The following is a 144179-nucleotide window of genomic DNA, read 5'->3' on the forward strand; positions in this document are numbered from 1 at the left end:
ATGTATCTCTCATCTGAGGCTTAATTTGCTGCTTCAATTTTTTACAAGGTGGAAATGTGATTCATTTGATTGTGACTTCAAGTAAACGGTCCTGTTCCCAGAAGAAAAAACAAAAATAGTGGACAGTGTGTATCTGTGTTGATCTGAGCAGTAAAATAGCAGAAAAAGTTTTACTGGAAAATAATTTCTGCACTGGAGAATATAATCTGATTTATATAGCACTGTTTAGCTTCTCTGCCTTTGAATACTAGTGAAAGGGTATTTTGGTCTGGTTCACAGGTCTGGTAGATGCAGTTATTTTGGGGAACATCAAAAGATTTTCAGAAAAGGAACTATCATTTTACTTGCTCAGCATGAAACTTCTGTAACTGGGATGAAAATAAACCTAACTGAACAGAAGGGAGAGTGGAGGAGTTAGAGCAGAGGGTGAGCATATCTGAGAGGAGAAGCAAGCTGGAGCCTGTGGTCGCGCTTCAGTAAACTGCTTTGGGGAAAGAATTGGGAATAGGCTGATCTACAGCAGCACATTAAGATGCACAGCAAGTGCCATCCTTTTCATGGGGACACATCACCACACAGGGAGCAGTGCCCAACGTTACAGTGACTGCACCTCCCTGCGTGCTGCAGTGCTGCTCCAGCTGTGTGCAGGACATCAGATTTATTGCTCTCTTCAATTCAGATTACTCTGCAGTACTTTGATGGGGAATCCATGTTAGCAAATACCATTATTGAGTTTAGAGGTACATGTCTGATTTATTATGAAAATTGTTATATATTCTAATAGGTAAAAACATGTAATTACAGCTACCAGAGTTCTGTCCAATACTTTCTGAAAAGAAGCACACACTTGTAGATGTCGGCGAACCCAATGGGAAGAATGATGATGTCTAACTCTATTTCAGAAGGCTGAATGATTTCTTTATTATAATTATGTTATAATACATTAATATGCTATATAAAAGAGGATACTAAATACTATATGCTACTTTCTCTAACTATCATCTCTAACTAACTCACAACTCGTGACCCTGTTCTCCAGAGCCCAGACACAGGTGGATCCGATTGGCTGTCAGGCCCAAACAATCCACCATGGTCCAACCAAGCGCTCACTCCAGGTAAACAATTCTCCAAACACATTCCACAAGAGAAAAACATGGAGCAGAAATAGAAATTGTTTTCTCTTTCATTTCTCTCTGTGCACCTCAATAAAAAATCCTGAGAGAGAGAGAAATGTGCTTGCCACACACACATCTATTATGCACTGGATTTACTCTGCATGTTCTTGTGCATGTTGGATTTGATCTGAGCATGTTGTTTCTCCTGTATTTCTTGGTGTTTTATAATTCTCTTGTAACTCCAGGCCCAAGCAGGTGACAGATACCCCCAAATCCAGGACAAATTGCCACTATGAGCATGTAGCACTCTGGTCCCTATGTACTTGCTAGAGACAGAATTTATGCATATCCAGGGACCATGTTTGGAGTTCTGGCAGTTTGGTCAGGGTTTTTTTAATGGGATATACCTAATGGTCAAATTCCCAAACTGAACATTTCCTGATAGTGAAAAAAGTCTTGTTCAATAAATGTATGAATTGCTACTGTAAATTTTCTTTACTTTCAGACTGGCTTATCTTGGTATTCCTAATTAATTAAAAGCAGCAACACTTATAGTGACAATAAGTAGTACTTCAGGTGTCCTTTTCTATACATCCATTAAGTATCTAGATCCTGCAGATCTATTTATTTTTCAATAATTCTGTCTGTGCTCTCACTTACTGCAATTTTTATGCACTGCTTCTTGCTTTCTCTTTTGTGTGGTGCTGGTGCACTAAAATATACATACAGCCACGGATTTTTATGCTTTTTAGTACTGAACAAAAATACTAAATGGAAAGCATCAGGTGCCTGTCAGCCTGGGTAACTTCAGCTGAGGAAAAACCACCACCATATCCTGCCTTTCCCTTGACCTGCATTTCAAAGGAGCTTATCTGGAGATCCCTGTGATGGTCAGAGACTTGATGGAATTGAAGTCTGTGATTTTAGGAATCAGAAAGAAACTATCCTTTCTAAGAAAAGGGGGAAGGTAGAAAATATCTGTCATTTCAATCCACATTACTAAGAGATGCTTCTGGAAAGCAAAGAAATGACTAACAGGAATAGATGTGATAGTTTGTGTTGCTGGCAGAATTTAACTTTAGTCTGGAGGCTTGCATGTGAGGATTGAAGTTGTTGGTAAGGCTGCAATGCTCTGGTTTCTATTTTGTGTGAGTCACTTTTATGAGTCCCACATGCTAATGTTTCTCAGAGTTTTCAAAACACTATTCTTAATCTTGTTTGGTGCTGGAACAGTGTCAAGGAAGAAGGTCAGGTTAGCTCCAAGGCATGAGCACCATTAGTCTCAGGAGGATGACCAAATCACTCCATGCTGAGGAGTAAGAGTTCTGTGGGCAATGAATTTGGGTTTAATATCCTTCACTTCTGCAACATTTTAAGGAGTAGTGCTGTTGGGACAAATGGTTTCTGTGAGCTCAGTCCAGGAGGTCACTCACACTCTTGAGTTTCACTTCTACTTTGCCAGTCTTGCACTTCAGTCCTAGTGGACCAACACACAGCTCTGTTGTGGTGCAGGCTGCTGCTGCTGTGTGTTTGTGGCAGTCTGGCGGGTTTGTGCAGATGCTGCTGCCCATGGAAATCCTCAGGCTGCTTGAGAGGCCGTGGCACAGACTTGCACAGATGCAGCTGTGTCTGAATGGCTGTGGGCGAAGATTTTTGTCTTTGCAGGTTTTTGTTAAAGGGGTTAAAGCAGGGCTAATACTTCCTTTTCTCCCTGGAGCACCGAGGCCGTAGTAATTAGGTAGTGAGTCCTTGTGGTGAATTAGAAATCTGTGAATTGCATTAAGGCAGTAAAGCCTAAGCAATCTCAGTGCATGTTCCTGAGCTCTGCTTTGAGGGGCAGGAGCTGGGGATCTGTGTGACCAAAGGACAGTAAAATTACAAACCATTGCCACCCTCTTTTATCTGGGAATCCTTTATTATCATGAGTACAGGCCAATTTTCCATACCTTGTTTCTCTGGCTGTAATGTTTAGCATAATAGAAATTCTATCCTGTAGGAGGTTAACTCTAAGAGTTTATTTATGTGAAAAAAGAAAGGGGAAAAAAAAGGAGAGAACTTTTCTATAGGTTCCCTAGTTGTGTTGAGGCTGGGCAATGTCATGTCCTTTCGTGTAACTTTCAAATTCCTTATTTTTTCCTCAGGACCTTGGTAAGAAACTTTCTGAAAGAAAATTAATAACTTTTTTAGAGACTAAACAACAGTTAAGGGAGTATCAATGATGATCTGGAGGGTAAATGAGCAAATCCCTTGTTTAGGAGAACTGTTCTGCCACTATGCATTTGGAAAATATTTTAGATATTGTGTGTAGCAGGCAGATTTTAAATTAGCTATAGATTTTTCATTCTTCCTGTCTGGTTCAGTAAAAAGATAATTTGCTTCATAACGTGTCACAATAGAGGCTGGCTGCACAACAGAAGCTTGGTTTCAGAAAAGTTTTTTGATGTTTTGACATTTCATTTTCTTCTACATTGCAAGATTTCAGCTTCCTTTTTATGCTTCTAGAACCAGAGCTGTCCTGGGGTTTCATATCTGGAATTGAAGCCTTGGTATTTCAATTAGAGGGCTGCAGAGATACCCAGCTAGGCTCATAAAGCTGGTTTCGAATGGGCTACAATGCACACGTCTCTGTTCTGTCTGCTGTCTGCTGAGTGTGGGTTTAGATGGGAATTCAGTCAGGAACATCCAGGATTTTAGTATTAGGGCCAGAGCAATAAGAATGTCTCACTGGCATAGATAGACCTAGCCCCAACCAGCCTTTCTTAATGAAATTTTTATTGATATGTCACCAAAATACCTTGGCTTTCACTGAACTTTTTTGAGCCAAAACCCTTCTGATAAATGCTAATTATTTCCATCCATGTGTGACAACATGTAGAGCACAAAAGGAAAACTAGATCCTGCTTTCTGCAATTAGTGCATTTATTGCTCAGGGGAAAGGCTTAGAAGCAGATATTAGATTCAGTTATTTGTGCTTTATCTCTGTCAGACTCAGAGAACTCATGTATTTGGCTGCAAAATTCAAACAGCACTGCAAGAACTAATATTAGTGAAATATTCACTATCTTCTATGCCACTTTTTAATTACCTATTGTTGTATAAATCCTGCTGTTCTTTTTCAGTTTATAATGGAGATCAGAGGAACTTCACTGCTGAGATTAATTTTTCGTGTCAATTCTTTCTAAGGCCCTCTGAGTATTTGAAGGTTTGCTTCCAATAGTTTTCATTAATAGCTAGAGGTTTTTTTAGGCTGGTTCTCCTTTAGTTGCACACGCTGAGGCTCAAGAGACACATTCAAAGCCCAGTGAACGAATTCTGACTTGAGCTGCTCTATTTCCAGCTCTCTGTCTCCTGAGGCAGTGAAAATTGTAATATCAAGAGAAAGAAGCAGGTAGGTCCTACAGCTCAGCTGTATAAAAAATGACCAGACTTAAAAAATCCCTCACTTAGGGATATTGGATTATCATTCCAGCTGACCTTTGGAGATACTCTAGAAGATACAGAAAAACCCAACCATGTTTGTTCCTTGGGAAAGATTCCTGAAATGAAATACACTTCTCCATCATCTGAGTGGAGAATTCCCTGTTCTGAAGAGCAGTAAAGCAATCCAGCACCTTCTTTGTTCAGAGAAAAGGGCTTGTGCATTTTGCTCATGGTATTATAAAATTGCTTGGAAGGTAAAAAAAATTGCTTCCTTTTTTTTTTTTTTTTTTTTTTTTTTTTTTTTTTTTAAGAGAACCAGAAATGATTGAATCTACCTGAACTTCTAACTTTGTAGGGCATAAAAGAGCCTGCAAAATCCACAAAAAAGACTTGTTGATACACATGAACTTAGAAAGAGAAATGACAAGGGAAGGATATGTGCAAGTATTTATGATGTTCAGAAGTGAGTGTGTTCTTCTGAAATTGTTGTGGATTTTCTTAATCTCTTTCCGCTTTGGTGATGACAATATATAATTAGACATAAAAAGTTATGAAATTAGGATTGTTCTTTCGAGTGGAATTGCAGATATGATTTTTTTACAATCCTTGTGTGATAAAGGAGTGTGTACATACAGAAACATATCCTTATATATGATTTTGTTTATTGAATATTTAGAAAGAAAATCACAAAATATCTTTGCTCACTAGGAGATCACGTATGGTACCTATGGTACATTAATGGTACAAACTATTTTGTTGATACATAGGAGCTGCAAGATACAGTGATATACTGGTAGCAGAGAAGGATGTTTGTGTTCAACCTGCTCCTGAATTAAAAAAAAGGGAATTTGTTCACAATGGAAAATGGATCATAGTAAGTCTGGAAGCTAATGAATTTCTGTGAGGCAAACATCATGGAAATCTAGACTTGGTTGCAATTTCATGATTTCTACCTGTCCAGTATAGTTTCTGATTGAAGATCTAGATTACAATGAAATATTAGTGACTAAAATATGTGCTCTTGCTTTATTGAAACAGTGTAGTCTGCTTATTTTATTTTTAGTTTGTAACAGTTTTCCTTTCTCTTTTTTCAAATTCAGCTCTCACCTTAAATTGAGCTGTGACCTTAAACTGACTTCCTGTATCAACCATCTTCATCCTCCTGCAGCTTGGTTTTTTTTGTCTATGCATTTAGTCCCTGTTCTACATACTGAATATCTGCAGTATCCCTCCTAAAGAATGCAAATATTGACCATCTTGCTCTACAATGGATTTTATTTCCAGAAAATAAGTTTTTAATGCAGCATTTTTGTAATGGAACAACAATAACTAAAGGAATACAGTCTCTGTGTATTTCTGTAGGATTGTAAGAAGAGAGGCTAATCAGAGAGGGAGAAAATGCAGTAAAATGCAATCACCAGAACCAGTTTTGTGTTTAGCTGAGCTAAACTCTTTGCATAGCTTTGGAGTCTGTGGGAAGGGTCTGGAGTGGAGTTGGGGCAGTTCAAACTCTTGTTCAGCCTAGAGAAGCCTCAAGGTTGTTATAGAGCTCAACCTACTTTTCCTTGGTCCAAAGGGACCTGCATGTGTGCAACTTTTCTCCAACCAATCTCCCTGTTCCTAGAGGCTCTTTGTAGCTTTTCGGCCCTTCAGCTGAATGTTTTCTTGGTTTTGTGAGCTTTCCTGTGGCTTTCAAAAGGTTATTTCTGGCATAACAATTTGGCCTGTATTATCCTACTCCCACACATATCACATAATAGTCCCTGGTAGTTACTGTGCTTTTTCAGGGAAAATGCAATGTCTGATCCCATTTCTTCAGTGACCTACAAAGCTCTTTAGTATTGCACAGTCTAGGTAATCCCATTGATTTTACTAAAGTTGACTATACAGCATAAAGTTAAATGCTGGCTTCAGTCTATATTTTCTTTAACAGCTGGGCCAACAAAGAAGGGTCTCTGCTGGTGACAAATCTGCAGGCAATTCCAATAAAATTTAGAAAGACATATAAAACTTTCTTCTTTTTTTTTCTTTTTCATAATAATTATGCTTATAAGGATTGTTACTTTAAATGAATAAATTAAAGACTAAACATAAAATTTTCAGTACAAGTCCAGCATCACTCCAGTGCATTCTGGCATTTGTACTTTTTAAGTTCTGACTTCTTTGATCTGCTTCATGACAGCTCCATTTAGGAGCAGTCTGTCTTACTCTTGTGTGAGTTTATAGATTCATAGTAAATAAGCCAGCAGGGACTATTGGATCATTTTGATCATCACAAGCCATTATACCTTCACCCAGTTATCCTATTTGTTCTTGAGGCTGAATGTAACAGATCCATGACCTTTCTGAATTTCACAGGAGAAAATGGGGTGGCTTCATGTGGTTCACTGGAGCACTCTAGGGCTCAGAATTTATGGTTAATTTAGTTTACAAATAACTGTTTGTGGTGCCAGTAGTGAAAAATTAAACAGTTTTCATTAACTTGTTTCATGTCAATGTATGACGCATCTCACTGAGAGACTGATGATTATCAGTATAATTTAATTGAAGGAACTGCTTGTATCTATAAGATGTAATCTACTGGATGAGTAAGTTGAAACTCCTGAGAGTATTAATGTAAAAACTCCCACCTCTACTAAATAAATCACATTCTACCACTCAAATCAGAGGGATCAGGTCTTCCTCCTCCATTGTTTGCACTTGGAGCCGGTGCAGTTTATGGTGACTGTGAGATCAATTCCCTGAGCCTCACCTTTACTTTCAGAAGTTGACCCTCTTGCTTGCTCTCATGAGGAATAAATGTTGTTTTTTACCTGCAGGGGTATCAGGGAGGTAGCAGCACCCTCCAGGGCACCATCAGCCCAGCTTCTCTGGAAGGTTTGTGACTAGCACCGAGAGCTGGGCCTCATGGCGTGGTGTGCCGGCCTGGCCTGGCCTTTGGGCGTGTGAGGAGAAGGCTGAGGATGAAGAGCAGTGAGCTGCTCTGGAGCTTGGAGCAGAGCAGTACTCAAGGCTTCTGCAGGGTCTGGTGGTGTGAGAGGAGCAGAGCTCGGAGCTCTTGGGTTGTGCAGTCGGGCCAAGGGCTCTGTGGAAGAGAGGACAGCGCCTCTCCGGAAGGCGGCTGCTGGTGCGGAGTGTGGTGAGTAAAGCTTGGTATGAGATATCAGAACCCTGAAAACAGGACAGGAGCTGAATCAGTGCTGTGCTAACAAACTTCACAGTTAGTCCAGCTGTGATGGAAATGGACCTATGGGCAGCTGCAGCCACTTGTGAGTGGCTTTCAGCTGGAAACTCTAACCATTACAGGCCTGCGACTGGAGCACACTTTGGTGGCTGAATCTGAAGCCTACTCCAGATTTCTGAGGGCAGCTGACAGCAGGTTCTGTCTTCCAGTGCTTTGCAAGGAATGGAAGAGATCCCCACTGCTGATGATCCATATGGGTAGCAGTGAGAGAGTAGAAAAATACAAAACAGTGGTAGTGGTGCATCATCTGCCCCCTGGGCAGCTCACTCATTGTGCTGCAGTAAAATAAGGAGGTACTTACAGAATTCTAAGATGAACACATGAACATGATGTTTGTTTGGCTATTAGAAATAATACTAATTTTTTTTAAACTGAGGACATAGAGCTGGCTTAAAATGACTTATTAAAAGGATAGAAAGACCTGGAGCAGTAGCTGTACCCTGCTTGAATCCATTGTTACTCAGGAGTGGCTAGAGTATTTACCCAATTCATGTAATGTCTCTTTGCATGAGCTAGCTTGTATGGTACAGTGTCAGTTACAGCAAAGCAAGAGTTTCTGTAGGAAGAAGTTCCTCAATCAACTCTGAGTATTTAGTAGTTTTTGTGGTCATACTGTATAATATATTTTTGTGGTCATACTGTATCATATATTTAATATAATGCAGTTTACTTCCTCTGCATGTTTGGGTTATGGGGATTGTAGAGGGGCTCATCTTCCTGTTGGGAAAGGGGAAAGTTGGGATGCCATGAAAACGCTGCAGTCCTCTGTTGCAATGAGAGGAGCAGGGGTGAAATTGCTTGAGCTGGTCATCCTTCCCAGGCAGGAGCTTCTGACAGTGGGCAGAGGCTTAGTGCAGGAAGCAACAGTAGAAATATAAAAAGAAGAAACTTAGGAGAAAATAAAACCTGGAGAAATGCAGTGCATGGTACTGTTGGAAAAGATTGAGGAGGTGACTCTCATGACTGAGGATATGACAAGGGCAGAGAGAATGAAGTAGAGCTGCTATTACTTCCTAAGTCTGACATAAAGGATTGATAGGAACACATCCCTATTGTGAAACTTGGATCTGTCATAATTTTGCAAATAGCTTTGAAAATGGTATTTTCTGTCAGGTGAATGGAGCACAGACATGAATGTCAAAGCTGTGCAGGCTTGTATTGTGAAAATGAGCCAGTAGGCTTAATCCAGGTTTTGTGGTTTGAAACTGTGAAGATGATTAGAGTTAAAAAAAAAAAAATCAAGTAAGTTTCAGGAATGTCCTGAGCTCCTCTTTGTTCCATGTTATCTGACAGCAATGGTGAAGGTCTTAATAAGACATCAAGTAAAAGGGAAAGATTTTCAAAATCCTTTAGGTACTGCTTTTCAAACTTTTGAACAGCACCTCAGTGTCAAGACATGGAAAGTGCTGAATGTGATCTGCAGCAGCAAGTTAGGCACTTTTTTGCAGCAGAGGTTTTGCCACCTTAGGAGGTGGGCAGCAAGTGAAGCTGAAATTAAAAGAACAATATAATAGAACAATATAAAGTGTTTGTGGATTTTTCCATCTGACCCTTGAAGACAAATAAACGCTGGCTTCTTACAGTGAGTGAAATATTACAATTAAAGAAAAGAACAACAGAAAAAAAAACCAGACCCACAAAAACTCCCATCAGAAACAAAACTACTTTTGTCTAGCTGGACTTTTATTAGGTCTTGCAAACAGGAGTCTGATAGTCAAAAGAAAGTTTATAGTCAACATTCAGTTTATGGTCTGCCTTTTGTAAATCCGTAGGATTGTACTGCCAACAAAGATGACAAGAATAAGAAGTGGCTTAAAACGCTATGGCCTGAAAGTAAGTCACTTGCATGGTGCCACTAGAGCAAGACATTTTGTATATAAAGCTGATGAATCACTTAAATGATTAAAATTTTTCTATTTCAATTACACAAGTAATCAATTCAGCTGCCATTATGCAGTGTCTGATATGATGTGAAGTTGATATGCTATGACTGCTGCATTATGTATAATGCAGCTGAATAGTACCAGGGAGTATATGAAAGAAAATTAGCTCTTACATGATATGTTCTGATGCACTTATGGTGAGATGGAAAAAAGTGAACTTACTGAGCATATTCATAAGTTAATATATATCTGAGAGAAGAAACTCACATAATGTAGAGCATGGTATCTCTTGGGTAGCTTATTGTAATGAACTTCACTGAAAACATACCAAATGCTGGAATAATTTCATGTAGCAATTAGGTCATGGGATTCAAAGGTCTCTTTGGGCTTTGTGGATACACAAAACAAGTAATTCATATGAAGGAGAATACTGAATTCCTGCTTGAAGTGTGCTGTTGCTATGCAGACAGCTGGGTCTGGAAAGGTGTGTGCTGAGGGGCAGGGAAAGAAGAGCAGACCACAGCAATATTCTTTACACAGCTCTCTGCATTTAGAGTTTCCTCCTTGGTTAACAGATCTTTATAAAGATCAGATAGAGGTAAATCAATAAGAAGAAAAGGTGTATAGACCCTTAAGAAAAGCCTATCACTCCAGAGTTGAAAGGCAACCATTTCTGCTTTGAAGGGTCATGGATGGCCTCCTTCAGTCTCCATTGGAGACTTCTGCTGAGAAACAGATGGACTGATGTATTTAGTACTTACCCAGCACAAAGCTGGCCTGCAGTGTGCAGTGTAAGCACAGGCTGTGTTCTGTACAGTGAAATATAACGTCCTGATGTGAGCAAGAAAGTGTAAATAGGAGAGCAGGAGGCAGTGCATTCTGCATATCTTTTTGAACAAAGAAAATCCTTGGAGGCTGTTACCAGTGTGCCTTTTAATCTGATAAGGTTAGATCCCTACAGACACTTAGTGAGCTGTAATTGCTTCCCAAGTAGAGCCTGCTGCCTGTCAACCAAGCACACCCCATTTGTAGCTGAGAGCCCAACCCAAAGAGCTTGATTACTGTTTTGTCAATGAGATATACACCAATTAAGTTAGCACAATCCCAGGGAGAGGTTGGTGAAGAGCTCTGTTCTCGTTAACTGCAGTGTATGGGAGTGTTCTGTCATCATCTTCTGCCCTTCCTCTGCAAAGTCTCTTTCTTCAGTGGCTGGCTTAGGGAGCACTGGTTGTAGCCTTTTTACCATGTTTCCTCTGATGAACTCTGTCAAGGAACCTTGACTTTTTTTTTCTGTTTGGTTTACTTTACTCGCTTTCACTCTGAATTATTTTAGTAGTGGCTGCTTTATTCTCCATTTGAAAAATTATGATGGAACTTGCCAGCTCTTTGCTATGTCTTGCTATTGTTAGTGTATTAGTAGCAATAAACATCAAGTATATATTTTTCTACATCTCAGACCTTTGTAATGCAGGTCAGAATTTGGAATATCTATTATCAACTTGAAGAAAAATCGAAGGGCTATCCTTTCCACTCAGGTCCCCAAATCTCTAATAAATTGTGCTGAACCTTGAAGGCATCACAGGCTCCAGTGTAATTGTGTGTGTGACAGCTGTGGCACAGAACACAAAAGGATAGCCCTAAAGTAATCTTGCTGGGTAGGATTGCCACAGTGCCAGGCAAAAATAATCACTGATGGGACTTCTTCTGAAGGGCAGGTAGTATTGCAGAGTACAAAACTAACCTTGAGAGACTGGACTAATGACAGATGGCTCTACCCTCTGCAGCCCTGGATTGCAAATACTGCTTTCCCTGGGTTAGTGCCCATCCCTTTGCTTTCCCTACGGTCAGTGCTCTCTGTAATTGTGATTGTCTGATTTCTGTGTGGGACTGAGGAATAACAGATTTGAATTAAAATAAAACCAAGCAAAACCCATCTATCTGATGAGACTCCTGCCACTGTAAATCTTCATTGCATCATTAAAATCCCCAGTTAACATTGTTTCACTTGCAGCTGTAAGACTGACAGCATAAGATGTATTTTCTCATGGATTGGTTTGTAGCTCTCTCTCTGTATTTCATTTCATTAAGATGAGGTTTTAATCTATCTATTTAATTTTTATTTTGCTATACATATCTCAATTTTTAAAAATTTTCGTTTTCTTTGTAGTTAACACAGTGCCTTGCAGAAATAGCAATCTTGAATGAGTACAGAGAAGATGATGAGCATGCAAAGCCTGCCCATGTTCCAAAACATGCTGCAGTCTGATTTACTGATGCTAGAGCTCTATTGAAAAGGAAGGCCTGGAAAAACATGCTCTCATTTTTGCTTTATGTGGTGCTTTGTAATGGAATAGCTGCTTCAGGGAAACAATCATTCTGACCCAGCTGCAGACTGTGCTGCTGAGAAACTCATTTCAGCCCTTAGAGGGAGCCACAGACTTGACTATGGAAATGGAGTAAAACCAGGCAGGTTTTGTTGTGCCCATCTGTGATGGAGGAGGTGGGGAAGGGATGGTTCTCAATTGGTTTTGGTTTTTTCTAGCTTTTAATTAATAGCAACTTCAAATCAGACATAAGGCTAGTTCATGGGGAATGCCAAAGCACATTTACATTTGTAGTGACAGATTTGTAGGATTTTGGAGACCTCAACCAAATGTTAATTTTACCTTTCCCCTTTACATGGTCAGCTCCCTCTGGCACCATTTGGTTCCAGGTTCTACTGTTCTTCTTTTGATGCTGACACAGCAGGACTTGAAAAATTAAGATACTGCATGCTCCTTCCTCTTAAAAAAATGAAAAAAATATAAAGACAAAAGCCACAAGAAATTAAGACGATGGAGTTCAGAGTCTGAAAAACATGATTGCCACTTTTCTTCTTTACTGGGTTTTTTTCTTAATCATATTAAGAAAATATTTTTTTAATTAATATTTTCTTAATCATATTAATCTTTCTTTAAGGAGAGAGATGCATTACAACCCTCTCTTCCCCTGTAATGTGTATGTTATAGCACAGTATTTTTATGTAAATTACATGGCTAGAGTAGATTATATGGCCGTGTCATAAAAGGCAAAGCTGTTCTCCTGGCTCAGCAATAATCAGCATTGCCAGTGAGCTGTTCAGTTCAGAGAGTGGAAGATGCAAATAGAGGAAAATGGATGAAGAGATTTGCAGCCCTTAGCCAATAAAGGATTTCCCCTTTTGTTAAAAAATTAAATGAAAATGGTTTTCTGTATCTTTTCCTCTCCCTCCCTCCTCTTCCCCCAGCAGATGGATTCTAGTGGCAGTGTTGAGGAGTGCTTAGCCAGAAAAATGCTACACCAGAGGTGGGGCAGAGTGTGTCTAGTCCCAGAAGATGCCATTTAAGATTAAAGGAAACTCCAAGCTTAAATTTTAAATAGCTCTGGGCTCCTTGAAGGGACTGCTACTAATTAGAGCATCAAGTTGTGTGGCAATTATTGTAAGGCAGTGACTGCCAACAAAGAACTCCATTAATAGTCACTTTTATTTTGTGCATAGGCTGCTGAGTTGTACTGTTTCTGTAATGATTTTAGCTTAGCTTGGACTGTTGAAGTAGGGGTAACCAAAGTGGTAAAGCAATGGAGAGTTCATTGTCCTCCTAAACTATTCAAAATACTTCTCAGGAAGGCTGGAAAGAAAATGGATGGCCATAATCAGGAAGCAGGCATCCTTACTACAAATTTCCCTGCTCTTCTCAGTCATTAATTTATCCATATAATAATTGGGCCTGGGAAAGGAAGGGAAGAGAGAGAATAATTATTTTGCAGTAAAAGTTTTATTTTTTGTTTTGTCTGAGTTATTTCCTATCCCTGAATTTTCTGACTCCATGTTGGTTGGAGTTGCAAATCTCATCACTTTATAAAATATGAGCTAATCCTAGAAATAGCAAGAGTTGTTATAGTAGGTTTGGTGTTTCTTCAAGGTTATTTTGGATCTCATAAATTTGCCTAATTTTCTGAGCAATCAGGAGAGAGCGTGATAATTTTTTGATGATAATTCCATCTATGTTTTTGGAATATTTGTGGAAACATGAACTGCAATGAGAATCAGTGTCTAATAGGTTAAAAATTAATGGCAAAATTTATGGAGTTTGTCTCTACTTCTGTTGGATGTTGGCTTCCATCAGGTGGGATGCTTCGTTATCTTTCTTACCTCTCCTTTGTATTTCCAGTTTTTTATTTCGGGATTGCTGCAACTCAGAGAGAATCTACGACAAGGACGTTGATCAGATTTGCTCCTGTGATTAGATGATAACACTTCCACATGTGACTTTTTATTTTGTTAAAGAAAAAAGAATTCCCACACAGATTAATTCCACTTGATCATTTGGTTACCATCCTCAGATATTTTTGGTGAATAATCTTCAGGCAATGGGTTGTTTGTGAAGTGTCATTTGATCTCTTTGCTCTTGCTGTTTTTCTTGTGTGGTTGCTCATTGAACATTACGAGTAGTTGCCTGAATATTTGTTTGCATTCTGTTTTGTGTCTTGTATCTCCATCCTGAGCTACTTCTGCAGCTGAATGCTGTTCAGAGATGGTGCTACTTGTCATGCTTAAATACACATCATCCATGATGAAGAGTTTGTTCTCTGCACTGTGATAGCTTCTGATCAGGATTTAATTTCTGGTCTGTGAAGTCAAGCAAAATAAAATAAGAATGATGATCAATGAGTAAAACAGTGAAACTGCTTGCCCCGAAGCCTTTGCAAAGGCGAGTCTTTTTCAATTAGTGCCAAAATGTGGAGGCACAGCTCTAATATAATTGAATAGAAGCAGAGAAACAAAAGCCAACCCCCTCAGGGTCTCCCCATTTTATACCTGACTAAGTAAAATAGAGAAGCATAACAAAATCTTTCTTACTCTAGGTTTTTTCTTGCCAAGCTGTATTTCTTAAAAAAATAATAGTAATAATAAAAGCATTTTGTTTTAGGAGACAAAATCTGTACATAAGACCAATCCTGAATTGCAGAGTAACATGTGGACTACACTCATTACAGCCCATCCATGATGGATTCTGAAATCCTGTTTCAGCTGAAGGCATCATTCCAGCATCTTTGGCATTTTGTTTCCAGGTGATAAAAATGTCTTCACTGGAGTTTTGGTTTATATCAGTTTGATTTTCCACCTAAATTAGGGCAATAGTATTTTACATTCCTCAAAAGAAGGATGTGTAGGTGCATTAGCAGGATGTTTTTGAATATGAGGTCATGGAAGTCATATAGGGCTTTGATAGCTCCTTATCTATAAAGCAGGTTTCTCGTGAGGAGACATAGGCCTGCTCTTTCTCTTCCTTCTTGTGTAATAATCAAGCAGTGGGATGTGGCTCAGCTTGCTGATGTGATCTGTGTTTAGTTGTGCTTCTGGGTGGCCACACTTTGGTTTGTCTCACAAAGCAGCCCCCTCCCACAGTGTGCCCTCCCTCCCCAGAAGAGCTGAGCCCCTGCCCAGGGAAAATAGGCTCCCTAATCCAGAGGGTTTGCGTTTTAGTGTGTTAGGCTTTGGTTTGGTTTGGGTTTTTTACATAACTAAGTGGCTGTTGGCCCTAGTGCTGAAATATTATTTTTGCTGATTTTGATAAAACTGTTACATAGTAAAGAGCTATAATCTCCTGGAAGAGCAGCATTGTAACTTTCTCCAGCCACCACATGGAAAATGAATTAACATCAGGGCTTGCATAGCCTGTGTGAATTGCTGAGAACTTAATCTTGTTTAATTCATATTGATTTATTTATAAAGTGATAACAAGATTCTTGTGGCTTTTGTAACATCTGCTTTTAATTTTAGAAGCATATTAGTCAATTTACTGCATGACAGTATTTGTCAACACCAGGCAACTATGACCTCTAACATGCCTTACTCTGTTGAGACTGGTTAACAGGCTAGACTGAGAAATAATATGCAAACTCCTCTCTTATCAGGAGAGATCAGTTCCCAAAGTGACATGGATATTGTTGGTGTAGGTGATACCTTTAACCATGACATCACTTTAAACCCCGGGCAACGCTCACACCCTTGGGAGTGTATTGCTGCTGAAGGGAACTGCTTGACTTGAAACTCTGAGACTCTCTATGTTGGATTTTCTTCTGCTCAAGGGAGCAAAGCTGCTGGGTTCAATCAAGAATCCCTTATTTTTACTGGCTTGCAGTCAGGAGCACTCAAGTGACTTTTACTTTTTTCTCCCAGCCTTTTCATTATATGTTTTTTCCCTAGCCTTTTCTGTTCATTTTTCTTACATTCACTTGACACCTGTCCCTACATTTGGAGGATGAGATAAGAAAAGAACTCTGTCCCTGTCAAGACAAGGAGCAGAATATGCCTGCACCAAAAGGGCCAGAGCAGGAATCAAACCTCTCCTGGGCGGGCAGGTGTGGGAGCACTCCTTTGCTGCAGTTTGCTTTCTGGAGTGCCATCAGTGGGCTTTTGTCACTGCAGTGGGTATAATTGGAAGCAAGTTTCTCTCTCTATTTTGTTTTTCCTTATAATTTTTTTTTTTTTGAGTCATCATGCTGCAGCAAATTTTGCGTGATATGTATATTGACCCTGAGCTCCTGGCAGAGCTGAACGAAGAGCAAAAGCAGATCTTATTCTACAAGATGAGAGAAGAGCAGCTGAGGCGCTGGAGGGAAAGGGAAGAAAAAGCCCGAATGGAGGAGGCTGTGCTGAGAAAGACAGCAAGGCGCAACCAGAGTAAGATTTCTGACCTCCTTCTATACTTCAGAGCTGGGGATGGTGGGCTTGCCACCAGCTGTGGTGCAGCAGGCATCTGGAAGAGATTGCAAGGCTGAGTGCCAGCTGTCCTCATGGGCAAAATGACAGTCTGGGTCTGCAAAAGCAACATGTTCCTGCTCCTTGTATCTCCAGTCTGGTCCTTTGTTTTGGGAGTATTGTAGTGATGGAGTAAGGGGAATTGTTTTGAAGTGCTTATTTCAGTCAGGAGTCACTGCTGATGTTCTGTCAGTGGTAACTGATGTATTATGACCAAGTTTCTCCTCTACTCTTAACACTTTTTTTTTTTAATCACTTGACATCCTCACCCCTCACTCTAGGTCAGGCAAAAGCCTGTGCTGTTGCAGTTTCTTGACTTGGCATTAAATATTTCCATCTGGCTGTAGTAGGAAATAATTTTATGGATTTGAGCTTGTTATAAAGGGCTCTTTGTGAATAAATGTAATACTTAAAGAGCCATACTATATGAGACTAAATTTCCAACTGTATTAGTAAATAGTCTCCAAGAGATTGTTTAGAGAATAGGATAATAGTGTGGCAAGCCAACAACCAAAACCAAAGAGAAGAAACCAGAATTGTGTTTGCATACAATATGTAGTTAAAATATGGAGCTCCTCCCTGAGGCTGCTATGAATGCTGCATGTGTATGTTGACTTGAAAAGTGAATAGGACAGTGATGGAAGAAACATCAGAAAATAACTTCTCCAAATGTCTTTTCCATCTGACTGGCCTTGGGTCCAAGTGGTTTCAAATAAACAGAAATACTTAATTCCTTGCTTTTTTCTCTGAGTAAGTGCCTTTCCAGCTCTTTCTCCCATTCATAGGATGAAGACGTTAGGCTGGTGTAAGATAAGATAGAAAAGCTTTTCATCTTGGAAACGTAACTACAGTGATTCCTCACTCAACAAGGAGATGTCACAGAGATACGTAAACCACTCATTTCCCTGCCAAAGATCTTATCATATCTTAAAATCTATTAAAGCTTGAATATTCAACGTTTCTAATAACTTCTGGTAGCTGATTTTGAGAAAGCTCTGTAATGGTTATGGGACTGCAGTCAGCATTTCAAATGTTGCTTATTTGAACACACCCATGGTAGAAACACCCCAATACAGAGACATTGTTGGATTCAGTTGTCAGACTTGAAATATCTAGAGCTTCTGAACCTTACAAAGTGCCCCTCAGATAGTTATCAATTCAAAGACTATTATTAGAAAAGTGCTTCAAAGCAAAACTATTTTCCAAGACTCACTTGAAGCACAGACCTGCATGGAATGACTGGACTAAGCTACAACAGTAGCCTTAAACCGAGGGGGGAATGTCCAGAACACCCTAATCAGCCATAGTAGGAATTGAAAATGACCTCTCACAGATGGCAAGGTGGATGTTTAATTTCTAGTTTTTTCATGTTAGTGCTCTCAACTGTGAATGGCCCTCTTGAGAGGGATGGCATCAGAACAGCTTCTCTCATACAGCACAAAAGTCTTGTTCATTTTGATTGATTCGTAGCTGAGAAAAAATTAAAAATGCAGTTCAGCTTCACATACCAAAACAACATCATATCATTGAGATAATCTGTGTCATGCTCATTCTTTGAGGGAGACAGATACAGAAAACTCTAACTGCAAAAATATTTATCTGATGAATTGTCACAGTGTTGACACCTACATTTCCATATATAAATTATACATTAAACCTGTTCAGCTTCCTACTACAGGAGACCATTTTCTGGGTAAGTAATTTTCTGATTAATAAGTAATTGGAGAAAGGAGAGCAGCTGAGTACCCTATAAATTATATTTGCTCTGACAAAGGTAGTCATTGAGTTAAATTTCACAAAAACCCATTTCCATTTTTCCTTCTTAAATTGCCAATTAAAGGTATTGCTTAGGTTTGACTTTTGCCCACTGTTTGGAAATTTCTACTTTCTTTAGAACTGTAGTGAAGAACTGTTGGAATCAGATTTGCAAGTCAGGCATCTGGTTCTGCTGGAAATATTTCTTTACTTTCATGAACTGATGTTCACCAGAGTTAGAAAATATAACTTCTTTCAGGTGTGCTGATCATTAACTGTACAGGTACTTGTAATTGATTTCTATTGCATAGTTCCACAATGTGATGTTAAATGGTCTCTCAGTGAAGACGGTTTCTTGTTTAAAACCGAAAAGATAAAAAAGCCAACTGCAAATTATGGCTATAAAATAGTAATTACTGTGCAATAGTCTTGCCTGTAGACTCAAGGGGTCAGAGTAGATGCCAATAATATTTTTTTTATCTTAAAATATTTTTTTCCTAGAAGACAATTTTTTGGGCCTTGAAACTGCTTGATTTTAAGTTGCCTTTAATATATAAGTGAATTTCCAGACCTCCTTCCCCTGCTACACAGTGTAGAATGTAGAGTGGTTTTATTCCTGTTTTAAATTAGTGGCTACCAAGAAATGCAAAGCTACCCCAGTTATGTGTTCTTTATACCCTTGAAACTGAGGGATCTGAGATTTTTCATCTGTGGGTGTTTTTTTTTTTGACTCTGCTGCATGACATATTTTATGTTTCTGCTACTTTTTTTAGGCCAAGAGTTATTCTGAGTTTATAGATATCATTGTAGCCTGAAAGGGTGGCATAGATGTGAGGTTTCAATATCTCTAATGTTGTGCTGAGTTTCTGAAAACGTGTGTGTTGTTTGTGAATACAACATAGCATTTGTATAAAATAATTTTACACTAATTTAACTGTAATTATCTTTATAGCACTGCCTTTCAAATCCTTCTGCTTTCCTCAAAGTTTGAATAGCCACATATGAAAACTTTTCTTCCCATCTCTTTGGGATGGGACATGGTGAGATTGAGCAGAAGCTGTTAACGACAATGGAGACTTCTCTAACTAAAAGTGCTCTGAAAAGTGCCTTCTGCTTGATCTAGAGTTCTATATCCCAGCTGCTGCAATTCCCCATGGATTCAGGAGCTTAGCTACAGTGGGATGTGTGCACCCAGCAGCACAGCAAAAGGCTTGGATTTTTCAAAACAAAGCAGTGATTGTGAGTTCAATTTTGATTTCCTACAGTGACTTAAGGATGAAGTGTTCTCGTGCTTTAAGTGTGCTGACTATGGAAACCACAAGTGCAGAGCTGGGGGCAAAAAGATTGGCATATGCACGTCAGAAAGGCCTTGTGCTAGAGTTAAAATCATCAACAGACTTAGGGAATGCTCATTAACATGATCATTTTTTAATTGTTTGGAAACTGACTAGCAAAGGTGCCAAATCTGCGTTGTTTTTTAAAGCAGTGCCACTGAGTGCAGGTTGTCCATAAATGTCCTATTCAGTCCTATGAAATTTTCTGTTTAGAAAACAAACAAGTCCAAACCATGAAATAAGATGTAAGCTGTTGAGAGTGTTTAGCAAGCTAAATAGTGTACTCATCTGTGTAGTCTTATTCTTAATTTCTAATGAAAATAATATTAGTCACCTGCAATAAATGCTAAACAGTGCCTGCTTCTGTATTTAAATTGTTTGGTTCCATGTGTCTTGAGGAAAGGTTAAAATTGAAATTAGTATCAGAATGAGTCAATGTTGAAGGAATTATTTCACTTTGGAGGTGAATGAAATGTGTTCAGATTATTCAATGCCAGTTAAAAAACACAGATTGATGTCTAAAGGGAAGCAATGTATAAACATGACTTCAGAATTAAGCATTTCCTTTAGAAGATATTGAATAAATTGTACCTTGCCTAAAATTATTAGCAGAATTTGCGCATCATGTAGGTCCTCCTAAAATGACAGCATTTATTGAGTTTATTCAATGTAAAAGAGATCTTTTGTAGCTTTAATTGAATAATCACTGCTGGCTGGTGCTGGAATAGCGTCACAGGTGAGCTGAATTCTTGGAGGTCCATCTTCAATTCACTTACAAATTGCTCCTGGGCAGATGTTTCAGGAACGTATCTTCATTGTAATAAAATAGTTTTCTTGTTCCTACTGTGCTAAAATCGCTGAGAGAATTTCAAGATCCCTTGGGATTTTCTGGGATTTGACTAACAGGCAGCTTTGTAATTTGCACAGAAACATATTTATGTGATTAGGCAGGAGCCCTTTAGCCACTACAGCTGAGCTGGGAGGAAGCAGAGGACCCTGCCAATTTCAGTTTTGACACTGATGCAGTATCCAGCACTGCCAGCATTCCCAAAATGAGATCTCAAAAACTATTGAGCATTAGGTAGCTGAAGGACAGTCATGTGGGAGGAGAAACAATGCTGATCTGCTGCTGTTATTTCTGCCATTTATTCATTGTGAACTGCAGCTTGTGGTGGTTGGATGGGAGCTATTTGTAAACGCTCTTATTTACCTGTCCTTAACAAGAGAAGCTGGGAGAAAATAGGGTAGACTTATCACAGCATGGATAGAAAATAATTTATCTATCTAAATGGCATTTGTGTTAGAAAGATCATTAGAGAATAGATGATGCTATTTGGAAGGAAGTGTCTCAAATATACCAAGTGGATGGCTGGAGAAAACATCAGTGTCAGAGGAAGGCCAGTGAGTGAGCATGTGTTTCAGTGGGTGGACACGCAGTGGCACTTTTTCTGACTTTGAACTTGGAAATGTATTCCTTATTTATGCTCAGGCCTCTACAGACCCTGATAATACTTAGCTAAGATTTTATCTCCTGTGGAGACAAGTTCCTGTCAGTGTTCAGCGTTTCTTTCTCTGTATCACTGGATATGGATCTAACCAGGGACATCAGACCTCAGTTTTTCTGAAATTTCTGGCATTACGTGATTGTGAATTCTGTACAGTCCTGTCCTTTGTTTCCAATTCAGATACGGATGGAAAAGTAACAAGAGAACAGGAGCAAGAACATTAAAATAATTTTTGTTAGGGTACTGAGCCACCTAATTTGAAGTCATTGGATAAGTTTTAATGTAACACTTACAATGTGGAGCAGCTTGAGATATCCTGCAGCTTTGTTCTGCTTTGTACCTTGGGCCAGAACTGAGCTGCTCAGGGCCTGTGCCTGGTGTGGCTGAGTGCTGAGGTAGGGTTAGACAGCAGCTTCTGAACCCACTTCTCTGAACCTGGGGCCATCAAGAGACCTCCAGCTGTTGGATGACCTAGGTGCCCCAGACAGAACAAATCCAGAGGGACTTCTCTCACCTCCTATGATCAGCAATAAGCCTGTGCTTTTTTGTTTTGTATCTTGTCCTGCAGCTGATTTCTCTGTTTTGCAGGAGTATTGCTGCCTACCTGGGGCCTTCTCCTGCAGACATGCAATCCTCAGTGCTCCTGTTCCTGAGACATCTGGCATCAGCCACTCTCTGAGAGAGGCTGCTGGGTTAGAGGAGCCTCTGGCACAGAGGGCATTGCTGTGTTTCTCTGCAGTGTCGTGTTCCTTTGCCTGTCTGCACACAGCAGTGTTGGACTGTCTCCCACATACTGTGCCTCAGTAACGATATGAAGTTGTGCCTGTCTGCAAACTCATGAATACTTGATATGGAAAGAGGGCAGAACTGTGGCCAAGGGGAGAATGGGATTTGCCCAAGCTAATTCAATATTTACTTGCTGATTTTGCCATTTTTTTACATAAATGACTAAAACATTCAAGGACAAAGGTACCAGATTTTGAGAACAGGATTTGGAAGGTACAGGAAAACTCAATGTGTTCAAGTCAGCAGTGGATTTAGTCAGACACTGATGGCAGTTCAATAACCTTTGAGTCCACTTGTTTGCTGTGGTGCTAAAAAGCCTCACTGTAGGGTATAGTTCTCCCTGCTTCCGTGGTCCTGTGTGCCTGACAAAAAGAGTCAGTGTAAACCAGGCATGCTGCATTAATCAGGAGAGCCTGGTGCAGAAAATGATCCATAGCTCCCTGTTCATTCTGTGACACAGAACCCTTATCCTCCTGTTTTGAGTTTCCAGCAGACCCTGAAGCAGCCACGCAGACTTGGTTTTATTTTATTCTCAAAGGGAAAACCTGGAAGCTTTGTGATAGGTCGGTGAGAGAAACCAAGCCCTCTATATAGCTTTTACACTTTACAAGATTCAGTTTGGATGAAGAATCAGAAAATATGGTGCTGTGTTCTTGAAATTTTTTAATGAAGAAAAAAAATCTCAGATGAGCAATACTAATGAGAATTATTTTTAAACCTTCAATTTTCCTCTGATGCTTACCTATATTTTTATGCTGTTTACAGTAAGAGGGTCAGCCATTAAAGTGGACAGACAAGAGGCTGCCTCTAGATTGTACAAGGAGTTAGAAGAATGTCTTTAAGAAAGAGTTTTGAATGTTATGTCCTGATTGAAATTGGGCCAATTACAAAATTGTTATATGTAACAGTGTGCCTTGGCCAGGGAGCCACAAAATTGTTTGCAACATACTGGGTAGATGCAGCTTAAATGGTATTTTATTTCTGTGTTTCTTTTCTCTTCTCTTCTTTTTGGTTTCTAACATGCAAACCCCTGTGTGTATGTTGCATATATACATACCATGTCCTAATGTAAACCCACTTACCTTTGAGTGTTGTGTACAGTTATCCCTGCTACATTTGTCAATTACCAGAGTCCTACGTGACTAACTGTTTCCTCCCTTAATATTTGCTCTCTTCAGTCACTCTTCCTTTATTTGATCCTGCAGGGGTTTATTGCAGCATAATTATTTCCATGGTAACAGGCTGTAATTCCATAAACAGAAGATTGAGTTTGTTATATGATCAGGAAGCAGCTGGAGAGCCATAAAAGGCTGATTTTTCAGCAGTGCTGAAATCCTGCAACCCTTATTGATATATTAATGTAATCCGCTGAATTTCCTTCTGCCTTTGCAAATCCTCCCCTCAATAGAAAGGCACATAACACAGCATTGAAATTCAAAGGTGTGTAAATTGAAATGTTAGGGGCAGATGTTTCCCCCATTCTTCTAAGAATTGAAATGGGGGGGTTTTTTGAAGGTATTTTGGGAAGAGAGGGATTCTATGCTCCCATGACTATTAGCAGGGGCAGAGCAAAAATTAATTGTAGCTCTTCAGTTTATTGTGGGATGATGTTATTTTCATTACTTTCCTCAGTACCATCTAGTTCTTCTCTGTATATTTTAATGGATTTACAGCAGTTATTGTTTTGATAAGTGCATTCTGTCCTTTGAATAGTCTCTTGAAAACATTCACAGTAATTTCCTAGGTTTTCTCCTTAGAAAGAAGTGAAATTCTGTTTGTAAAAAAAAAAAAAAGATAATTCAATACTTATGTTGGCGAAGCTCAAGGAATTGAGAACAGCCTAAAGCTCACATCCTAATTTTCATCCTAATCAATGAGCTTCTAACACATGTCCTCTAGCTAAATGAAACTGAATGGAACCTCATCTACCCTGCAGACTAACAAAATTCAAACCTCTACTTTAAAGAAGCCATAAAAATAATTTGCTTGGAAAGCCAAGAAATCTCAAATAAAGAACATTGTGCTTAGACCAGAGTATACCAGATATTTGAATTGCAAAAGAACAAAAAATCCACAACCCTACAAACACAGCAAACTCCACGAGCTATGGTTTAGCTCTCCATGGCAAAAGTAGATCAGGCAGATCAGCTTTTAATGCACATGCAGCCTATTTCAAATGCATAATAAATTTCAGGAGTTTATTTCTAGCCCAGAGAGAGAAAAGAATAGAGATGTTTTCTGTAGAGAGTCAAAGGATACTTGTGTGACTGCAAAGCTTCCCAGCGGGTGAGGAAGGACAGTCAATTGCTACTGCAGAGTTTTGTAGCTTCCAAGCAGGAGAATTATGGTGGGAAGCCCAGAGAAACAAGGCTGTTCATGGAAATAGCAGATTCTTTACTACAACATTTAGCAGAATTTGAATGCTGTCCTGTGGTTCTGAGATTATAAATCAGTGATCACATAATTTTCTGAATTTACACCCTGTGGTATTCCCTACCACAGAAAGGCAGGAGGGTGCTTGGTGCTCTCTGTCCTTTTGCTGGACTAAGCAGGCAGGCTGGGTGATGGCACAGCTGGGAATCCCGACACCAAATCAGGCCTCTAGCTCCTTGGAATAGCTCCCATGTAAATGCTGGGGATGGATCACAAAAGGGGCTGCTGGGCATTCTCTAACTGTTAAAGCAATGGTGACCAAGCTTGGAGAAAGGAAGCCGACTTCATCAGTGTTCTATTTGCTCTAATTACCATTAATTCCAAAGCACTTTTATTTGGAGATAAAAAAAGAGGCCAAGAACCCATAGAACTCCTAAACGCAGTGAGTGGCTCATCTCCTCTGTTCCAGCTGGCAGAGGCAGTGTGGGGCTCTGGTCTCCTCGGCGTGTCTCTGTTTGTTCCCAGCCTCAGACACAACGTGGAGGTCTGAGCTGATAGGATTGGAACCCAGTGTGGCCTGAGCTGGGATTCCCCGTGCTGGCGCTTCTCTCTGTCTCCAGGCATCCAGGCAGTGTTGGTGTTCCTTGGCAGCATTTGGCCATGGCAGTGACAAGGTGACAATGCTTCGCTGGCCCTGGGGCAGCTCAGAGGCCAGAGCAGCCTGTGGTGCCCCATGGCTCAGCTCATGGTAGCACTCCAGCACTCTGAGGGTGGGATCAGGAGTGCTGCTGGCAGAGCCTTGGAATTCTTGTAGGTGAGAGCTCGAGTTTCTGATTGCGCTCCAGGCATTGTTTTACACTTTCATTGCTGGTATGGAATTGGCTGTGCAGACAGAATAGACAGACAAATAGAAAACATGATTTGGTCTTATTTTTGATTCTGTGTGTTTATATGTACAAACTTGAGTTGCAGTTGGTTCTGGCTTTAGGTCTCCAAAAAAGTTTTTGCTGTGATCCCTCTGTGCTGCAAATTTGAGAGACCTGATTTTGCATTTTCTGACCTGGCATTTGTCTGGAGTAAGGAGCCAGAAGCCAGTTTACTGGTCTCAAAGCAGTGTGGGTGTAGATTTAGAGGAGTTCCATGTGAGATACTGATTCATGAGCTTCAGGTGAAAAGAACTTCAAAGTTTGTTGTCTTCTTCTGGTGCTACAAAGTTGTTTTAGGTGAAAAATGGTGGCAGAGTAGGGATGGTGAACACCTAGTAAATTATTCAGTAAATTTTCCTTTAGTGCTTGTTTCTAAAATACTTCCATTTCTACTCTCCAAACCAGACTAATGTTGATGTCCACTGCTTCCTAATGGTTATTATTTTCAGCATGCCACAGTCTCTCCAAGAAGAAAAAAGTACTTTTGTGTCAAGGCACAAGACCAGGGCTCAAGAGGTTTAATTTTTGTTTCTTGACTGCTTTAGGCTTTGTGACTGGGCTCAGAAGCCTGCTGCTGAGCAGGAAGCATTAGGCTCTCTTGCCTCCTTCTCATCTACGTTTCAAATTTGTTTAGTCAGGACTTGTCTCTTCCTTTTATATTTAGTTGAAGTTTTCTTTTTTGTGTATTTCTCTTTGATTTGGAAATAAAGTGTATTAACAAAGCATCTTATTTTGCAGAAAAAAATTAATACTTGAGAGACATTTTAAAGCAGAAATTATTTCGTTATAATCAGCCATAAATAGTGGTAATTCTCTGCTTGTAAAGCAGACAACACTAGTTTCCTACAGGTATTAGGGAAAATAATATTCTGGACTTTCTTCATCTTGCCATAGGTTCTGTAGTTTAAAATATCATTAGCCTAGAAGAACTGACCCTCTCACTGTGAATATGGTTCTGAAGGCTGCAGAGACTTTTTGTATGGCAGAAATTCTGCTTTCACAGTGCCAGATTTCTCTGAGGTGCTCTTTTTTTTTTTTTTTTTCCTGCATGTTCATTTTTGACGTTATTTTGTGCTAAGAAACTACTGAGTTTTATGATCAGATTGTACAGTAAAGCCCAGCTGCAGCTTTATGGGAGCAGAGGTTTAAGGGAAGGTTTGCATGGGAGTCATTTCTTGAAGTAAATTCAGTAGCTGGATGTGAAAAAGCCTTCTTCTAGAGAGAAATCTGAATTAAGGGATCTATGCTCAAGCTGAATTATTTTAAAATTATAAAAATATGCGGGTCTATCTGTTTAATGCTGAAAGTTAAAATTGCCAGATTGTTTAATACACAAATCTTTCAGCTTTGACTATATTTGAACATGCACTTCATGCATATACAGTAGAGTTCTGTACTGTGTGTAGTGCTGAACTAACAATACTGATGGTTTCAAAGGAGTTCATACATCTACTGGCTAGAACTTTATAAAAAAAATCCATTGTTTTAAAAGAGGAAAGAACAATTTCTCAAGACAAGTCTACAAATCAGATATTTGTTTTATTGGGCTGGGTTGCAATGGATAAGTTGTGCCTCTGAGAAACACATTAATAAACCTTTGGCACAGAAAACCTTGAGAGAAGCAAAGACGAAATTTGTCTGTTTACCTGAAAAATTATATATATTTTTTTCCTTCCTGGTTCCCACTGATAAGGTCATAAATGAACAGAAATAGTGAAATTGTCTCAGAGCTGGAGTAGTATTTTGTATCTACCAGTTATGGTACAGATCAATTAATACAAGGTGTGTTATTTGCAATCTTTTCTTTAAAGTACTAAATAAAGGAGAGCAACTAGGATATTCAGATTTCTCACAAGAAAGAAGACATGCTGTGCTTTTCAAACAAAAACTGCCTTTGGTTTTATGGAATTAGTACTCCTGGGAGTAATCATTCCATACTTCTCAAGATACTTTACCAGGAAATGCAGTAGGAGAAAACCTTGCAGGCAAGTAGTGATATGGCCAGTCAGGTCTCAGCAGATGGTATTCTAATGCTGTATCCAAAAAATACAAGTTCAAAATAAATGCTGTGTTGACAGGAACACAATGTACAGAATAAGAACCACAATGAAATACATTCACATTTATAACCTGAGACATAATCTGATAGACTGTGAAGGAGCAAATGCTTTTGAGAGTTATTGAAGGAAAACACTATTAGCTTAAATTTCCAACCCTCTTTGAAGTTAGTACCGTTAGGCCAACACTGGGGATTCGTATAAATTACATTTTCAAATTTGATATAGAATATCAGCTTTCATGATGAGATCTGATCCGTTCATTGCCTTCAGTCTGGATTGTCAACACTTGTGAGTGTGGGCTGGTGCTGACACTGCTGCTGTCAACAGCCCCACTCCACTGCCTCCTGCAGTTTTCTGCCTTCAGCCCGGGATGTCAGAAACACTTTATTGATTGTGCATTGGGAAACTTAATCCGGTTAAATGGATATGTCCTCACACAGAACAAGTGGTAGATTTAGGTGAGAGTAGCTAAGCTGATGCTGGTAGAGAGAGATGGAGGAAAAGTGCCTGTTCAAAGGCAGGTTTCTTTTAACTCTTATGGGAACACTGGAGAAAAACTACTTAGGAAAATGGTGCTCTGTCCATTTCTTTATTTCCAAATGAGACAAGATTCCTTTTAGAAGATATGTTGTGGTGCACGATTTTCTCGTATCAATGTTTGGGTGAGAGGATGAAATCTAGGGGACTGTAATGTACAGGGAATGATGCAAACTGCTGACCCTTTATGGCTTTGTAGTCTGAATTCTTTGAAATAAATCCACTGTTCATTTGGCAATGGTCTTTGTGGCAGAACCTCCTTTTGTGGACGACAGTTTCAAGAAACTTGCAAGAAATAAAATATATAAATTGATGCATAAGAGGTGTTTCTACAAATTCCTTATTACGAACCTCTAAAATGCTTATAATATTTGACAGTTGTATTTATAAAAGCAGAAGGAAAAGACCAAACCACACTAAGTCAGGTAACGTAAATAACTATTAAAATGTGTTCAGTGAGGATCTAATCTAGTGCCCTTTGTAGTCCTATGGTTGGTTCTTGTACTTGATGGCTCACTAAATGTAGTCTGTTTTGTAAAGAGCTCTCAGGCCTTTTGTGGTGTTCTTAAAATCACTCTGTCAACACAGTAACTATAGATTTTTGTGTAGTTTGTGTCATGAAAACTGAACCAGAAATTTAATCCCTTTCAATTGCCTATGTGAGCAAAATAGGCTCTGCAGCACTGAGTGGTGTGTTCTGAGTATGCAGATTCCCTGAATTTCCTGCTTCACACAGTGGGGGCAGGAAATTATTGGATTCCTTGAAGGTGTTTCCATGAAGTTTCTCTACCTGTTCAACACTGGACATTCTTTGTGCACAAAGCATTTTTAGTCACATAGTACCAATGGTCATTGATTTTGCCCCATCTCTTTTTCCGTGCTCTGGATTCATCCCTTGTTGAGTGAAGTGAGCAAATATAGCCATTAAAAAGGGATTATAATACTGGAAGACTGGGAAATGCATGCTTGAATTAATAATTTTTATTTTTGTGGGACAGTGAGTCTTTAAAGATTGGGTAATCTGCAGCATGAAAACATTTTCATTTTTTCCCCCAGTGTTTGACCGGATTTGGTCAAATCTGAAGATTTCTTTGGACCTCTGAGCAATGTTTTCTTCTGAGCTGTAAACTGCAAGCTTAATGTTTTCTAAATTGCAGACTTCCTATCCTTTCATATCTGTGTATGCAGGATTTGAGGCAGTGTTTACATTTTGGCGTGTTCTCGGTGGCTGTTGCAGGTAACGGCAAACGCGTGCAGTGGCTGCGGGGCAAGGACGGTGAGGTCTGGGTCTGGGTGATGGGAGAAGCCCCGGGAGACAAACCCTACGAGCAGATCTCGGAGGAGCTCATAGCAGAGCGGGCCAGGCAGCAGGCACAGAAGGAGGCAGAAGAGCTATGGTGAGGATTTAAGAATCTGAGTTCAGGGGCCATTTGGCATAATGGGAGGCATGACCTTGTAGAAATGTGGGAAGTAATGGTGGGCAAAACTGTTAAGTATGTTTTGTGAACATTCGCTTTCACTTGTTTTGTCAGGTTTTCAGCGTGTTAAAAATGTCGTTTTGTTTTTATTGAATATTGAAAGCCAAAAACCCTATTTGCAAAAAAAGTGGCGCCAACTTTTTTCTCACCTGGGAATTTAGCAAAACCATTGACCAGCCTGCAATTAAAGAAAAATGAAGCAGTCTGGTTTTGAGATGATTAAATTAGATGTGTTTGTTATATTACAGTTCTGAGCCCACAATGGGGGTTTAGTACATAAATTCCTTTTTGAAATTGGTTTTATTTGTAATTTGCTTGTATTAATTTTTATTCCAGCAGTTCAAAAACTCATTATACAAAGTCCCATGCGGATGTTTCTAGCAGGGCCTTTTCCACTTTTGGGGGAGATTCAAAAGTGTATTGATGCTTGATATTATTAGGAATTAGGCCACCTGCCTCACACACTTTCTTTTGTAGTGCAGCACTGAAAGGTGACTCTTTAATATCTGGTTATTCTATGTTATCCTTTTTCATATGAAATTATTCTCGCTTTGAGTCCTTGCATATTTCAGCAGGGATTGAAACCTTCAACCTGTGCTCTGAATTTCTTTTACATTGTCTGTACTAATAAACAATCTAGCAGAAGAATTTGGGAGACATTTGTACTAGTATTTGAAAGACAGTAAATTCCAACCACATTTTGCTAGACTAACAGAAAAATATAAGGTATGACTTAAAGACGTCCAAGAATTACTTGTCTAACTTAGAAGTGCTATTTTAATTAGTAATTAATCAAAAATTGTAAATTTTCTGCTCTCTGGATGGTTTCTTCAAATATGGTTTGTGGTAGGTCTCTTTTAAATAGATTTTAATTCTTTGCTTGCATCTTTCCATTAGGTCTTACGCTAATTATTTATTGCAACCAGTGAGTAAGTATTGATCCTCAATTTGAGAAAATTAGTGCATTAAATTTTTATTTTCACATCCTTTTCTGAAGGCGACAAAAGGAAGCTGAAATAACAAAGAAATTCCGTGATGCTATGGCTCAAGAAAAAGCCAGAATAGTGGCAGAAAAATGGAAAATAGAAATGGAGGATCGGAAAGCAGCCAAACTGGAGGAAGAAAAAATTCAGGAGGAACTGAAGGTTTGCATTGAGAAATTTAGGGTTTTTTTAATAGTATTTTCAAATAGATTAACAATTCTTGTCACCTTCAGTGCATGCTTATTAATAAGCTTTAAAATCCAGAGCTGTAATTTTTCATTCTGGAATATACAGATAGCTACATGGTGTTCAGCAGAACAGCTGGGTGAGCGATGAGAAAAAATTACAGGTCTCATTCAGAAGTGCCAGAACAATCAAACTGGATATTCAGCTCACACATTAACAGAATTGTTCAGTCAGCTGTGCTGGATGAATCATCCTAGGGAAAATGTACAATTGGGAAAGATCTCATTTTAAGTTAGTTTGCTTGAACGTATTCTGTGTATTTTGGATGAGTTTGTTCACATAATGGACTTCAAAACTGTGTCACTACTTCCTTCAAAACAATAAGGGGTGGATCCTTCCCCTACTCAACATATGGGAAAAGTCCAGTTGGCTTTGCTGGGAGTAGTTAATTTACTTGATTTTTCTTGACTTCACAATGAACTTTTTATGAGCTCAGTTACAATATTTTAATGTTTGTTGGAAATAATATTTTTTCACATTTTCTAGTTAAAAATAGCAATTTCAAAACTAAAAAGGAAACACCTCTGTGCACCTTTTTCATATTACTTGATAAAGACAAAAACTGGTTTAAAAATGAGAAAGCGAACTATAATGGGTTCAGTGCGCAGAGAAGCCATGACTGTCCTCTGAGGCTGGGATGTGCATGCTGGGACTGCACACGATTGGTGAGGCAGAGTTTCCATGGAGAAAGCCTGTAGAAAATCTGATTCTGAGGATCCAGTAACTTCCATCCACACTCCTCTCCCCTGCTGACAGCTCTCTGCATCTCTTCCTTTCCTGGTGCAGTGATTTAAGGTATGGAAAGTGGGGATTGACTTTTCCCATTGTCCCTTTGTGATGGGAGGAATGCTGAAAACTTAGTGTTCTGTTTATGTGGTTTGATTGCAAATAGCAAATTTCTTGTCACTCTGCAGGCTGTGGGCCTGGGATTTGGTGTGGTTGTGGAGAACAAAGCCAGGGCAGTTCCTGCAGAGGAGGTTGCATAGAGTTGCTGATTTACCTTTACACAATTAATTTGAATTCACAGGAGAGAATGGGGCCTTTGAAATTTGATGTCAATGAGTAATGAAAGTATACCTTTCTGCTTTATTAATGTACGAATAATGAGCAGAGCAACTAATTAAATACTCTTTCCTCTGCTCTCTGGAAAGTAAAGCCCTCTTGAACAAAGGCTGACAGTGTTCACTTATGTCTATGTGGCTGACTCACAGGACACTTGATGGGGAAAATGTCCACAAGCTCACTGTTACAGTTCTGTTCCAAAGAGACTTTTTCAAAGAGCAGTGAGCAACTTCTGAGACTTTAAATGGCCAGTATTCATAGCTTTCTATTAAGGAAAACTAGCTGTTCAGTTGTTGATACAATTAAAAGGAATGGCCCCAAATTCTGCACATATTCATATTGATGGAAAGGTAATGTCACAGTCATCTATGTTTACACAGTTTCCCAGGACATGAGCAGGTGCCCTCCATCCAGCTGTGTGCCTAGTAGGAACACTGCTGGAAGTGGGATGAGATTATGGTTCAGTTTCTACTTTGAATTTCAAATATTTTGGCCAGGATTTCTTTATCTCTCTTCCTAAAGTTGCCAACATATTTGTTCTGTCAAGGAAGTAGAAACCCTTTCTTTCCCAATGGTTTCTCTTAAATCAAGCATTTGAAGACAGAATTTGCAAAAATTTAAATAAATTAACCACAGTTTTCAAAACAAGATCCAGTAGAAAGGAACTCCTGACTTAAAGAAATAGTTTGCAAACCAGATATGATGCAGTGATTGTTTCTTTAAATGCCCTTTATCAAGTGTTCCCCATAATTTCCTTTATTAATCCAGCAACAGAGTCTAATTCCACTTTCAGCATAGACTCTTCAATTAGGTCTATAATCTGAGATCTGCCAGGAGCGACTTGGTCTGACATAGAGTTCCAGCAGCAGAGTTCCAAATGCAGGATTGATTCCTGGTACTTTAACACCACTCCTTTGCAACTCAGAAAAGCAACTTATCTGTTACTTGCTCTTGAAAGATCAGATCTTGTACATTGTGCGTGGTATCTAGACAGGGAAAGAAAGTTGTGTTTCTGACATCCACATCCAACTAGAAGGAAGGAATACAACTAAGGTACAGGGAAAAAGATGAATGAATTAATCTCCTGGTGTATGATAGAAGTAATTGATAGAATGAAGAAAAGGGTGTGAAATTTGATGTAGATCTGTAGGCAAGCTCACTTCAACAGATCTAAAATATTTAATGCACTGGTAATCATCCTTCTGTGATGATGACCAGACCATGTTTAAAGAGGTCTCCAGACTGAGGTATGGAAAGTCCAGTCTCTGCTAATGCTTCATCCTCATGAAGCAGTTTGACTTAGGAAATTGAAACTGTCTCCTTTCTGCTGGCATGTTTAATTTCTAACCATATTATGTCACAAAACCTCCTTTTAAGATGCTTTTATTCCTCTTGACCTATCACAGGAGGTTAGGACTATCTACACTAGATAAATGATATCTTACATATCAAAGAGAACGATGATCCCTATTTCCTTTTCTAACACTATTCCAAAAGTATTGCTTTCCTTGGTGTTTCTAAGCAGGATTGCCTTTAATTTATGATGCTAGAATATAAACGTCGACTACTCTATTTTTGCAGTTTAAGGACAGCTATTCTTTTATGCACCTATTGCAAAGGACAAATAAGAGAGCCAATTACTATCATTAATCTTTTTGCTAATTCACAAAGGCTATGAGCTCATAGGCATAATTTTCTGTGGTTATCAGTAGCTGTCATTAAGAGTCTGAATAATGTGCAGAGCTAAGGCAAATTGAAGATGTGAGTGTCATCCAGCCAGGGATGAGTATCCTTCAGCTACATTTAGAAATAAAAGAGATCTCTTAGTTCAGTCTTCATGTGGTCTACATAAAGCAAGAGAATATTAATAGTAAAACACTGTCCTTATGACAACATCAGATACCTGCCAAATTTAATAATATAAGTGCAGCTGACAACAGAGCTAGATTGCTTCTTAAAAATTCCCTGGAAGATGAAACGTGTCTCATCAAAGAAGATAGGTTCAGAGAACAGAACAATTAGTGCTTCTGTTCAGGAAATATCTAATTAACCTTATGCTCAGTAGAAAGAATACACTTTCTATTGAGCTTGGATAAGCTTTCAACACATGCCTGAATGCTTTACTGTGCCCCCAAGTGCTGTGGACCTGATTCTTCAGAAAACTGCTGCCAGATGTAGAGTTTGGGAATACAGTGAACTGTCACCATTGCCATTTGGAGTACTCTGGGCTTCTTAGGATAGAGCAGTGAGCATTCTGTCTTGATCTGAAAAAACTCTTGTCTCCAAGTAAACGTCAAGCACCAGAGTGGGACTGTTATCTCCAAGTGCAAATAAGCTGTAAGTTCAGCTCTGTGCTTTGCTGTGCCAAGAAAACATTGAACTCTTTCCCAAAGACAGCATATTTAGAATCTAGGAATATGACAACAGCTTCTTGCTGGGTTCGGCACCCAATTCATTCTGAAAGTGCCTTAGTTGGGTTATTTCAATGGCAATTGCAATAATTAATTTTATTTCCTTTTGGGTGACCACAATTCAGCAATTCTTTTTTTTTCTATGCCATTGTCTCTTGAACAATGTTGTAAATCAGGAAGCTGTTAGTTTTGGTTGGGAACTGGGTCTTCTGGTTTTCTGATATTATTATTTTCTTCTGATATTAAATTTAAAGGAAAACATCTTCCTCAGTAATGATTGCACTTCTGAAGCCACTGTCTTCAGTCTGGATTGCTGGTAAAAACTAGCAAAGCTCAGGTGTTTTCCATGGGTAAATGAGAAAATTTGAGTCACTAATAAGTGTAGCTTACATGTTAAGAATTCAAGCTGTGAAGAGTCTCTAAGGTCCAGAGAGAAACTTTAAGTAGATAGTCACTGGATCTGTGGCAAATTACTCGAGCAGAGTCTGTTCCAGCATGTGCAGTAAATGTCAGATCTCCCAACCAGGAACAGTCCTTTGCTTTCCAGCTTATGGAACACAGGGTCTTTGTGATCAGAGTAAGTGGTTACCGTTGTATGAGATGTGTGAATAGCATGTCCTGGACACACCCATGGCAGAAATCTCATAGCTTCTGCATAATGCATTTCATACATTTGTCTCTGTGCAAATACATGCACAGTGAAGCAATGCAAAGCCTGTGTTCCTTTTGAGACACTGGTAGTAGAGAAAAAAACAATGCCTCTGCAAACACTTTCTTTTCTGATGCAAGTGAGAGAATTTTCTCAGAAAAAGGCTGGGAAGGAGTTGGACATATTTCTGCCTTTAATCAGAGCTCTGTTGGCACCTGTCAGGTGAGTCTGGAGAGACATCTGATCTCTGAACTCAGCTGGCTGTGCCAACCTTGCTGAGAGCAGCCTGTGCTGCAGCTGGGGACCCTGGGGTTTCCAGATTTCCTTCCTCAGAGCAGGGAGTCCCTAAGGGCTCTCAGCTGTGTTTTAGGTGGCCTGAATGTCTTTCCAGCCCCAGGTGGTTGCTGAGTGGGCTCAGGAGGTTTACTGCAGCTGTAGTGCAGCCAGCTGGCTGCAGCTTTCAGGGCTGCCAAAGACACTTCCTGCCAGCCTGAAGCACTGGAGAATCCCAGGCAGTATTTGCTTCAGAAAGGGCTGTTGTAACACATACACCTTGTGGGTTTTGCCCTGAGCAGGAGGAGGGTGGTCATTCAGCTGCCCTGCAACCTGTAAGACTCTCCAGAAAGACCCTAAGAGCTGTGGCAGCCAGAAGTCCAGTTTTCCTCTGTAAAAAAACCCCACTGCTCTGTTTTGCCTTTTCCTCAGTATATTTTAAAAATCTTTCTGCAGCAAAAGCTAAATGATGACCTAATCTCCTTTCATCTGCCTTGGACTGAAACATTAAAACTTAACCGTGGCTAATATTAAATATTATTTAGAGCTGCTCATAGTAAAGCTGTCAAACATGGTGACATACACATAGACAGAAACAAGTTTGTGGTAAATTCTCAACTGCCAGAGGATAGATAAGATCATTTAGCATGTTCAAATTCTCCATTGGAGTAAAGGCTGGACAGGATTACTGCTGCCTGTTGAATTGCCAGTGTGATTTGTTTCGGCAGCTTGGTATTTCTCAACAATTTGCAACTCTGTACTGGATTGTCACTTCCTAATTATTTTAGCAGAGCTGAAAGGGTCAGGCACAGAGTACAATCTCTCTCAACTGTCAGGCAGAAGATGGTGTTTGTAGGTATTACAGCTCTTCGCTCCCAGCTCTGATGTGCAGGATTGGATTCCTGGGGAGAAGCAGAATACAACTGCTTGCTGTATTCTTCCAGTGGAGTAAATGTAAAAAGTTCAATTGTTGTTCATTTTAAATACAAACACACACTGTGTAGTCATACTTGACAAAAAGATGACTGTTCTTTTCTGTGTCATACCAGCAAGGATTGTTTCTTGTCACACACACCTTGAGGGGGTTGGGCAATATACCTGCATGTCTATGCACTAGTTAAATAAATATAAGTTAAATCTCCTCTTTCTGTGAAAAGGAAAATTATGTGAAAAAATTTGATGAATTCAGAATCAAGTGCCTGTGTTAAGCTTTTGTTATCCCTTCTTTGACTTAAATCTCCTTTTCAGTTAAAAAAGCGGGATTTTCTTAGTTGGCATTGTTGCCTTCCATTAAGAACACAAACTCTACCTGAATTTTAGTTTTTGGTGTGTGTGTGAGTGCTGTTTGTTTGTTTTTCTTAGACCCTTTCATCTTTTTACTAGAAATGTTTCAACATTAAAAAACAAGCCCAAACTTACAACAAAACTCTTGTGTGATTCAGGGAAACTGCAGTGAGATTGATTTTTTCCCCCCTTCTCTATTTTAAGTTTACCTTGCGGTTTAAGATGTTGAATAGAAAATATTCTGATAACCCAGGACTGCTTCTGTGTCTATCCATCTTCCTGAAGGATACACTGAATGTATTGAATTTTTAAGGTAGTGAAGCTAAGTGAATAAATATTCTCCTCATAAGAATAAAGAACAGTTGATCTCATGTTTTTTTCAAGAAGAGAATAGAACTCTTTACTCGCAGCTAAAATGTGCAATCCCTAATTCTACAGAGATATTAAAAAAGATAATTCTTTTTTCTGAGGAAGCTGCTTGGCTCTGAAATGAATGTTGTCTAAAAGCATTGACTTTTCAAAAATAATGAACTGTCCACTAATGTTTTTAGGAGCCAGGAACTAACAATGGAAGGATGATGCTAGAAATAATCCAAGATAGTAGCGTTAAAATTGACTGAAGAACAATGCTAGACTTTTACTTCTTAGAAATAGTAAGAGCAGTCTAATGTATTGTTCATAGAACCATATAACATTAAGGGCTGGACCCTTAACCTTCACCCTAGAAATTTCATAGGATTAACATTTTGCAACAATTTACTTGGGTTTCCTATACTTATAGTTTAGGTCAGGTAACTAGATAATAATTTAGGGTGATTTTACTCAGGGATTTATAAAAAAGTTCTTACCTGTAAGTTTGTTACCCATAAGGGTATAGTGCTGGTTCCATTATAAAACTAAATAAAACTGGTTTTTGTTTGTAATTCAAGTTATTTCAATAATATGAGTAACACTTAATGAAGTTCAGTTTTGAGTTTTTTGTGGGCTTCAATTAAACTACATGATTTAAATCTGTTTCTTCACTACCTAAGAGATTTGGGAAAACTCATTGGAAAACAGATACAGATTCCTAATTCTGCATTAATTAAGCTCCTATGTTATTGATAATATGAGGGAGGCCAACTGCAGAAGAAATCTTTCTCAGATTTCCATCTCTTTTAAGGCTTTCTTGGAAGGGAACTTTTTTGGCATGTTAGTCTTAGGGATATTTTACAAAGTGACTATAGTGTGCTGAAGGACCTGCCGTTTCCTCCAGAATGTAGTGATCTTAGTTTTTGGAAAATATTATTCCTCCCTGTGTTGGTTATGATGACACACTGGGGCAGTTTCTAAACCAAGAACAGCAATAAATCAGTTCCTGAATTCTAAGGTTCTGTGGATGATTTGTGTAGTGCTTGAAGGCAGCAATATCTTCAGTGGGAAAACCAAGCTTTGTTTACAGGCTGGAGAATAGCACAGGCTTTGGTGCTATGTGATAAAATGTTTTCTGTATAGTTTTCAGATCTTAGATGCTTACATGTTCCTCATTCCTTTGATACTGTGGTCTCAAAATGTACCCTCCTCAGGAATTCCTAGGAGGTGGGAAAATTCAGGTGATGCCTGCTGTGAGTCGTAAGAAGCCCCAAGTTAGAAGAGATAGTGATTTGTCCAAGGTAATGCAGCTTCTCTGTGATAGGAAGCAACTGAAGCAGTGTCTCAACTTTTGGCACATTCTTCCTCTTTAGTCACTTCTGGCTTACTCCATTTTCCCCAGAAAAGAGAAGAAGAGGAAAGACAGAAAGGTGAGGAGCTAATCAGGCAGCAAGAAGAAATCCGGGCAAAGGAGCTGTACCTGAGCCTCAAGCAAGCTCAGCAGCACAGTCAGCACAGCGACGACGACCAGGAGTGGGAAGAACAGTGTGAGTAAAGCCACCTTCACAGCATTCCTGTGTTTCTGAAAGCACATAAAAGGACACTTGCAGAATAGAGAAGGTGTGGCTCTTCTACCTAGAGCAATACAAAGTGCTGTATTATTTTGGTGGAAATTGCCAGCTTAAAATTACAAACAGAAGTTTTGGATTGCTTCCTGGATCTGTGTCAATGCCTTATAGAAAAGTTTTTGTGTACAATGACTGAGATCATTAAATTCTGTCTAATGTACTTAATTAACAGTTTTGGCTTAGTAATAATAACTAAGGGCACAGTTATTTTGACAGCTTGTCCTCAGCTATCTTTGAAGAGATAAAATCTGTCTTCATCAGTATTTTAATTGCTTCCATATGGTAGTGGGGTGAAGCTATAAAATCAATGCTGAAATTCACTTAATTCCAAAAGATTACAGTAAATCATACTTAGATTGTTGCTCTAAAAAAATCACTGATGATGATCTCATTCTATGGAAGTCCTGTTCCTTTTTAGATAACCTGAAATTCTTTATCAATTTCATAATTGTGATTAATTTCAGGGTTTTTTAGGTGATTTTTAAAAGTATGTAAGGAACAGAACAATTATATTATTATATAGATCTATATGCTAATATTGTACATAAGTGAAGGTCCACATTATAAATAAATTTCAAAATATACAGTTAGTTTATTTTATGGCTTTAGTCATCACTTCATTAATTCCTGAGGACTAATTACTGAAGTGCTATTACCTGGAATTGATCTGATAATGAATCATTCTGTACAAGATGAATTAAATCTTTATGATGCACTGGTGCCATTTTCCAAGCTCATAATAGGGTATGTTAATTTTGGTCAATCAAACCTCTGCATATTACTCAGTCAATAAAGATAAAGTAATTATTTTCTGGAGAATGACCTAAATCCAGGTGTACATGTTTATATGGAAAGAAAAACTAACTTCCTGTATTTTGGGTATGTGAGAGTAAAATGAGTTGAGGAAAAAGTATCCCTTTAGTTCTGCAGAAAATCAGCATCAGCTGGCAACCCAGCATAGAAGATGGTATTATTGTACTTTAGGATTATTTTGATGCTATATAAGGAAAGAAAATACATTTCAATTATAATGTTAAAAGAAAAAAAAAATCCAGGTTACCTTTACATTGAAATAAAACAAAATACTACAAACACTACTAAAACCAGGTATCATTTTCTTACTATTGCATTAATGAGGTAACTGATGTTTTAAATGGTTTTCTCTGTTTTCTTTCATTCTCAGGAATGCTGTTTGTGCAGGGATAGACATCAAAATTGCAGAATAATAGAATAATGGGAGAAGAGAGGGAGAAAAGGAATAAGCTATGAAAGGAATAAGCTATGAATTCTGTAATGGCATTTTTGGTCTGTTAAAGCACTCGTGAATGCATCACATGCTTGTGGGTATAGTCTGCCTTTTTTTGCTGTGAAAGCTCTGGGGTATTCTGTATGCTCTGGAGGAATTTTATCACCTCCAGTCTGAGTGCCTCAGTACCTGCAGGCCTGTCCCCTCAGCCAGAGGGTGACTGAGAGCAGCTCAGGTGACTCGGAGCTGCTGAGCCTGGTCACCAGCAGTAGTGCTGTCAAAGCAGAGCAAAAGCTCAGCACCTTCTCTCCTGCTGCTGGGTTTGCAGCCTGCTATACATTCTGTGCTGCCAGAGTTATGCTGTTAGCAGTAATTGATTTAGCATTAAACTAACTGCAGACTAATGACTAGAGTGTACCATATCCTTGTTTATCCTCTTATGCTTATCTCAGTGTCTCAATTTATCCCCGTTGGTTTGAGGGCTCAGAACCGTGCTCCATTAGCAAATGGGTGTAACAACTGAAGATAGGAAGATGCAGTGTCTAGTGCCTTATCTGAGATCAGCTGCTGGCTGGTTTAGACTGTGCTATCAAACTTTGCACTGAGTTTCCTCAGTTATATTAACATCTTCCATTTCCTTAACTTTACTGCAGGAGCCAAAATGTGCAGCAGATGGTCAGTAAGAAATATTTGGAAGTGGGAAAATCTGAAATTGCTATGAAATGAATTAGTACTTCAGGTTCACCAGATTTTTCATTTTTTATTTCATTTCCAGATTTTTTTGTCTCTTTATGGCAATCCTTCCATTTTTTCTGCAAGTATTCCTGTGGGACACTGAGATGAAATTTAGTAAAGTTAGGCAAAACTCTCTACGAGTCAGCTTTTCTAAATAATAAATAAATGCATGAATGCATAAGAGTTACAAGCAGATGTAATATTTACATTTTTTTGCCACTACAAACCTGCAGTGGAGACCATATTGTCTTTTAGGAACAATGCCAGGCTCCTTTGGGTCTTACCTTCTTGAAGTGAGCCCCTACCTATTCCACAGAGACAGGGCTCAGTGCTGCAGGGGAACAGTAGTGCTAGAGCAGGTATTGGGGAGAGGAATGTAGCAATGATATTGATGACACTACTAATTAGTTTAGTAGAAGGAATTCAGAATGTGATGGGGATTCATCTCTCCTCATCACATTATCCCTCAGCTGTTTATTGCCAAGGCAATAAGCAAAGTGGTGCAAATATTAGTTTCTGTTGTTCAGTTCAGTTTGCTTCTGCTGTTTGCCAAAGAACAATAATGGCCCATAGAACTACTGTGTTAACTGAAATACATGATTTTAGGGCTTTTAATATACTAAATAACAAATGTAGAATAACTTGGGAAATCAGTACTAAAAGGGAAAAATGATGTTGTAAAAGCAATTACGCACTGATTTCATATAAAAGATATGTATTGGGGTATTTCAGAAGGCAGTTGTAAGTTAGTAAGTCAAGCAGGGATATTGGTTGGCAAGTGAAAAGATGAATATTCAGAGAGTCTACTGTTCAAAACGCTTATTTTTGAAACTGAAAAGCAAAACTAAGCTCGGATAGCAGAAGGTACATATTCTCCTTAGTTTTGGATGTTTCTGTGTGCTGACCCATTTTTAGGTTTCTAATTTATTTAAGTGTGACCTGTCTTGAGAAAGCAAAAAAAAAAAAAAAAAGAATCTGTGAAACATGATAGAAAAAGCTGTAGCACAAATATTCATCTGATTGAATATTTTAAAAGACATTCTGTTAATGCACTTACAAAGCCCTGCAAACTGCAAAAGGCAGGGAAGTGCTCAGATACCATCTGACCAGCTTTATTCATATCCAGAACAAAATTATTCCAGTAAAAATGAAGACAGAGATGAGTGAGTTGATCTATTCTTTTGCCTTTCCCCAAGCACCTACTTTTGGTCTCTCTTGGAAGAAGGATACCAGGCTGACTCATTATAGCTTCTTTTATATTGTTGTATTTTTATGTTCTTCTACAAATGTGTCTATGAATTTATTTTTGCCTGACTTTTAAAGGAATGCATTGGGTATTTATGTATTTTAAAGTGAATGTTCCTCAGTTTAGCTAAGCAAGTGCTCAGCCTTGCATATATGTGCCCTCTGAACTCCAACAGGTCTCACAGTGCATTATTGAATAGAAATGAGATTATTCACGTGCTTTCAGATAAAATTGCTGAACTGAAGCTGTATTGAAGAGCATTTGTGGGAAGTTATATTTTCTACTTAGGAAAGGGAAAAAACACTGAGTGATTTGTATGTGCACTTCAGAAAATCTGAAGATTGAATTTTATGTATTAGTTAGTAATTTTTAATAGCTCATAAACAAGCTTCCAAAAATTTTTAACAAGGGGAAAGCTTAAACAAAAAATTTTAAAATTATGATGGATATTCATAGCATATGTTTGGGTTTTTTTAGCTTTCACATATCTGACTGTAAATCAAAAATAGATTGATTTAGAAAATAGATTATAGAAAATTAAGAGGTCTTAGTCTTTCACAAATTATTTTACCAAGTTCAGCTGCAGCGCAGCATGAATTAATCCTCATCTATATCAAAAGACTTGGTCTTAGAACTTTGCCAGGAGTGCTAATAGGGATTTCTCAATCCTAAGAAAATATAGAAGAAAAAAGGCACCTTAGGTTAGTATAGAGAAAGCATAGATTCTCATAAACTGTTCATAGAAAACAGGGTGAACCCACGCCAACCCTTGGAGGACACAAAGAGAGCCCCTGCATACCCAGCTTTGTGGTTTGCTCTTTGTTGTTAAGAGGATGTTCATGTTGCATGTCACAGAGACATGTTTGAACTATTCATTTCTAATAATGACAACCAGATAATGATGGCAGTATGGACCAGTCTTGGATGTGTTTTCCAGTTTTCCGGGAGGGCTCGGTCACCCATTTTTGGCCTGCTGTGCTGAGGCTGCAATCACAATGGTACACACCTCTCTGAGCAGCTCAGGCATTTCTACACGAGCTCCAGTTCCAGGAAGGCAGAAATGTCTTCATTTTATGAGCACTGGAGGATGTACCTGTTGTTGGTACAACCAAGACAAGAAGAGAAAACCAGTCTTGGAGCTGGTCTTACAGGATCTGGCTCAACTGTAGATCTCCCATGGGCTTGGCAAATTCCTGATTTCCCCACCTTACATTATTCCATGAAATAAAAGAAAGATGTAAGAGTATGTAAATTATTATTTGTAGTAATTCTTTATGCTAGACATATGGATCTGTTATGGTGATTTGGAGCTTTTAGGGTTTTTTCCCAGATATCTAATCTCCCCACTGAGAATACTGACTAACTACACTACTAGTGTTTTTCATAGGAGTCATGTCAGAAGTAAATTTACTGTAAAAGGATAGCCAGCTAAGGAAATGAATCTGTTTCTACTTAAGTCAGTACTAGAAGTCCTGACTACTTGTGCTTTCTTGTTACCAGAAAGGTGATGATATGTCTTAAAATACAAGTAATGTAGGATTTTGGCTTCTTCTATCTTAAAATATTTGTGCTAGACTTGATGCAGACATAAAGTTCTCCCTCCTAGTGAGATGGTTCAAAGCCATAAAGAAAAATACAAATAGCAATGAAATTCTATTGTAAGAAAAACCTTCTACAAAAATACATCCAGATTTATCTTCAAATTTTAAGTGACTTTCTCAAGATAGATAAATTTGTGGGAAGTGTCAGTATGGGAGGATGGTTCATGTGGTATATATCATTTTGTCTGGGGTGTAGTGAAAAACTTTTCTGTAGATTCCTGACTGTGATGGCTTTATCCCCAGTACTATTTCTAGTCACCAAACATGGATATTGATGCCAGTGACTTTGATTATTTGCTCAAAAAGCCCCTTGACCAACCAGAGATTAAATGAAACTTAGGATAACCTAGGAACACAGGTCCACAGCTGAAGCTCTACTAGACAACTTCTAAAGGTAGAGGTAGACAGTCTGCCCTCAATCTGAATACTGTGATGGTGACAAAGAGTTAAGGGTTTCTAGATGTCTTGCTAAGTTGCATCACACTTATCTTCCTTGCAGTCTCTCCTTGTGCTGTAAGCACAAAGTTCATCTTTATAGTGACCATTACTGAGTGGCTTTATAAGGGATAAATCACAGAAATACTTGAGCCATTGAAGCACTATATGTAAATGACATTATCTACCCTTAAAAAGAATGATCTCTAAGATAAATAGTGAGGTCGGTTACTTGTATTTCCTGTGCCGTGCATTTGTTTGTTACTGTGTTTAGCCAAAACTTCAGGGTATGTAATTAAGTGAAACTGAAATCCTGCCAATTGTATACATGTGAAGCATCTATGACTCGTTTATTATGCGATCTTGATGAGCTTTTAGTCCTGCATATCTTTCTACTTAGGATAATATTATATAATTCCAAGCTTAAAGGTCTTTTCCCTTTCCCTCATTTGCCCACAAGGTTTTATTTAATTTCATTTGGCTTTGAGTGCTTTTATTTCTTGATTCCATTAAACAGTCTTAGAATTTGGGAGTTAAATCCAGTTATACTTCTGCTTACTTTAAATTGAGAGTGTAAACCAGAGGGATGCAAGCAGACTAATGAAATGCAGCTATCTGGTATTATATCATACATTTCTAGTCACAGGTACAGTCACGGGGGAGTAAGAAATGGAGTTTTCACTTTATGAACTGGGTATGATCTAAGCCAGGATAGTCATGGTAGGATTGATAATTGCTACTGGAGGCCATAGCTAGCTTCTTTAATATTTGCTTCACTGCATGTTAAAGGTTTGTTTTGCACTGGAATAATTTGCCTGCCTGCAGTTATTTGGACTCAAAAACATCATCCAAATGGGGCTTCAGGCACCAGAAAAGAACTGATAGATGACAAATATTTACAGTAGAATTCTTAAGTTATACCATGTCAAAGACAGAATTGCTGGAATATTAACTTTAAAATGAGGAAGCTTTAGTGAAAGATGTCTGAGCCACAGTGGCCAGAGCAGCAGTCTCATTTCAGGTTACAGAAATAGGTAACTACTTGGTCAGTGCCATGGTCAGATGTGTATTAAATCTTCCAGTACAAGTTCTGGTTCTCCATATACAATTTCAGAGACTGAAGTGTGAGGCAGCCCCATCCATAGCATCAACATGCCCTTCCCAATGGCTGTTAATTTATCCATTGTTACTGAAACCATTTTTAGACTGTGAATTTCAAGTTGGAAATGTCTGTGACTATAAGTACCATGACAAAGACAGCATATGCCTTTCCGAAAGCAAACAGCACTGACAAAGGGCAACCTACATGTCAGTTTTTGTAATGGTAAATTTTGGGAGTTGACCCTTCAATTCTAGTTACGTTCATAGTGGCCAAGAACACTGCTAGACATAGACTTAATTTAAAGCAGTAATTAACAGCCTTTCTTGAAACATAGAACTTGGTGCACTTCCAGGGGAAAAGATGTCCCCAAGCAGAATTTCTCTTATTATAGCCAAAAGAAGTGTCAGATTTAATCACAATATGTAGAGGCTCAGTTATTGCCAGTAGTGGTCAGATCATTGATAATTTGAGTTGTCTTCTAGAAGTGGGCCTGTGTGTGAAGCATCAGGGAAGCCATCCAGTTATCTGCCTTCTGTAACGTGTCACAATTTATACATTCTTAAAATCAGCTCATGTAGGAATAAGGGCACTAAGCTGCTCTGTAAGCAGAGGGCTAAGTGGCTGTTTGAATTTCTAAATCTCTCCTCCTGTTCATTCGGCCCAGTGCGCCGCTCCAAGGCTGCTGATGAGGAGAGGAGCCACAAAGCGCGCAGGGCGCGGGACGAATACCGACGGCAGTCCCTGCGTGCAATCCAGAAGGGAAGAGTGGCTGGCCTGAGTCATTTGTTCCAGGGGACAAACCTGAGCAATGATCAGGAGATCAAACTGAACAACAGCAGTGCGAGTCCTTTGCTGTCTCCTGCAGCGTCCAGGTTGGTTTGTGCTGGAGTGGTTTTGAAAGAGTTTTCTCTTGGATTGCTCCCTCTCCAATCCCCACCATTTCAATCAGCAATTCTTCAGGTTTTGGGAGTCCTCAGTCTTGCTGTTTCCTGATGATCAGAAAAAAGAATGTTTAAAGGAAAAGAAAAACACATTTAATGCAAACTAAATGTCATTTATCTTCAGGCTGATTTCTTAGAATTCACATAGAGATGACTCCTTGAGAAGACAGCATGAGATCAGTATGTGAGGCTGAAGTTCAAATGGACAAATTCTTAGGCAAGTCCTAAGCGTCAAGCCTAAAACTGCCTGCTGCCTAACAGCTTTTTTTTTTTTTTTTTTTTTTTTTTTAACAAAGAGCGGTCCTAAGTTTCAGAGGCTTTAATTTTTTCTGGCTTTTTTTCAGGCAAAACCAAGTATCTTTGGTATTTATTAATCTTTCCTTTGATTATTTAGGGAGCACAGTTAATCACAGGAGAGGAGAAGAATTCAGACTGGAGGATAATTCCTACTAACTAAAACACATAGAAAGTAGTAGAAAGAGTAAGGCAGGCTGTCAAGTAGAGAATGCAAAGGAAACATAAAAGTTTAAACTAAACATTCCCTATATGGTGCTCAGTGGTTCTTGTTTGGAGACATAGTGTATTATAGCTGATACTGATTTAGAGGTTTTTTGCCAGTAAAAAGGAATATACTCCAGAAAAAAGAATTGCTTGTCAATATTTACATGGGAATAAAAATGAGGTGGAAAAGGAAAGCTGACTGAAATGTCCATTGTGGTAAATTATTTTTTCAATTTAAGTTCTGTAAGAAAATGTTTAAGGTGCCATTGCAAATATAAAAATCACACTACTGTAATTTCCATAAAAACACAAAGTAAATTTAACAAATTTTAAAAAGTTAAAGTTGTTCAGTGAGTTGTACTGAGCAGAAGTTGTGCTGACCATTTTGCAGCTGTATGTTTTGTAAATATGTAAAAAGAGGCTATTATTTATGCTGTCCCTTGTTTTCATACACTGCTGATGCTCTGTCTCTGCGTGCAGTAACATCTGGGAGCGCCCTTCCCGGCCCTTCTCCCGAGACGTCATCATTCGCTGGTTCAAGGAGGAGCAGATCCCTCGGCGGGCTGGCTTTGAGAGGAACACCAACAGGATTGCTCAGTGGTTCCATGGTAATTCCCCGATCTCTCACTTTGTGTATAACAGAGCTGTGAGCATTCGCTCAGGAAATTAATTTGCCAGCTTCCATCCCTAAAAGGAAAGCCTATTGACATGGTGAAACTGAGTTCCTGTTAAAACAAGACTCTTGCAGCTTTCCTACTATTAGCATATGATTTCCTCATTTTCTTTTTACTAATTAGCTAGACTAATTTGGGACTCATATCACCAAAGTTTTTTTCAGGACTATTTTGGCCAAAATATATTTGCTGCAAATTAGCAAGTCAAGCGAAAGTAGTGAGACCAAGAATAGGGTGAGAGGTGCTCCAAAATTAAGTGGCAAATAGAGGCACAGTGATATGGTATGTGGATGAGTGACATTCAAGTTTTGATTTACCTGATTTGCAAGAATGACTTGAATTCATATCTTTTTAATCATTGTCTTACTTTATTTCATAAATTGGGGAAGCAGTTTTTATTTCTTGCTTTCTTTTGCAAACAAAAATTTTTTTTTTCTTCAAAAATAATTGAGAGTGCATAATTTTAGGCAGTTTTCCTGAGATGGGACATGTGCAAATCCAAAATTTGCACAGTCTTATCTGCTGGAGTTGCTAGCATCTCTATTTTTGCTTTGTATAGCATTTGCAATGCAACTGAATCTTTGATATAAAATTCACAGGTAAGATGTTTTGTTTTCATAGGTACTAGCAATGATCTTTATATTCCGTATTCTTAGACATTAAAAAAAAAAAAAGAGTTTTGGTTTAATAGCTGACGTAATTGAGGGACCAACAAGACTTTAAAGTTAAATCTTTTTTTTTTTTTTCCATTGCTGCTTTTGATGAGTCTATTGCTTTGCTCAAAGCACTAAGCTGACCCTCATCTTATTCATGAGTCTCTTAGGCTAAGATGAAGATGTGTGGGCATTCTGAAGTGAGTCAGGCAAGGAAGATTTCTGAATAAGTTTAGTGTTTCATATATTGCAGATTTCTGTTTATGATACACAAATCCTTATGTGTTTAAAGACATCAACAAGCTGCTATTTTCATTGGCTTAATTGGTCAAAGACACTTAAGTCAGTCATGTATAGCTTGTAAGTTCTAAATACTTTCATTTCTTACGAACAGTGATGCAGACAGTGTTTGTTTCCTTAGGGAAGACATTTGGTGTGGTTGCTTTCTGAGAGACAAACTGATTAAAATTTCATTTGTGGACATTTGCCAGACGTGCTTCCAACCAGGATCTTTCTGTATGATCCAATGATAAATGTTTTTCCTGTGTGTGGGGAGGTCACATCCTTATAAATTCATGTGAGGAGTTACAAACATAATTTATGCTTAAAGTTAAGGAGGTATCTGGACTTGAGCCAATGCATGTGCAGTCTTTCTACTAATTTTGGTGACTTTTGGATTAGTTCGTAAATCACTGAAAGAATTGAGACATTCATGATCATTCTTTAATTTCCCAAGTCATGCTCTTCATATCTTGAGAAACTGAATGCAATGACTTATAAAAGTGAGCAAAGTACCTATTTTTTCCTTCTCTCACCCAAAGAGCCTGACAAAGACACCCAGCCTAAACCTCAGTGGTTTTCTTTGCAGGGACTCCTGTGAGTGCTGTTTTGGTACCTATTTGCTGCATGAGTTGTTTTGGCTTTTGCAGCTCTGGTCAGATTAATTGTTACAATTGTAAATTGTGAACAACTCATCTGCCTTGTAACTCTTCTGCAGTGGTGGAATCTAAAGAAGTTATTGCAGGTGCAATAATTAGTGTTTGGTAGTGTTGTCTGGTGTCTGTGTTACAGTTTGTAATGGACACAAACTCTGAGGAAAACCAAACAGAATCACAGATTATGCTGAGTTGGAAGGGACCCACAAGGATTATCGAGTCTGACTCCTGGGCTCCTGCTATTTTGTATTGTATTCAGGGAACCAGGATACATTATGAATTATTTTTGTCTATGAACAAATATACAGCAGAATATATTTGACTTGTATAAGAAACTGGCACAAATGAAAGCCATTCTGCAAAGCCCAGAATTACAGCTGTCAACTCGAACCACTGGGTCACCTCAAGCATCTCTCACAACAGGTATAATTAGATCCTTCACATCCTTAAGCAACTTCTGTATTTTACTATATCAGTTTTGGACCATAAAATGGGAGTTTAATATTCTGCCTCACGTTAAGGGTTTTTTGAATGCCATAAACTAAGAGGGCTATTGCAGCAGTACTGAAAAAGTAGATATCAGTTTATTACAGAATTACATGTTTTTGCCAGGGTCAGTAGAGCTTGGCTTGCCTGCTTTGACTGTCAGGCTGTTCAGCTTTCTAGCTGAAGTTAAGCATTAGCTGATTCACTGTCTTCAAATTGTAGTGTGGACATATAACTTATTCTAGTTATGCAGAGATGAAGCTTTGAGACATGTGTGTAGCTAAAGTAGCAAAGTACAAATCATAATGCAAATGTCTTTATCCTGATATATTTGGCTTATTTTGCACTTTAAGTCATCAAAACAATCTGGATTCCATTTAAGAATACACATTGTCTGGGGCATTTTCATGGTACATGAAACACGGTAACATATGGCATGCTTAATGTACCTGAAGTTTTCCTTTTGTCTTCATTTGAAGAATCATTACAAAGTGTTTCGTTTGAAGCAGGGTAGTAAAATCTGTACAACAAAAGATCTTTCAAATCAGAACATTCCTTTCTTTATTCACAAAAAGTTACTTAAATAAATATCAGCTTCAACTTCATCCATCTCTATTTGTCTCTTGAAATAATCATCAGTTATCTAAATTCCAGCAGATGTATTTTAGCTCATTTGAAGTAGGCTTTACTGTTTTCTTCATTAAAAAAATTGACATGTTAAGGATACAAATTGTAACATATAGCTGAATCCTGGATGTAAATTCAATTATTTTTTGCTCTGTTTGAATGATAGATCCCTGCCAAAAGCAGTTCATTTGCTCTTTCAATCTAGAATGATTTTCTTAAATTTGCAAAGAAAAATAAATTACATACCCATTTTCAAATGTTTTATATAAATTAAACCCAACTTTAATTCTTTCCTAAATCATAAAATTATGATATGATCTTTACTTCATTTGGGTTGTGAAGCAATGAACCTTTTTTTTTAAAGCACTTTATGCCCACTTTGTGGTCACAGTGCTCAATGCTCAATTCTCAAACAGTTAAAAAGAAGAATCATCATAGCTAGTGATTAAAGTCAGGACTATCTTGGGATTTAATGTAATCAGTGTCTACTTATTTTGTATTGTCTAATAGTTGCCTTAGGTTTGAGTGAAAAGAAATATTATTTAATTTTTTTTGACTATGAAAACTAAGAAATTGGTCTAAATTTAATTAAAGGTAAATTCTGTACAGTGTGATAACCAGAAAGTTAATAATTTTATTCTGATTTCTTACCTGCTAACTGATGAGTATAAGCATATGAATCAAACTCTTATGGGCATCTTAATGCTGTATCAAGTTGTATGAAAGGTTTAGGTTAATTTGAATGAAGAGCATTATTTGCCACAATCCCAGTTGCTGATATGCTTTGATAGCAGGAAAGTAAATTGGTGTTTAGGATGGGAGAGCTGTCTCTCAAACAGGAAAGGGGGATACATTCCTTTTTTGCCAAGTTTAGCTTTGAACTGGATTTTTCTTTTCAAACCCCTGTGGGACCCATGCCAAATAAAGGGAAAGTTATCAGCGTTCCCTGTAGGTTGAAGAGTTCTGCCAAACTATCACAGGCATTAGCAAATTGCAGATTTCAGTTTATTGCAGGCATAAGACACATACGGATAGAATTCCATATGGCAACAAAACTAAAGACCCTTCTTCCCCTAAGTATTTAACAAAATGTTGCTGGTGGCTGAAATATGTATTATTTCCATATGTGCTCTTTCATTTGTCCTTTAACCTTTCTAACCTTTCTTTTGTGCTTGCAATCTCTTTCAGCACTTTTTTTTCCCCATTCCAATTACTTTGTCAGCTGTTATTTTTGATAGTTTTGATATTTTTAACTTCAGATGTTAGACTGTTCACCCTTACATACTTTGATCTACATTTGGTTATTTTCTATTCAGAATATAGGGGTGTTGGTCTTTGCAGAGGGTGTTGATCTTGAAATATTTCCCCAGCTTTAGTTGAGAGCAATGTTTTATGAGTGCTTCTGTTTATACACAATATAACAGGGATCTCTCAGGTATGTAGTGAGAATAGTACAGAATTTATTCATTGCCTGTCTGTGGGTGGCTGTGAGCTTGTTTGCCAAGCACCTGCTGCAGCACTATCATATCTCCACTTGCCTTCAGGTTAAAAGGAATGTTCAGAGGCTGATATCACAGATCTGGAAACATGACGTAGTTGCCCTAAAGGCTGTACCTTTAATATGTAATTGCAGGCACATGGGTGCTACTGTGGAGAACCTTTCACCAGGGGGAGTCAGAGTGGTGGAGCAATTAAGGGAGTGGGGAGCTGTGGAGGAGCTGATCAGAGAAGATCTAAGGATGGATTGAAAGACTGCTGAGAGATGCAGAAGCTGAATAATCTCTGAGGTCAAGGGAGCCCAGGGAAGAAAATTTTCAGTTTATCAGGAAAGTGTTGCAAATGTGTTTACAGATCAAGGCTTAACCTCAGATGGCTAATGCTGTTTTCAGGAAGAAACTTGTTTTCAAGAGGAAAATCTAGCGCACCAGAAGAGTGATAATGGTTCTGCAAATCAGGTGTTCTCAGTAAAGGAGATATTTTTGAAAGTCTATTCATTGAGTCCTTGAACAACAGCAAGGACACTGGGCACATTCACATAGCTGAACTGTGGGAAATATAACATATGGCTTGTATTGTAATATTTTTAAGGGACACAGAAATGGCAGTGTTTTGTTTGAAAAACATCTAACAGTGAATAAAGTTTGCTACTTTGAGCACAAAAGCATGCTTTTTCTTCTGCTCTTGAAGTTTTCTTCTGCTCTTCCAGTTTTTCAATACGTGCATTTTAGGAAAATGTAAAGCAAGTGTTGTAAATCTAGAAGAAGTACAGTCTCTTGATATTAATGATCTATTTTCTAATTGACTGCTTTATCATTATTTAGGTTTTACATCTATTTGAAAAAGGATGCAAAAAAATAGCTATATGTAAGGCTTAGTGTCTAAAATGTTCTGTGGCTGGGAAACATTGGGAATGGAATCGGAGAATTCCTGACTCAAATGAAAATTGTGACTATCAATGTACCTGTTGCACACATTTTCAGGACAGATCCAGTTCTCTAATTTATGCAAGTAATGAAGAAGGGGAAGTGAGATTAAAAAAAAGGGGTTACAGAATATAAAAATTTATTTTGAACCACTGTCTGGGAAAGATTAAAGATAAAGGATACTTTCAAGATGATAGATTTAGAAAAGATTATGTCTTACTTCATTTATTAAAAAGGTAGAGTTCTCTGTTCTCTGCCAGTCAGTTCTCAGAGAAGGATGGACACAGTTGTAATCAGCAGTTCAAATATCTGTAGGCTTTGTGGCTTGTGGCTGCTGCAGGGATACAGCCAAGTCAACACAGGCTGCCAAATATCGCCACCTGGTTGATTTTGTGCAAAACAAGTAATGCCACAGTCAATTAGTATCAATCAGCATCCCCAGTCTGTGTGGTTTTCTCGGAAAACTCAGATAGGAATTGAAGTTACCTTTGTTGGGAATCTTGGCAGGAAGAACAGATATGGAATAAGTTTGGACACCAAATTACACTCTCATCACCTAATGCTACATTAGAAACCATGTTGAGAAGGCCTGAGTGGGAAGGCATGCTCAGCTGTCACCTCTGTTGTCCCCATCCTGTGGTTACACAGAGCACAGGAGTTTCCAAGGCTGCTTAGTCCTGTGCTTTCCCCCGCTGCTGAACTGAGGCACAGAATGTCTCAGAGGTGCTGCAGGATGAATGAGAGCCCTCTGGTGTATGATACAGAGGGGTTGCTAAACCCTCCATGGGGCTGAAAAATCTGTCTTGCATTTGAAGGACTGAGGATTGGCTCACCTTGGCCTTTAAATAGTAACACTATTGTAATTTTACTTCAGAATTATTATAAAGCTGTAATTTTTATAACCTACACATACAGGTTCAGACATGAACCAGTTTGTCCTTGCAGTTTTATATATATCCTTTATATGGGTGGATATGAGCATGAGAGCTCTTATTAGACCCATGATAATTTCTTTTACTTCCTGTGAGATGGAACATTCTTTTTCTGTATTTTCTGAACATATTCTTATCAAACATTTGCTGGATATTCTGATAGTATTTTTCAAAGAGCACACAGTATTTGAAGTGTTGAGGTCCTATGGTGGATTCTGGTACTTGATTATTTTTGTCCTAAGTCAGACCCATAACATGAAAAAATCCAAATGCTTCCTCAGCTTCAATTCAGCTCTCAGCTTCTTTTTTAAGAAATGAGAGGTGTTTTTCTGTTTTCTCAGACATAAGATGATCCTTTACACACTAATTCATTCCACTTAGGTCATAATGATTGTTTCAGTCTGTCAGTTCTTTTGAAGGCTTTGGAATTGTTTTTCTTACACCATTAGAGTTCCAAAGTGTCTACGCAGACAGGTTATTAGCAAACAAAATAAATGTTTTAGACTCATGGCTCCTCTTGGAAGGGAGCAAAGTATCAAAGTGAGGTAATGTGAGCTGCAACATGCTGCAAAGAGAAAGGAAGCACAAAAGAACAGCAGGGAAATTGTAGAATGAGGCAGTTGAATAATTAATGTAAATAGGCTAATTGCTAATGTGAAATGAGCTTTCTTATTCTTTTACAATACATTGTCCTTCTTGACTGCTTTTTAACTGAAAGCTATATTCTAAAGATTTGGCACATTCTGAGGACAGTGGGCAGCAATTTTTCTTAGCAGGTATGGTAGACATTTAAAATGAGAGATAATAAGGAACATGTGAGCACAAAGGGGAAACAGGTGTGCTAACAGTTTCACTGACACAAACAGGTCAGGTACAGAGCCCAGACAGTGCAGGGTTAGTTGAAAATAATATTTTTTTTAAAAAGAGGCTTTTCAAGTTTGCATCAGGCAGCTCTTTGCATAGTGAAGCATATTGAGCAACTTTTTCAGAGCATTTACTCCCAGGTGAATTTACTGAAAAAATATTGAAAATCAAATTCCTTTACATTTTGAAGACATCTTCCCCTTTCACTTAAAACACTTTTAAGATTTTCTTCTCCATCTGCTACTGTAAGTGCATGCCATTGTGAGCAATTATGATTTTGCTTAGTAAGCCATCATGGTAGCTTACAGTATTTACCTGTATTTTTTCACTACAGTTCTGTCTCTATTTTGAGCTGGTCTGTGTGTGAATACATTTCTCTGTTACTGCAGCTCCGTCAGGCTTTATCACATTACATAAAACAAAGAGAGGTGTGTCTGGACAGAAAGCTCTGCTGTTAGTGCTTAGATATGAAGAATCATTTATAAAAACTATGTGATACAAGAGCAAGAGTTATTTGGAAGAAATCATATGTAAAGACATAAAAGTCACATTTTACACAAAATGAGTATTACACACAAGTAAAAAGCCCAGACATCTACAAAGGTTGCTTATAGTAAGACTGGAAGGGATTATGATTATTTGATGGTGACCAAAGCAAATGCAGAAGGCCTTATTCATCTGTCCAGCAGCCTGAATCTGTGCAGTGGTACCCTTTTACAGGTACTGTAGTCTGGTCCTTACCTGCTGGACCATGCTTTCTCCTTCCAGTGGCATTGTGGATGTGTCAGTTGGAGTTTATCCATGCACATTTAGATACCAGTCACTACCAGCACAAGACATTCAGCTCATACTGTGCACCTTTAAGTGCTATGTCTGTTTGTTTCCTGATCACTCCCTCTAGCATACCACAGGTATCCTGTGCAGAACCTTGTTAGTCCTAGATGAATTGCTCATATCCTGCTTATTGTTAGTCTCTATCTAAGTGTCTATCAGCCATGCCTGCAGCTCTTGTTCCTCTGCCTGCACACTTACAAAAATGTGCTTTCTCTTTCACAAGCTTCTGTATATTTTTACATCAGCTTATGACAGACTGAGTTATATTTATTATTTTATCTATTTAAAGCCCAGCAAACACTTGCAGACTGAGGTCAGTAAATTTCCTTGATTTCCCAGAAGCTGGATGCCTTATTGGTCCTTCTTCTTGCTCTGCTAAGCACTGAACCTGCAGTCCTATTGATCCAGCCTCAAGGGAAAAGATTACAAGTTATTATTTTTCAGCTCCTCTGAGGTAATACTATTTTCCTGCTAAGCAAAGACAACTCTCTCAAACAGAGCACCAGCAGGTATTGTGTGTAGTCATGCAGGGGGGAAAGTGTGGGTCTGAGTGGAAATATGTTGCTGGTTTAGCTTAATTCCAGTTCACCCAGTTAGAAGCAGATCATGACACTTGAACTACTTTCCCTGCAGGAGGTAAACAGTAGGAGATGGTAGAGAAAGAAAGAGATTTCTGTGACTGCAGGCAGCTAACCTGTGTGTGTCACTGCACTGTGTGCTGATGGCAGGGAGGCAGAATGGGATGGAGTGAGGGAGACGGAAATTTGCCTTTCCCTTGCAAACATTAAGGGAATGACAGCTTCCTTCCCTTTTCAATTTCAGAAAGGTCAGTTCTTCCTTCTTCTCCTGGCCTTTCAGTGAATGGGATTGTCAAATCACAAACTCACAACTCTTTTGAAGAGGAAAAACTCCAAAAGAGCCATGCAGGTTGGCACACTGATTGGCATTGGCTCTGACTGCTTCAAACCCTAGCTCTCTATCCAAGATTAACATCCATAATAAAATACACAAGAGTTCTTAATCCATGATGGGGAGGACTCAGATCTAAATTATTTGTAATTCCATGGGCCATTCTGCCACTGCTGCTACCACTGCTTCTCACAATTAAACACAGCACGGACCTTTCATGAGTGCATATGGCTATTATAAATTCATTCCAATATGCTTGGTAAAAGGAATCTTTTTGACTTAAAGTGTGCTATAAACATTTATAGATACTCAATCCAAAGTACAAGAAAGTAGTAGTTCATTAGTCATGGGACAGAACTCCCTCTCCTATTTTCTCTCTTAACCATGCTACTGTTTACAGGGTGGTGACAGAAGCTTTAAGAACCTAGATGGTGTGAGGAACAAATTATTCTACACAGTTGCTGTATGAGTTCAGTTCCTTTTGTCATGCTTCATTTATGAAATTTAGTGTAAATGAAAGACACTTAATTCCAGACTTTGTATCCAAAAATTAAGTAAAAATCTGTGCCTGCTTCTGTTTATAATTTTTTCAGATGAAAAAGTTGAGATGAAAAGTTGAGATGAAGTTGGTTCCTCCACGGAAGTAATTTCTGTTTCTGAGTAGTGGCTTCAAACCCCTCATTCAGATTATCCTGCTGTGAGTTTGAGCCTAGCTACTAACTCACTCACCTTAGCTCTACTGCGGGTAGGAAATGAGGCAATTTAGCATCTGGTTTTTGGTGGCTTAACTGAGAACTGTGTCAGACCCCAGGGGATGTCCAGAACTGGGTCACTGTCAGAGCTGCACATGGGTACTACACTGCCACTCGTTAGGTGTGAAGTTTTTACTATCCCAATGTTGTTCTCATTTGACTTTCAACAGTGCTTCAGTGTCTGGTGTACTTTATTGAGTGATTAAAGGTAACTTTTCCCCCTGAGGAACACTACAAGAAATCAATGTTCAAGGATGCTGCAAGCAGCTAGAAAGCACTGTAATTAACAAAGATAGCCTAAGGTTCCCAAATCTAGCCAAGTGTGTGAGAAGAAAAATTAGTTATCAATATTATGCCTAGATTTACTTTTCTTTGAGCTAGATAAAGAAGTAGTTTCTTAAGCAGTTACAGAAAATGCTTTGTAGAAATCTATCTGGACCTGCTGTTTTAATTTGAATATGGGAAATTACTCCAGATATACCATGATTTAAATTTGTACCCCTTTTAGCAATAAAAGTTCTAATAATTACTTGATTAAAAAAACATGTAGAATGATTTCTTTTGAGATCAGTGATGTCATCTGGAAGCTTCTCACAGATAAAAATAGATTTCAGAATTCAGATTGCTAATGTACCGAAAAAATAAATGCGTTCTTAAACTTTACACAAAAGGAATATATTTAAGGAAAAAACCATTTTCCTTCACCTGAGAGAAAAGCATGTAAAGCAAAGAACACAGTATATTTTCTGCCTAGTTATCTGTGGAAACATTCAGCTGTAAAATTTGAATTTTCCAGGGCTCCATGTCAACTGTGGCTTTTGTTTTTCTCCTCCTTTTGAGTGAGCTCTGCTGACACTGTGATTTACTAGTACACTTGTCATTTAGGTTTATGGGAAATGTGTCTTGACAGATTCTTCAACACCCTTGAGATTATAGTGTTCTAGGTGAGCTGTAAGATATATGTGCTTTTAAAAACCATTGTGAGCATGTGTATGTGGTAATATAATCAGGGTTTTGTACTTTTTGGCTCTATTCATTTAGTTATAGAAAGGAGAAGAGTTCATCAGTAGTTTTTGATTGTGGGCTGTATTTTTTGTTAAAAGCTGATGGCTTCCTTATTAGGTAAAAGCAGACTGAGAATGCATTCCACTGCTTTTTTTCTGTCTAATTCATGGCATAGAACATTATCAGCAAAGCTTCCTTGCCTTGTACTCATGCATTGCTGTGGTGATTGCAGAGCCAGTTGCACCATGTGACTGCCTTTATCAGCTGGTATCTACTCAGGGTATTCATGAAAGGCTATAATCTCTGGGCCAAATCTGTGGCACTAGTCTAGGTTCTTCCTGAAATTAAGAGTTTCATCTGGGAGCATGCAGCAACCCTCAGCTGTGTCATGAGGCACACGGAAACACAACACGTGGAGAAAGGGCCCCAGGATCTAAAAGCCAATCCTTGCTGCTTGAAGTCAAACTAGAGGTCTAAAGAATCTTGTTGGATGCAAGAAGAATCCAAACCTAACTTCCATGTAGTCAGATAAAAAGCATTGATACATCAATACAGATGAGTATCAATATAAGGCCGGTGGGAAACATTAGCAACACCAGCAAGTCAGCAGCTTGTCAGAGACTGTAGTGTAATATTTTTTTACTACCATGTAACTCAATTATCTTCTAGACATTTCACTAGCGGTTCATTGGGCAAATGCTTTTACAGTGAGGCCACTGAATTAATGAAGTTTTATTCATAATGCATTCCCTGTGTACTGAATAGCAAATCAATATTAGCATAAATAAAGCAATTTAACCTAACAATCTAGGAGGAAGGCTCCCAAAGAAGGCTCTGAACATTCATAATGCTCAAAAAACATGATCAGCCTGGGTATCATCTCTCTGTTAGTAACCAGTAGAATTACAAAACTTTTCCTACCCGTGTGTATTTTGTGTTACACTATTCAAGACATTTGTTCACAGCAATTTGACATGTGAATAAACCTTACTAAGCATGGGTGTCTGTGGAAAGCTTTGCGTTCCAGTTTACACACAAGCAGATTTTGAATATCTAAGAGTCATTACTCATGTCAACATTTTTTTTTCGCTCTTTCATTGAAGTCATTGTGAAGCTTCTTTGTTTTAGGTGGAACTTAAGATTAATTGCCTTTATTTATGGAAAGTAATTGAAGTATTCATTCAGAGATGCATCATACAGAAAATTATTTGAATCCATCTGCTAGTCTAAAGCCAATGCAGTTGTCTTCCTCTAACACTAACATGGTAAATTTTCTTCAGTGTTCTAAAATGTGCTTTCATTCAGTACGTCTCATTTATTTTTTAAGATTTTTCCTAAATAGGACTAAGATATATATCCTGTTTGCCTGAAGCTATAGTCTATATTTTGGTTGTGTTGTTACATCCAAGTAAAACATTTGAAACCTCTAATAAAGACAGTAAGTTCAGTTTCAAAGTCCAAATTTGAAGTGTTGGGATTTATCTTAATTCAACAAATTCATGAAAAACTGGAATATGTATTCAAAATATTCTTAAACATTCTTTGTTTTTAAAATTAAAACATTCTATTTTACTTTTATACAAGACATATTGAAAAGCTTTATAACAATGTTAAGTAGGAAAGAATGCCTAAGAATTACCTTTTTCTAAAATTATTTTCCTATTTTTCTAGAGATAAGCTTTAGAAAGTGGCACTGTTATTTTTCTCTGAGATTTAACCACTAAGAATTGCAGGCTTTTTATAATTTGGCTCATGACTGAATGCACTATTTTTCCCTCCAGTTTTTGGTTGTTGTTTTTTTTGTTTTTACTTTTTGTGTGTGTTCTGTGGGTGGGTTTTTGTTTTGTTTTGGTGGGTTTTTTTAATGCTTTGTGGAGATGATCTGATAAAGGCAGGGATACTCATAAAATGTAGTGTTATAGATACATCTGCTTTGTTTTTGTTTGCCTTTTTATAGTTTGTGTCATGCGGCCACCATGATTTCACAATATTCTTGTCTATTTTTCTGCTTTTCATTTGGCTTGATGAAATTTGTCAGTAGCTTCCTATTACCTAAGCAATTAATTGCTTTTCTGCATTTAGTAAATGCAGTACTCTCTTTCCTAGCCATTTACAGCTATGGCAATAGTGGCACAGGGAACTGCACTAGGACTTAAATTTGCTGTCTTGTTAATTTTGATAGAAAATCAGAGCATGTTACAATTCTAAGTAATTTATTGCTATTATTACTAGAAAGCTTTTTGGCAGCTGATTATCTCAGTCCAGTCTGTGTGGACATGGGCCTGATTTTTAAATTCTTCTTTATTTTCTGTACTTAATTACATGATGGAAAAATGGGTATAATGGGTCGAAACCTGCCTCAGAATAAATGGCTGCACAGTAAACAAGGCAAAGTCTAATCAGGCCCTCGCTGGTTTGCCAGAGTTTATGCTGATTTATTATATAATTTATTCAGGATAATATCAACCACAGTGTAGATATTATGAAATCCACTGGTGCTGAATTAAATCCCGTTTTCCTCTGCAAGTGGTATACTCATGATAGAGCATGCAGATGGTGGGGTAATGTCCTGCTTTTGGCTGGGATGGAGTTCATTTTTTCTTAGCCCACAGCAGCCTTTTTAAATGAATGCTCATTATTTATTGTCTCTTCTATACATCTGTAAATGTGGCATTGTTTTAGAGAAGGTTACACAAAGGAGCCAGTCTGCATTGCAAACTTAAATGTTTGTGTGCCTAAGCAGCCAAATATTCACAATTCACAAGTATCAAAACTAATTTATGTATCAATACTGAAAGACTGTTAATGAGAAAATATATATTTGGTGTTAGAATATAGTATTTTTCTTATGTCAAAGTTATTTGAAGACAAAAAGAAGCATCTTGTTAAAAAATATCAATATATTAAATGTGTAGTGCAGAAGCAGAACCTGGTGCTAACATAAGTAAATATATATGTATATCCATTAGAATTTTAATTTTTAAAATAGTGATTATGGATTTACATGTCTGTAAAGTATTCCACACTTCAGTCAGTAATGCTTATTTCAGAAATAGGAAAGTATGTAGCTATTTTAAAAGACTGCAGAGTTGAAGTTTTGTGCTTGCATTGTCTTTCTTGTTGAGATTAAACACCTATAGATTTGCAAGTACAAGTATTTCTTCTGACACTGTTTTTAAAAGAAAATCCTGATGGTTAAATGTGCCTATAGGCTTGAGAGAAGGAAGATGCTGCAAGTAAATAAAAATCTAAGGAGGCATGTTTTTTTCCAAAACAATCCCCAAGACTGACAGAAGTTTTAACACTTGCAGTTTTTCACCCTTGTCTTCCACTTGCAGTGGGAAATGGTAACATTTCCATGCTCTGAGTGAGCAGTGGGTCGAGTTCCAAATGCAGCTTGCACAGCAAGTCAGGGAACTGGCACTCACTTCTCATTGTGATGCCTTCAGTGGGCGAAGTGTTCAGCGACTGCTGTTTTTGAATTGTAAATAATTTCTGCTTTTATATATTTCTTTAAATTATTTTTCAAAGGAGCCTTTGATTCCAGAAAGAATTACTCCCAGCTTCACAAATTTTCCTCAGTCTCTGTGTATTCAGAACTGTGCTCCCTACAGCAACTGCCCATGAGCCAGTGCTGGGCTCTGAGATCTCTGCAGGAAGGTCATCCCAGCCAAGGGTCCTTGGCAGCAGTGCTGTTCCATGCACGGTTCTTGCCTTTGGTCCATGTGTTCCCCCTGGAGTGTCACCAGGCAGTGTTGCCTTGGAATGACTTATACAAAGCCAGGAAGGTTCTAAGAGACTACTTTGCCTTTTTGCAGAAATCCAAAGTAAACAAGAATCTCACTGTGGGCTTTGTTGTGTTTTGTGCAATTGGTTTGGTAAAAGCTCAGTCTTTCATGCTCATGTCTGTCTCCCCCTCAGAAGTATTTAGGAGAAACAAGAGCCTAATGATGGCTAGAGTTATGAAAACATAAATAGGTCCCAGGAGGGCATTTCCTCTTCCTCTTCTTGCACATATCACTTTTCTCATCTTTTTCCCTGATTTAGATCTAATTTGCACACTAGAAGGTTTTTCTCTCTCATTTTTAAATTCTCAAGTAAACTTCGAGAATTTAGATGAGCAGTAACAAGGTGAGAAATGTGAACAAGTGAAATGCTAGCAAAAGATGCCCACAAACTAGAATTTCCCATTTCTTGCTTCCAAGACCAAGACTGAATGAATGCAAACATTTTGTCTGCCTGGAGAAAGGATGGTGAATACTGCCCACTAACCTTTTAAAAAAACTGTCACACTCTTCAGTTTGCACACAAAACACAGTATCAGTGACTATTGTACCAGGGCAGAGGTGTTTCAGTTTGCTGAGCCAGGATCAGAGCAATAATCTGTTTCTTTGCTCTGTTTTTATTATTCCACAAGACAATTTCTCGCCCTGCCAGGTTTTAGTGAGATATTTGTGTTCTTTACTGATTAAGCAAATTTCCATGTTTCAGTAGATACAGCAAGGTCTTGATATCTACTGCATGTGTCACATCATGGATCCATCACAGAAGTTTATTGACGGTCTGTATAGCTTGCTATAGCTTTTTTGTACATAATAGAAATAAAAATTCAATCTCCTCTGTATTGTAAGGAGGTGAACGCATCCTACAGGAATAATATTTGTTACAAAATTCCCTACTTGGATTAGCGTATTGATATTTTCTCAAGTTTGAAGACATCTCATGCATATATTTATTTTCCATGCTACTTGCAGGAAATGTCAGGTACAGAGTCTAAAATCTAAAATAGGCCTGGAAGTATTTACTGATTTAAAAACCCAACCAACAAAAGCAAAACCAAAACCGCAACCTTCCTGTTGTTGATCTTCCATTGAGTTCACATTGAGAACATTGAGGCTTCTGACTTTGAAACACAACAGTGTTCCACCAGTGAAAAAAAGTACAAAAGGAAATATTCTTAACCCATAATTTCTGAAAATGTACTGATCATACATAGTAAACTACTTACAGGATTTTAGTTCAAGAAGCCACTGAAAATGGAATAGTTAACTGTTCCATCTTTTAGCATAAGCTTCTTTTTAGAAGCTATTTAGACAAGAAGAGAAAACTCACAAAAATTAAAGGGTCATAGCAGAGATTTAATGCAGGGATTTCAGGTCAGAAGAGCCTCTAGCTAAAGCAAAGAAAAAAAAAGTATTTTGTGCTATATTTTTTCTTCTGATACATGACAATAATGTAAAGGGAAGAGAGAGATTAAATTGTTTTCCTCTCAGTTAATGAATTCTATAGGCTGTTCTGAAATGAAGGAAGAAAAGAAACCAACACAAGGCTTTGAGGAGATATTAACAGAAGAATTTACAGCTCTATTGTACAGTGGTATATTCAGACAAGTAATGCCAACACCTGTCTTTTATGTGCTGCACTGCTTGCTAGTGAAAAAGGTGTAAATGTTTTGACAGTGGGTATAAAGGATTTTTACAATATTTGATAGTTGGATGTAGAATGAACTCTGAAGGAGACAATTAAGAGGTATATTTTCTGCAGAGTGCATAGGGAATTAACTGTGAGCTGCACTGGCAACAATGGATGTAACACACCCGATTTTCTGTAAACCTGAAGAAAAATACCCTTTATTACTGCATTATTCATTTAGATGGGATTTTTTAAGATTCTCAGGGGAGTAAGACATCCATTCCTTTCAGGATTTCAGTAGGTTTTTAATTGCTTTAGAGAATCTTATTCTTAGGGAATTAAGAAATCTTCTGAGGACTGAGTTTACTTTATTCTAAGAACTGTTGTACTCTGACAAAACAGAGAGCTGAATCCACATTAGAAAAAAACCCAAAACCAACCAATCAAAAAAACACTACAAAAAAAAAAAAAAAAAACCTTTAAAAACTCCACCCAAACAAAACCAGTTCTACATAATCTTACCTGTGATACTTTTCCTTGAATTTCTCCTGCGTATAGAGACTCAAGATAGTCCTACACATCAAGTCTTCAAGGAGCGCTCATTTAGGACATGATGGATTATCAAGGTGCCTCATCCTTGCCTAAAGGGATCTCTTGCCATCAGAAATATATTATTCCTCTGGGCTTTGGTTTGCTGTACATGTCTATGCATAGCCCAGGGCATAGTTCCTATACTGAGCAAGGCACACTGGAGAGATGGCTGAATCTCACTGAGGTGTTGGTTCCCAATTCTGCATATGCCTGAAATGTGCCAGGATGGTTGCAAAGGAGAGGAATGGTGAAGAATGGCTAATAGCCCCCTGCTCATCTTTCCCCAGCACAGATTTATCTCCATCTGAGGTATGTTACTGCATGCTCAACTCCTGAAATTGTGCAGAAGAGGTGGTGAGTGTGGAGCAAAGAAAACTTTCTCCAGAGGCTCCCTAAAGAGTCTCACTTTGATTTGCTTATGTAGCTCAGAGAAGGCTGGCCCCATACTGGCCCCTGAGTACTGACGTAACTCATCTGTGAGTATATTTCAAATGTGTTTTTTTTTTACCTGTTGATTTCTAAATACAACTCACTTTCTCTCCCAGTGCAGTTCTATGGAGGCAGGAAGGTTTTATTTACACATATTTTAGGTTTTGCTTTTTGTGACCTATTGCATATATTTTCTTTATTATCAGTATCCAAGAATATTACTAGTTACTAGGACTTAGATTACCAACCTGCAGCACAGCATGAAATAGCTGCATTCTTACTAGCTGTAAATAGCAAAAGCATTACATAGGAATTCAGGACCCCTTGGCTCTTGGGCTCTTGCCATGACACTTCAAGCCAGAGTTTGGAAAACAAAAAACCACAATTTCCCCCCCAAACCTCAACAAACCTACCAGTCATTGTGCTGGTTTTTGGTTTGGGTTTTTATTGAATTTTTGTTGTTTTATAATTTCTTGGTTTTTTTACTAAGCATGGCCATTTATTTCAATGTCTAAATGGAAACAGTACTCTTTTCAAGATCTAGTCCCATATGAGTTTGTTCTGCCTTAACAGCAGATGGTGAATAGCTTCAACAGCTTTGTTTCTATTACCAGATGTCTTTGATTTACTTCTTTGCTTTGCTTTCTGGCCTTTATTGCTTCTATTCTGAAATAGCAGAGGAGAGCTATTGTTACCTCTCAGCTATAGCTTTACTCACACAATGCTATTGATCTCTTCTTGTGGCATTATTCAAAAAAGCATTGTGACTAAAAGGAAGGAGGGGTGAAACCTCTTCAATAGCAATACACTGTAAGATCCTATTGCTGCAAATATTTGTGCATGTATTTAGTTGTGCATGCTACTCCTGCTGGAATCACCAGAGAAATGACAATGTATGAGTTCTATTTATATATATTTATCGTTACAGGCTGAATTATCTTTTTATATAGACAAGACTATTATATGTGGCACTTTAGACTCTTTGTTATTTTTTGACTATTTGAGTCGCAGCATAAACCACCGTACTGATAACAGCATTCTTTAAGTTCTGTGTGACATTGGCAGTCTCAAGGATGACATAAAGTATTCAGTCTAGACATCACCCTGCTGTAGATTAATTGTGTCCTTCCCAATAAACAACCAGAACTATATTCAGTCAGTTTCAGAGTCCACATATAGACTTGCACTTGTGGGAGAGAATTGGAGAAGTCGGCCTGAGGAAACTTGCTTTGAGTGATGCTTTTCCTTGAGAGTATAAACCATAGCTGCTCTAGTTTTTCCACTGCAGGGAAGCCATTACTTGGGAAGCCTGCTTTTTCATTACAGGGAAGCCTGCTTTTATGCTTTTGGTCTTTTAGTGGCTGAAGGAGCTGGATTTTTCACCTTCTCCCAGACCAGAGATGGTTACTAGTGTCATTTGAGTGTTTGTTTCAAGCCTTTACTATACAACCTTATTGTGACCTCAAAAAGGACAGATCTATTCTAAATTTTCATTCCACAGCTTCATTTGGATCAATCCCTTCTGAATTTCTGTGTACTTGTCTGATTATTTCTTTCCAAACTGATTGCCTTCATTCAGATTTTGGCCCCAGGCAGGTTTGATCTTTACTTCCAAATGCATGATTTTTTAAAATCATAATGAAGTAAGGAGAAAAACCTGTGATGTATTTTCCTCTCACCAAATCACAACTTTTGATTCAAAATGCCCAAGACCATAAAATCTGTTCTATACAAATTTATTGTCAAGCTTCTATAGTGCTTTTCCCCCCTGAAACTTACTTCAGCTTTTTTGTTTTTCTTTCATTGTGAGGTGTAATCCAACTTTTGACTTTCAAATTAAGTCTTGAAGAGAAGAAGTTGATTTGGAAATTTTTGGAAAATTTGCTGTTTTGCCATTGGGAACTATTTTATTCTAAATGCTATATTTAGAGTAGTATGTCTGCCTATCTCAGTTTTTCAGTTCAAAAAATGGAAGGGTTTGGCTGATACTTGGCAAACTGCTCCTTCCCTCTTATGGCTATTTTATCATTATCTTTCAAAGTCCTGATTAGATCTGCCTGTATAATTGAACAAATATAGTCGCAAATATTGTCCTCCTATTCAGGAGTTATCTGCTAATTCCTCATAATTCCTTGTGTCTACTTATTTATTTACTGTTTACACTTGCTGTCAGTGTAATGTGTTTTTATGACCTTTAGCATGTGAATCATTCATGTAATGATTGCCAGGCATATTTGTATTCATCTAGGCTTTGATCTAATCCTATTGAAAACAAAGGAGATGCTGGTATTGGCTTCTCTCTGGTTTGGATCCTGATTTGTGACCTACATCATCCTGATTAGATATCTTAAGTTGTATAAACAGGATGGTCTCTTTCTTCTGCATTTATTACGTGTGAATATTCATAATTGCTCATCAAATCAATTTTGCACAAGGCTTTTCATAATGGTTGTGAAAGCACTTTTGCCATGAATTCTTTCATTACATTGTTCTCATTTATTCATGCCGGTATTTGCAACACCTTTTCTGTGTAAGACCTCATATGCTGGAGTGTTTGAGATCAAGTTAATGGAAAAAATATGAAAAGAGCATATATCAGCTGAGCAAATAGCTTCTATTGCAGAATGGTAAATGAAAGCTTCTGGGCTGTGTTTTTACTTGCTGTCCCTCTAACCTTAGCTGCTGGCCTCTTGGCATATACAAATATATTATAATATACATGTATTACACATATATATATATATATATATGTATATATGTATGTGTATTAAGAAGATATTGACCATTAAAGGCTGAATTATCTTTTTATATAGACATGACTATTACATGTGGTACTTCAGACCCTTGCTGGGTTACAACAAAGGACATGATGTAACTTTATCTGCATAATGGTGAAAAAAATAATTCAAGACTTCTAGTACATAGTCTGCCTTGTTGGCAAAATTTATCAGCCTTGGATTCATACTTGGTGTGGCATTCTTGTAACAAATATATATGTACTTCATCTTGAGTTTCACTCAAGGTTGTATGTAGGATAACCCTAAAAGTAGAGTGGGAAGCTGAGGTGTCACTACAGAATATTGCAGAATAGCACTTTCTGCTATTGAGACTCCTGTAAACTTGGAAGGCAGCATTAGGATTTCTTAGCTGGGCTCACTAAATTAATAATGAACTCACCACTTCTCACATGAGCTTAATATACCCTAAATGTTAGGATGTTCTTTTTCCTGTTTGAAAGATTGGTGGCAGTGAGCAGAACATAATTACAACAAAAATGTTAAGACTTGCCTATCATCATCTAAAAATTGTCCTGTATTTTAAAAATGAAGCTGTTATTTAGAAACATGTCAGTTGATGATGAATGTTCTATGATTTGAAATAACTGTCTTAGAAAATCTTATTCTCTTGCTATGAATCCAAGCTCAAAATATGTATAAACATTGCAAAACTGGACTGCTTTTTCCTTTTTAAAAATCTTTTTAAGAGATTAGCAAGAATAAGAGTGAGGAGAAATTAGTTTTTAAAGCACTAGTGGTTTCTATTCAATATTATATTTATCATTAACATTCTAACTAGCACAAATAAGAGCATCTGTGATTCTATACCTCTTAATGGAGCCTTGGGAAACCAAAGTTTCTTAATTTTAGTTAAAGCAATTTTAAATGTAAGGGTTTTACAGATGTCTATCTTTCTACAGTTATCTCAGGAGTGAACAGTGCCACTCTTTTTCCAATTGTCTTGAGAACAGGATAATGTTTTTTAAAGGGTAGAGGGAAACTTTCATTGCTGTAATAACCACCCTCTGAAGAATTGAACCAGAGAAAAATAAAATAACTGGGAGGCAAGGAGAGAGAGAAAAGATGGTTTGGAGAGATGCTTTCTTGTGAGCTTTTACCAGAATCAGGAGAGTAAAAGAGAAGAGAGTAGCTGGCTGATAATTTATTACACCATCTTTAGCAGAAAAGAGAATTAAAAAAAGAACTTGGCTGTGAGTGATGTAGCATTTCTCACCTACTCAATGATATGAAGTACCCAGAACAAACCTAAGGTCTGGCAAAGAAGATGGCATCGTGTGTAGCCTGGAAGCCTCCAGTGTTTTAGCTCCACTGGTGGGAGTTGAGAGCAGGTGAACAGATTGTTTGCCATTAAACTAATCAATGCTAAATGAATTTCATATTATATGCCTGATAGTGATTCAAACCCTAGAAATATCCTAATAGTGTTCATTGTATAATATAACCACACTTTTTTACAACTCTCTTTGTTTCAGAAATCCTCTATATTAATCGGGCTGAATTGTCTAGTCTACCTCATTCCTTGTCAGGGCTGCATAACAGTTCTGGCACTGTTTGGAGAAAAGGTAGTTATAACAACACCAGTTCCTATCTCAAAAGTTATCAGCATGCTTTCAATCTAGAACTACAGTATAAGTACTGATTTATGGTAATTAATGTAGTATTTGCTGGTGTTTATCCTTTCCTGTCATTACACTCTGAGATTGGTAGTGTGGCTAATCTACATTTATTTCCAGTAGAGATCTGTCAAGGAAGTAGCCATCATAATCACTAATAAAGCATTTAATGCATATTTAAATTAGGCCAGTTTGAAAGAAGACTGGGTTAACAGATACTGTGACTTCAGAATCAGTTTTTGTGTCAACCTTGGGTACCTGGTATTGGGATGTGGTGGTGCAGCTTCTCATAATACGCTGTATCATATGGACTCATATTGGTACTGTCTTTTTATTTGAACAGAGTTCAAAAATTTTTAATCATTCATCTGGGAATACCTCCAATAAAAGTATTTTGAATTTTGAAAAGTGCATAAATTGACACTGTTGCTGAGCAGTTACTTGCTGTTTCTAAACAAACGCTTATGTTTGCACTGCCCGTTTTTCATGTCTGATGCAAAGAGGATGCAATATTCTTCATAAAAGAGAAATGTGTGTCATTCAGCAGACTATATGTGTGTATATTTCTTCTTAGTACTGAGGGTATTCCCAAGGGGACCTCTGAGCCCCATTGAGATTGAGCCCTTCATCACTGCACCAAGTAAAACTGTAAAAGAAATTCATATTCTCAAAGTAGACAAAAAATGAAAGAAGTAGATGTTTTTCTGTCTTTCCTAATATCACACAGTGCTTGCTTTTAGTGCCCAGACCTCCTCAGTCCCTTCCTATGTCTCCCAGATGCATAATTTTCTTTAAGGACTTAATTAGAGCATTCTAAACTTTCAGGTAAACCCTTCTCCGTGCAAACTGATAATCCCTGAACTATGTTTATTATTACACTAAAACAATGTGGCTTTTCAGTACTTGGACTCCATGGAACTCTCACTAGAACATGTGTAGGATTCTATGATGACAAGTGATTCCATTAAATATTACATGCATTGTTTGGAGAAAGCTATCCCCACAGAGAGTAGCTTTGGAACATGTACATACATTATTTACTGACGTATGTGCCATGTTCACATTCAGAATGGCCTAATTCAACATCTGCTCCCAATGAGAGTGAGCATCTGGTGTTTCACAGATAATTGAGACATGAGCTGACTGTCCTCTAGGCCGACCAGACAGACTGGAACTAGGCTCTCTGGGTGGGTGGTAAGACCTGGTTCATGCCAGGTGCAATTCTGATCGACCTTTATTGTGGGCTGGGATCAGAATAGGTTTTATCTTTTATAACCTCTATGCAAGCAGAAGTACTAGCAACTTCAGTGCTGTGCCCCTGAATCAAAAGGAACAAGAAAGATGAAGATTTTTCCAACACAAAAGAATACAATGAGAAAGTTCTTGAAACTCTACTCCCGTTAAACCTTTTCCTCCAATTTACCTATATTCATCTATGGATGTGTATGTTTGTGGGTGTACAAAAGCAGAGAAATTATTTTTCTCCTGGCACTTGCCTTACATTCTTTCTGTAGGACCTTTAAAGCAGTTGTAAGACAGAAGTCTGCAGAACTGAAAGACAATGGCAAATATCAGCAATGCATTGCAAATTCAAGCTGCAATGCCAAGCTGTGCTAGTCTGCTTAAAAGATGGCTTGTCCAGGATTTGCTGCTTTGATAGGCCAGTTGCATTTATGTACTTCCTTTGAAAAAGAAGTAGGGATGAGAAAAAGCTAGTCTTAATCATCAAATTAAAAAGCATATTCCACCAGACTCCATCAAAACTCTTACAGCTATTCTTCAGAAGCAAACAGCATAAACATTGTCTCCATCTCCTCCTAGACTCCTCCTTGAAGCATTCCAGTCTTCAGAAGTTGCACCGTTCTGATTTCACTTTTGTTCAGTGTTTGCTGCATTTGATTGCCTCTGGCAGACCTGTTACCTGCATAACCATGGGGTTTTTTCTTGCCAGGCATTATCAGCCGTCAGGAAGCAGAGGAGTTGCTGATGAATAAATCTGAAGGGGCGTTCCTGGTGCGAGTCAGTGAGAAAATCTGGGGCTACGCGTTGTCCTATCGCCAGCAAAACGGCTTCAAGCACTTCCTGGTTGATGCTTCGGGGGATTTCTACAGCTTCCTGGGGGTAGATCCAAACCGACACCCAACGCTCACAGATCTGATTGATTTTCACAAGGTAACACTTGCTAGGTGGAGATCAATAGCTGAGTGGAATGAATAATTAAATGAGGAGCTGTGTAGTTTGAAACCACACTGGAAAATAGGAATGACCATAGTGGGAAAGAGTATTGTACACTAAGCCCAGCTGTAACATTCATACTTCTGTTGCAGTGAATCAGAAGGCTTTTCCCCTTCTTTCAAATGCTCCAGTATGTACTTGTTTCCCCTTACAAAGTGTGTACTCTCCTTGGCTACAAATGGCCCAATAAGGGCTGACAGATGTAACTCTTTCTGAGCCTTTTTGCTGTGGAAAATTGGATTGGAAATACCATAGAAAGGTCTTTCAATGAAATTTCAGCATTTTTCTACCTTTGATGTGAGGGCTGTAATGTGCAATAGCAAGAGAGTGTGACCCTGCACTAAAGGCAATATGGAGGGTCTCTCTTTTAGGGGTGTATTAAGGGTCACTCCTTATTACCCAAAACAATCTTGCAAGAGGAATTTACTATTCGACTTTAGATGGGTTTGAATTACTTTACCTCTAGGTTCTGTTTCTCGTTGCCAGACTGTAACTAAATAGTAGTACTGTTTCTGAAAGCATAAATTGTTTTCATCTTGCATCTCTCCCTATCTTCATCAGTTTTAATTCTGTTTTTTTTTTCTTAGGCACCCTTATAATTCCTCTTCTTCCTTTCTTTTCTAGTTCCCCTTCCTATTTTATCCTTTTCTTGCTCTTGTCTCAGAGTAATTCTATAAATTTTTTGCTCCTCCTTTTCTTTGCAGCTTTTAATTTTTAACTATTCAGCCTCAGGTTATTTTTATTATAAGTTCCCTATCTTTTAAATTTTGCTTTTATCTCACTTGTTTTTGGCATCTGTTTAGTGTTGCCTTAGTGTCCCCTTAGAGATCATTAGTACATTAAATATCCACAAATTGTATTTCCACATGGGGAGATGGTAGGTGTCACATTTGACTAAAATATATGTCCTCCCCTAATTTAAATAAAACCTTTCTCAGTGGCCACCTTGGAAGCTCAAATCCCTGACACCCCTCTTGTACAGAATGTCCTTTTGGCCAGTTTGGGTTAACAAGCTGGGCTGTGTCCCCTCCTACTTCTCCCTTATTCCCAGCCTACTCTGCCAGCAGGGCCTGAGCGGGAGAAAGAGAAAGCCTTTGTGCTGTGCAAGCACTGATCAGCAGCAGCCAAAGCCGTAGTGTGTTATCAACACTGTTTTAGCCACCAATTCAAAACACAATGTCACAATGGAGCACAGGCAGCTGTGAGTTCCATCCCAGGCAGCCAGCCCCAGTGCACCTGGAAAGAGTCTAACCAGGGCTTTGTCAGGGAAAGAAAAGCAGACATGCAACACATCAAATGCAGATTATCAGGTGTTGAATGTGGAACCTCTGGCTAATGTAGTTTCCCCTCTGCTCATTTTCATATTTGCATCACAGCTCACGTTAGGCAATCAGTGTATTAATAACACATCTATTTACAGACAGCAGTAGAGCACTTGTCAGAAGCAGAATGGCTTTTAGTTCCTGCCATTTATAAAAAGGAAAAAAGCTTGCTTAGGTGTCCCATGATAAAAGTTAATAGCTACCCCTGTAGTAAGCCTATCAGGCAAACCAGTTCAGCTCTAATGCCAACACACAACTCTATTTACCTTGTCAAGCTTATGGCTGTATTAAAACTGGTACCTTTGGCAATCATCTCAGGAGGCATTTTATCCTGTCTGTCACATGGCTTTCTTGGAGGCTTTTCTGCCTGCCCTCTCTGGTGAAGTACACTGTCAATTGTCCCAAAGCCTCCTGGTAACCCCAAGCAATCTGTATGTGAGCAGTTGTGCTGTGGGCACATTTTCCCTTGAGCTATTGCTGTATTTTTTGGGAAAAAGTGCTGCTTTCCTCATGAATATTTTTAGCAAGGGTATACTTCCCCACCCCACAGGTTGCGTGGACTTTTTTTTTAAGTTAATGTCAGAGGGCTGACATTAACTAATTTTTCACTTGCTTATACTGATTGACTTAATTTTGTTTCATTTTGATTAAAAAAAACTGAGAGGTCACTCAAGCAACTCAGCTGGCAGACACAAGGGGGTGGTAACCATTAGGTAGAAGAACAAACCTTACAGAATATGGTGTGAGTGTGCATCTTCTGTGCATCGGTGCTGTGAGTACAGACTGTCTTTACCTAGCAAGGGCAATGTCTTTCACCTTGCTGTCATCAGTCTGAAAGGTGTTACTGTTGTGTGTGAGCACTCAACATTGAGCTCCTGCTCAGTGTGCCTGGGGGTAGCAGCATGGTAAGACTGGCATCTGTCTGTTCAATTAACCCATGAGAACACCCTCTATAAGCATCTGTATCTGGCTTCCTAAGTAGTGCAGCAACTTACAAGTAGTACAAATCAGAGTCTCTTGTGTGCGCTGATTTCACTGTTTGATAGCAGCACAAGTTGCTACCAGCATAAATAAGAGATAAACAAAGCATGAAGAAAATTATTAATTGATAAGATCCTTTTCCTGGCCTGTAATTATTTTATCAAGTGTTTATTCATAGTTGCTTGCCAGTTACAGAGGAGTGATGGCCTTCATTGCTATTCTTAGAAGGTAGGTGTGGCTTAGATATTTGATATTTTAATTGGTTCTATCATTCCAGGAAGAAATTATCACGTCCTCAGGTGGGGAGCTACTCCTGGAGCCATGTGGACAGCAGAAGAATCCACCAGACTACAGCCCTTTATTTGAGTGACTGATCCAGGACCAACAGGAATGCATTCTGGATAGCTGTAGTAATAGATAGTTACAAAAGTAAACAATGGAAGTAGTTAACCCACTTTCAAAGCCACTGGTCTTGTGGCCAAAAAGTATCCTCATTAGGAGGCCTAAAATATTTCTGGTTTGTATCTGAATTATCATAATCATTATTTATGTTGCTAGCACTTGAAAGGTGATAAATTACCAGCAAATTGCAGAAGAGGACTACTTCAAAAAATTTTTCAAGGGGTTGTAGCCAATTGCACGGAATGCTAAATTCCTGTCCTAATTTTCTCATGTTTTATACTGCAAGAAGCATAGGCAGGAGCCATTCACAGAGTACTGTATGAAGTATCAGTGTTGGTGAACAGATTCTGTGTTACAAAGGAAGGTTTGACAGTTTCTGTTGACAATTTCATTGCCCAGTGGTGCACTTTGATGACAAGAGAAGCAGCCTTCAAACATCCCTGTGAAGTTTGTGATTGTGTATGTAATTAGGTGTAGCTTGAAAGTTGCCATTATGTTTTTGAATTCAGGCCTACAAAGTTCCCCACAGCAGAGACAGAATAAGGTCATACACATTTTATTTACATTTTCATGAAGTCCAATAGCCTTGGAAAGAACTTTACTCCTGTACAGTAAGTGGTCAGTTTATTCTAAAGGAAACTGTTTGATTTGCTGCAATTCTCTCACTGGCCTTGTCATGCTTTCCACTTTTAGATGTGTAACAGACACAGTGGATATCCCTAGCTTTACATTGCTACAAGACTGGGTATTTTCCTTTTCTGAGTTATGAGAGGGTGGGGCCGGTGTATTTATACATAGAAAAGGTACAGCTAATTACATCATCATCATGCTATTTTATGTGTAAAAACAAGATGCACACAATGTGTTCCTGATCTATTTACTATAAATATTAAGCCCATGAAAATAAACCAGAAGCCTAGATCTGTGGGGCAGTTGCCTAGTGCTTGGACTAGAAAAATAATAAAATCTCATCACAGTACACATAGGAAAGGCACACTGAGCATATTTCTATAAGCTACTGCTTTGGGCATTCTCTGAGCTCTGTGGGGTTCTGTTCAAAATCCAGGTGTAGACCCCTCCTGAATCTCCTGTAAATCCTTTTGCCCTCAGTCATTTGACTCTTGACTCATTGTTACCTTCTGTACTCTGTCTGATCTGGATGGTAAAATCAACTAGGAAAAGAAACTTGTCTTATCCAAGCCAATAAAGCACACTAAACATTTCAGGTGCTACAACAGTAAATATTTGTGGTAGTAATAACAGTATTTTTTTATAATTAATTTTATGGCTAGCTCATATTAAAGTACAGATTTTTGTACACAAGCTGCATTCTTGGTCAGGAACCTTTTCTTCTGTTAACATTGGGTTTTGTGTGACTTAATCCATCAATGTTTGTGGCCCACGAAAAGAAAATTCTATTGAATTTCCCACAGAGACAGCTGGGCACTTTCTGTACTAATCAGTTGGCACACTGGCTTAGGAGGTTTTAAGTAGTTACTGTTAGCACCTCAGAACAAAGCAAGTCAGGACACAGCACATAAGCAAAAAAGATTTGTGTTCTCTGAGAAACCAGCTCTGCACTTTCTCCTTCTTCAGAGGCATCTCAAGAACCACCTCAGCCTCAGGTTATTCACAGCTGCACAGTTTTGTCATGGAACAACTCGACCTCTACTTAAAGGAGAATGGAAAGGGACCTTTAAAACAATAAAAAGTATAAGTATGCACAGACTTACCTCTAAAGTCAGAAAGCAGTAGGTGACTGTACAGGGTTAGACACCTAGGTGTCTTTTCAGACCAGTCTTTGCCCTTATGCATTGAAGAAAACCCCCAAAAAACCAAGAACAACAACAATAAAAAGCCCCATGAAATGCCACTTTTTCTCTGGAAAAGGTGCTAGGCATGCTAGAACACATGCAAATTCCAAAGTTTTGGGAAGATTACTCAACACAGTATTGTGAATGTTTATACACAGAATATTGAAGAACTTGTTCCACATGCAATTCACATTGAGAAGCTGATAATAATACAGCCATTTATTACTAGTTCCCAGCAACTGCTTGTGTTTTGTTTAGCATTAAGAAGGCCTGGAAAAAATAGCTCTTTAGCTTATGTGTCCTCTTGTGATGTAATTAACATTATTTTCACTTCAGAGCACATTTCCTAATTAAAATTTTCTAATTTTTTGCCTGCATTCCATCAATTTCTCACTCTAAGTTTTACCTAGCTTTAAAATAAAGCCCTTATAAGTTCCCCTGCAAATGATATTACTTGGAATACTGCAATTTCTTCTGAGAGTTTTACCATCCTAATAAATGGCAGAATTCACAAGCAAAGGAATTGCTTGTTTTTTCTCCCTTAAGCCCCGCAGAAATAATGAAAAGGCGTCAGCCAATTCATAGAGTTACCAAGGAAGAAATCTAAACAATATATAACCAGAAGCAGCTGCAATGAAATACGGTGCACTTGGCTGAAGATAAGTTTTGAAGGAAACAAAAGGAGATAATAGCTAGCAGAAACTAAAACCAGAAGCTTTCCATGGTAGAGATGTGCAGCTGTTGCCAATATACTTGAGTGAAATACAAGCTTGGAGATGTTTTCTAAGTTAACAGGTGCTTCTTGTTGCCTAAGGGGGCAACAAGACAATAAAGGGACTATGAAAAGGTAGCCCAGTTAGTAGGAAGAATAGAAGATAAAGCAGTGAAAGAGTAAATATGGAAAAATAAGAAAATAAGAAAGGGCAAACTGTGCTTATCCTGTTGTTTTGAAAGCATTTTGGATTTTTATTGGTCTGGGAGGAAGACCAGGCACTGCTACCTCTTTTTCTTTTACAAGCCTGGAAGATTTCAGCTTTGAGCTAAATTTACCTTGGAGGTAGATTTGACACCTTTGAATCTGTAATAGCTGGGCTGGTCTGTGCTGCAGCCTTGAATGCTTCCCTCTGTCTGCCTCTCTGAGTAATGCTGGCTGCAGCTGTTCATCACTGGCTGAAGAAATGGTCGTGGTACTGCCATTTCCTTGGCTGCCAGGGGTAGCTTTAGCTCATCCCCTGGGACCTTCCAGTCTTGCTTCCTGACCTGTTTTTCTAGTGGCGACTATTGGTGAGTAGTAAGAGGGGCATGTTATGGAATTTCCTTATAAGACTCCCTGTCAATATTTCTTGCTGATGAGACCACCAGGAGTTCACTGAGAGGTCTGCTATGGTAATTGTATTTCATAAAGAAAAATGCCGCAGCAGTAAACTTTTAAACTTTAAAAGGAATTAGCTTTTCTCATATCTGTTTCACACCAACAAAATATGGCACACAAGGACTCAAGCTTGTTTGCAGGCATCTTTGAAAAAAGCATCTCTTGAGGATTTATTCTTGCTTTTTCATAGATCCACAGATCCATCTGTTCTTTTGAATTTTGTTTTAATCTGTTATGGTACACAGACATCTCCAATTTAATATTGCCCTCTTCTCTAAAAAAGAACAAAAACCAAGCAAAGAAATTGACAGCAATCATTGGATGAGATTTCCAAGGTTACTCAAAGAATGTAGATGCCAGCCTAACTCTTGTAATTAATGGAATAATGATGTAGTATGAGTTTTTGCATATTAGTTTTATAATAGATGTGCTGGATTATTCTTTTAAGTACTAAATCCCTATTATTCTGAACAAATGCTAAGATAAGCTAAATAAAATAACACCTCTCTCAAGACAGAGATACCTAAAAATTGTTTTTATAACAGAGATTCATTTTCAGGCTGAGTAAAATTACTTCCAAAAACCAGATTGAGAGGGACAATTTCTTCTAGATTTGTTACCTTGAATCAAATTAAACAAACTTATTTCTTGGCTGAGGTGAGGCAGTATTAATACACTGACTACAGTAAAAGTGTAGTAAAAGACTTTAGTTTTGTGTGAACTAGGAATCCACTTCTGCTCAGTTTTCCTTTGAAACACCAGAAACCTGAATATTGAGCATTAATGGAGTTACACCACATTTCACTGCAGCCGAAATTCTTCCATTTGCCACAACACAAACCTGGTCTCAGGTAGACTGTGGTAGTTCACAGTGGGAGAAGCTTTTTTCTTTCTGTGAATAAACTTGTTTCCATAATTTACAGGTCAGAGCTTATTTTTCAATGATTTTCAAGGACTGGCTTTCTTTTCTGTCTTATTTGGCTTTCCATTAAGATTAATTTTTGCCTTCCCAAGAGGATGGGGTAAGTGACCTCTATGAAGTGTGTCCCTGGTCAGGCTATCAATTGCAGAATGAGGTGCTTGCACTTGACCAGATGCTTGCTTTGTGTTTCCTGAGATCAGTCTCCTGGATACATACTGTCAGATGATAATGATGCATAATTGATTTTTATAGCTACTTTCTTGCCATGCAAGTGCTGTGTGAAAGCATCTCTTCAAATATTTGTTTACTGCTAGTAGATTAATCCTGTAGCTTGTATATTTACATGATGGCCCGTAGCTAATGCAAATTTTCTACTAGGCTGGAGCCTTCAATGGATTTGGTTTCTTCTCTCTTGGAATTTATTCCAGTAGTTTTAAATGAAGGTAACATTTTATGATATCTTTATTATACAACAATAAGTGACTTTTCTTATGGAAGAGAAATAACTTCAAAAGAGACTGAACATTTAGTTTGGTCCCCTTTGTGTCCTCGTGATGTATGCACAAAGAAAACACTTGGCATGTTAATGTCTCCTTTAAAGTTTATCTGCCATTTCTCCCCCATTCTCAGTTTCAATGAGAACTGTGGTGGGAGAAGATCATAAGCTCACAAGCCATGGAGAGAAAAGAGAGGAGGCAGGACTGGTTTATTCCATACAAATTTCCATATAACAGCAGGCAAAGCTCGGATTAAGTACTTCCTGAGATGCACTGGTTTTCCTGCTTACCATTCAAAGTCATGTGATCACTACTTTTTACTCACACAACAGCAACAGGAAGAAAATCCTAGTGGGTGAGAAAAAAGCCCAGAAGTTGTTCAGTATGCAACATTACAGTGCCCCAGGAATGATACAGAAGGAGTGTGGATCAGGAACACAGTAAAGACATATTTTGTGTATGGGTGCGCAGACTGGGAGTGATTGCAAATTCTTGTTTGGTAGGAGTTAATTCTTTTAATTACATGATTGTTATCATTAGTGGCCAATGTATGTGAAGATGTGGCCAAGTGTAATGCACCTTCTATTCCACAAGCTGGTAGAGCATGGACTGCCTGAAAGGAAAATCAGACATAGTTGTCTTAGACAAAAGTTACTAAGTATTCTTGTAGTTTATTTGGGGCAGAAAATTGTAAAATGTATAATGCATATCCGGATTTACAAATGTAAAAACCACACACTACTTACCACGTGAAGTACAATGAGTTTCAGTGGAATTTTCACAGCACTTAAAAACTCAGTGAAGAATAAAGGTATCCCTGGTTATTCTGCTCTCCTGTAGGAAATGTCAGCATTGTAAACAAGAAAATCTCTTCCCATCCAGGAATTTAATCTTAATAATGGACTACAGCAAGTCATTTCTGAGAGCTGCAGAGTGTACAGTGCACTGCAATTAGTAAGATAGCCAGCCTGTTGCTCTTATGTCTGTTCTTGATTCTCAAAGACTTTTTGCTCATGATAGCCAGATGCTAATGTGAAATGCATTTTTAGGAAGTCATTCAAATCCAATGTAATGAAGAAGTGTTAAGGTATATGTTTCTTTATCATTTTTGCTGTTGACATTTTCTCTCCAGGAATCCCAGAAAAAAAAATTCTCAGCAATGCATAAGTTCTGGTCTGCCTTCTAGACAATATTTTGTTACCTATTATGTGCTGTACTCACATAATGCTACTTCATTTAGTCTATATGCTATATTGGAATCCATCTGATTTTTTAAATAAAAATGCAGTAGAGACAGATGTAGGCAAGCAAACCATTCTGTGGGACAAAAAACATCACTGAATTCCAATGCTGAGCTCCCACAACATTTGCTGGAATTCATGTGGCAATCCTTAGTTGATAAATATGAAATTTTTTTATCAGGGCTGCCTGTTAAAATCACATTTCACTTTCCCCAGAGCTACTCTAAAATCTTCCATTGACACTATTTAATGGAGAAATGTTCTATTTTCAAAATGCCAAGCTTCATAAAATTGTTTCAATTCCTTAGAGTAAAAAATAAAAAATAATAAAATTATCTAAGGGCATTTTTAATTGCAGAAAATATGAAAAATTTGCTCAAATCTAACACAGAAAATTGTTATATTTTTATTAATCACTGAAAGAAAATGTACTACATTATGCTCCAAATTCAATGCAGATATTCAATGTTTTTGGCATTTCATTAGGTATCCATGCTCTCCTTTAATACTAGTTTCCTTTTAAGGGAGAATGAAAATACCCAGGGAGCAGTTACTCAAAATGTCAAACCCATTAAATATCTGATTTGATGACTGAAATAAATTTGTGAAGGTGTAAATAAGAACCCAGATAATTTTCTCCAGAAAAAAATCAAGCTAGGAAAGTGAGTTCAGAAAAGAAGAATGGATGCATCTTGTCCACAATTTTGAATATATTGTGTTACATGCTTGGATCCTTAGAGTATGATTTACATTTATACACTACTAAAAAGTCTGCGCATCAAAATTAATTAATGAAAATGGAATAATAAATAGCATAAAGGATATTAGACCTACTGTTCCAGTTTCTCTGAAAAAAGTTAATTCTATTAATGGTTATGTAAAAGACCAAGCCCATTCATGAACTTTTGTAGAAAAAAAATCTAATTTTCTAAGTTGTCATTGTGATCAAGCACAATAGAAATCTCCTCCTGGATGAAGGTTTGTGATTAAGAAATACAAAGTTCAGACTACACATTCAAATACCAAATGGAAACATTTGCAATGTACCAGCTCCTTTGAAAGGTGAAACATCCCACAGAACAGCTGTTGTGGTGTAGCAAGAACGAGTATCTTGAATTCCAGTTGTTCTCCTTGGGCTGGACTAGAAATAGGCACTTCAGAGTTCCAGGTCAGAGTTGTATCAGCTCCTCTGCCAAAGACCACTGACTATTTGAGAAGGCAGGATCAGGAGAGAGTGAGAAAACTTGTGAATCCTTGAAATATTACTATGAAAGGAAAAAAAAACACTTCCCCTTCCCCACCCTAGATAAGAATCAGTTTGTAATGGGGAAACAAGGAAGCATTGTGGAACTGGCAGACATTGTTTCCTGTTGGTGAGGAGACATGTACACAATTTGTTGAAGTCAATGAGATGGAAGTGGGGAATAAGGATTTCACAGCCGGGTCATTTTTTATTCATTCTGTTCTACAGCAGTGCACATACAGCCATGAAGTGCTTGGAGTGCTAACCCATCTGTTCTCAGGAGCAGCTCACATCCAGTGGGCTAAAAATACTCGGTCTGCCAAGGAGACAGCTGAGGTACTTTGAGAAGTCTTGGATGTTTTTACTTTGGGCCACAGATAAAGGTGATAAATTAAGAGGCATTTGGGTTCTTTTTTTAAATCTTTCTTCCTCCCCCAGACCTATTAATAATGAAGCAAATTCAAAACAATGCAGGAGAAAACTGGCTGCTGGCTAAGACACTGGGTGTCTTAGTAATTGTAATCCTGGGTCTGCACCTGCCCAAAGTGCTAAAGTTCAGTTCAAGTTACACTTCAGTAATTGATGATCACTTGTCAAATCCCTTTATAAAGCTTTTTCATCAATGTCTCTTGTGGTTCATTTTCTATCAGCAGCAAATCAATGAAATTTTAATGGAATAGAGAGCCTTCTTGAGACTGAATTATGTTGCTTTACCTGTTTTAATATCAAGTGAAGTTCTCAAAGGCTCAACAGATAATAGTTTTTCAGTTTTTTTTTTCTTTGATAACTTTGTTTCTGCAGAATGGTGGCATCTTTGTAATCAGCTCTAATAAAGATTGAAGGCATTAATGAACTTGGTTTTAATGTGCTGTTAGAGACAATGGGAAAATGTGGGGCTTGAAGCTGATAGCCAGATCATTATAAATGCTGCAGCAGTATTAGTAGGGAATACGTTTAACTCCTGGATCTGGTGATTCAGGGAGAATCTGAAATAGTTTAAAAGTCTCCAGGGTAATGCAGTAATTAACCAGGCACAGGGAAGTACAAGGTCACGAATTGAGTTCCCTTCTTGAGAGCTGCAGTTTAGCTGCAGAGTAGTCCCACCCATCACTCTGAGCGCAAAGCTGCCCCGGTCTGTGGGCAGGGATGGGCAGCGCTGGGGCCGCCCGTGGCCGCCCCGCAGAGAATATTCGAGACAAGTATCGGTCAAACAGCACACCTCGCTTTTCCTGGGGTAAAATTCACTCAATGGATTTGAGCCCGCTTGAACCGGTCAGGATTCGTTGCCTGGCTTTGCCGCATGTCACCGGTTCGGGCGCGCTCCGCCCTTGTGCCGCGGCTGCCGCTGCCCGGGAGCAGCCTCGCCCCGGCCCACCCGGGCGCTGGGAGGGGCTGCGGGGCCTCCCTCAGCCGGCACAGTCTGCAGCCTTCCGGATGCACTCCTGCACCCTGCGGGCCCTTCCAGCCTGACCCGTCCCACGACCTGTGAGGGCTCGGGTCGCATCCTGCGGCTCTGCCGCAGATGCCGGAGGAGCGGCGGCCGCAGCCTGGAGAAGGAGGGTGCGGGGTGGAGCGGTCCCACAGCGCTCGCACAGCAGCGCTGCGCAGGGCGGGCTCGGGGCCGAGGGCCCAATCTCGCGGCTTTGCTCCAGGAAACTTTCCGAGCAGTTTTCCTGAGCCCAAAGCCTCCTGTTTCCCGAGCCTTACCCAAACCAGCTCCCGAAATACAGGCATGATAAAGTCGTGCCCCGTGGGTTGATTCCTCTCAGGCTGTACAGAGCAGATAGTTTACAGATCGACAGGATGAAACTGGCAGGAAATGCCAAACTGTTCTGGGTTTTGTCCTGGTTTAAGGACTCCTCACCTGCTGAAGAATGGGAAGCTCCAGGGAAGGGAGCTGCCCTTCTGTCCCTAAAGACGAGAGAAGGAACCCTCTTCAGTAAAACTTACATAATGGGAGCAGACCAATAGGCAAGATGGATTTTTTGTTCTAGTGTGGCTTAGCTTCCCTGAATTGCCAGTGTAACAGTGGTGGAATGCAGGAAAGGTACCAGCTGGTTGTTGAAACAGGAAAATCACCCACAGTGATTGCTAAGGAGGTCAGTGTTCACTGCCCTGATTTGTTAACCAAGTCCAAAGTTTGAGTCTGATGTAGAACAAATCTAAAGGAAAAAAATTCCAACACATTTGGATCTCCATAAACCACTGAACACAAATCACATATTAGTTAAGTATCAAGGATGTTTACAAAAATGTGAACGTTTTCCAATTATTCCAATGGGTCTTGGGTCAAGCCTTGAATGCAACAAAAAATGCCTTCTCATCTTCACAGTCACAGCTGGGGCACACATTATCAGGGCAGTTTGTGTTTCCCTTAATGGAACTGTTTCTATCTGATGAAGTAAAGTGTATAATTTTCTGAAACTGTAAATTTAAATATTATTACTACCAACTTGCTCCAGACAGCACTAAACACAATTTCAGATACAGGAGAGGGAAAACTGTCTGAAGACTTAGAAATGTCAAAATAAGAAATGTCCAAAATAGGATTGTGCTAGAGTAGAGTGGCAAACAGCTATGTTCTGGTTGATTTGATGTGCTTTGATACAGTCTATAAACTTTCAAAAACTATTTAACACATACTGAAAAAAATGCTCAGAAATATAATGCAATAAAGCTTTTGTATAAAAAGGAGTGTAAATGGCTATCAAGAATGCAATGTTGCCTGGTTTTCACAATGAAATTATTCTGTTTTGATTTCTTTGTCTAAAGTAATCTCTGTACATCCTTTTACTACAGAACAAGCTAGAGAACATCTAAAAGTTAATGCTTCCTCAAGTGGCTAAATTGAAATGTTTATGCTTATTTACTATTTTGTGAGTATTTTTCATGGTAGTTTAATTTTTAACAAACCAAGGAGTCCAATAGAGAAAATAAAATGCGGACTTATGGCACTGTAATTGTATTTGATGAGAAGCAGCAAATAAAAGGTGAAGACTCTCCTCCTCTCATTCTACACAGCGCAAAACTCAGGTAAAGAATTCTTTTGTGATGCAAAAGAAAAGAAGATGATTTTGACTCAGTGTGGATGAATTATGGCATAGTACAATAATTTGTAGCTTTAGGGGCCTTTGGAATTCATGTTTGTATTAAAATTTTAGGATGGCATCTCCTGGATTTTCATGGAATTAACTTAATTTTCTTTCATCTTTCAGCATCTGGACTTTCATTTTTTTCCTTGTCACTGCACCCTCTGGAGGACCATAGCTGTCTAATTTATTGGTCGAACTAACAGATCTGCTCTTTTATTTTTATGAATGTCTTTCAGGCTGTCATTCCTGGAGCTCATTGTTCAGTGGAGCTTTTGCTGTACACCCTATTTTTTTCTTTTAGCTTTAAACTACAGTCAAGGTGCTGGACTTTGTTATGTGTGAATATGGGCAAAAAGTTCCAATGAAAAGGCTGAAAAATATTTTACATAGCCCAGCTGGAAATACTTGCCCATCTTTTATTTTTGCACTATTAAAGTTCTTTATGTATAGTCATAGAGTAATAGGAGAGTTGTTGATTTTGTTGTTTTGTTGAGGGTGTTATCATTGGATTTGGTTTTGTTTTATTTAAAAAACAACTGTGATGGGACATGAGAGGATTTGTTGAAAGGTTCATGAAATTTCTTCTTTAAGCTTGATATTTTACAGTGATTGTTTTTGTTGCGTGTCTAATAAAATGCCTTTGCTTTGAGTTCTGTTACAGCTATGGACATGACTGAGATGTTGGGAGGTATATAAGAAAAAGAAAAAGCAGCCCATTTCTATCAAAGAATGCAAGGAAACAATTTGTCACTACTGACAGCAGGAAAATGAATAAATATTGCAATAGATACATGTATAGACAATGAATTTGTACCAGCATCTGAGTGATGTCCTGTCTCAGGAAGGGAGACAGACCAGGGTTATTAACTTCCTTTATGGAGAGCTTTCCTTTCAGGCAGGGAATTTGTGGTGGAAATCTACAACTTGGTTATTGGTTTTCCTGTATTCTTTCTCTTTCCAAAGTACCTTGTATATTATTACACAACACTATGTTAAAAAAAAAAAAAACAACAAACAACCCAAAACCAAAGGGCTTAGTTGCCTGTCCAGAGCTAGGCTCCAAAATTCACATTTTGGCACCACAATAGAAATGGACAAACTGAGAAGTCTCAAATATTCTATGTAGCTGTGTATGTACAATGTATGTTTAACAAATTTGTTTAACAAATTGGGAACAATTGTGACTCAATATAGTAATAAAAAAAAATTGAGCTATGTTGAGGCACAGAAATTTCTGGCAGCTCCTGTTAATATATTTAGACCCAGATTATGAGTTCCTTATCCATATTAATTATAAAGTTATAAGAGGAACGGATCATGTCTTCTAGGACAATAAACAGCCAATAATTGTAGCACAACTCAGCCTGTGAACTGCCTCTCTATTTCTTCATTATTTTTCCTTCATTTTTCTTGTTGCTCAGTTTTACAGATCCAGGATCTTTTGCCACTTCTCTTCTTTCAGAAACATAGACATCTTCCCCTTCTTGATTCCCACCTCCTGCCTTTTCTTTTCTCCTATGTTTTTTTTGTTTGTTACAATCTAGTGTTTGCCAGTAACTTGTCACTTCAGTGCACCATTAAACTGTGCATAACAGATTCCTCTGGCAAAGGTTCCAGAACAGTTATTGTAGAAATAGGAGAGAAGAAAACCTTGGATAAACCATTTAGTTAAAGAAAACAAAACCATTTCATGCAAACTGAATTCATTCTGGTTTTATAGGTAACTATAACAGAACTCTCTTGAAGTTTAAAAATAATTCAGTGCCTCTACTTCCAGTCTCCCTTTAGGGCCTCATAAAGTTCCTGGTTCTTACTAGTTTTGATCTGAGTGCTATAAGGATGCTCTGTGAGTGCCTGCCTGATCCAAAAGTCCTGACATTTCATGCAAGTTTGCCTTTATCTTTCTTTTACAAGTCATTAAATGTCTGTTACAAGAAGCTGTATAAAGAATGGGAAGTCTCAAAAGACCACCTTGATGCATCCCAAAGACCTCAATTCTGTGGAGCATTTTCAGATGAGGGTCTGAACTCCTGTGCTTCATATAAAAGCATCTGAACTTGAGAAGAGCTAATCTCTAATGAAAATATCCCAATGTATTTTTTAATCTATTCTGCTATTTTGGATGCTAAGTCTTTTAAAAACTCTTTAGAATACATCAAAATGTCATCTTGTGCCGAACATCTACTTTTTCCCCTCTGGATCCTAGCTTAAGAATGAATGCTGTAGAATAGGAGATCATTTTGGATTACAGAACAACTTCTCAAAATGTCAGTTGTAAATAGTCAGCAAATCCCTCATTATCAATAAAATGGCACTGATATGCAGTTAAAAAGTAATTTGTAATACTTCAAATCCATATCCTCACAAGCCATTTATCTTGTAGCAGTCCTACCAGCACCAAGCAAAATACTATTTAATGCAAGAGGGATCTTTGGGGGCTTTGCATGCCTAATGAACTAAAGGTTTTAGAAACTCCTGCTGGACAAAGGACTTTAATAGTGTTTTAAATGAAACCACTCAAAGTTGTTTTTAAGTCATCATCTCTCATCACTGTAATAGATATAAAATCCTTTAGTATGTGTTCAGATAGCATTCATTTTCTGATAATGACTCTGGATAAGATTCATTATTGTTTATGAAACTGCACTGCTCACAATACAAGCTTGGATGTTAATTAATCTGATTGAGGTTTTTGATCTCTGACTTGTGTTTAGTTACTTTATCCATACACTCATATTCCTTAAAAGGTCTTTATCATGTGTGAAGTGAAAAAGCACCTCTCTAGTGTTACTTGTGTGGAAATTGTAACTCAATAGGCCTAAAGCCAGTATTTCTTTGATGTAGGTCAACTGTAAAAATCCCATTGACTTAACTGGCAGAAGAGTTAGACCTGTATAAGAAGCAGAGAAAAAAAACAAGTCAGTGGAAAAATAGTATGAAAATTTTATACTGTCAGAGAAAATTTGGTGATGTTGAAGGCAGAAAGTGTGAGCACAGTGATAGGCACTGGTGTTGGATTGCAGAGTGCAAGCTCGTTTAACCACAGTGCTGGACATTCAGCACCATGTTACTGCAAATTCATCTTGTTTCTGCAGATTTTATGGCTGGAATTTTACTCTGTACTTTTGACTTACCTGCTGAGGTCTTCTGGCTGCTATTTAGGTAGCTGTTTACCCATTAATGTAACACAGTTCATCTTACATTAACATCTGTAAGTGAGCAGCCTGAACTGAGTTGTCCTTGAATAAATGACTCCCAAAGGCAAGTCCAGGTTGCAAGCTGCTGGCCAGTCAAACATGTGTAAAGTATTAGGAAGCTTGTAAAATATAACTCATTAAGGAAAAAAAGAAGTTTTCCAGGAGCTAAGTGGATCTCTAAAATTTTTACTAAAAGAATAAAGGAAAATAATCTTGTAAAATGCATCTGTTACATATGGTTGCTTATCAGCAAATATGCTTTCAGTGACATGCAGTACAAGGTCTCCAAATATAGATGTTTTTGAAAGGAAAAAATTTTCAAGTCTTTGGATAAAAACTGGATAGATTTGACTTCCAGAAATAATCCAGTCTGAATAAAATAGTGCCACAAATGTGTGTGAGAAGAAGTTTTTCTCAAAATACCAAATCAATTTAGAATGAAATTTGTGAATGGTAGCTAAGTTTCAAACACATACATTTGTTTCTAAAACATGGTACTCACATGCTCATTAGAAAAGTTTGTAGACTTCTGTCTGACTTCAGTACAGCCTGAACTGCCTGCACAGCTTTTCTTGTGGTTCCTGAAAGTATTTTATGAGTCTTTCTCCACCTTCTTTTTTCTTCTCATCTCTCAATGATGGTTCATAATAGAGCAATCAGCAGTGCTGACAATGGTCTGTGTACCTGAATCTCAAAATGCTTTCTGCCAGGAGTCCAGACTAGATTACTGCAGTGGTATCCCTCATCTAACACTTGAGCTGGAAACATCTAAGGCTGAACCTACTTGATTATCTCCTTCCAAAAGGATGGAACATGCAAGCTCCAGAGGATAATCTGAACACGCTTCCAGATGTGGAAAGTAGAGCTTTTAGATGTAAAAATGGGGCTCTAAGGTTTGGTGATCATCACAACAGGTCCTCTGAGGTAAAAGCAAGTAAATGCAACCCTTTTCCTTAGTCTAGTCTATACTTTGGGTGTTTTGATTTTAGAGAATATAATCCTCAGCTTCAATTCATTCCCCACATGGGAATGATGTTTTAGATGATTTTCCCCCCTTCACATTGCCTAGTCCTCTTGTCCTACCAGAGAAAAATTCAGCCCCATTCAGAACACCAGCACACATCCAATGCACATCTGTTTTGAAGCTTCCAATCAGCTGTGTGGGGTGACTTGGTATCCTGGGAAAATTGTAATGTTGTCTGGCCATGAACGCAGTGTTTCCACAACCTGTAGAGCAAGGCAATGGATGTGGGCTGGAGACATAATTGGAAAGTTTGTTTGCTACATGATGGGCTAGATTCCAGTGGAAGACCACCATAGCAATAACGTAATGATGGAAGAACTCCAAGTCAAACACTAAATACTTTCATGCAAAATATTAGGTACCAAATATTTGCTTGCTGGGAGGATATATTTAATGCTACACAAACAGTTTGTGAAAAGGTATGTGCTGTCTAAGGAAGAAAGGTGCAATTAAAACCTCATTAAAACTGTTCTAAAGGGAAGGGCTTTGAAAAACTGACTCTCTCAGAGATTCAGAATAACTAATTTCTTTCCTTTTGAACCTAGAGTACAGAATCTGAGAATGAGAATATAGACTAAATACTGTTATTCACACAGATGTGAGTGAAATATTTTACTTTGCATATTCCTGCTGCAAGCAGACATGGAAGTGTTCTTGTGCTCAGAGATCTGAAGTCAGTGAGCACAGTGTTGAGGCAAGCTGCAAACCCTGAAGCAACTGAGTGTATATTAACTCAGCTCTGACAGTTGTTAAGCACAGCTCATAAGTTTGGGGTCTCCACTGGATAATCATTTATAACTCATAGTGCTGGAGTCAGGAAACTCCTGATGGGCCAAAGTTGAAGGAGGAAAGCCAGATCAATTTCTTTCCAATTTATTCTAGGTATAATAGGAGATCTTTGAGTAACTGGTAGCACCCCCTTGTATTGGCTTCAAACATATATGTTGTATATATATATTTATACTAGAATAGAAGCTTTCTTCATATAAGATAGGGAACCTCCTGCTGCAGTATTCTGCCAGGATTTGACAAGGGTTCGTAATGCATCATTTTTGTGCAATGAGAGTAGTTTTGACAGGTATGGAGTCAAGTAGGTTGCATTCTGTTTCCGTCTGGACATTCACAATTAAACCTTTCTCAGGATTTGGCAGACACAGACAATTTAAAACGTTTCAGATCACAGTAAAATTGGAACAGGCATAAAATCCTTCTTAACTAGTGTGTTCCTGTCACTGCAAAAGGCCTGAGTTCTGAAATGTCAGTGAATTCACTTTCTCATCACTCTTCTACTAAGGATACAAGCAGACAGCACCTTCTATAAAAAAATAATTATTTTAATAGTATTTGGTTCTTTGGCTTGCATGTGGAGTTATGCCTTTAAAATTAAAGCCAGAGAGCAAGACAAAAATTGAATTGTTTTGTAGAAACAGTGGCCATTTATGGACCAGGATGATTGTATGCCCTTCCAAGAAATATAGCAGACAGAGTTGATCATTTTGGCAGCACTCTGCAGTTAATATATTTGTATCTCAGTTTCAAGCACAATCTTGATTTGGAACGTATCACAGCCCAACTTTTCAAACATGATGAATAATTTTTCATTGTCTTGTTGTGTTAGAGACATTTTATAAGGTTTTAAATTTGCTAGTGCTATGCAGAACAATTCTTTCCAAATGAACTTGGGCAAAAAATTGAGGCATCCAAAATCAGTAATTTTTGAGCAATCTTTCTTTCAGTGTTGATAGAATCCTTCTCAACTGTTCTTGCTTAGAGCTTCTAAGAAAATTAAGGGTCTGAATATGGTTATCAACAAGAATGCTCAATTGCTGAATATTTTTTATGTGTGTTAAATATAGTACACAAATGCAATGCTGCAACCCAGCCTAATGAAGAGAGTGTTTAGGTCCTATCTGTCCCACCACCATCTTCTTGAGAAGATGTGGGGATGTGTTGCCAAGACACAAAATGCTGCTCCTGATCCGGTGAGGTGTAGAGTTTGTTTCTGCAGGAACAGAAATGACTTTGCCCTCAAAGGAGAGGCATGCTAAGAGATACTTCAGCCCTTTTGGCTGACTCAGCCCCAGGTGGATGTGGAGCAGCTGGAGGACAGCAGCTGCCCCTGGTCCTCAGGTAAGAGTGATGAGAAGTGAGTGCTCTCTTGCCCCACCAGTCCATTGGGATCTCCATGGTTTCATGTGAACTTAGGAGATCCCCTCTTTCTCTTTTCACTTTGGTGGGAAAGCATGGGAAACTTCAGTGCAAGGTAAAAAACCTCACAGACTGAAATGAAGTGAAAAGAAAATCAATCTCTTCTAGCAAGTGCCTAGACAGTAGTTCATCTAGGAGTCAGGCTGTCCTTTCCTCATGATTTGTTGCTGGTGCTTCCCTTCTGCATTATCACTGCAAAGAGTTGTCCTTCCAACTTGTGTGAGCTCTCAAGGCCTCCAGGTAAGTGCTATTAGGAAACTTATGTTGTTTTTTTCATGAATTACACGATGGACTAAAACTATGACTTTTCTTTTGATATCTCAAATTAAATTTCATATTTTAAAGTTTTACTAAAAGTGTGAAAGAAGTTTACCCAGAGTTCCACAGCTGTGATGACTATAAAAAATATTTATATCCATGGATACCACTGAGAGCCAGCTTAAAACAAGAACTTGAATATCAGTTTCTTACATCAGGTTGCTGCTTAAATAATTTGCTGGCTTTTGACTGTCTTGGCTCTGTTTGTCCCTTCCTTTTCTTTACTGCAGTATTCAGAGAAACTGAATTTGTGTAACCAACTTATCTTCTTACTGTACCTTGCAGCCTTCTGGCTGTGCCACCAGCTACACTGATGAAGACACTAGGAATAGACTTGTTGTTTGAGGGGGAGGAGTGTGTCTGTGGGGAGGTCCTTAGGTTTTGGTGTGTTCTTCTGAGTTTTTTTCTCCCACAACTTCAGCAAGTCGAGAAAAACTTAGGTCATGAAGTGGGTCACGGTAGTCAGTAGAGGATGGAGGCTGATGGAAGTGACTCAGCAAGCAGTCAGGAGAAGGCAGGTAAATGTCTGCCTGCTTCTTTGGACAGCTTAAGCAGACACTTGCAGAGACAGTAAGATTGTTAAAGAGTCCTAAATTTTGGGAATGTGCTTGTAATACATCAAGAACTGCCAAGGCTAAATTACAGACATAATGGCTTGAAGAACGCAGCATTATTAGTCACATTTACTAATTAAAAAAATGCACTGTTCCCCCCAAATATCATTAGAGAGAAATTACACAGTATTGACATTTCCCTGAGAAATCAGCATTAAAACCAGCGTTGTTGTCCTCATAAAGCAAGTAATTAAATAAGGGAAAAAACAGCACCAGCACATATTCCATGGACTTCAGACATGATGGCAATGGGCATTGTGACCTGGGATTTAAAAAAGGACATGTCTACTGTGAATACTTCATTTCTCTTTTACACAGATTGTCTACAAAACACTAGGCAGATTTAAAATATTTGTTTTGAGTAGCAGAAAATAGCTTAGCTGTTCCTTGAGCTCTTTCAATGACTTAAAAATAAGCTTAAAAAATGAACAAGCTGCTAATGATAAAATTTTGTATTCGGGGCGACATATACATAAACCTGGGAAAAGTTACTATTACCTATCATTCTTGCTGTAAAGCTGCATGAATGTGTACAGTGCTCACAGCTTGAATGTGCAAAAGAATGTACTATGCAGAACAGGTGATGATCAGTGCAATTTAAGCACTTCAGGGACCATCTGGGCTTTCAGTTATTTTAAGATGGAGAAAAAACAGCTTGACATGTTTACTGTGAAACTGCAAATACCAGCACTGTACAATATTTTTCAGTATTTTGTTTTGTGTCTTTTAGCAAAAGAATGCTTACAAATCTTAGAAGTGTAGCACTAGAAAGGGATTTTTTTAAATCCAGCTTGTCTTCTCTCAGTGAGATACCATTAATGACAGGTATTTTGTCCCTTACTGTCTAAGCAGTGACACAACTTCCCTGGACACTAATGATAGACACAGAAACACTGTGAATTAGAAATTTCTTTTCCAGGCTCCATCTGAAATCTCTTCAGCAGGCAAAGGTTATTTCTCTTTTTCCTCTTCCCCTGAGTCTGGAGAACAATTTATCTCTATAGCACTTTTACCAGCTTTCATATTATAGAACTGTTGTCATATTACCTGTAAGATCCCTCTTCTCTAACCTTGCTGAATTCATGGCAGCCTTTCCTTTTAGTTCACATTTTTAAACCTTTGACTCTTAATGTTGTCTTCTGGATTTGGTAATTTGCTTTTGTCTGCCTTAAGCAGACAGGCCAAACTACAGTCAGGGTTCTAGCTGGGCTCTCACCAGGATGATGAAAAATAGAGCAATTTTCTCCATTTCAGATTTACAATATTCCTGTTAATACAGTTCAGAATAAGTTGACTCTTATCCAGGTTTAATCTTAACAACGGGAATTTTCCCTGGTGTAATCTGATGGTTTGTTTCCCTTCTTTGTATTTACACTCTTTATTTCTTTTTACTATGTGCTTTGCTCTGGTCCTAATTGAATTTATCTTACTACCTCTAAACCATTTTTCTGGCTTACCAGGATTATTCTAAATCTTAATATTTTCCTTCAATATGATTTTAAATTATCCCAGTACAATGTGACGTGTGAATTTTCTGTGTTATTTAATTACTCAAATAATTTATAGGTATTATGGCTTAAATAGTTTAAAAAGTAATTACAGGGCAGACTTCTGAAAGATCTCAAAGTTTCCTAGTCTGATAAGTTAAAAACTGCTAATTTTTGAGGTTATTTCACTGGCCACCTCCAAATATTTCCAGTTTATTGTAATGCCAGTCACAAAATCTGAGAGGTGGCCCATCTATTGCTTAACCTTGTTCATTAAGCCAGCTAGAAGGAAATTCACTTGCTCTAGTGAGATGTTTTGTTTACATCATGGAGGAGATTATTTTATTTACTTATCGCTGCAAGTCTTCCAGGATCTTCCCAAATATCTCATTCAGCTGTGTGATCTGTAATTCTCAGGTACTTCTTACACTTTTAGAAATAGGGTTGCTTTTCTCCCTCTGCTTTTGCAGTCTCAGTCATGCTTTTCCCTCCGTATCAGGATCAGTTTCTGATCTCAAAACACAAGTATAGGTACTGTGTTTCTGGGGGAGCTCCTTCCAGCTGTGATTTTATTCATCTTGCAGGCTCATGGCATTTCATTGCTGTCACTCTTTGCACGCATGCATGTATTCAGGCACTCCCAGAAGTCTTTGTATGAAAGAACTGAGTTAAAAAAAAAAAAAAAAAAAAAACAGGCTAGAGCCCACAGAGCAATAGGGATTTTTCAAAACCTATCTCACAATGTCACTAATAGGATTAAAATATACATAAAGGAATGTTTTCAAAGATGGAAATTAGCTTGTATGCTGTAAAATGGGTGTGGCACTTGCCAAGGTTCTACATGGATACATGTGAAAAGTACTGAACATTGGATAATTATTTTCTTTATTTCCACATTCTAAACTTATGAAGGAAATTAACAGAAGTGTCTCAGAAAATTGTGAGTTATGGCTCTGACTACCAGATAGGCAGTGCTCCTTCTCTGAATTAGGGCATGGAGACAATATTGAAAGGTGTTGGGAAAACCATAGTCCCAGCCTGAATTCTAGAAGGGTTTGTTTACTATTAAGCAAAAAGAAGCCAGTTTGTATACATGAATTTGGAATGGCAAACATACCCCATAATCCCCACAAAATAAACAAACTTTGCCTGTTCCATAATGGAGGGGTAGAGAGAGGTCAAGGGCACAGGTGTGCCTATATTTTTATTAGTTATTACGCATTGTAAATGCATGTGCTTTGATTGTAAATTACAAGGCAGTGGGTAAATGATGATGTTTTTAGTGAAATACATGTTGCAGGAAATCCCCAGTTGAATGAGATGGTGGAAAATGGCAGCAAAATAATAAAGTATAAATTATATAAGCTGCAAAAGCTGTCTTTGCTCCATAATTTTCAGTTTAACAATGGACCAACACTGTTGCATGTGTGTTTATTTGCTAGTATTTATTTAAGAATTAGTGCCTACACTGTTAGAGCCTGGATATTGTCACTGGACATGTGCAAACAAATAAAGTGAGAGCAAAGGTATAAAAAAAACATTCATTATATTTTAGCCTGCTGCAATTGTTTGGAGAAATTGATTAGAGCATATATAAGTCCTCAGAGTTTGTCAGGGTTAAGCTGTTAAGTGTATGGCACTGGTACATGAAGCACATCTCTGAATTCCATGCAAGGACACTTCAAAATAGAGGTCCTGCCTAGGAACTCAGGGAAGCAATACACTGGGTGGAGAAGGCAACCCTGGCTGAATGGTGTCAAAGTGCTGCTCTTGAGGTTTTTCTGTGCGCTGATGAAGTTCAACTTAGTAACCAGTTGGATTTAGGAGCTTTTTGTTTAATGTGCTCAAATTATAAAGAGCACTATTATGTTAGAATGGTGAGAATGTGTGCCCTTGATGAGCTCTGGTGATAAACTTGTGGCTTGAATTTTGCAGGTGAAACATGTTGGTTTATAAGGGAATGGAGCAGACATTTGTCCATGTGGGGTTTTTTTCTGAGCTATTCCTGGGAACTGCCTCACTTTGAGTGAGAATTTTGTTGGAGGTTGAGACTGGTATGGGGATAGGGAAAATACTCTTCAAGCAGGATTTATTTTGAAGTAAATCTAAATGACTAATTAGTCATCGATTAACAGCTTAGAGGAAGGCAGCTAGAAGTAGCCAATATTCTCTTCTGAACTGGACTCTGTATCTCACAACAGAAGAGAGTTTTGCAAATTCTCATAACCAAATATCAAACCTTCAGTTGCCCAGCTTCCATAGGATCAGTTGAACTGTAGCCATGTACACCAGCTGAGATTTTCTCCCATGGAGCTGTAGCAACAGAAGCATCGACACTAAGATAAAATTGGCATGTCACGTTTTCTTTTTGGGAACTGCAGTTTATCTGGGAACTAAGTTCTAGCATTGCAGGGGAGAAAAAGTCTTTTAAACATGAAAATAATTAATGAACATTAAGCAGCAACTAAAGCAAACTTAGAAGTGGATAATCATGCCTTTCAGTAGTAGTTCAGATACAGTGTTGTTATTTTTATTTCAGAAAAAAAGTCAAAGGGATTGAATTAAGGAAAGTAAGATAATTATTTTAATTGTAAACACAGATTTCTACATCAAAGACACAATTTCTGCTTTTAGTAGTGAGTAGAGAATGTTTTGGGGATTTAACATCTTTTTCCTAGGCCTGTGTTTTTTCAACTCCAGCACCAAAACTGATTCCACTTGCCCAATATGTGGTCTTTCATCACATTGTTAACTCTCAGAAAAGTCTTTCCAACATTTCAGAAATTCTTTAATAGAATAAATGCCTACAGTTGCAATAACTGTTTCTTCTGACCCATGGGGGATTCGTGTGTCTGATGGCTGAGAAGCAAACATCTTTTTATGTGTTGAAAAGGAAGAATGACACATTCAAGCTGTGATACATTTTATTGCCTGAGACTTCATCATGTGCATTAGGCCTTGAAATTAAAGCTTCTTGTTAACTAAATGTGCTTCTACTAAGATTTGCCTCGATAAAAGCAAGAGTTGTAGTGAAGACAAAACTACTTTGTTTGCTTTGTTTTAGGAACATTAAGAGTTACAAGTGGCATATGTTCATTTTTTTCAGTTAAGTCAAAAGCTGCTGTTTAATAAAACATTGACACAGCTTTACTGATAGTAGATCAACATGCTAATTAATTTCCCCATGTTCTCTAAAGGACCTCCTTCACATTGGAGCTGTGGGACAGAAAGTCTTGTATATGCATCCTTTATGGCTTCTGCTGGCTTCCAAGCTCCTACTGGAACTTTGTGACTTCAACTTTGCAGCATGACTTGTTTCTTCCTCATAAGAATATGGAAAGTGAGAGCTGAAAAGTTCTGGTGCTGATATTTTACAATATCTATGTCTGAATCAGCCAAATTCTCAAGAGTCCTTTCATTAATTTCAATTATACACTATCAGTGTGTTTTAAGGCCTGATTTGATGGCCTGGGGCTATAAAAGGACTTCAAAAATTCTTAATGATATCATTGTAAGTGCTGTTACTTTTATGAACATTTGAAGTATTCATTAATTTTCCATGATTATGAATCTATCTATCCCTAAATGAATGTTGGTGCCCTGTATCCTCAAAGCTATTTCAACAAAAGCTTTGTGGGGTGATGTTTTTTTAATTAAAAATTGCTTTTGATTTTTATAAGTAGGTGAGATGAAGAAGGTAAAAAAAAGGAGAAATTCAAAATAAGTGATTTAAAATTTTCCATCTTGTAGCAAATTGTCTACAAATTTTCCATTAAAGCAAAGTAACTTTTTCCTCTTGCTGTAATTTTGAATTGCTTTAAGAAGTAGTAACGTTATGGCAGAGTGGACCATGTTGAGTACATTTAGCTAAATAAATAAACTCTGTATTTCTAGTGATTTGATGGTTTGATGGTGCACCAAGATTTTCTGTTACCACCTTTTTTTTTATTTATAGACTTATGTGCACATATACTAGCACAACATGTGTATATATATATATATATATATATATATATATATATATATATATATATATAAACAGCAGTGACAACCATGGTATGTGTTTGAGACACACATGTGGAATTATTAATCCTGTTTGTTCTCGATCTGAGGCCTCTAATATTCTAAAAGAGGAAGGTACATTATGTAAGCCTCAAAGTGAAACTGGTGTCTCTTAATTACAAAATCAAACAGGGGAGAATGTCCAAAAAAGGTGTTAGTGGCTAACACAGAAAGGAAATGGTGTATGTGCAACAGTTCCCATAGTAATAAAATAGTAGTTCCCTGCTTTAAATTAGTCCAACAAGACTAGATAATTTCCTTATATCTTGCTAAACATTTATTCAGAATGAGCCAAACAAATAATCATTTAGAGGGATACCTATAGATTAATAACATTCAAGAACTTGTTGGTTAATTTTTTGGTTTACAAATTGGGAAGTTGTAGAGATGTACCATGAAACTACTGAAAAGAAAGAAATCATGCTGGCTTAGTTGACATTAAAACCTGGAATGAAGCTGTACATGACTTAGAAAGATACCTTAAGGAATCACCCTATTTTTTGTTATATACTGAAGTCATTACGAGTTGTAACTTCCCAGGAAGTTCCTAGTGCCATGCAGCTGTCGATACCTGAAATAGGTGCAGTGGAACCTGGATATTTATGTTCCCCTGCTTTTGGAGCACATGCTTGCAAGTAACTATTACAAAGTTCATAGTACATTGTCAGTTGCCATGTAGAGAGAGAGCTTCATGCTGCTTCTGCTGTGACTAGAGCTTGAGTGGAGTAATAAAGCTGGCTTTTGCTGTTTCATCTGGCTCTGATACCCCGTGGTTAAGGGTCAAGACCCTTAATCAATTCTCTGGGAGTCTTATGTTTCTGATTTCACACTGCCCTGAGCCCTTCCATAGAGAATTCTTGCAATCTCTTGCCTGCTTCTGTTACCATCAAGAAGTTCTGTTCACACCCTGCAAAATGAGGTCAGGAGAACTGAAAGCAAATCAGGTAGATTTTGGTGCATTTTAGGTAATCAGTGCTGTTCTTCAGCAGACATTTTGTAGGCACACAGAAAAATCCAATCTGAAGAATAGTAAAACAATGCTGTTTATTTTAGCAACTCAACAAGAACAAAATGGCAACCTTTAAAAAAGATACGGCAGAAAAATGCAGACTCATCAATAGCTTGCAAGATGAGACCTTGTACTGTATCAGATGTCTCTGATATACTGAACTTTTTCTCACATCTGGTTATATGAAGGACAATCCACTTTGTAATGGTGACCTTTGGTCCTTGTGTCTCTGCCTGCACAGGCATCATAGACTATAGCTGTGATTTCAAACTGTTTCCAGTTTCTAGTCTTTGCAGGAGTTCCATAATTTTCTGCATTGGTGCAATGTGGCATAACAGTGGTAGGGTCAGTGTCTCCTTTACATGATGCCAAAGCAGTTGTAAGACAAAGTTGTTGAGCAATGACTCCTGCTGGGCAAGTCACAAGTTTGGGCAAATTGCAGGTCTGTCAAAAGAATAGATTACACAGGTGGAATTCATGGAAGCAGGGTTGATGGGAATCCGATTATAGCAGAAGTACTTGCCTGGGAAGTGCTGTAGGGAATGTTGTGTGTTGAATGCATGTGAAATTCCTAGTGGGTGCATATGCCTGATCAGGTTCTTTGGTAGATCCTGACCTAGAAAGACATGAACTTTATTACTGTTTGTCCTGTTGATATAAATGCATCAATAAATGCACCGAGTCATCTTGGCTACAGATCATGGTGCTCTTATCCTGGCTCATCATTCTTCACATCTTCACTACTATTCATGCCAATTTCCTACGCACAGTTTGTAGGCTCCAATCCTTAAGTCTCTTCTGAGAGCATTCTGCCTTTTTCCAGTCAAATATTAATTTCATTTATCCAACATGGTTTTAAAAGTTATTTTCTAGTCTAGTGTTATTCAGGAAATTTTCCTGTGACAGTCTTGCAACATTGATTCTGATGTAACAATCACAGCAGTAAGACTAGTGCCTGAGGTCTTAGAGAAAATTTATTAAGACTCATATAGAATTTTACAAGAATTAATGTTTCAGATAAAATCCCAAGGACAAGGCAAACAGCATTTTAATAGAAAAAGAGGTTTCTATTGAAGTTTTACAGGGAAACCTCACATATGAAAGCTCTTATTGCCAAAGAAAATGGGTATTCTTACTATCTAGTCATATATTACAGGAACATTTGCTTTTCTTTGCATTGCATCACAGGCATTGTGTGAGAACTGAGGTGATGAAATCTATCTGGAATCTAATTTAGTAAGGTCAGCCTTATCAAAGGTTTGGTACCTCTGTGAGATTAGCTGGGTTCTGTGGCTTGGCTCTGTTTGTAGAGTGGGAATAACGCTACCAGGTGGCAGCACATGCTGTGAAAGGCTGAGGAAGGTGATAGTGAGTGTGCTCTGGGTGCCCACCTCTGCACAGTCCTGGCTGCTGCTGTGACTGGGAATGCTGTTCTGCATTAGACCATTGCCTGCTTTTCATTGTAATGCTTTTCTGTGAATAGCCCTGGCATCCCTTGACGGTGCATCAGGCTGCTCACATGCCTCACCAAGACAGAGCACTGAAATTCCTTAGAGAGAAGCTTTTCATTCCCTCTGCCAGCACCGTCCAGAAGCAGAAAAAAGTTATCTTGAAAAATGAGTGAGGTTTTTCTTTGCAAAATTTTGCATAAATTCCCCTCAGCAGAAACATTTTTCCAAAACCAAGAGATTTAAAATTTGCTCTGATATTGTTTTGGCAGTTAATGAGATCTGAAGTTATAATGAATTTGAACTCAAAGAAATTGATATTGTCCCCTTTAAAAGTATAAAGGAAAACAAGGTAATGAATAAAAAAGATGAAGGAGTTATTTTATGAGATTATCTGTTTGAGGTTATTCTGTCTATCCACGTTGTTTTGGATATGACTCCCTTTTCCCTTTCCTTCATTTATGGTTGAATAATACTATGATAAAAATAGCACTGACTTGAAGTGTAGGATTTGAGGGTTTTTTGGGGTTTTTGGTTAGGTTGGATGTATGTCAGGAAACTTTAACACATTCTAGCCTGCTTATATGTATTAAATATCAAGGAAATGGCTTCTACCTTTACCTTCCCACCACACAATTTATATAGGATAGAATTCACTAGTTTGTTCTCATTGCCTCTATGTGAAACTGAATGGATATATTGGTTTATTATTTAAAATGACATCTTACAGAAGTTACTCCACTGACATTAGTGGTTATTTGCCTAGCTGGTCCCTTCAATGCATATATCCATATGTACTTGTACATTCACTTTTAGATAAGCAAAATTAAAGTCAACTGACACTATCATTCTGCTTATAACTGTAAGAAACTTTCCTCATCATTTGAAACTAAAGGGAAAATTATATTTTGACAGAATAATCATTAGGGTAGAATTAGTGCAGATTGAAACACGTCTAGGAAAATTAAGTAAATTCACCTGACAAATACATTCATTTTTCTCCAAAATAGCATTGCATTTGCTAGTATATAGTGAAAGAAATCAAGAAACCTGTGGTAAAACAGGGCCTTTTTCTTTTTGGAAGAACTTGCTTGTAGAACAGGATGGCCTACTATAGATAATAAAATTCAAAATACTTATGAAAATAGTTCTGCATGTCACATGTGCTTTCACATATATGTGTTCCTGTGTGTACCCTGAAAGTTCACGTCACAGTTACACAAAGGAATAAAAATGGAAGGAAGACTGGGATAATACTGTGATGCTCAATGGTAGTCTGCCTGTGAGGTGATATAAATAGTTCACACACTGTTGTTATTTGCTATTCAGACTGTAATTAATTTTTCATCATAGCAAAAAAGAGAACTCCCTCTCTTCCTTCCCCCCTCCCCTCCCTCCCCCAGAAGATTTTAAAAAGTGAAGGGATGGCCAAGTCTAGAGCACCCTCTTATAGCTAAGTCGTGTAGGAATTTGTAATCTCATGCATCAGCAATGGACATCACTGCTGCTTCAGAACTGTTTATGTGAAAGGACTCCTCTGAATGGAGGAGTAAACTATGTCCATTTAAAAGTGCCATGGTGGGCAAGGAGACCAAGCAGTTTTGGTGATACGATTTCTTGGAACATTTGAAAGAAAAAAACACCACAACTACACAGAAATACCGTAATAAGAAAGCTTGGTGCAGTGCTCAGTTTTCATTTACTCATAGATCATGAGAATTAGAACAGAAAATGCAGATAAAACAAAGAACAGTGGATCAAACCACTTAATTTTGTAGTTTTATGATTATTTAAAATTATGACAGATTTCTTTCATGGGGTCCAATTAATACCCTTTGTAATGAAATATGAGTGACAAGCCTAAATAATCAGATTTTTCTCTCTCTCTTCCTGCCCTTCATTTTGTTTTCCTCAGGTACCTACAAAGACTTCAAGGTGAATCCTTAGGTCTGATATACTGGCTTCAGTGCAGTGGAAACTGAGTGCTTTCTATGGGTGTGTTTTACATCATAGGTCTTGGCAGCTGACTGAGTTTACCAGTTTCACTTGAAAATGTGTGGGTCAAGATATTCTTCTTTGCTGTACCTCTGGAGGCTGTGCTCTACAAACTCTCAGAGCTGCACTTGATTTTTCTCTTCAGAACACCTCCTGAGTTAGACTTGCTAACAGGAGTTTCATGTAGGCTTCACTTCCACACTAGGAAACACAGTTCACCAACCATGAAACAGATCACTCTGTAGCCTTTTCCTTCTTGATGCTTCCATTACTTTGGAAGATGCTGTGTGGTTTGTGGTTTTCCCCCTCATTTTACTCTGCCACGAGATGTTGCAGGGAAGGAAAAGCAAACTCATGTGCTTCAGTTTCTTGAATTTTCCCTGTTTCAGGACTTGTATGTCAATGGTAATGCTGAGTATATGCATAGAGGGATAGCCTTACAAACAGTAGTCCAAGTGTCCTGGAGGTGCAGGATTTCTGTTGCTTGGACTCCTTTCAGGTGCTTGAGGACATCTCCACCCTCCTATTTCTGAGTGCTATGCCACTATGGTGAGATAAATCCAGTCCCAAAGAGGGTTTCTCACCTCAATATTTGCCCTTTGTCAGTACTTGACCCTGTTTGTAAGAATTTTGTTTTGAGGTTTAATAGGAAGGTTGTGTTACCTGATGTAGAAGCTGAACAGTGTTGACACAGAATGAGATTTTTTGATGTGAAAATACAAGCATTCACTTAAAGAAGACCTGTAGTTTCTTCAGTTTTATGAGCTTGACACTAGGAACTATGTTTTGTCTGCTTCCTTTCTTGCCTTCATACACAGTGTGGTTTTACCTCTCTCTGAAATAGCTTGTCTCAGCTGTAAAAAAAGGAAAAGAGCTCCTATTGCATAAACTACTAGCATTTATTAATACAGGATGACAAAAGTCTGATTAAGCTAAGGAAAGAGACAATATTAAGAATAAATATGGAAAGGTTTGAAGATGGATCCCTTAAAACCACTGTCGTAATCTGAGGAAGAGACAGATGGGTAATGTTCACCTTCTAAATCCACAGCTCGTTTGCACTTAGGCCGAGCCTGATTTCTGGACAACTGCCAGACAGATGGTGTCCGTGGTTAGTCCATCTCCGAAGGAGAACGAGGGCGGCAGGGCAGGAAGCCTTGCGGGGGTGCGGGGCGCGGGAGGTCCGGGCAGGGCGGCGCGGGAGCGGCTCTGGCCCGGCCCCGGAGCCGCTCCCGCCAGGTGGCGCCCTCGAGCCGGTCAGCCCGGCACAGCCGCGTCCGCGCCGGGCTTCTCCCTCCCCCTCGATTTTGAATGAATTATTTTCTTTTAATATCGTGGTGATGTCTTCCGCATGTGTCTCAAACTGCAAGTCATGACAGGGTGGTGTTGTACCACTTTAAATGCAGAGGGCAGCAAAAACCCTGCACAGGAACGAGGTTTTGCACTTTGTTCCTGCTGAAAGTCCATTTCTTTCTGCAGCCACGATAAAACCTGTTCGGATTCTGAGTAGTGCCTACTTGTATCATGTTTTAAAAGACTGTTATTTTTCCTTGGTTGCAAGAAATTGCATGCATATTGACAAAATATATAATGGCACAGCAAACAGCTATGGACAGAGTTTAGGATGGTTCAGTCCTCCCAGCATCCTGGCCTGTGCACCAGATGCAAAACGAATCCTGTGGGGGGATCTTTATGAAAGCTGGCCCCAGCCTTGTAGGGAATTGCCTACCAAGCATCCTATTGCTAATACTGCCAGTGTCATCCTGCACAAGTATTAATGTGTGAAATACTTTTAAGAATAGGAATATTGTGGTTACTGTAGCTGCATTTTTAAATTTTCCTGCACCTGTCAAGCCAGTTTCCAATAGCTGAATGCTCACATTTCACCCCTGCTGCTTCCCAAGCTATGAGACCTTAGGACTGTCATTGATGTAAAACTGAACATAATGAAGGTCTAATCTGCTAAAGTTGATTTGTATTACAGCAAGGTTTGGGTTTAAAGGAGATAACAATTCCTGATTCATCCTTGTATAGCTGCTGTCTGAATTACATTCTTCCATTTAAATGTATGCTAATTCAGAGCTGTGTACTTTTTTTTTTTTTTACTTCAAAAGAGCAGCACCAATGACAGAAAATGAATAAGAAGAATCAGGAATAACAGCTAAGAATAAATACCCCTGCAAACCCTTCCTCAGTGTAGTTTGTAGGAGATATTCTACATTGACTCAAGAGGAAAAAGAAAGAAGACAAACTGTGACTAAAATATGCTTACAACTGGAATGTTAGTATTCTTAGCAGGTAAATAATAGCATCCTACATACTTCCTCATTTATGTGTTAACAGCTGACAAGTCAAAAATAGATTCAACAACACAATTAAATGTGTTGGTGTAACACACCAAGGGGTTATTTCTGCTCTTTTATTATGTTGGTCACATCCAGTCTGGGATAAACTCTCCCATAACACAGCACAACACAGACATGTTCAAGTTATTCCTGTCTATGATGTGTTCTTTGCCTCAGTCTTTAAAAGCACGAGCATTTGTTCCTTGGATGCTCAGCCCCCTGAGCTGGAAGACAGGGTTGGAGAACAGAATGAAGCCCCATGATCCAGGGGAAATGGCCAGCGTCCTGCTGAACCACTTGGACACACATTCACCCCTATGGGGACAGGTGAGATCTATCCAAGGGTACCGAGGGAGCTGGTGGAAGTGTTCACTGAGGCATTTTCTGCCATTAACCAGCAGTCCTGGCTAACCAGGGAAGCCCCAGTTGGCTGGAAGTCAGGAAATGTGATGCCCATCTGCAAAAAGTTTTGGAAGGAGAATCCAGGGATCTACAGATCTGACCTCAGCCTGACCAGGAAAATCGTGGCGTAATAGATTCTCTTGAGTGTCATCATGTGGCAAGGGCAGGACACCCAGGGGACCACACCCAGCTAACTTGGTTTTAAGAAAGGCAGGCCTGTTTGATCAACCTGATCTACAACAAGGTGACGTGTTTAGCGGATGAGAGAACAGCTGTGGATGTTGTCTGCCTGGACTTTACTGGCTTTTGGCAGTGTTTCCCACAGCATTTGCCTGGACAAACTGGCTACTTGTGGCTTGGATATGTTCTAAAACCCAGTCTAAACCTTCTGTTGTGCAACTCGAGGTCACTTCCTCTCATCCTGCCACTTGATACTTTGTAGAAGAGACTGATTCCACCTTACCACAAATCCCTTTTAAGAAATTGTAGAGAGCAATAAGGTACCCTCCTGAATCACTTTATCTCCAGGCTAAACACACCCAGCTCCCTCAGCTACTCCTCACTGCTCGTGTGCTCCAGACCTTTAATCAACTTCATTGCTCTTCTCTGCACCTGCTCCAGCACCTCAATGCTGTTCTTGTAGTGAGGGACCCAAATCTGAGCACTGTTCTCAAGGTGTGGCCTCATCAGTGCCAAGAACAGGGGGACGATCACTGTGCTGGAGCTGCTGGCCACACTATTCCTGATAGAGGCCAGGTGCCTTTGGCCCTTGTTGTGGCAAGGTGAGGGTCAGTCTCCTACCAGGTATCAAGGGACACAATGGGAGGAAATGGCCTCAAGTTGCAGGAGGGAAGGTTTAGATTGGATAATAGAAAAAATTTCTTCACTGAAAGAGTGACCAACTACTAGAACAGGCTACCCAGGGAAGTGATTGTGAAGTGATCACCAACCCTTAAAGTATTTGAAAAACATGTAGATGTGGTACTTAAGGACATGGCTTAGAGGTGGATGTGGCAGTGCTGGATTAACAGTTGGACTCAAGGATCTTCAAGGTCTTTTTCAGTGTCAACAGTTCCATGGTTCTCTATATTGAGATGTCTTAGTCATTGTTTTTGATATCTTTTTTAAAAAAGAAAACAGCTGTATTCCTATACACAATTATATGGAACAAGAATACATTGTCTACTATGTGTTCAGTTTTCTTGACTTTATACAGGCAAGAAAGAAGTGAAAAGTGACTGAGGCATGGTCTGTGCAATTCTGACTGTGGTCTGTCCTTAGCTGCTCAAAAACTTGGGTGTGGCCATGATACATTAAAAATGTATTATGAACAGCTAGAATAACTAGCTGCTTTTAGCAAGGATTTTGATATTTTATTCAGAAACCATGCAGAAATCAGTTTCTAAGTTTTACACTTCATGAAAAAGAGTGTGTTTCTTTACTCATCACTTCTGAGACACTAGCAGCTTTCCAGGCAGGTATTCCATCTAACTGGAGATTCAAAAGGCATTTTAGAGCAGATGTTTCTGCAACATCTGATATGACTCATCATGGGTGAGATGCTAGTAGAATACCAGAATTTATCCTCTCTTAAGACCAATAAGAAATAATCAAACTGCAGAGACGGTGCCCAGAGGTATGAAACATGACATGTTCCAGGGATGTGTCTCCAAACCTTTGTTGCTCAAAGGACATATGATGCCTCTAGACAAAATTGTTTCCCAACACAACATAGAACAACATCAGCACTCTCATAATGCACAGCTGTGTATCCTGTACCCTGTGGAGCTTAGTCTCTGCTCTGGAGAATTGCTTACATGACACTGCCATCTGGATGAATGCAAATTATTTTGTTCTTAGTTTTATAAAAACATTAGCCTTGCTGCTGAGGGGAGGTCAATCAGGGTGTCTTTATCTACATGTGCATAAACACATCTTCCCTGCCCAGACAAGCTTACTGTGTGTAGTTGCAAGAACATAAGAATTTTGTGATGCTATAGGCATGTAAAGAAAGTAGTGGTATGCTTACTTTATTCTACTAGTGGAGACTGTCATTGCAGCAAGCCTCTTCTAGTTGTCTTTCCCTTGTTGCAAATTACATCTGATCTGTGGCAAGCCCAGCTTGCTGGATGTGGGATGAAAATATCTCAAACTGTATGTTTTGATCATCCTGTGCTCTTACTTGCCTCCTGCTGACCTTGCAATTGCAAGACATCCTCCTTGTAAGCATAGTGCTTGATTAATCACAATTCCCCTTCAGTCAGGCTTCCAGCAGAGCAGCTGGCCTGCTTATGCTTTTTCAGAGCTGTATTTGCTCCCTGGTTTTGAGGAGTCCTGAGCAGATAGCACCCTTTTTTTTTTTGTCATCCTTATTTTGGCTGCATGTGAATTAGCAAATGGACTGTAAAAAGTATAAATAAAGTGTAATTCTAAACAAATGGTATTGTCCATTTGTTTTGTCAGTTGGTTTATTTTTTGGAGAAGGGTGACTTATTTAATCTTCTTTTAATAAATGTCTTTAATGAAATAATATGCTAGGACATGTTTGTATGTGCGATGCTTCAGGAATTTGGCAGATTGTATGTGCATGCTGAGAAGTTTGCCAGCCTCAGAAAAGAAATTGTTTTCTTAAAGTTGTTCTTAGAATAAGCACTCTTAGAAAAAGAGAGGATGTGGAAGAATATCGCTCAGGTTGCTGTCATGCTTCAGTCATTTTAACCTCTGTACTTTATGCACTGTGCATGAAATCTATTTCCCTGCTGGGTCCCCTGGTTCATAGTACCTAACAAGTGAGGTCTGCTTAAACATTAAGTGATTTCACCTGGGACACAAATTAAGGTTTAAGTTCTTGAAACTCTGACACCGACATGTGACAGGTTATGAAGCTGCGAGATCAGCTGTGCTTCTTTATTTAAGACATTAAGTAAGAGAGGTGACGAATTTGGGGCACCCATGTGACCTTTTAGAGGCTGGAACACTGAAACTTTCTTGCTGTTTTAGTTTTTAGAATACAGAACAAAAGAAATATGTACAGAAAGATAGTTGATGTTGCTTTTTAATCTCTTGTAATTTTCTGGATTATTTCAGCAGACCAAGAAATTATGGTGTTAATATATGGTATTAATTTTTCTCCTTGTTCTACAGGAAATAAATAAGCCACCCAAGTGGTTTTCTTCACCCATGTGAGTTCTCTTTAGTAGTACAGCATTTCTGCTCAATACAACCCAGTTCTCACTTCTTTTTGTAGAAACCTACTAAATTCCATTTTGGCCAGAAATGATGAAAAAGGAAATCACATAAGCAGAGGTTTAAGTAGGAAAGATTTCTTTGGCAGCCTCATGACAAAGCATTTCCTTAATTTCTCCCTGTCCCTGACACATTAACATGTTAGACTTTTGTAAAACATGACTGCCAAGAGTATTTTATGACGCTGAGGAGAAATTATTGAAGATTATTAAGAGCTTTCAATTTCTGCCCTTTTATTGGTAATCGCCTAAATTACTGTCCCTGATCAGCAGAATTATTTGATCAGTTTCTAAGGTGTGGATGGTGAGTAGTAAAACTCCATATGAGTCTTTCTATTTTCTCTAAAGTGGTGTGTTGTACAAGAAACACAGATTTCAGGGTGGATAAAAAAAATGAGCTTTCAAGGAAAAGCTATTGAAAGAAGTTTAAGGGAGTCCTTGGCTGTTTGCAGTGGAGATCGGTGAGAAGGGAAGGACTTTCATCTCTCTTCACCACAGGTAAGAGTGATACTGAAATTCTGTGTGAAGTTGCAGTACTCATGCCCTTCAAAAGATGGTTGAAAATCTAACAGTGCAAAAAAGAAAAAAAATCACTGTGTGGATGAATTGGAGACTATTATTTATAGAGAGACAAAAGAGGTCAGCCTGATTAGTTGACCACCAGGCAAAATGTTTCCATTAGTTAACTCTTTTTTGTATAATTGAGAAAATTATATATTTCCATCTGACCCTAATGATCAGTGACTTTGTATAGCCTACACTCATTTCAGCCAACACTGTAATTCATTAAAGTTAAAGTATCAATAGGTTGGGATTTGGAGGGGGTGAGTGCTGCCTTCCTGGTTTGTTTGTGCATGGAAACTGAAGCAAGGTTTCTGTGTCTCAGTCAGAGGACAATGACAGACACTCTTTATTAGTCTGAAGATAATACAGGGTCATCAGACTCTGCCATGCCAGCAGATATGAAAATATGAAGAAAAAGAAGGCACACTTATTTAGAATTTTAATACGATAAAATATTTCTTTTTACATGACTGTCTTCTCCAGTGACTACCAACACTGCATAATAAATCACCTAAATTATATCTAGGGAGTCTCACTGTTCTATAACTGCTGCAATGAAGGTGTTTTGTCTGCTCTGATTGCTTTCCTCTATGCTCCTGTCACTTGGAAGACACTGAACCTCTTCCACAAACAAATTTCCATCCTGGACTGTGTTTCATAGGCTGCACAGTAGATAATACCTTTAAAAGAGTGGGGTCAGAAGAGGGAAACTGAGTGAAAAAGTCAATACTGAGAAGCATTTAAATACTTTGTTGCACCAAGGGTAAACCAGTTACAATCTGAACAACAGCTGAAACTTCTTATGATGATTTCTTTCTTTCTTTCTTTGAATTCTAGACCAGCATGCAAGGTGAAAGCTTAACTACAGTGCTTTACTTCAGAGGTGCTCATAGGCAGTGGAGCGTGCCAGACTTTACTGGAATTTGAAACTACAGTCAATGGCATTTTCTGCTGTTCTGATGCTCATCCTATTCAAACAGTAAATTTACTATCTAATCACAAGTTGCATTGTCAGTCTAAACAGAGTAATGCAAGGCTTCAAGGCATAAGGTAATCCAACAAGGATGACAGCCAGTGGAATTACTCTTGTGTTTGCTTTTTCATTGTGGAAGAAGCCTTTGAACTTTCAAAATTAGTGACCTTATATTCTCTGGGGCTTCCCAGGTGTGTGAGTCCAAGTCGAACATGGTAATCAGACAGCTGGTCAATTACTACTTTCTAAGGCTAAATAGTGCAATTGGACATTGATGAAAAGCAAAATGGAATATTGTGAGCACCCTGTAATTGACTCATCAGAGGCAATAGGGCTTTCGCTTTGGGCACTTGCACGCAAAGGATCTGTAATTCACCCAGGAAAAGAGTTCATGGTCCATGACCCAGAGAGTATTCCCTACTCCCTGCGCCCATTGTAACATTTTGTATCCTCTCGGCTCAAATTAAGGCTGGCATAGAAACTTAACAGCCCTGGAGAATCAGGCTGATGGTGTTGCTGGGAAGTCATTATTGACCTTTTAATCTTGTGCATTATGCACCCTCAGGGACACCCTCAGGTTAATGGCATTTTAGAATAACATCAATATTTTGACATGACAGCCTTGCAAGGACTGTAATACAGACTTAAGTCAGGTTTTACAAACAATTCATGTACAGCCAGATGCAGAAGGGGTGTTCTTAGTCTCGGAGGCCGCATACCGTTCTGCATATTATTCCTTTTGCATGCTTGGTCTCAAATGTAATGTCACTGAAGTAACTTATAAAGTGCACTTCTAATGATTCATGCAAATATTTAGAGGGAACAGTAAACACAATAGGTAAAACCTAATTTTGCTGAAAAATGTAGCTTAATTTATCCATTCCTCCCTCATACATGTGATCTGATATTGGTACCTCAGGGTAAGATGTACTTATCTAGATGTTGAATAAGATGACCTAACATACAAGACACCTGAAATTATAGTAATCTAAAAGTTTATTCAGTTGACTGGAATTAAGAATTTTACATTGTTTTCCTATTTCTGACCCAGCCTTGCCTGGTAACTTCACTTAAATAATTTAATCTTGTATGGTATTTTTGTACTAGAGATATAACAATTTCATCAGGAAGAAATGCACTAGAAATTAATTTTTTCATGTCTCGTGCATTTTTCATGATGGGGGTTTTTAGGTATACCCCAAAAATGCACATTTTAGAGATCAGTGGTCTCCCTTCTTGAGGGCACAGGTTTTCCTAGCAGAATGCCATGCAGAAGTGGCTGTCTGAACCACTGCAAAAACTACCAAGGCAGAGTATCCAACACGGCACGAGAAAAGACACAACTGATCCAAGAACAATTAGACTTACAGGACCAAGGTTCTCTGTGGTTCCATTTCAAGCCCAACACATTTAGGGAGATTATACTTCCACTGTTTATGCTACACCTGCCCTGAGATGTCTGAAGAATTCGTGTTCTAGAGCAGTTCATCTGGCAGTTCTCACCCAGGAACACACTCCTGGAAGCCAAACACCAGTGCTCCCACCATCAGCTTTGCCTGCCTCCAGCCCTTGAGAAGTTAAGCTGAGCTAAGTGAAGTTTTAGGCTGATTACAACTGCTGGATGCTGCTGCCAATTACAGCAGCATCACTCACCAGCAATCTTGGCTCAGTGAATTTTTTCTGCTGCCACCAAGGGCTCAGTGAAGCCCAGCCTTTTTTTTATCCATTTCTTAGTCCCTCATCCATGGGGCAGACACATTCAGTGTCACCTTCAAGTTTCCTTCCAACCACTTTTTTAGTTTAATCGGAGGTCTTTGAAGCAACACAGAAAAAAAAGCCCCTATGAATTATTGGAGAATATAATTATGTATATATTTAAGATGTTAATGCAATACAGACCTAGGGTTATTTGGGCCCTTACTGGCCTGAATTTTAGAAAATTGCATACCAAACTAAAGCTACTTTTTAAAGAGTCCATTAACTTTTAATGCAATGACAGGTTTCTTTCTGTTATGTGAAATAAATCAAGGCTTTAACAAAGGCTGACACATCCTACAAGACTAATGTTTGCATGACAAGTATCAGGAACAATGACAAAAATAAACATCACTGGAAAACTGATTTATGAGGCTTGTTTTTTAATCTACCCAAATCATATTAGTCTGGACCTTTTACTCAAAAGCTATTATCTCAGTCTGTTACCCTAAAGGAAACTGATGAGAAGGACAAATATTTTAATACCAGGCTATAACCATTTATATCTATGTGCTTAAGTACAGCAACAAGGTTTTGATTTATTTGATAGAAAAATAAACTCATTATCTAGGAAGACTCTTCATAATTGGTTAGGTGGCACTTCAAAGAAATAAACCATCCAGTAGAGAAATGACATGAAAGATCTAAATTTAGACAAAAAAAGCCAAGCAATCTGTGTATTTGTCATTTAGAAGAACAACATCTAACAGTATAAATCACTTCATGTTTTTTTTCCCTCTAAATTCCTCTTAATTTAAAAAACTACATGCAATTTGAAATCATTGTCCTTTGTGCCATTAATGCTTAAACACCCAAAATTTAAAGAAGAATAGGACTAATATTTGTCTAGTTTACTGTTATAATGCTTTGAACAACTTTTATTCAAGATTCTTGGAGAGTTTGTGCTGACAAAACCAAGTTTGCTCTCTGTCCCTTGAGAACAAAGTTGATCTAGATACATTTTTTCAAGTGAATTTTTTTGATGGTTAAAACTAAAAAATGTAAGCCATTTTGACTTTTAATTTTTTTTTCCACTGAAAAGGTAAAAAATTATGTTTTTTACATATTTTTTACAAGGTGGTGTAAAATTTATTGTATGCAATATTATTGCATTGTAGGAACTGTGTTTGGGAAAACAGACACCTTCCTAGTGTCTGCCATTCTCCATGACCTGTGTCTCTGGTAATCAACCACAGCTTCTCCTTAGACTAAAGAGAAGGATATTTAACAAGAGTCGTGGATTGTCTCAAATTTGTGATTTCTTGACTTACTTACTCATGTGACAAAAAAGTAGCTTTATTTAAGCATAAACTGCAGTGCAGAGTTTTAAATGATTGCACAAAGATGTTCTAATGCTAGTAATCTAGCAGTACAGGTGTGAAACACAGAATTTGATTTCATAACAGATAATGCTGAGTGACAGCTGAAGTAGCTCATTAGAAATACACAGCTATTGAGCTCCTTCATTAGAGTACTGTGACAGGATCCAGACATTAACTTTCCTTTGTTGTTGTTGTTGTGGTTTTTATTCATCTAATAATAACATCAATTACATTAGTAAAGAACTGCCTTGAATATGTGTGGGAAGTCTCCTCAAAAGTTCCTGGTTGCTTTGTTTATGGGATAGCTGATATAGGAGAAGCAAAGAAACCATGCAGTTTTTCATAGCCTGGAATGAGTCATGTTAAAGGCTGGCTTTTACCTGTTAGGCAGTTTAGGTTTCCTGCTACTGTGTCAGATTCCTACAAATTGATTCTCTTCCCATACTCCAGTGGCTTAAGGGTCAAAATAACTCCTTTTAACTGGTCACAGAATATTGAAGTTTCTCACTGTAATATCCTGCCCTATGCCATTTAAGCAACCAAACCTCTAATGGGTGACGAACCGACCACCTGCCAGCTTCTCTTTGCTTTGTAGTGGAGTACATAATGTGTAATATTGTCAGGTCTTTAATGCCTTTCTCCATTTGCTCTCCCAAGAAGGGACATGCTTTGAAGGCTCATCCTTCTCCAAGTGTATTCTGTAGCAATGGAAGTTCAGCAATGCCAGCCTCTAAATAGGGTGATGACTCGTGTTAATTATTTATAGATTAATTGTGTGGAAAAGAAGATGATATCACTGGTAAAAAGCTATATTTCACAACCTCCCATCCTACTCAGACTAAGTGGCAGTGACATCTGCACAGTAGAGCCATGGGACTAAATGCTTAAAAGGTCTCTCTTCCTAATTAGTACTTTTTACTTTTAGTCAAGGATACAGAAAACTAAAGGAGTGACAGGCTAAAAAAGAAAAAGCTCAAGGAATGTAAGAATATGGAAGAGCTGGTAAAATTTCAGGATTTAGTGATGTGTTTTCACCTGTCCAGGTGGTGTCTGCTTCTCCCTCTCTTTACTGATGTAAATCAGCTTGAGGTACTTAAGTAATAGAAGACCAGACCAACTATTTTCTATGGAATCACTGTAGTAATTTCAACACTATCAGATTCTTCAGGTATTCAATTAAATACAATGCAGAGTTCCACTGCAATTATGTGTAACCTGTTAAAAATCATAAATGTCCACCTATATCCTTAAAAAGTGTTATAAAGGGGTTTTCTTATCTTCAGGTGCCACCAAGACTCTTGATGACCATTAACACCAGTATTTAAGTTGTGTGGGATAATTTGAAGAAAATATTTATTTCTACTGTATAGCTGTGAAATAATTTGTTTGTTTGCTGCTAAATCATGAACAATTATTGCTGCCCTCTAGCATCAGAGAAAGCATTTCCCAACAAGAAAAGAGAAACAACCCTGAAAGAACCTCACGCAGCTTTGTATTTCTCACTTTCAAGAACAAAAAGTTCTATATTAAATTCCTTGAAGCCAGAGTGCATAGTCTATGTTATATGTCTTTGTTAAGGGATTGAGGAGCAATAACTCACTTCCTTATTTCTGTGTGACAGCTAGCAATATTTATGGTGTATCTGCAGAGCTGCTGCTGTTCCTCTAGATAAATCATAGTTGGCCCAAACATTTGAAATATTTTTTTAACAAAAAATAAATCCACATTTCTATTTATTTTGTTCATATTTTAAAATCCATTAGTATTTTAGAGAGTTCTCTATCACCCTGAAGCCTAGTTTTGTATTTTTTTTTAATTAACATTATCACATGCTTCAAAGATGAAGTACTTGCAAGGCAAACAAACTGTTGCAGGATCTGGATATTGGTCTGACACAAGAATGCAGGAGGGACTGGACAAAACCAGGCACTCCTCTCTGACATCAAGCAAAGCAGGCACTAGGAAAAGTCGTGTTACATTAGGTCTGTACAGCACCACCCTTCAAGGGCAAGGAGGCAGGCCCTGACTGTCGCTGTTCATTTCTCAGTTTCTTCTCTCAAAATGCTGAGTCCACACAGAGGATGTGCAGAAAATGAAGCAGCAGCTCAGTCTGTTCCATCATAACTTCAGAGAGCTATGAAAATAATCTTCCTTGAAAAGTAACCATTTTGTTGAGGAAGGAGAGAAAGAGGTGGCACACTTGTGTGTGTGAGAAAGTGAGACAAAAGTAGATTTTGGAGGAATCTCTTAAATTTCCCATTGAAGTTTGAAAAATTTCCAGTGCTCTGTGGCATTGCTGTGCATGTTTGTCAGATAGGAAATGTCAGAAATGTACAGAACTGGCACAGATTTGATTATTTGCCTTTTTAATGTATGGGTGTTTATGTGAGCACTTCTTTTGCTGGGAAGGAACTGTGGAAACAGAATGTTTTGTTTAAGCTGTCAGTACTTGTTTTAAGAAAGGTGTTAGCAAATATTTTTTCTCCCCAGGACAGACATAAAGGAGGTTTCTAGGGTCCAGACCCTGCTGGTTTTTTCTGTCCCTGTTTCTTTGGAGATATGCTAATTTTTTTATGCCAGGATATATCCATGGGAAACCCCAGATTCAGATTTTTCAAATTATGCAGGACTTAATTTTCTTTATATTATAGATTTAAAAAAAAATATTATTGATCTGGTTTTTTTTCCAGCAATTTTTTCCAGAGAATTCAGATTTTAAGCTCACTTTCTATCCCACCTCAGCCTCCTGAGAATAACAGTTTCTGAATTAATTTAGCTGAAAAAAAACCCCAAACCAAATCATTTTTGCTGCTGTGGAGTGGCTTCCAGCGAGCTATGAGGTTACTTGCCAAGATATTCTTACCTGGGAGTTGATTTAATCTCCCAATAATTGTATCCTCTGTGTACTGTCTCTCAAAAGTTGGTTCTGTGAGTATTTTATTTCTGCAGTTGGTTCCCACTGCATATGAAGCATCTCACTCAGGATCAGGCTTTCTCCTGGGGGTTCAGGGGCTGCCCTTCTGCAGAGCCCCTTGTGGGGCTGCTGCCTATGGGTGCATGGCAGGGCTGGCTGTGGGACCCAGGGTCACTGGGGCAGTGGGACACGTTCTTACTGGGCTGGCTGTGACACTCAGGGTCACTGGGGCAGTGGGACACGTTCTTACTGGGCTGGCTGTGGGACCCAGGGTCACTGGGGCAGTGGGACACGTTCTTACTGGGCTGGCTGTGACACCTGGGGTCACTGGGGCAGTGGGACACGTTCTTACTGGGCTGGCTGTGACACTCAGGGTCACTGGGGCTGTGGGACATGTTCTTACTGGGCTGGCTGTGACACTCAGGGTCACTGGGGCTGTGGGACACGTTCTTACTGGGCTGGCTGTGACACCTGGGGTCACTGGGGCAGTGGGACATGTTCTTACTGGGCTGGCTGTGGAGGGATGTGTGAAGTGGTGGGAGCTGAGAGGTGCCTGGGGGTGCCTGCCATCCTGTAGTGCTGCAGTGAGAGCTCTGGGTGTAGGGGTGGGGAGAATGCCATTAGAGCCTTTGAGCTGCTTCGAACTGCTTGCCTAACAACCCACTCCATTTATGAGGTTGATAAGTGGGCTCCTACCTTCCATCAGACTCTTATGAGTGAATAGAAACCATTTCAGTCTTGTGAGGGAGAGAGGTTTATATTGTCCTCAATACGTTTAGAGACCTTGTGCTGCTAATTTATGTTTATTGTGTAAATTTAAACACATACATTTATGAACTTATTGTGTGCCTAGAACTTCAATGTTTGCCCATAATAAATTAAATCCTTTTCTAAGAATACGATGAAATATGTAGTCACACTAAAGGACTTCCTGCTTCTGAAGATGAAGCTATTGACAATATTCTAAACTTAATTCTCTAATCTCCCAAAGCATTCTAAATTAAATTTTTTAAACTCCCTTTCAGTTGGCACATTTTTTCCCATGTTAGAAGGCAAGTACCTTAACATTAGGATGAAAAGCTCATGCAATATAGAATAATTGACCATGTGATAAAAATGAATCTTTTTTAACATGAGATGAATAAATATCCCAAATCTGATTTGAGCTTCAGTGTTGCTGACACACCTGCTGTTAAGCCCATGTCCAATAAAGCTCCATGTGTGGCTGTAACTTTAACCTACAAAACCACTGTGGAATGGGCATCTAACACATTCAGGCACTTGGTCTACTAGAAATAGCAGCATATAGAGGAGCAGGACATAAGAATCATATGCTGTGACAAAGAACTAAAGAAGGTAACAAGCACAGCTTTCCTATGATTTAAAGTACAAAGTATTTTGGAAATGAGTTGTCTGTGAAATGTTCAAAGGGCGGACTTGACATATGTAAACATGGAGAGACAAAGGAATTCCCATTCTGCCCTCAACCTCAGCGCTTTCACCTCACACTTCAATCTTCTATTCATAAATAAAAATTAATTGCTAAAAACTAATTTCATTTAAGCAGATAAAATCTTGGACTAAGATGATTTAAGGTATTTTTACTTGGAAAGGTGAAATCAATAATTGTACCACTTTCTAGGAGACTAGTGGGTAGTCTGCATTCTTCTTTTCCTCAGTTTACCTGGAAATATGTTTCCTTTCTCAAAAGCATTATTATCACCATTAGAGAAATCAGATAATACCTTGTGGTCTGTTATCCCTCATGGGAAAATGCGGAGCGATACAAAAGTATTAATTTTAATTTTTGTATTAATTTTTAAAGTTTAAACATGAAGGCCTGGGAGGAGGAAGAAGTGCTTTAAATCCTCAGCTAGAATAAACTCTTTCTTAACTTATGGCTGATCAAGAGGGCCGAGATTTAATTTGTAATGATGATGTATTTACAGTACTTTAGATGAAATCTTACTGCATTCAGGAAAATGTTTGCTGGCTGGATCTGTCTCATGAGAGTTGGTTGAGAGAGGTATTAGTGGATTAGCTAAGACTTTATTGGCCTTCAGCTCAATACTAGCATTACTACAATGAGTTTAGTAGATTTATGAAGTCCTCACTCAATACTTAGGAGTCAAACAGGATGGAATGCATTTTAGAATTTTTCAGAAAACCCAATGAAGGAAACAGTGTGCTTAATTATGCCTTTTACAGCCATGGGCCATTCATATTATCAACAGAATATTCATCTGTGGCTCAGAGTACACAAAAAGATCTCTCCATAGACAAGGGAGAGGATATGAGAGAGGTCCATGAAGTCTCAGACGGCTTCCTGCTTTCAGAGAGCATCAACAGCAAGAGGACTGTCATGGGCAAAATGACTGTGAACGGGATGTTGCTGTAGAAAAGGATTATCATCTTTCAGAAGTAGCACAGAATTAACATTATTACTGTTCCATGGTAATAGTATTTCATTACCAGTCATTGCTTTTGTCATTGTCTGTTCTTATCGTACAACTAAGTTCACATGTGTCACTTCTCATCTACTTTCAGGTACTTGGACACAAAGGAATGCCATTCAAAATTTGCCATGTGTTTGGGCCATAAAAGATATCCCAAAACTTGAAATTTTGTTGCATTTTATAATTTAATCGCTTGTTCTTTTTTTCCTGTATAAAATTCTAACAAAACACTGGTGAAGAATTTGTAGGGTAGGCATTCAGTAAAATGATGTATTTATTTTAAAAGAAAAAGTCCTGTTTCTGACTTAATTCTTTGATATAGAAATTGGATTTCAGGGAATGAAAAACAATTGTTATAAGAGCAGCTAATAACAGACTCTTTGTATATCCATGGAAAAAGCTAATTTTTTTTACCCCATTTTTATATTAGATTCTGTATTTTGCTCCCACTACTTCTTTGTGTCAGGAGTTTTTATCCTTTCTTATGACTCAGTTTTGAGGTTTTGGAAACATCAGAAAACCCAGAGCATTAGAAGATCCAAAATGCTGTCTGAAATGGGCTTCAGAAATACTGCATTGTGTTTGCATGTCTTCATACTTTACTCTTTTTTGCATCACTCAACTTCTGTGTATATCCGAGCATATTTCCCACTTTGAGTGTCCTAGCCTGTGCTATAATCTATTTCACTCTTGGACAGTTGCCACACTTTCATTTCACGTGATATGAATGACTTTCCCTCTGATCCACAAAAAATACCTTGAACTTCTTTTATGTGGTGACATCTCTGAATTTAACTCAAGGCTCAAGAGGGCAAAAGGTTTCCTAATTATTTACTGTGCCTCTTGCTGAAACATTGACTAGAAAATATCTGCTTATCAATCTGCTAAATGCTGAGAAATTGCATTTTTATGTGCTGTTAGTATGTAACCTTTTCACTGCTTCCCTGTACCTTACATTCCTGATGTCTTTTTCAGATGTTCTGAAAATGTCATAGATGAAACCTTTCAGTAAAGATGCAATATGGAACAAACCTGACCTGTTATGACCTTAAGACCTGATTTGCTTGAGCTGCATTATTTGTGTTTACAGAATATGGCTTCCTAATCTGTGTAGGGCAATATTTTTTTTGTTTTGGTTTTGTTTTTTATTTTGCTTCCCTGTGTTTCAACTTGGCATAGAAATTCTTCTACCCAGTAGAAAGAGCACTTCTTGCATAAAGATCCACTTTCTTCTTAAATAAGGAATGAGTGGCAAGTACGGACCCACCTTACACTTTTGGGGAAATACCTTCCTCTACTCCCTCCAGTTACATTTTTACTAAGAAAGCTTCACAGGAAGGAAAAAAGTTTGTAATTGGTTTGTGTATTTACATTTTACCAATTACTCTGGCAGGCCAATGCTTCCTCTCAGAATCCTGTTTTCAAATCAGCCAAATTGAATTTCAAGCAAGCTCTTTTTCCAACTGCATCAATAACAGATTAAAGAGAGCAGATTTTAGTGAGCAGGATTATTCCTGTCAGTGGCATGAGCAGCGCCACTGTTGGGTGATACTCAAATACTTGAGCCTTGACTGTAGATTCTAAGAGGAAAGCTTGGACACAGAGGGAAAACTATGTTTGGACTGAAACACTGCAGTTAATGTAGTTTAATTGGTTTTATTGATTTTTCCTCTTTTTTTACCATTGTAGCACAATAATTGCAAAGCACATTCTAGATATTGTCCTCAGTTGTCATAACTGTCACTTCCCTAGAGAAAAGTGCCATTGTAAACATAAACAATCACATTGCAAGATGAAAAAATAAGTATTGTGTGTTATACTGTACAGTATCTGTGAAAAGCAAGAATTGTTTTTACATTATTCATTTATTTAGAAGGTGCAGCTGGCCTGATTCTACTTCTAAATCCTCTAACATGCCTTAAGAATGTCAGACTCAGATCCTGCTGTAAGAACTCTTATTGCAGAATTAATTCTTTATGCTTACCTATGCAGACACTTGTAAAGATGGTGACAAAAATGGCTCTTACCAAGCACAAATTACAAGGGAAGACTTTTGAGTCCTTTTCCAGAACCAACCTTTTCCAACCACAAGGTTTTGCTTTGGAAAACTTTAAAGTACACCATGATGGTTGTCTTCCAGCTGGAACCCAGGCTGAACTCCTTAATCTGCTTCCTGGTCATGGTTTCAGGAAAGGACTTGGTTCTGCTGATGAAAGTTTCTGACTGTTAAAATACCCAGTGTGGGTATTTTGGTAATTTGGTAATTGTGGTAGCCACTAATCGAGACTAATTCTTTCCTTAGAAGCCAAAAATATCTTTGCAAGATATGATGTATGTGCAGAAGCAAAAGCAACCCACGACTGCTTTCCAGCTCCTCTACCACACTACCAAAGCAGAAGGGTGTCGTGGCACAATCCTGGGAGCGAGTGCTGTGATCCCTGCCTCAGGAGAAAAGGAATTGGAGTCCCTGATGCTTCTCCCTGGCTGAAGCTGTGCCCTTGTGGTTTTCCCTGCCATCTGACCTTTACGTAATTTGGGAGAGGTGCCCACTGTGATTTCTGGGCATTCATGGATCACATGTTACAGTGGTTTACCTTTAAACCTCCCTCGGCTCATGGTCAGAATTGCTGAATTTACCAGATTTGACCTGTTGTACACAATTCAAGATTCTGATTAAGCTGTGAAGAAATCTGTTAGTTCAATCCTTTGCATTGCAGTCTGCTTTGTAAAACCCCTTTCTCTGGGAGGGGTTATGAGTTTTCTGTTTGAGACAGATGCGGGAATGTAAAAAGCATTTTTTCCCCCTGAAGCAAATTCTACTCTACTAGTATTTGGGTGGAAATAATTAATTTGGATTTAATCACAGTAAATTTTGCCTATGCAGCTATAAGCATTGTGGCAGTCAATTACAAAATCACTCAAGTAGTTGTTACTGAAGGAACATAGTATGGGGGAAGAGTATTAATGTAGTAACCCAAAATTAAATTAGCCAGCAGGAAGAAAAATAACCCAAATCCTGAAAAAAACCTCTTTCACTTTTTCAAGAACTTATTCTTTTCACTCTTTCCCAAGTACTGTCAAAAAGTTTTCTAGACAGCTCTTTTCCCCCAGAAGTGTAATTGAAAAGGACATCTCATTTGCAGATGAACTATGTCTCTGAATACATTAGTAAAAATATACAGCAGCCAAATCACCAAAGGAGCATGTATAATGAAGAGATTGTCATCAGGTTCTAGAGTGATATCTGTTTGTAAATTCATGTGTTTCAAGCTTTGAACAACGAACAAATCTCCATGTCAGTCAAACCCATGGTACCTGTTTGATTTCAAATGTATTTTTGAGGTCCACTGAGACCACAAAAGAACTTCTTATGTTGGTAGTCATTTCCCAGCCAGGTCAAAAAGGGTGACAAGGGGTTAAATGTGTTGACACAATTTTCATTTTACAAAATTTGTAAATCTTTGTTCCCTTAGAGTATCCTAAAATGTGGATGTATGAATAATGATGTATAAATATGATATATGAAACTTAACTGGTCCTTCTAACTCTGATCCTTCAGATGCCTTTTTTAATCCAAAAGGAAAAAAAAAATTGCATACTCTGAACTGAATGAAAAAAACAGGGCATAGACATTAGTGAAAGGGTGTAATGCATTTAATTTCCTTTTAAATAATCAGATTTCATTGCTGAGAAGAAGGAAGATAAACACTGCTGGGGTAATTAAGTGTTAGGTAAGAGAATGTGGCAAGTGGCATAAATGAAAATGATATTTAATGTGCAAAACCAATGTTCATTTAGTGTGCAGAAGAAAACACTGATTCTAATTTATCACACCATTTAGGAAAGGACATTCATTAGCTCAAAATATGTAATTTTTTTATTCCAGAGTGGCAACATGTGCCTACTTGTGGAGAAATAACATCTGCTCTCTTCTCAAAGTTCGGGTGCTGACAGGAGACTCACTGGCACGGCTGCCCTCGTGTCTCCTCGGCTGCCCTCAACCTCTTCGTGTCTGCAGCAGCAGCAGCCAAGGCCAGGAACAGACAAAGCTCTGATGCCTTCAGATCAGTGTGGCTACACATTGCCACAGGCTACTGGGAACTCTCCTCTAGCAGGTTTCTATCCAATTTGGGGATGAATAAAGAGCTTTGATCATTGGGTTGGGACCCCTGCAATGACAGCAGCCAGGTATGACACATCCTGAACGGTGTTTTCTGTACAGAATTTGGGGTTGGATAAGAATTTAGGTCTATCAATGTATGTGTGGTCTAATAAGGAAGTAATGGCTTCCTTGTATCAATCCTTGCTCACCACATCTACAATGGTTTTCAGTGGTAAAGGTGGTTGGTATGAAAAGCTTTTTGTTTCAAATTAACTATCAGTGATACATAAAAAAAGCCAAAAGCGTCACACTTTTTAATACTGCACTAAAATTCAAGAAGTTTATTGTTTATTTTCCTAGATTAAACAGGATTATTTCTCAAATAAAATATTTATATAAGAAAAACAATTTGTGAGAAGGAAATGTTTATGTAGAGGAGGAAAGCAATTAAAATAATTTTTGGCAGAATATTTGTAGCTGCAATAAGACTGATGTACAGTGGAAATTCTCAGGGAGTGTGATTTTCATTTACAGACCATAATGAACTTCAGGTGGGATTTTAAAAGGTCTTTGGTGCTTGGCAATCCTTTTGGTGGTGATCCTTTGGAAAAAATGTGGAAGCAAATACAGGAGTTTTACAAATGGAATTTATGTTCATAGAATCAATGTATTACCTATGTGTGAAAAAATCTTATTCCTTCCTTTCCTTTTGCCTTGATGTGTATTGATGGAGCCCCAAAGCAACAGAAGTATATTTCAAATTTGGGTAGCTGTGGCAGACAATGCAGTGAGCTGGTGCAAGGTGTCAGGATGATGAAGCAGCAATTCACCGTGCTTCATTTGCAGAGCAGGACGAAAGGAGCAATGCAGGAATGAGCTATAAGTGGGGGCAAAGGATCCCTGTAGTCATAGATCATCAGCCAAATGCAATGTCATGGGATGAATACCACCCTGAGTCCTCAGCACTATCACTTATGTGCTTATATCTGTCCTTTGTGAGCTGTGGGAACATTCCACTACCTCCAGTAACCTTGCAAAAATCCCATTGAAATAGAAATTGCAGAAGGGACCAGTAGGACACTAAGTTAATATATGTCTAAAAATCTGTATATTATAGTGACTATGATGCTGTTATCAGGTGGCAGTCCTTACACGATTTAGGATGCTCCTTGAGATCATAATGTCTTCCACAGCCATAATTATTACATACAAAACAGGAAGGAAGAAAAGTTTAATTTTTATTCTCTGCCAGTAAGGACAAGTATAGGTCTTAATAGTTTAGGTTTAAATCAGTTATTGTCCATTTTCTGGTGAAGACATGAAGTGAGTCAGTGGTTGATAATTTGGAGTGATCAAGTATTGTTTCTTCTCTGAGACATTGCTGAAGAGCTGAATTACTGATATCTGAATTACAGATAGACTTGCCTCTATCTCTGTTGTTTCTGTACTTTTTCAAAATCTGTTTGTATTGAGCAGCTTTGATATTATCTTTGGAAAATAAATGTGATGAGATATTAATTTCTTTCCTTCCAATTTTCCACTATGGATTGTTTTGCTTTGCAAAGCTAATCATATTCAGTCCAATGCAAGAGTTTTTTCATTCAAACTTATTTTTTACATTACTTTATGCTATTTTAGCATCGTACATTTTTGCACACCTGATTCATCATTTTCTTCAGTAAAGATAGGTTTTGAAAAAAGGTTGAGTTTTCAGATGCACAATGTGCACTGCTTTCACTTTTTGATTTGAATGGTGAAACAGCACCTGTAGTTGAAAGTTCTGGGCTATGTCATAAACTGCAAGGCATAGAATGGATTAGAACTAAGACCAGTGGTGTTAAAATTTGCTGTGTCTACTTTTAGCTATGGTATAGCTTAGATCTAAAATTATGTTCTGCCTGAATACTAAATACTCAGAGCAGTGGGATATACAAAGTGGGGTTAAAAACCTAGAAAAAATTTCTGTTGCTTCCTCTCCCAAAAGAAAACACAAAAAAAAAACCCCACGCCCCCAAAAAACCCAACCAAAAAACCACACACAAAAAAAAAAAACCCACCAAAAAACAAACAAACAAACAAACAAACCCCAAACAACCCAGACATCTCCCTGCCTCACCCCATTACTTAGAACTCCCCATTTTGTTTCCAGAAGAAAGTACTCCTAACAATATTGTGCTTGCTCTCTCTACTGCAGTCTTGGTCAAACTCTGTTTTAGCACACAGAATTTAGACTGAAAATTGTGTTGAAGATCACACTAGGATGTGCTAGAGTCAGAAAAGAAAAATTTCTAGGCTTTGTTTTCAAAACTTGCTTGGGTGAGTTTGACTACGAATACTGCACGTTGTTTGAGCCTGTTGATATCGAGTTAATGGAGCTCCCAGACTGAGGGAACCACCAGGCTCCCTTCTCAGCACTGCATTGCAGAGCTGTGAGAATAAATACTCGTGGATGGTGACTTGCAGGGGCTATTAAATAGATCTATTCTACACTACAGTTGCCATGCACTTCTGAACTACCTTAGATTCACAATACCTGTTCTATTAGTTTTATATTCATCTTGGAAACACTGTCTTCTGAAAGCTCTCCTGTAAGAATGGGATCAGCATAAACAGGACTGTACTAATAGCTGAGGCTGAGCAATTGCACACAGCTATTTAGGTTTCCAGGCCCTCCCTCTGCTGTGTTTAAGGAAGGTAGACATAGGAGACATCTATGTGATCTGTCTCAGCCTTCACCCCTGACAATTGTGTGAAAATTTTGTCAGTGTGAGAGATAATTCATGAAAAGCACACTGAGTTTATCAAACTTGTTATAATTAAACCTGTCCTGTCCTCAGTGATAATCAAATGTCATTTTTTGTGTTGTAATTGTAGGATTAAGAAGTATGCTTTTGAATGTGTGGGAAAATCCTAGTAGTAAATCCCATTCTGATTTCATGAGAATTGCATTAAAAAATGTAGTGTGAGAAGCAAGTATGACTGATGACTCACCACAGATGGAATAATTTTCAGCTTTGAAAATACACTGTTTTAGTAGTAGTATGTATTAGTAGTATATCACTGCAAGTAAAATAATCATCTGACTCAGGAAATGCTAGATATGTAGCATAAAAAAAAAACAAAGGGCCAGCATATGACAAATCTAGGAGTGATGAATGAATAAATAACCTGAAGGAAGCTAGAAATAAATTCTATTAATTTGAAATTAATTAATTAATTAAAAATAAGTAGCTCTATAAATATTTGACATTTTCATGCACTTACATTGTTATTGCAATAACAGTTGCAAAAGGTTCAAGTCACATAATAGAAGATCGATGTAGCAGCTCCTGCCCCTCTGTGTCAGAAGCAGAATGCACTGAGCTCTTTGGGTATCTCTACACTGAGCAAAAGTAGAAATTACAGTCTTAGAGCCCAGGGTATTGAGGTAAACCAAGACTACCCTCTGGGTTTCTGTAATACACCAGGCTGTAATTTGTGGTTATTCAGCCACTGCCACAAAAATAGTTGCATTTCCCTATAGTCAGCTGGAGCAGGACTGCAGGATTGCCACCTCAATGCAAGTTACCCTTAGTCATGAATCAGAGCCATGGATATTTTCAAAAGCTAGGATTTAGCCAATTATCCCCCTTACTCTTCTCTCTTGACTAGTTTTAAAAAGTTCTGTGAACTGATTAACCTACTCAGTCATTAAATGAGGGAAGCAGCAGACTCATGGGCTGTTCTGGATTGAAGAAGACAGCTGAAGGGTACTACCTTTGAGGCTGCAGGTAAGCAAGTGTTCCTGCATCTTCCTCAGTGGTGGGGAAACTGAAATCATGGCAGTTAAATTAGTTCACAGAAATCCCTAAAATTGAGCTGGGATAGACTTCTGTCAGAAAGATTAGACAATGTGCCTCCAGAACTAGTTTCCATTCAAGAACCTGGAATAGTCTTCACTTAAATGCTCTGAGTTGCCCCCTGCAAATAGAGTTACTAACTTGAGGAACACATTTGGTGTGAGCAGCTCAGGATGCAGCTGCAATGGGAGCTGCAGGTTGAGCTCTGGCTGGTGGGAGTCTGAAACAGGAGTCCATGAAGTGCTGATCCTTTGCGTGACTTGGGGCTTGGGGACCTGGTGAGGGACACAGGGACACGGCAGGAGCTGAGGACCCCAGACTTTAACCCCAGACTTGAGAGGGGATAAAAGCTCAGGGGTTTCTTTTTTGGGGTCCTTCTTTGGAGGCACCAGCTCAAGCTGTTTTGTATTTATTTATTTTGGTCACCTCTGTGTCAACCTCCAGGTCTCTAGTCTCTTACAAATGTTTGTGCTTCAATAATTCTTTTCAGGCTTGCTTCTTTGTTTCAGAAGTCTCTGTAAATCCTCAGTTATTTAATCCAGCTGATGATTCTCTTTCACTTTAATATGAACTATGTGGGGCAAATGTCCTCCCAGAGAGTTTTGTGTATTATGAGTCACTCATGCTGTTTAGTCTTGCTTTTCTGTCATTGCAAGTGTTATTCAGGACATTTGTCAAAGGTGGACCATGGGACCACTCACATATTATGCAGTTGAAAAGAAATATTTACAGTAAGTGTTTTGAAAGCTTTTGGTTAGTTCTCAGCTGTGGGTGGATGGAAACATTGGTGTTGATAATAGCAATTCAGATGCTAAAAGACAAATGTGAATGCTCTGGAAATTTTCACCCTGTCATAGTTTTGTCACGCACTTGCCCATGCTTTTCTGTCTGTTAGTACAGTTCATCCTTCTGCCCTTAATAGAACAGAACCATATTGAATAATCAAGGGTAGATCTAAGTAGATTTGTGTGTCCTTGATAATAAATACATATATATGACTCCCTTCATACCTATTATGCTAACTGTTATGTAACATAGCTCCCAGTTTGGTCTTTATATTAATTTATGTTTTACAGTGTGTTAGGGTGCTTCAAGACTTGCATTATGCTCATATAATAAACTGTTGATAAGATGAATTATGCTGCATTCTTTTACTTATATGGATTAATGAACATTGTGTTTTCTGTTGGAAAGGACATTTGCTCTCTGTTCTAGCTTTACTGTGTCTGCTTTGTCATGATATTTTGTAAAAGCTTCCAAACTGAATCTCACCCATGTGTTCAGACATACGTGTTATGGTGATATCAAAGGATTTTTTTTTTTTTTTTACCTCTAAGCGAGATTCCTCTTAAATCACCTTTGGCTGAGCAAAAGCACACAAGGGTATTTAAATGTTTGATCAAACTTTTGTTTTACAAGTTTGTTTATATGTAAAAGTTAAATGATAAATAGGAAAGAGCAAGTAGAAATTATGAGAACATTGCTTTCTTCCTAGCTTACCTGAAATGAACACTTTAAAGAATATACACAGATGAACAGAGATTCCATTTCTGTGGTTTTTTTTTTTACTCCAAGCCTTTCCAGCACTACCTAGAGTAGAATTTAGGTGTTATTTGCAGTGTCAGTGGTTCGTAGGAGTGAATAAACTTCTGATGTTTAGCACAGGGCTAAGTACACTCAACACTCATGACAATGTTATAGCTAAAATTGTTACAGGACTTGATGAAAGTAATTTGCAGTGTTTTGGTTGAAGACTGAAAAATTGCACCTGCAAAGACATAGGCTCCAAATTGTGGAGAGCAAAGCATAGTCATGGTTTCTACAGTCCAGGACAGCGATCCTCCTTTTCTCTATAGCCAAAGAAGCAGCAAATAAGAGGAATGTATTTGTGCTGCAAAAGTAATGGAAGTACCTTGGTATTAAAGAAAACTGCCCTCTCCAGTCCTGTCAGAAGAGGGAATAATGAACCTTGCTACAACAAGGTAAGTACTTCATCCTTTTCCTTCATGGCTGGCATTTTGCAGCAGCGTGTATATCATTGGCAGAGACTTGATTACGGTACCAAAGAAGATTCACACATTCTAGCAGGGTTGATGACTTTCTGGCTTCTGGAGGCCAGTCACTATTATTGCTGTGTATTTCTTGTTTTGCTTTAGGTAAAGCCGCTGCTATCTTTCTTCCTCTTTCTTACTCTGTAAAATGGATTTTACAGTATGTCCTTTGTCTTTTTCCATTACAGACTCGTATACATGTATAGGTGGGCTGTTAGGTTTGGCTTCTGATCTTTATTTTAGTATAAATTATATTAAAAATCCAGGAGGAAAGGAACAATCTTTATTACTTTGATTTAGATTTTTATTTTAATACAGCAAATCTGTAGGGAGCAAAGGCCATCTTAATCAGCTTCCAGAAAATTTAGTGCAGTGGGTCTTTATGCATCACTGCCCAACACTGGTCTCATTATAAAGTCTTTTCTATACAAAGTAGCTTATCTTTAACAAGTAAATCCACTAGAGTTCACAGAGAATATACATGATTGCAGCAGGAGTTACAGTAGGCATTAAAAGTGGAGGTAGACAGTACATCTAAAAATGGTAATGAAGAGACATAGCTCAAAACTGTATTGCAATCCTCATACTGCAATTGCAGTTGATACAGGAAGAACTTACCCTTTGTCACAGCAACAAATACTGACAAAGATACGATTGCCCAAATTTTCTTCTTTTATAAAAATGTCATCAGTGACAGCTATCACAGCTGCAAAAGCTTCCATGAGCTGCAGCATCTCCTCAGACATATGGAGAAATGTAAATATAGTAAATAGTAATCTGAGCAGGACATAGACAACTGAGAAAAGCATCTTTTAAGCATTGCGTGGGCCAAGGGGATGTTACACAGTTTTCACTATTGAATGTACACCTGCAATCCAGTACTGCATTCTGTATATCTATAATTCTTGTCCAGAATCTCCACAATCATGGATTCATAGAATAGTTTGGGTTGGAAGGGATCTTTTGAGGTGATTATCTTCTACCACACATGGGGTAATTGATTGACTAAATGGAACACTTACAGGTGTTCCATTTGCTAAAAGCCATGTAAAGAGACAAGCACGTGACAAAATGATTTAATTTAGTTTTAGATTAACACTTCTAGTCCTTCAGCTGAACTATGTGGTGAGTCTTGGTGAAGGCAGTATTTCATCACCAATACAAAAAAAAAGAAATCCAACCCAAAGCTGCTTTTGTTAAACTTTTTGCTTAGGATAAATACTACAACATTCAAACAGCATCAAAATTCTCTACTTTAACTTTCTGAAATGTATTTTTATGTACTTCATGTTTGCTATTAGATATTAAGAATCCCATGTAAACACAGGCTTTTTTATTGCTTCAAGAATTCTGAAGACTTTAGTCTTCACTTACAGTTTGAATGAATATGTGTTTTTAAATCTCACTTTTTTAGTGAAACTGCCATTTTGCCCTCTTTATATTTCTAGTTATGCTCCTCTCAAGGCTATAAAGTGCAGAGTGGTTCTTGATTATACTGTTGGAAACAGTGCTTGATTTGTATACAGAGATCTGTAAATGTAGCAGTTTCAGCCCCAGTAACTACTGAAATGAAACAACTCCTTTCTTCTTGTTAGCGATCCTCCTTTTTTTTGTTCATTGCTTTTTCCATGGCCATGTGGTAGCTTTTTCTGTACTTCTAGACTGTACTATAACAATGGCAATTTTCTCCAGAGAAAACAAAATATGTATAAGCAATTTATATTTTGTAGGCACTGAAATTCAAGGCCAGTCCAAAGACAATGTCAGATGTGAGCAATGTACTCAAGACAAAACCGTGAATCATTGCAACTGGAGGAATGGCCCATTTTCAGAGCTCACCACTCTTTTCTTCCCTGCTATTATTGCTCTGGAGATGTGGGACATATTTTGGATGATGATGTTTATTCAAAAGCCTCATCTCCCTGTTCAGGATGGAGTCTGAATTTAAATTCTGAAACATGGCTGACAGTAGAAACAGATGGCTGTGAAGCCACTGGAGTAAAATATCTGCTGAGAGAAGTTAGCTGAGTTTGTGTCTTGTGTTTTGAAAACAGAAATGTCAAGAGCTAAGGAGATTTATATCTGTTTCCTAAATTGAAAATATTTAGTATCTTGCATTGCTTATTTTGACCACAATCTACATTTTAAAGTCATTTGGACAATTCCTTCTAGTGGCATTTCTCTAAGTAACAGTCTGGAAGAGGTGAAAAACTGATGCCTTCTGTCTTATGACAATAAATACATCCTCGGGCTTTTCAGAATGGTTTGAAGCTAAAAGCTCTGACTTAAATCTAATTTGAATCAGAAAAAGGAATGTGATGTCATTTCAATATAGATAGTGATAAACATTGGTTTTCAACAATATAAATAGCACAGCAACTAAACTGGAGGTCAGAGACTCAAAAACCTTAATTTATACCATAAATCTTTGTAAATTCTTGCTGGGAAATTTTACTATCATCATTGTTTATTTATTTATTTATTTATTTATTTATTTAACAATTTGTTGTTAAAAGGAACAAGGAACATTTGAAACACAGTGCAAAACTAATTTCCTGGGACTAAATGGTACTGTGAATTTATACCAGGGCAATGATTATTTTTCAGAACTGTAGGCCTCACCTACTATCAAGATTTCAGAACCTAAGGAAGAAAGTATAAGAAGAAGGAGCCTCTCCCTCAAAAAATGCATGTCCTACAGAAGCACAGAGAGCCCAGTTAGGATACTCCAATGTCAGCTTTAGTCTCCCACTGAAGCAAAGCAGTTCACATCCCATAGGAGACCTAGCTAGCTAAGGAACTTGCAGCCAATGGTCTTGCCAGTCAGCACAATTTAATTAACAACAGAGTGGATTATGTAAAGGCAGAAGATTCTTTGTAAATGGATGTGCTGTCTGGAGGTTTTCAATTGCTCATGTAAATGATCAGATTCAGATTATCTGGCTGAATTTTGGTGAAGGAGTTAAATGATCTAGAGATAAATAAATTCTGCAACTGCCCCATATTGGCAGAGTTCTGTAACTCTGTTGCCCAGTGTTCTTTCCTATAGCTATATTGATAAGCTGCTTGTTTTCTGACCTGATCTTAATTGTAGCTCTGGTTATTTTTTCATGACATCACTATGAATTAAAAAGTTAGACTGTGACTCAGTGAAAATTCATTGAGGTTCTTCCTGTTTTGTTATTTGCCTCTGTTGCAATGATTATGCCAACTGGATTTAAATGAAGTTCCAAAAATGTCTTGGATGTGCTCACAAGTGCCTGCAAATTTCCATTGTTCACTGCTGTCCATTGGCCACAAAGGCCCAGTGAGCCCTTAGAGCCAGAGTTCAAATAACATCCTGGTCTGGTTATTTCCTTCTTGCTGGCATGTGCTTACTGAACTTATGTTACCATATATTACATAAAGCCCCCCAAAACACTGAAATGGAAATAAAAATGGTTAAAACCAAAATGAACAGTTGTTTAAATATAAAAGAATTCAGCAGCCACTGTATTGATTCCCAAGGAAAATACTGTTTTTCTACAAGTCATAATTACAGTCAAATAGTGGTAAATGTGCAAGCTTGTTTCATACAGTCATGCCTTTAACAAGGTTATTCCTCTCCTTTATCTTTATTTAACAGAGCCTATTGTGTTCTCAGGTATGGTTTGATGCAAAACCAATGTACTCTTTAATAGCTTTTGAAGGAAATTTCTTTAACAGGGATCCACAGAAACACTTGTGGAATCAACATATTTGCATTTCAATATGACTCTGTTTAACTGGCTCAAAATGAGGTCGACTGTCCCACAACTTGTATCTCTGTAAAAAGGCTATTTTTAATTGCTTCACTTGGCAATTCTTTCTACTTTGCAGTGCATGAACGTTCTCACAGTCTGACCCCTGGTTGTGTATACATTGTATTATTAATTTTATGAGGCAAGTGGACATTAGTGAGAAGCAGAGGATGATGAAAACAGTAGCGTATGGCTCTGAAAATATTTTATTCTTTTTAAAGACTGTTTTGATTCAGAAAAGCTTAAAAGCTGTAATTTTCATAAAGGTATTAGAATGATTTATTATTTCTTCTCTCACGTGTGCACACGTGAACACCACACACAAATTCCACAGAGTAATATCAATAGCAGCAGTTGCCTCACATCACTAGTACCTGCTTTAGTGTTGGCAGAAGGAGAAGAAAATGTGGGGCTTGCAGGAGCAAGGACTGATGATACCAGAATATCTTATCAGCCTTAGGCAACTGCTTATTTCTCTTAGAACTAGACACAGCAAAAACCAGATAGTGCTGCAATGCTGCTTAATGGGTATTTACCTCCTCTGATCATTTTTAGATGGTAGATTTTGTCTAGATTTGCTCTATTAGATATGCAGTCTTCCCACCAGTGTTGGGTGGTTTGGGTTTTTTTTCCTGAAGTTTTTTGGGGGAGTGTTTTTGGTTGGTTGATTTTTGTTGTTGTTGGATTTTTTCTTTTTTTAATCTATGTCTATCACTGAGTTTAGAAATTCAGAAAATACTCTCTGTCCCTTCCAGAATTTTTTTTAGTTGTGAAAGCACTCCAAGTCTGGTATAAGAAATTGTTGGAACATTGCTTTACTTTCATCACACAGGGGAACAACAGTGGGGATTTGAAACCCTAATGGTGGAAACAATAAAATAATTCTTGCAGAAGTGCAAATTACTTGGCAGCTTTTTACTACATTTAAAAGGACTTCAACCTCTTAGGCCCTGTAGCAATGGAACATTTGATTTAAAGTTACTGAATTTCAACTTTTGTTTTATGGAAAGCTTATAGTCTAGGCATGGCTTAAATGATGACAGGTAGATAAAGAGACACCTTTGCTCATGTTCTTACATAAAAAATACACCTAAAAAGGAATGTGAGCTGACAAATCAAAGCTAAAGAAAAAAATTAGCATAAGATTGGTATTGGATGGAAAGAAAAACACAAGCTATAAATAGAACGGCATAGAGATATGTATGTGTTTGAGCCTTGAACAACAGGTTTTAGCAGATTAAAGAAAAAGATCAAAAGGAATTAAGAGAAAAGGTAGGCAACTTGCACAGAATGCTGAGTGCTTCATCTATTTATAGTTTGTAATGCTGGAGAGATCATTGCAATTGCCCAGTCTAACTACTTGTGCAACTTCTAGTTTGAAGCCTTGTAAGCAGAGAGAATCATTCTGGACTTGACTGACTGTAACTTGCCCCTTCCTGGGACTAGCAGGGCTCTCACTCACTTGCTGTTCCACTGAACACAGCAGGGACCTCTCCACTTGAGTACATCAGCATCGCCCATCTGCTCATTCCCTGTTGTGCCAGGCAGCTGAGCTCATGTTTGCCTGTGCCATGAACATTATTTAATCCAAAAAACTTTTACCTGATTTAAAAAGTGCTGTCCAGAGATACCAGAAACATTAATTGTGTCTTATTTGTGAATGAATTTCTTTTTTCTTTATAACAGAAAGGTGTCTTTAATTTATCTTTAATTTAATTTATATGCATACACACGGACACAAATGAGAAACATTAACTCAGCTGGTCAGAGCATGGTGCTGATAATACCAATAATACTCTAGGTAGCTTTACTTTTTATCTCAGCCTAAAATTGTATGGATGCATGGTTCAACCCATTTCGAGTTTCATGGAATTTTAAAGGAAAAAAAAAATCTTGAATATTTAAAAATAGTTTTTTTTCTTTTAAAATTTTTCCTTACTGTTGAATTTGCATAGCATCTAGGCATCCCAATGTACACTATTAGAATGAAGATGAATTAATTTTTCAAAATATGAAAAATCAATTTTTTCAAATCAAAATATGATCAATATGCACTTCAGAAGTTGTCTAATGAAGTGTTACTTGTGTCACTGGGTAAGAACTCTTATTGTATTCTTAACTGAGCTGAAGATTGGAACTGCTGCCATCACTGGGAATTCTGCTGATGGCCCGATTGGGAACAGGACTCTCCTTCCCCTCCTTGCATCCTGTGATGTGTTGCAGACAGATCACATCCTTTGTGCAGATAGCAGCACATTTTTTCTGACTGCAGAGATTGCCTCTACTCTGCTCCAGGGCGACAACAATTTGCAGATTAAAATGCCCCAAATTTGCAGATTAAAATGCCCAAAATTGCACTTGTACTTGCACTGATCTTCTTATCAGTGATAGGAAGATCAGCACACCCAATCTAAAGCCAGGAAAATTTTTGTGCTGCTTTGTGAATTGCTGTGATATGTGACAAAACATTGACCAGAAGGTTTGTGCTGTTCTACAGCCTATAATTATGGCCCTGTTTTTAATGGTCACTTTCAGAAAACAATTCAGTTGAAGAAATCAGAAGGCATGACTCAAGGTTTCCCTCCCTAACCCCTACCCTGGCTTCATTAACTCCCCTGGCCTCCTTAATGCAGGCCTCATCTTCTGTCTGTGTCTTATAAAATAGAGGGAGAAATTTACTTTCAGAATAGGATTCCACGTTCTGATTCTGTGTTGGAAGAAGTGTCCTCTCTCAGCCCTCATTTAGGCCTTATCTATGGCTTCACTGGAGAATTTGCAGCGAAATCAGTTGGAAAAAGGTGAAACTGTTTTATGATCATTATGTGTATAGGCCTTTACCTCTCTGAGGCAGACCCATTCAGTTGTTCCTTTTTAAAACAAGAGGCTGTGCTATGCTTTCCATGGAAGTTCAGTGTGGTTCAGTGATCATGCAGGAAGAAATCCCTTCTGAAATATCATACTTCTCCCCCATAATAAAATGCAATTCTGCTGTTTAGTTTTAGCTGAGTAAACTAGTAGGGAAATTTACATATAGTAGGCAAGAAAAAACTACTTAACATTAAAAGTTTCCCTTTTAAATTAAGGTCTAGTTTCCTAAAAAATACTGCACTGTTTTTAAAAGTCTTCTATCTCAAGTTATTGTAATCTATATTTTCCTTCAGTAGTGTGTGTATAAGGGAAAATACACCTGAGTATCTTTCAGACATCCATTAGAAGCAGCAATCACTTATTTAACCTTTGACAGTTAAAGCTGTGGGATTTCATCTCAGATGTAGGCTTTAGAACAATAAAGGTTAATAAAACCTTATTGTCAAGGCTGTATTATTTTCTGTGGTGAAATCATTGGAACTTGAAAATTGAGTTCTACAACAGAAGGAATGTAAGGGAGGGAGAAAAACATTACATCCAGATGAAACACAATTCAAAGGCAAGAGAAATTTATAAAGTCATACCCAGTTGAGCTGTCCTAGTCTATTTATTGATTTATTAAACAAAATACTTAACTGGGAAATGGTTATGGAAGATGTAATTTTTACAGATATTATCAGTCATGAAAAAACATTTGTTATGTTCAGCTCTCAAAAGCCAAATCTGTAATACAATGCAAAGATTTTGAGGAAGAGGAATGTCTTAGTATTTAATATATTTAGCACAACAGCTCAGAGCTTTTGTATTTTGTGTGTGTCTATGTAAATAAGCAAACCAATATTAACGCTTTGTAATTTATGTGTTGTGTAATACAAAACTGCTTGGTCACCAAGTCACTAATTTTAGGAAAAGCTGAAAACCCTAAGGGGTGAATGAGATGATATAAATGAGACATTTGAAGCAGCTCAACCAATTGCCATGGGAAAGATTGCCCCACCCTTAAATTTGCAGTAAGATAATAGAGTGTTACAGCTCCTGAACAGAGTTACATTTTGACTCTATTAATGTCAGAGCTGTGTTGTGACAATGATTCCTGTAAAACTGTACAGAGCCTAAGCAAACATGAAAGTCTGAACCATCAGATTAGACAGTGTATATTTCCATAGAGAAATGAAACTAGAGTTCTTGGGATGGTTTGTTACAAAACCATAATTCATTGCATGTATTTATGGTGTGTTCCATGTATACATGTCTTTTTGATGATAGCCCGAGACTGGAATGCCAGGGGTTTGACTAATGAGATAACCTTTGCTGTCAGTAACAGCAGTGATATCTTTTTACATAAATTCAGGATGGTATTTTTATAAATATATTTGCAAACACAGAACAAATGTATGCAGTTTTTGATGAGATCTTTGTGCAGGGAGTACTGCAATTTCACCTACCCCATTTTCTTAACCATTCCTTCGAAGATTTTCTGTTTCCTTCTTTTTCTCCCTCCATTCATTCAAGGGCTGTTTAAATTTTTTTCTCCTTATTACATGCCTGCTAATCATGAAGAATATGTAAATAAGACACAATTAATATTCAGACCCACTCTATGAGCTAAATTAACCTATTTTGTTTGGAAGATGAAATTGATTATCTTTTAGCAATGGTTAAAATCAAGTTTAGGTAATTAAGAGTTTCCTGTAGGCTCAGGAAATGATTTTAGTAAAACCCTCCTGAAAGAGTCCCCCGAGTGAAGGAAGCTGGAGTTAAAAATGCAGACAACCTGAAAATGATTACTGCATCACTAATACTGCAGCTTGTTTTTCAAGTCTTCATTAAAATATTTGCTGTGATGGTTCAACTACACACCACAGTCAGTGATGCACTACAGCTGATATTTATTTCCTTATTTTAGGTCCATTTTAAAAGGCAGAGAAAACTATACCTTGGTTAAAACAGACAATTTACAGTTGTAGTGAATCTGGTCTCTTTGGTACTGTATAGCAATAAGGAATAAAATGAAGTTCCTGCTGATAGCTGGTAATTGGAAATTGTTTCCTACAAGAAGAGAATAATTGTTCTTCTCTTTTTTCTTCCCTAAGAAAACCACTCTCTTAAAAAAAGACAAAACCTTTTAATTTTTGTCCCCTACCCCCCAGCCCCTTTTATAATTTTCTTTATACTGTTTTTTTTTTCCCTGAAAGGGATTCTCAGATCCTTAATAGGTAAATCAAAAGAACTGATAAAACTGTGCTGAACTTTTCATATTAGAGGAGATGGGACCCATACAGCTCTGAAGTGTAAATAGGAGTAATCACCAGCATAACATGGTGTTACTTCAGTATAAGGCTTATATTATTTTTCTATGGTGATAATCACAATTTTAGCAAACATTTTGGTTCATATTTCTGAAATCAAGTGTTTTTGAAAGCACAAGAGAAGTCTCGATTCTGAGAAACCTTCTGAAGATCATAGTGCAGCTAGTTGTACACTTGAAAAATAGAAATTTCTTTCTAATAACAAAAGGCAAACCACCAGTTTCCCCCGAGTAAGATACTCAATTTTGGTTGTGTTAAAATGCAAGGTAGAAGAAGCATTCCATTACAGATCTTTGTATGTGTTTCTTTCTTAAAATAAATATGATGTCTTCTTAAGATGGCAAAAAAGTGGGCAGCTGCTATGGGTAACACAGGTGAAAATAATGTTAAATTTTTTACCTCCCAAGAGTGCTCCAGTGCCATGGGATCATTTAATATCACTTTCTATGAGTTAATTAGACCTCCAGTTGGAGAAATATTCTGCAGTTCTGTGTTCATTAGCCTGACAGTTGCAAATGAATGCTTACAGTTTATGCACCGTTTAATCCCAGAGCTATGGAAATGTAGGAGAAAGGAGGATGGCCCTCCTGCCTTTATGTGTTCAGAACTTTGGTAGAGAAACAGTGTTGAAAGAATATTGATGCAGCAATAAGAAAAGTTGCCAAATCTTGTTCTTCTGCAGTGAATGTGGTTTCTTGCTTTGTAGACATTTAGTGCAACTTTTTATTTATTTTGTACAAGATAAATATATTCCAGGAAGATTGTGAATGCTCTCACTTCCAGTCTATTTTCCTGATAAATGAAGTAGCTTTCTTCCTTTCAGGAGTGAACCTACATTTTGGATCCTAACAGAGCAAAAGTGTAAGTTTTGAAAAATTGATCCTGCATCTGGTGAAGCATATTGGGATTTGAAGTGACCAAATGTCCCTTCTGAACATTTCAGTCTCCTTCAGTTGAAAATGCAGGAATAATTTCGTTTCAATACTTAGATGAGTCAAGCCATTATTTTTTCAGCTGAATTTCTCACTGACTAAACAACGACTGCCTTAGTTCCTATCTCATGTGCAGGGTGGTCAGTTCAGTAATTATTGGATTCTATTACGTCATGTCGTTGTCTAAGAAAAACTGAAGTTAGTTTGTACTGCAGCAGTGAAAAAGAAATATTGTTCAAGGGCATTGACACAATGAAGGTCAGCACATTGCAGGCTGTCAAACATGCCAAGTGTAATATTTTGACAGAGCAGATGACAGCATCTCTGAATGGGTTTTTTCCTGGGAGTTCATAAAAGATAATGGTGGTGAGCAGATGTCAGAAGCATATAGGCTTTTCTGAGAAAGGGAGAAGGAACACTAGGAGAAATAAGGAATATATGAGAACAGGTGATCACAAAATTAGAATGTCTGGAGGCTGTCAGCCACAGGAACAGATGGAAACCTTGTTCAGACTGAAGTTGAAGGGAAATACAGGAAAAACAGATTGTCCTAGAGTATAGTGCACATATGATCTGCTGTACTATACATGTGTAGGTGTGAATGCAAAAATAAAAGGCAAAACCATGCTCTATACATATGAATAAACCTGTGGATTTAAATGCTGCAGAAGTCTACAATGCTAAAGTAAATTGGCCCAGTTCTTACCTGTTTCTCACTTTTCAAAGTGGACCTAAAACATTACTACACTGCTTTGGTCTGATGACTTAAGCTCTAGCTTTCATATTTTCCAGATTCTGTACTCCATTACTATGCAACTCTGAACTTCATATAAAGTGTTAGCAAGTTCTCTTCTCACTTTCCTTAGACAAAACAATCCTTTTCCAGCCTGAAAACGAAGGACACTGTTGCAGCTTCAGGCTCAAAAAGTATAAACAACAGGGAATTGAGGAGAGCAATCTGTGAGGATGGGACTTCATAACCTGAAGCTGTAATTGGACAATTAACCCCAATATAGAATTGGATCAAAACTTGTAAAAGTGTGAAAACTCATGACTTTGTATCCATCTTGGGTGGAGCCATGGCCAGGCCCTTGTACTGCGCAAGGTGTATCCTTTGAAGGCCTTTTTAGTAAATACCTGCTTTGTTCCTTTAACACTGTCTAGCCTCTGTTCTGGGTAGCCTCTCAGGGCATCAGGTCCATAAAAAAAAAATTACTTCTGAAAGGGCAAATAACGGAGTAATAAAAAAATTCAACAAAATGTCGACGTGAATGAGATTTGCATAATTGGAGTTTTGTTCAGTATCTAGTTCTATGAAGTATCTAGTTCCTGCTGAAAAGTTACATTTCAGGGATATTAAATGATGTGACTAAGAAGAATAAGGAAGGGAGAGATTCTTATAGGAATGGTCCTGTAGATATGAAACATTGATGGAGCTGCTGTGTTAGTGGGACTCAGCTGTGGGAAGAGAGCTGAAGGATGCAGGCTACCAGAAAGACTTCACTGCCACAACATTCTGATTCCCCACGAGAAAGTCTCGCAGCCCAGCTAAGTTTGTGGCATCAGTAAGCCAGGTGTTCAGCTGCCTCTGGATGTGCAGGATGAGAACAACAGGCTCTTCTGGTATAGCAAAGGCATGGGGAGGTTATGTTCATTACAGGCTGCAAGGTGCGGGGATAATGTGGTAATGGGAGACATGTGAGTTCTTTTCTTACACAGATTGTTACCACCTGGAAATTAAGAGAGAAACTCATGATCCTCTGATTTCTCAGTGCCTGTTTGGGTGAGTTTGCAATTGCAACACAAGTGCATACTATTAAAAAGCCTAGTAATAATTAGTGAGTGGCCTCCATGAAGACTCAAGAGAAAGTTAAGGATTCTTGTGTCTCACTTTTTAAAAAAATCTATTTTTTTCCTTTACTAGAAGAGTGCTAATGTAGAATCCTGTCAGCAAATTTCCTTTCATTAATCCAATATGAAAATATCTCTGTTAGCTGATTTTCTGTGTGTCTCTAAAACTGTTCCCCCACCCTTATCCCTGTCTCCCCCTGAAATTTTGAGTCTCTGGTAGCACAATAGGACTAATCCTATGTAGGTCAATGGTGTTTCAACCAGTTGTTCTCAGCATAAGCACATGGATATTTTATATTGTTACAGAAAATGGGTTTTGCTAACCTCTTCAACACAGGCACAGGAAAGTGGGGAAGAAATATCTTTGGATATGTCTGCAATATTCAGGTTAATAACCTATTAATAAAGCCCATTCAGGCTGGTGTGCTGCCTCTGAGACAGCAGAGTGTGATATTCAATAGCAGTTACTCTTACTGACAGATATGATCAAATTGCAGGATGTTCCTTTGTTAGTGACTGCCTGTTTCACACAGCCCCTTTCCTGATCTACTGCATCTGCTTACTAAAAGTAGCTATTTATAACTTTGCATTTCAAGGTTAAAACGCTTCACAAAGGTAGGTCCATGTATTTTCTACATTTGCAGGACTGAAGACAGGTACATCCTGAGTACCCTTTTTTCTTGTACTTAATATTACAGTGCAGTGTGACAAGTACACTATTGTTGCATGAATGTTATGTGGCTAGACCTAACTACAAACATGGAGAATGAGAAAGGTTTTAAGGACCTTGGAAGGGAGATATCTTTTGTGATTTCTGTTTGTGAGGTAGTATTGCATTATATTATTGTGACAAGGATCACCTGAAAGTTCAGGGAAACTTCTATGGTAACAGATTTATCATGCTTATTTGAAATTACAATTAAATTTATCCATTATTATTTTGTTATGAGATGAAAATGGAGGGGTTTTTTTACAATTATTAAACATTTTCCTACCTAAAGAGTGGCAGTACAAGCTGCTTCTGTGAATGAAATCAGGGTTCACACAGACACATATGTTATAGCAAATGCTTGCAAAGAAAGGGATACAATAACTTTTTTTCTCTCTAATAAAACAAACTACATTGAATACTGTGTGAGAATTCATCAACTTCCTACAGTTCTGTGCTTTGGTGTGAGTGTGGTAAGTGGTAGAAGTTGCAGAGCCAGGCTGTTCAACATTGTAGTCCAAGATTACATTAAATACAGAGGGATATAATATATATCTAATGTCTTCCAGGATAAACTTAGCAAATTTAATTCTCACACCTGGGGAATGGTGTGTTCAGTAAATGACTTTTAAGATATCTAGCAGAACATATATATTTTTGCTACTTGACAGTAGCATTGTTTTGCTGTATGAGTTCTCTTATATCATGGGTTCCTTGCAGTATTTTTCATTATCTCAGAGTTTTATCAGATGAGGAAAGAGACACCTTATTTTAGCATGTGTCTTTTGGGGAAAAGGGTAGTGATGGAACTGACTTCCTGTACAGGGAGTAGAATAGCCTTTCTCAGAATTTACAGTCAATTTTCTAAAGGTATCTTTAAAGTAGCTAGAGAATAAAAAAGATTTTTCAGGGGCACTTTAAAAGGTATACATGCTTATATTCTGTATTGTACAGTTCAGTGCCACTGCTCCAATTTCTGATATCTGGCACTCTGACTGTTACCCAAACTCCTTTTTAACAAAAAGAATGCCTACAGTCATACTCACCAATATAAAATGCTGCTAGCTAATGGCCCAATCCACTAAAACCCATCTCCACCTGGTTGCTGATAATCCAGATAAGGAAATCTCTACCTTTAGCTTTTCACAAGCTTTGGTGTCAGTCTACTGTCCCTACCCCCTACCTTTGTGTTTTCTCCCTTTATTTTCCTGATTGTGCTCCACTCCAGTTCTGTAAAATTAGTAGGCTAAAAAAGCTCTTAGATGCTAGCTTTTTCCTTTTATTTGTTAAATATGTTCTGTATTAGACTATGGAATTGTATTAGGGAGAAATCAGGTGTGCAGAGGTGTGTGGGCAGCAGCCTTCAGGAGATGCAAAGGCTTCCACTGTGAAGATATTGGTTACCAGATTAGCCACAGCTGAAATGAATTCCTTGACTGTGTCATATCTGTTTGTAAGATTTAGCTACCCTCTGCAGTTTGTTATGATTCCAGGCCCCCTCTGCCTGCTCTTGTGGCACATGTAGCTTTGCTGTCTGGATAGAGACCCAAGTAGCAGATGATGATTTAGATGAAAGGGAAAGTTAAAAAAAATGAGGGAATGAGTGGGAGGAGAGAGAGTTTGGGGGAAGGGAAGGAGTCTCAGTGGTTCAAGTGAAGATGCAGTGAGGAGTGATCAAATAGGAGGAAACAGCAGGGAGAAAATCCTCCCAGAATCAATCAGGCACTCCACCCCATGGCAGTCCCAGCAATGTCGCTACATCACTAAATCATTGTTCTTAACATCTTGTTTAGGTATCCCAAATTGGAGTACTTTATAAAAAATAATGCAAATTAAGCAGAAAGAAAAAGAAAATGTAATCTATGAAGGGATGTGTAACAATTGAAAGAAATAACTCTTAGAAGTTTTTTGCAATATTCACTGGCTTATTTAGATTTTCCAGTTTCTTGAACGTGTTTGTGAAGATATTTTGCATAAAAGAAGTGGGAAATGAGCACATTAAAAGAATCTCTGTATATCAGTGAAGAGATGTGTAATATATCCTATGTAATGTGCATAATTATCATACATACAATATCCTATGTAATGTATATAGTTATATATAATAATATGTATCTATAAATGCCAATCAATTTAAAATATTGAACAGTTGTTTGTAAGTCTGAGTGATGCAGGGAGGAAGTTTAGAGTTGTCCCAAGAAGGAAATGTTCCTCTTTTATGTGTTGAGATGGTTGAAAGGATGTGGTTTATTACTGAAGAGTGGTTGTCTACCATGCTGTAGTAGTCCTGAAAGTGCACAGCCCTCTCGATACCACCAAAATTAATTTTACAATTATAACAAAAAATGGAGTAGTGGCAAAGCTGCCAAATAATATTTAATTTATCTGATAAAATATGAATGTAGATTTTTAGGGACTGAAAAATACCACTTTTAATAGAGTTGTGTGTGTGGTTTGGGTTTTTATTTTTTTTTGTTTGTTTTGATTCTGTTTTTTCCTCCTAATTGGTACCTGTAAAAGATCTATGGTATTGTTAGGAGTCAAGTCATGGATTATATGCTGAATTACCCTTGGTAAAGATCATGCAAAATGTATCTGATTTTTAATGAGCTTTATTTGGGGAAAGAGCTGTGCCAGCCTACAGAAATTACATATAACATTGTCTAGATATTGACATTCTGTTTTCCAGTGTCTCTGCACTCATTAAGAACTAAAATACACCAAAACCCCATACACAAACACCTTCACTCTAAATTCATATATAAAACCTTGAAAAAAACCTTTCCAGTGTTGACAGTCTCACCTGCAGCTTTTCCTGGGGAAAAAAAAAAAAAACAACACCCTTCATCTTGATATGGTCTCATTCTTTCTGTGATATTTATGGAATTTGTATGGAATATGGTCCAGAAGATGACTGGATAAATTGTAGCAGCTATGGTCTTTTGCTGATAATTGGTTCTCTACTGTCTTTTCCTCAGTGGAAAATCGGGGGAAAAAAATGGGAAAAGGATAATTTCTGTAACAAATACTACAAAATATTCAGTTATATATATATGTATATATATTTTCCCCTGGTTTTTGGAAAAGACATTTTTGATGACTGGAAATAACAGAAGACTCACCCAAAACTTCATTATTAGAAGATTATGCGTTATAAGATTAAGTTCTCATGCACATTTTCCCATGGATTTTCAAAGAAATGAAACTAAGCTATATTCTGACAGCTACTTTAGAGATAAGCTAATTCTCTGAAGTTAGGAGCATTTGGATTGTCTTTTTTTTGTTTCTATTGGGCCTGCCATGCAACTCACCTGTCATTTTAATCCACATTGAATACATGCTTAGTTTTTCACTTTTGAAATGCATTCTGTTGCCTCATGAGAAGTGAGTTAATGCTGTTTCTACAGTCCCTAACCACTTTTCAAGAATAAAATATCTTGACTAAGTGTAAACAAGGGTTATAGCCTGTTGGGTTGTTCTCAGTCACAGTGTGAGTGAAATGCTGGAAAGCAATTCCTGGCTGTTCTAGGGAGTGCTTCCACAAGGCGGTCTTGGCTTGTGTGGGAATGTGTATAGCTAAACAATGGGGCATGAGATTAGAAAGTGGGTTTATGGTCTTTGTGGTTTTTAGATTAGGCTCTCTGTCCTAAAATTTAAGGACACATTTCTGCAGCTGTTTAGTCTCGAAGGATGCAAATCCATCTCTTGTTGCATTCTTCAAAACTTATTTGCATCTAACTATGTTTGACTTCTCACTGAACACTGAAGATGTTTTTGTTCTACTTACCAGTTCTGTAAACTGTCAAGGATGCAGAGTTTAGATGACACAGCCCAAATATTTTTCAGGGACAGATATTAATTGAAATTTAGAGAAAAGGAATTAATGAGAAAATGAGCACCTGTACTGGAAAATATGTGCAATATGAATTTCAGGGGTGTGAAGCATACACAGATTTGTTTGGTATCAGTGGTAGCTGAGGTTCTTCAGCATCTCTAAAAATGAAGCAAAAGAACAGTTACCATGGAAATATTATTTTTGTGAGTGCTAACTTAGGTGGAAGACAGGTCAAGATAAAATGTTTTGGAAAAAAATAGCAAGGTAAGTTTTCCTTTATAGAATATTTTTAAGTCAATTTTGGCTCTAAATTAAACCTTTTGTTCAACTTGAGTTGAAAAAACCCACTTTTGCATTAATCACAATAATTTTGCATGTTTTTCAGGTAGTTTTCAGACTGATCTGGAGGCACACCTATTTTAAAAGCAAATGGTACATAGTAGTTTCTTAATTAAAGATATTACAAAATGAACTAGAAATGAAAAATGGAAGTAATTATAATAGAAAATATATCTACCATAAAGGGTGACCTTGAGCTGTGTTTCTAATTATTTTTTGTATATATACACAGATAAGATGTTAATATAAATCATGTAAAGCATTCTATTTACATGAACTTTTGTGAATGCTTTTTACAGACGTGTAAATTGCCTAAGGTGTAAATGGAGAAAATTCCTCAGTAATTGATTAACAAAGAATACGTATGTGACTCTTATGTTGTTAATTTGGATATATTTACACATTCTGTATTTGTTAAGAGAAAAAAAAAAGTCAAATAACAGTATAAAAATTATTTGGTTGATGCCTCCCTCAGGAATTGTCTTTATCAACCAATACAAACAGACTACAGAATTTAGGGGGAAGTGCACAGGAAGCCCCCAGAATCTCATTTGCTTCCTTTAGCTGGTTGGAGTGGGGAGCATCACATGAGCATTTCAGATTAATTTATTGCCACCCAGTGTTAAATTACAGCCTGTGACAGGACTGGAGCTGCTTTGTCAGAGAGGGCCTGTAAATTACAAAGCTGCTGTCACTAACAGTGGCAAAGCTTCTAGGATGGCCAGCTCAGTATAAAGTCCCATTTCTCTTTGTATATATAGAAGTTAAGAAGTTCGGTTTTTCATTTTTTGGGAGAAACTGGAAAGCTTTAGTTTGAGTAAATTTATTATAACATCACAAAGGATGTGCCTAGAGTTTCTTTGGTAGCTGGCCTTGAGTTTAGAGGGTGAATACCTCAAGCTGGCTGAGTTGATGCTCTTGTGTGGCTTATGGCAGTTTGTGAATGAGCCACATGCTCACTGCTGGTGAACTGGAGTGAGAGTCAAACTGTAGGCAGCAGGAACCATCAAGAGGTTTGGGGTCGAATAGAAAGTAACTCTCATGGTGAACATGAAATGATGGAAGTACCAACGTCACTTCTGTCCTGCAGGAAGGGAGAACAAGCTGCAGTTTACTGTTCCCCCCAGTTTTGTGGTTGAATTTTCTTCCTAAGGTTACTTGCTAGTTTGTGACAGCTTGCAAGGGAACTGGCACATTATGGATGGCAGGAATCTAGAAGGTGATAGGAACCACAAAACTGTCAATAGAGATCAATATGTAAAACAACAGAGGGAC

At 38.1% G+C, this 144179-nt stretch overlaps 1 protein-coding gene across 3 annotated transcripts; it reads left to right on the forward strand.

Annotated features, from left to right (window-relative positions):
- The first annotated feature begins 14654 nt into the window (after positions 1-14654).
- SH2D4B (SH2 domain containing 4B) lies at positions 14655-75071 on the forward strand. Of its 3 annotated transcripts, XM_053948860.1 has the most exons (9): positions 14655-14753; positions 16237-16368; positions 28960-29119; positions 30198-30345; positions 37862-38006; positions 45117-45324; positions 46375-46502; positions 69783-70003; positions 72647-75071. In XM_053948860.1, the coding sequence occupies exons 2-9, from the start codon at positions 16275-16277 to the stop codon at positions 72737-72739; spliced, it is 1197 nt and encodes a 398-aa protein (XP_053804835.1). In that variant the 5' UTR covers positions 14655-14753; positions 16237-16274; the 3' UTR covers positions 72740-75071. The 3 variants fall into 3 exon arrangements, with proteins under 3 accessions (XP_053804835.1, XP_053804834.1, XP_053804837.1); XM_053948859.1 differs by lacking the exon at positions 14655-14753 and having other exon boundaries at positions 16185-16368; XM_053948862.1 differs by lacking the exons at positions 14655-14753; positions 69783-70003; positions 72647-75071 and adding an exon at positions 50903-50976 and having other exon boundaries at positions 16185-16368.
- The last annotated feature ends 69108 nt before the right edge of the window (positions 75072-144179 follow it).

This window comes from Vidua chalybeata, chromosome 8 (genome assembly GCF_026979565.1).
Source record: "Vidua chalybeata isolate OUT-0048 chromosome 8, bVidCha1 merged haplotype, whole genome shotgun sequence".
Lineage (NCBI taxonomy): Eukaryota > Metazoa > Chordata > Aves > Passeriformes > Viduidae > Vidua > Vidua chalybeata.

Coding starts and splice junctions, on each gene's coding strand:
- SH2D4B (XM_053948859.1), top strand. CDS start 16,185: ATGCTGCAGCAAATTTTGCGTGATATGTATATTGACCCTGAGCTCCTG. Junction 38,007..45,116: donor CCAGGAGTGGGAAGAACAGT/GTGAGTAAAGCC, acceptor CATTCGGCCCAG/TGCGCCGCTCCAAGGCTGCT. Junction 70,004..72,646: donor ATCTGATTGATTTTCACAAG/GTAACACTTGCT, acceptor CTATCATTCCAG/GAAGAAATTATCACGTCCTC.